Source organism: Schistocerca gregaria, chromosome 5 (assembly GCF_023897955.1).
Source record: "Schistocerca gregaria isolate iqSchGreg1 chromosome 5, iqSchGreg1.2, whole genome shotgun sequence".
Lineage (NCBI taxonomy): Eukaryota > Metazoa > Arthropoda > Insecta > Orthoptera > Acrididae > Schistocerca > Schistocerca gregaria.
Window position 1 is genome coordinate 120453358 of NC_064924.1, and position 144179 is coordinate 120597536.

General features: G+C 42.9%; 2 protein-coding genes across 2 annotated transcripts in view; both read right to left on the reverse strand.

Moving 5' to 3' along the window:
* Positions 1-1168: 1168 nt before the first annotated feature.
* LOC126272837 (cytochrome P450 6k1-like) lies at positions 1169-58388 on the reverse strand. Its single transcript, XM_049976040.1, has 8 exons — positions 58261-58388; positions 49932-50158; positions 41137-41375; positions 28648-28910; positions 24069-24268; positions 9855-10076; positions 5534-5785; positions 1169-1557 (listed from the first exon to the last, which is right to left on the reverse strand). The coding sequence occupies exons 2-8, from the start codon at positions 50149-50151 to the stop codon at positions 1391-1393; spliced, it is 1563 nt and encodes a 520-aa protein (XP_049831997.1). The 5' UTR covers positions 50152-50158; positions 58261-58388; the 3' UTR covers positions 1169-1390.
* Positions 58389-100379: 41991 nt separating this feature from the next.
* The window catches only part of LOC126273255 (cytochrome P450 6k1-like), a 50914-nt gene continuing 7114 nt past the window's right edge, over positions 100380-144179 (reverse strand). The window contains exons 2-7 of the mRNA XM_049976799.1: positions 143304-143542; positions 120940-121202; positions 117941-118077; positions 111648-111869; positions 108979-109230; positions 100380-100625 (exon numbers count right to left, since the gene is read on the reverse strand). Of these exons, the coding sequence (XP_049832756.1) occupies positions 100459-100625; positions 108979-109230; positions 111648-111869; positions 117941-118077; positions 120940-121202; positions 143304-143542 (1280 nt within the window). The 3' untranslated portion in view covers positions 100380-100458. The remainder of the gene's footprint in view (positions 100626-108978; positions 109231-111647; positions 111870-117940; positions 118078-120939; positions 121203-143303; positions 143543-144179) is intronic.

The following is a 144179-nucleotide window of genomic DNA, read 5'->3' on the forward strand; positions in this document are numbered from 1 at the left end:
CAAGATGTAATCTGATGAATGAATGTTTAATTATATGTATTGTTTTATTTTGGAAGTGGTGTAAGACCCTAACCTTTATGTTGCTAAATACAAAAGACACTAACTTGCAATACAAGAAGCTGAATCACTTTAAAGTGGAATCTATAAGCAACTGGATAAATAACCGATCTAATGATCCAGTGATGACAGGAGAACTCCTATAAGTAGGTGCTGAAATTTGCTAATTTTCAGAGCCAGTGGCTCCTTCCTCTGGTGGAGGGATTGAATGGGCAAGATGGGGAGTGAAGGAAAAGGACTGGTGAGTTTTAGGATGTGGAGAGTGTTCAGAAAAGTCACCCAGAAGCATTGTCAAGGGTGAATTACCAGATGGAATGAGAAGGAAAGAGAAGGTAGAATCTCCATTATGCATTGTACATTGGCAGACTTCAGTGTAATTTTTACATAGTTTTCCACTGCCATCCAGGCATAAGCCAGATTTTGTCTGTTTCCAAGCACTGCTGTGTCCACGAACCATGATAAAGTTTGTTTATTTGTTGTAATGTCATCCTATAGACCCTGATGGTAAAGACACCATTTGCCATTCCATAGTAAAATGTATTTTGAAAGCAGCAGCAAATTTTTTGAAATAAATTATAAGACACAACATATATATTTTTAATATTATTAATATGACAGTCATACATGAATGGTACTGAGAACATCAGAAACATTATTAATTCTTGGAACTATCAAACTACTAACTTCATGCTTTGTCACCATAGTTTTTCTTTTTAGCAAATAGCTCCATTATTCAAATAGTTTCATTTCTGTAAATATCTATCTCATAAAATTACATCAAAATGTTCTTTTACAAAAGCATATAGCTGTGTTCAACTGATGTACCATTTGTGTACCAATGCAACTGGTGATTGGTATGCTTTTAAGCAAAAAGAGGGAAAAATTCATCAGAACACCCAGAAGCACATAATTAATTAATCACATTGAGAAAATAAAAGAGAAAGCACTGCTGTTGGTAACTGTCAGATAGGACAGTCAACCAGGAGACAGTTGTTCAAAGTTGCTGTTCAATGGCAGCACCTGATAGTGGCTGCTGTGATTGCCCTTTTTTAGAATATTACAAAGAACAGTTGCAGTAATAATTTTCTTTAATTAAATAAGTAGTTATGTCTGAAATAAAGAAACTGTGTTTATTTATAATAAGTACATAAACATAATATGTGCTGTTAAAAGTACAATACTGAAGATTGGTGGGAAACACAACAGTGCACTATAGTCTTCCATACAGTAAAGCCACTGTGTAAGGACTATCTATGAATCATAGTGCGTACATATATAAACAACACTAAAATGGGTCAATTTCGACATGATATTGTTCTTCAGTGTTGTCCTCCTAGGAACGCTTTACAAACTGAAGGTGGATTCCACTTTTGGTCATGAGGATTGCTGACCTAGGATGGAAATCAAGTTTTGTTACTGTCTTCTGTGTAGGCTGCACACTGTACTTTGATAGTAAGTTCACAAGACCCACTTTGGTTTGCAGCAGGCCCATCCTCATACCTGAAACATGTATAGAAATCTGTATGAATCATGATCATGTTATGCTGAATCAACATATACTGCACCTCTTCATCAGGGAGACAATGCCTCTCTTTATCATGTCATCAAAATCTCCCTTTAATAGTGATCCACTGGCGTATGCAACCAACCTTCCACCATCAGACTTGAAGCAAAGGATAAGAAAACATGCCTGCTATGACAGTTTTACGTAGGAGAAGGAAGGTAAGTTTTCAAACTCTAGGTAGGAGTATCAGCAATATAGGAAAATATGGATTGCTACTTACTGTAAAGAAGACATATTAACTCTTGGGAGGTATGTACCATCTATGCAACCAATTAACAGTAGTTTGTTTATTGTCATATGCCTTTTGCTTCATTCATTTGGGAAGAATCATCAGTGGTCTGTAATATGTGTTTTCTTTTTTACACATTTACCTATTTTATTTATTTTTAGTTTCCATAGATCCATCACACAAAAATATATCACTAGGATGTAGAACATGTCAGATGATTTCAGTAGTAACCATTCATAAATGGTCCTAACTCATACAGCTTACAATCTCAATCACGTATAAACAGGTACAAGAAAAGTCAGGTCCAACTGCTCCAATTATAAGCCAGATGACTGCAGTAATAATAGTCATATAAACAAAATACAAGGAGTACACTCTAATTGATACATAAGGCATTTTATCAGGAATTATATACCAGTGCTTCAGATTAAGTTTGCAGAGTAATGTGTAAAATCAAACTCAACATGAAGTATCACGCACTGCCAAAAAGGACTGGTTATCCAGAAGATAAAATTTTAGTTGTTCTTTGAATTCAGTGAATTCTGCTTGTTGGGAAACACAAGGAGTATTGCATTTAATTGATGAGTTGAGAAAAAATAAAAATGCAGTACATGAAGTGGGCAAAAGGAATTACAAACGTCTAAGAAATGAGATTAATAGGAAGTGCAAAATGGCTAAGCAGGAATGGCTAGAGATATAAGAGACAAGCAATATACCCTCAGACTTCAAGAAGAATATAATAATTCCAATTCCAAAGAATTTAGAAGGATAAATCAGTATTTAGAAGGAAAATTAACCATCTGTATAAATAACTATAGCTGAGGTGGAAAACCTGTCCTAAGCAAAGAAGGAAAAGCAAAAAGGTGGAAGGAATACGTAGAATGTCTTTACAAAGGAGATGTAATGGAAGGCAATATTATGGAAATGGAAGAGGACCTAGCTGAAGATGAGGTAGGAGATATGATACTGTGAGAAGAATTTCACACAGTACTGAAAGGCCCAATTCACAACAAGGCCCGGGACTAGATGACATTCTGTTGGAACTACTGATAACCTTTGGAGGGCAATCTGGTGTGCAAGATATAAGAGACAGGCAACATACCCTCAGACTTCAATAAGAATATAATTATTCCAATTCCAAAGTAATCAGGTGCTGACAGGTGTGAATATTACAACACTATCAGTTTAATAGGCCATGATTACAAAATGATAACATTAATTCTTTATAGAAGAATGAGGACATTGGTAGGAGCTGATCTTGGGGAAGATCAGTTTGGATTCCGGAGAAATTAGGGTATATGCAAGGCAATACTGACCCTAAGAATTCTCTTAGAAGATGGTTTATGGAAAGCAAACCTACACATACATCATTTGTACACTTGGAGAAAGGTTTTGACAATGCTGACTGGAATACTCTCTTTGAAATTCTTAAGATGGTTGGGGTAAAATACAGGGAGCAAAGCTCTGTGTACAATTTCTGCAGAAACCAGATTGCAGTTAAAAGAGTTGAAAGGCATGAAAAGAAACCAGTGGTTGAGAATGGAGTCAGACAGGGCTGTAGCCTGTCCCCTGTGTTATTCAACCTGTACGGCAAATGAACAGTAAAGGAAACAAAAGAAAAATTTGGAGTAGGAATTAAAGTCCAGGAAGAAAAACTAAAAACTTTGAGGTCTCAAATGGCATTGTAATTTTGCAAGAGACAGCAAAAGACTTGGAGGAACAGTTGAATGGAATGGGCAGTGTCTTGAAAGGGGGATGTAAGATGAACATAAACAAAACCAAAACAAGATTAATGCAATGTAGTCAAATTAAACCATGTGACCAGGAAACAAGGCACTTAAAGTAGTAGAAGAATTTTGATCTTTGGGCAGTGAAATAACTGATGATGTCCGAAGTAGAGAGGACTGGTATGGTTATGGCAAGCAAAGTATTTCTGAAGAAGAGAAATTTGTTAACACACAACAACCACACACACACACACACACACACACACACACACACACCCACACACACACACACAAAATGAACACAGGAAGAGAACAGAGCCTTTTGAAATGTGTTGAGAAGAATGTTGAAGGTAAGTTGAGTAGATCATGCAACTAAGAGGAGGTACAGCATGGAATTGGGGAGAAAAGAAATTTGTAGCACAACCTGACTAGAGAAAGGGACTGATTGACAGGACACATTTGGAGACATCAAGGGATCAACACCAATTTAGTATTGGAGGGAAGCATGGGGGGTAAAAATCGTATGGGGAGAACAAGAGATGAATACATTAAGCAGATTCAGAATATTCAGGTATGAAGGACTTGCACAGAATAGAGTAGCATGGAGAGCTGCATCAAATCAGTCTTCAGGCTGAAGACCACTAGAACAACATCTGTTCACAGCAACTTCACCATTTTCATTTCCAACGGAACCAGCAGGGTTAACATGTGTTGTAGGTGTAGGCTTACATTGTTACAGTAATGACAACTGTCAGCTGTTGCTTTAGGTCTGTCAACTGCAAACTGGTAGCATTTGTAGGCATTTACAGTTTCATATAAAAATTGGCCACTTCTCTTTTTTGATGTTATTTTATTCACAAAATGTTCTTCTTTTACATGAAACTAATTTGAAGTCCTTAAAATGCTTCTAAAATTAAGGTGCTATTGTGTGAAGCACTGCATATGCAACTGAAGATTTAGAAAAGAGGCTTTTTGTCAGGCCAATGTTATTTCTCCATAATGATGAGAGGTCTGTTTTCAGAAGACTAATATTGATTGTTTTTACTTGTATTATTGAGTTCTATTGGGTTCAAACAAGTTTCAAATTGGACAAAATGATGTAAATTACTGTACTATACAAAAAATGAAAATAGATGTTTTAAACATTATCAAACTTTTTGCTTGTACTGAAAATTGTACTTCTCGGACAAGATGTCCTTTTTCACGTTCTGTTCCACATATGCATATATGTATATTAAACTTATATATGTATGTGTATTTATGGGTATTATTTTGTGTGTGTGTGTGTGTGTGTATGTAGGTATATTATACATTTATGAACATCTCTGTACAAACATATTCTCAAATGGTGGTTAAGCATTAAAATAAACTTGCAGTCATCATTGAAAAAGTTACACAGATGAATGATAATCAGTACAGCACACTACTAGCTCATAAATACAAGATGCCATGACTGAAAGAATCATGAGTAGTTTATCACATTTTTATACATGGTGGAGGTGGAATATATAAGGACACAACCATTTTGTTTGCAATGGAAAAACTTCGTGTGTTTTCCATTTGAAGCATGGACTAGAGCATCTTCCTCATATGGAAAATATTTGCAGTCATATACACTGCATCACTCCATTTATGTCTCACACCCTCCACAATTTCACAAAACATGGCTTTCTTTAGACCTTTCTGATCCTGATAACTGGTTATTTTTGCCCTGATAGTGCTACTTCATGACAGCAAGATTGTACACTGAACTTTACAGCTAGCCTTACACTCCTGCACAATTCAGTGAAAGAGAACGACTGAATAGGTAGGAAGCAACCAAAGTGCCACTGTTCTTAGACTCATCAGACTCATGGAATGTAGTGGAAAGGAAGGAAGTAGTGGCCTTCATTTCTAATGTGTGCAGGCCTCAACATCAGACTTTCACTCACAGAGTTTCTGATCTTTACTACTTACCAATGCAAATGCGTGGTCCCTCTCCAAAAGGCAGGTAGACATAGGGGTGCCGCCTAGCTTTGGCTTCTTCAGAGAACCTCTCAGGATCAAAACGATCAGGGTCAGGGAAATATTTGGGTTCATAGTGTAGGCCCAGCACAGACAGTGCTACTGGAGTTCCTTTTTCCAGAATGACATCACTGTCGGGAATCTTGTAGTCTTGGTTGCATTCTCTGTTCAGAAATGGTACTGGTGGATATTTCCTGAGAGACTCTGGAACAGAAAAGAAAAAAAAAACATATTTAAAGGAGAGCAAAATGATAATTTGGTATGATAAAATTATGATGAACTGTATCAGAGGACAAACATTGAGAGCATTCCCTTTAATAATAGGACCATTTAATTAATAAAAATTAAAATGAAGCACTTATATGAATTAAATTTTTATATACTAATAAGTTTAGATCCAAGGAAGCTGTATACCCAACTTTGATAGTTCTTTCATATGGAAAGCTAATAAAAATATGAGTACACCTCACCTCACTCTCATTCTGTGACTGCACTTTGTTTGAATCAGATTTTGGTGGAGACAAGTCTTCTTTTATAGGACAAAGACATCAAGAGTAAAAGTAGTTTCACCCTAGGGCTCCATCTTGGTCTGCTTTCTGGTACAGACTGATACATGTGTTTAGCAAGTGTTGCAAGCAGAGGAAATCAGGTGTTCCTTTGCAGATTAAGCAATGTTCATTTTAACAACCACATCATGATTTTATTTGTATTTCACTGCCGCCATAGCTGGTGTAACACCAGATGCTGCTGCCTATTCTACAGAATTTACAGCCAAGCCAGATAAATAACCTGTCTGTAGGTCACTTCTTCATGTCAAATCTCATTTTTATTATACCCACACTTGCTCTTTCCAACAACTTACCAATACTTTGATCATGTCAATTAGATTTGCAGTGTGTTTAAGTGTTCTTCATGTTAGATGTAGACTATGACCTTGTAACGTTCCCTCTTTCTGTTTACTTAGGTTTGATTTGTTTGATTGTTATTCTTTATTTCTATTATTCGGAATCTTTTTTTTTTATTAAATTGAGCCTGAAACTTACGTAATAAATACTTTGCGTGAAGTACGATTTGCAGCATAAACAAAAATTAATTTCGGAAATGTAATCCACTGAATATTAAAAGTAAAGCTTTTGAACAACGCGCGTGACTGACTAGATACATTCAGAGGGTACGTACATTCGCGTGCGAGTGGTTGCGGTCTGATGAGAAATTTTCATTGTGAAATAATTTTGTCGTAACACACTCGGAGATTGCGAACGTACATTCAGAGTAGAGGCACGTACGTTCTATCATTCCCCATGGCCTGGGTAAAAGAATGGCAATTATTTAAATCTAAGAGTATTTCTTTTGCATCGGACTAGTATTTTTATAAGAAAAAGAAGATTGCAGGTTCTGAATGTCTCGGCAAAACGAATCGGAAGTAATTTTAGCGGCCACGAAAGGAAAGTAGAGAGCACAATCACGCACCTCTATTGTTGAGCAGCGCCGTTTTGAAGATCTTCGGTTCCATCTAAAACTCGCCTTCTCTGCTTAACATAAATACTCCATAGGCATGGGAATAAGGCTTGTTGTGCGATGAAAATAATATAAAACACATCTTGCGTCTTTTAACTCTTTCATTTACCACACACACACACACACTAGTAATTAGACAGTACGACATCCCACCAGCCCATCAGAACAAAAAGTAGTCGTCCATACAAGAAAAAAAAAAAAAAAAAAAAAAAAAAAAAAAAACGAAGGGCGAAATTGTTCCTATGTCTCTCAAAGATAAAAAGTTTACCAGATATTTCTCTGGTGTGTCACTGGAACAATTTTTCAGCACATCTGCGATTAAATCACAATATTTTCAGTTCCTTTACAACCTGAAACAATGATTGTTGTGCTAAATACCTAGATAGCAATAATGGTAGATACTATTTTCAATTTATGATTAATTTCCTGGTAACAGTTCCCATGAATCATACTGTAGTACCTGTTATACATTTAGCCAGTTTGATCTCTTTCTGGATTAGTCTCATTGTTTGGGGAACAACACGACATATTATGCTAGGTTGTTGCAGCTGCTGTTCTTGCACCCCCTTATTTACTACTGTGCTGGCATGCAGCTGTAGTCATAGTCTGGAACAAAACCCTCATGCTTGTATGTAAGTGATGGATCTGACTGGCAACTGCTTGCAGTTTTAGTAAACAGCCAGTTTATTCCTTGTTGGGATCATGAAATTGAGATTCAGAAAGCATCACACCTGGTTGTGATGGGTACAGTGACTTCAGGCGAGGGAAGATCATTGCTTCCACAATGCCAGATGACCATGCACATACATAACAATATGTCATCATTCATTCAGTTGAAAGTCAACAAATGGAACTCAGATTGGCTACTTGTAATCAAGACCAGTGTTGTGTGCAGAGGTGGTTGTCTGCCAGAAAAAAAAAACCTATAGCTCAAGTGTAGGCATCTGAAGAAGAGGAAGAGGAACTACTTTAAACTGTCCTCAGGAATGTGGAGAACAGAGCTTTTATTCACTTCAGAATCCACACAAACGTATCGAATTGATTTCCAATGATTCTGCTAAGTCTCTCATTTAGTCATTGTAGCTTTAAATGGCTAATTGCAGTGAGACAATATAGTGGGGTTAGCATTTGCTGTATAACCCTTAATTGCTAGTGTCATGTTGGTGAGAGAGGCTTATCAATTGCCTCTGACAAGTCTTGGTGGTCACTGTCTATCTTTATCATAGTCTACAGTCAACCACTGAGAGTTTTGGAGGTCAATAGTAATTCATTGAGTAGAATATTCTTGGTGAATATCAGAGTCCACAGGCTGGATGAGAGCAAAATGTGGAGCTGACATATTCCACAAATGTAAGATCATTTCTTCTAAAGGCAGGATTCATTACAAAAATAACCATTGTTATTTTTGTAATTTTATAATTTCAGCACATTATGGTAGTAATGCCCAAGACTCACAATCTACATTCATCAATTCTTGCCAAAACATGTTGAATCCTGAGTTATTGCAACTGAAAAAGAAAGTGTTCCTATGAAAACAATCTTTTTCAAAAACATTTCTAACAGGAATAGGCTTTACAACAACAAAATCAATCAATTTTTGACACTGTAATGTAATTGGAAAGATAAAAAATCTACTCACCAAGTGGCAGCAGAACACAAACATAAAAGAAGGTTATAATTATGGAAGCCCCCAGAGCCAGTGGCTCCTTTTTCCAGCAGAAGGGCTCAAGGGGAAGGAAAAGGAGTGAAGGAAAAGGACTGGACGGGTCTAGCAAAAGGCATAGATTTCAGAAAATTCTCCTAGAACCATATGTAATTTACAACGGTACAAGCTCCTCATGGAATAAACTGGGAAATTTAAAAAAAAAAAAAAATAATTAAAATTTTAAATTTTCTTTCGAAAAGAACTTATATTAACCTATGTATTATTGTATACCATGTGAAAGGGTGTGAAAATTCGTAAAATGGTATTTATCCCAGGTCTGTAACTTCTACAGCAATTCTAGAAATTGATATTTCCCGTTTTTGGGACCATTTATGATAGTTTCACAGCTCTGTAATTCAGAAATGAGTTGACATATCTCAGTAAAATTTCATATTTTTCTACATTTATACCAACAGTACACCAGTGCCAAATTTCAAGAAAATGGTGGAGATTTAGCACTGAGTAATGTCAATCAGTGGACAGAGGCAAAGTTCAAATGTCTGTCAGCAAAACTTCCCAGATTTATGGATTTGTAAGCGAGTTGTGAATGTCATTTTAAGCAATATTTTGGCAGATTCTTTAGATGTTTTTCTTGGATGGGGTGCAGGGCAGATACATATGCTGCCAGTCTGAATCATAATCAATAGTTGGTTTACATTAAATAGGCTATAGATTCGAAACTTTAGACAGTTTTTCAAAATTGGCTCTATTATTCCTCTGAATCTGTTTAGTTTGAGGCCAGTATGGCACCTCAAATGAAGGCTAAAAGTGTACCCTCTCTTTCATAATTGCAGTCCGAGTTTATGTTCAGTTTCTGAGGGCTCAATTTGTGACATTTCTTCCTTCCTTCCTTCATCACTGTATAAGTGAGTGGGTGAACCCTGCTACTCATTCTGACTTGTATAATGATAGTACATGATGAAGAAGGTATGCATAATATGCTAACCACTATGGAAACCTGGGCTAGGAGGTTCTGCTCTAACATATCTGAACAGAGTGTAATACATTTACTTAAAAGTGGAATTCAAATTGAAGATTGATTTTCCTTACCAGATACCACCTTGTCGAGGTAAGTCATTTTGCTGATGGTGTCGTAGGAAATTTCACCATTGTTTTCCTTCAGCACAGTGTCAATTTCATCATGTAATTTGCTCTGTACATCTGGGTTGAGCGCCAGTTCATGTAGAGTAAAGCTTGTTGCTGTTGACGATGTCTCGAAGCCCGCAATGAAGAAGACAAATGCCTGTGCTGCCAAGTCGTCCATTGACAGTTCTATAGAAAGACAGATAAAAGTTTCTGTCACAGCAGACTAGGTCATAAAATGTGAAAGGTGATATTATTCAGTTAAGTAATGGTTTTAGTCAGTGCTTGATTTGGAAAAGCAGAGGTTCTGGTACTGTGACCTTGTGGTGGATGTTTTCACAATTTATACTTCTTAAAATGTCATTTTTATGCTTTTCTGAGCATTTTAAAAGTGCAAATACAATACCTGTACAGATAAAAAAAAGTTGTTTCATACCACATTGTAAAATGTGTGGATCTGATTCCTTTTCATCAGTACATGGTACCTGTTTATATCATCACAAATCAAGCACTGAACTTTTAGTATAGATCACTGTGTATTGGCTGTTTGTGTGTGTGTGTGTGTGTGGGGGGGGGGGGGGGGTATTCCACATCTCCTCCTAAACCACTGAATTGATTTCACACAAGCTTATACACACACCATTTATGGTCTATGAAGAAATAGTGTGGCTCTCATTGGGATGTTGATGACATAGGAGGTGGGTACAGAGGTAAAGGGGAGGGAGAGAGACCAGAAGCATGGGGGAGGGGAAAATGACCAGAGAAAGGGGGAGATGAAGATGGACAGGGAGAGGGGAAGTGGAGATGGACAAAGAGAGGGGGAGGAGGAGATGCACAGGTTAGGGGAAGAAGGGGATAGACAGAGAGAAGAGTGAAGAGCAGGAGGTGTAGAAGAGATGTGGAAGATGAGGAGGTCTACTGTTCAGGTGGGAAAGGAGAAAGTGTGTAAGGAGGCAGATGTAAGAAGGAGAGCATGTGAGGAGGAAGAAGGACAGAGTGTGAAAATGGGAGTGAGAAAGAGAAGGGAAAAAGTAGATTAGGGAAGAGATTTAAATTTTTCCTTATTAATTTGATGAAACAATAGAGACTCAGACATATTTGGACGTAGGCATAGCCATAAGTAAAAAGCTAGTGTGGTATAAAAATATTTGTATGTATGATAAACATCTCCTAAACTACTGGATCAATTTCAACAACAGTTAGTATACATTATCCTTACTTTGTGGAGAGAAACGTTGTGGGTGTAAGAGTCACCTGCTTCCCTTAGAGTGGGGTGGGATGGGGGGGTGGGGAGGGGGGGGTTGGAAAGAGTGTGATATAGAAGCATAACTCAGGAAAGACAGGAGCTATTTCAACCAAATTTTGTATGTAACTGACTCGTTATTTGTGTAACTATTTGTATGGTAGTACTATGTGGGAATTATACCTGCAATACCTCCAGGGATGAGAAGGCATGACAAAATATAAAAAAAATACTTGATTGGGGTCACTATGGTGATTTGTGGCAGTGCAGATGGTGTCATACCCCTTTGTTAGGAAGGGGATGGATGTGCATAGGCAATAACATATCAGCTATCTCTGTGAAATAATGTCTTCCAAACTTGGCACACTTATCACTTGCTGTTTGAAAACAAATTACTGTGTGTGAGGATGAGGGTGAAAAAGGTTGGCATAAAAGCATTTTTCTAGAAGCCCTGGAACAATTTCAACCAAATTTTGTGCATATGTGACTATTTGTTTAAAAATATTGAGGGAGTAAGATACTTGTATGAAAACAGGGGTGGGCATGGAAACAAGGTGGTGTGCCATATATAAATCTTGGAAATGACCTGTTGATATTTCTCTTCTGCACTTAGTTGACTGGAGTACACATGTCATTTAGTGTATGAACCAGGTTGCAAGAATGACGCCGCAGCAAGGCAATTGTTTTTTGAGGCTGTTTTACATCAAAGATCGTGCCACACAGCAGAGTACCCAAGATAGAGTATACATCTGCCCGGGAGTTGCATCGTATAAAACAGCAGAGAATAAGGTGCATAGATGGTTGTAGACATGGGTAAGAAGATAGTTTTTAAATCTGTGTGCAGCCAGTTAGAAAGAGAGAGCCATATGGCATTGTCCGCAGAGGGAGACCTGAGCCTAGTCGGGAAGACATATTTTCCTTGTTGCAGACTGGTACCTTTCCACACTGTGTGAGAGTTGTGTCTTCAGTGTGTCTGTTGAGTGTAGAGGGTGGTATTGTGGTTGTATTGTACAATGTTGAGAAAAGAGAGAGGTTGAAATTCATTGCCGACACACAGCCTATACATCTCCAATAGCATCAAGGGAACTGGCAGGTTTAGTGCCCCATTCAATAAAAAGATCAACATCAATAATGTTACATGTCCTCATTACATGAAATGTCATGGGGACTTTTGGAGTTAAATTCCAGGACGTTTGCACCAAGTCTGGTCATCTGAAACTTTACTCTTCTTGCCACTCAAATATTAGCTGCAAAAATTTTTCCCACCACTAAGATATGAGCTGTCAACCTCAGAGTACAATGCCACCTCATAGGCATGTGTCAGCAATGATGTCTACAGAAGCAGGTCTGCAATAATAAATGTTAGACTATTTTGTTTAACTGGGATTACTGCCTTTCAGTAGCCAAGTCAGGTGTTAGTCTAGGGAACTGAAAATGTTGCAGCTATTTTTGGCAAAATTCGCATCTGTTTTTAGGAAACTGCGTATTTTTTGACAAAATTCACATCTTTTTGTTTACAGATTATTATATGTACAAATGTAATGGATGTTATGTTATGTTCCTGGAGAGCTATGAAACTGATTGAAAAGAAAGAAATGGTGATTTTGGGGTTTGTAACTGGAATGTTTGTGTTTGCAAAGCCTTTAACAGTTATTTCCCGAAATGGTCTTTGCTTATTTTCTTCTTTTGGGTCTATTTAAGTTTTCATTTAATGATTATGTCTGTTGAGAAACAGCATCATTTTCATACCTCTGATTTAAAATGTTTTCGACATTATTTTACTTAGTTTGATAGTTACAAATTGTAGAGTGTTGATTTCGACCTTTTGTGGGCAGTCATGGCTGTGCAACACATACTTGTCAACACTATGGATAGAAGCAACAAGGTATGTAGCATAGAAATATCCATGAAAATAACTCTTCACATATTAGGGGAAGACTTCTGGAGTTGTCGAAATGCATAACTGTGGACATTTATTACCTTTTGTTTATTTGCTTTTTCCTTTTAGTCTGTAATCTATACACTGATCAGCCAGAACATTATGACCACCAACTTACTATCGATATAAACCCGTCCAGGCGATGACCTGCTATCAATATAAACCCATCTATGAGATAACAGTGTCATTTGGCAAGGAATGCCTGCTAGTCAGAGACACACATGGTGCATGTAGTGTCAGTGAAAATGGTGTCCATGTGTAGAACGGGTAAGGTACATGATCTACAGGGTGAAGAAAAATTGTGTCAAGAAATTTTAACCCTAGATAGCTGATGCCAGTAGGAACCAAAATTACTAATGTTGTGAGGTCGACAACACACCATATTTAAACTATGGAAGCCTAGCGCCACATGCTCCGATTGGCCATGGGATTGCCCTGTTGCCATTTGTCGGTTGGCGGGCAGTGCCATGGTTGTTGGTTCACACATGCAAACATCCCTTGCCCCGTCGCTGCCCCAACGTGATATGCACTCTAGTCAAATAGGTCTTGTTGTTTGTCTCCACCTCACGTCAGAGGCATTCACACGTAAGCTTGACTTTGGAGCACACACACATCACATGTGATTTAGTCATACAGTAAGCATAGTGGCACAGTATTTGTTTGAAGAACAATGAGATATGGTTTTTGTTTATGGACTAGGCGATGGTAATGCACATGGAGCTTTACATTTGTATAAGGAATGGTACCCAGCAGGACACCACCCACACTCACAAACATTTATAGCAATTCACCAGCGACTTGGCAAACAGGCTCATTAGTGGAATATCATGGTGATGCTGGAAAACCTCGAACATGATGGGATGCAGCATTTGAAGAGACTGTTCTCGAGCACTTCAGGGAACACCTACAACAAGTACTCAAGTAGCTGGACACAACATGGGGGTCACTCATCGGTTAGTCTGGGGGGTTTTAAAGGATGACGGCCAGCATCCATTGACTTTTCACCCTGTCCAAGACCTAATCCTGTGGCGAACTATGAACACAGACGAGGGTTTTGCCAGTGGTTCCTGTGATGTGTTGCATGAGATCCCGACTTTCCCGCCATTGTATTGTTTACCGAGGAGTGCACCTTCCATTGGGATGGCCTTTACAATATTCGAAACATTCATTACTGGGCAAGGGGAAATCCTCAAGTCATGTATGTCCACAGACACCAGGAACGATTTTTGCTCAACATTTGTGTGAAATCAATTCAGTGGTTTAGGAGGAGATGGATGACCTCCTCAACTTAGTGGGGCAAATTACCTCCACTTTTCGCAAGAAGCTCTAAGTGGCCTGCTGGAAAATGTTCCCCTGGACATATGGCTACATATGTGGTTGCTGCATGATGGGGCGCTCATACATAACAGTTGTGCTTTGTATGTATATTTAAATGAACTCTTTAGTGCCCGGGTATTCGGTAGAGGTGCTCGTAGGACATGGCCCCCACAATCACCAGACCTCACGCCACCAGAATTTTTCCTGTGGTGATCCTTCAAGTTTCTAGTTCACCCACCCGGGTGCAAACCACCTAGAAACAAAGAGGATTTAATGGATCACGTTCAACATGCCACAAATCACATCAGGGCAATACCAGAAATCTTTGAAAGAGTTTGGTAAAACACCATTTGATGTCTCCAAGCTTGTGTCACATCAGAGGGCTGCACGTCTAATCACCTGCTTTAATTAAACAAATGTCCTAGCTACGAAAAAGCCCTTTTCAGGACCAACACAATTTGTAAAAGACTTTCTGAACACAAACTAACAGCTGTTGATGGGTTTGTTCCCAGTAAGTCTTATCATGAAACTAAAATGGATGTGTGAGGACCCCAGAAGATTTACCCCCAAGCCTCCAGAGTGGAAGACTGGCACACTGAGCATGTGGACCACCTTGGCTATACTGCGATCTCGGGCAGGCAAAGCATTTGTGGTCATGTGTTGTCCAGAGCATCTGGCAACAGGGCTATAATGTGGAAAGTTGGAGAATGTGGCGCCAATTTTCCATAGTTTAAAAACTGTCCATTGTCAATCTACACAACAATAGTAATTTTGATTCCTTCTGGCATCATCTATCTGAGGTTAAAATGTTGTGACACAGTTTTTCTCCATCCTGTATATGAGTGTGACTGAGGGCAGATTGTGATGGCGTGGAGGCTCAGCATGAGCATTTTGGAAACTGCACGACTTGTCAGGTGTTTGAGGGGTGCTTTGGTGAGTGTTTCCAGCATGTGGGGAAACCAACATGAAACCATGTCCAGACATCGTGGGGTGGGACGGCCACCTCTCATTACAGATGTTGGACGTCATAAGCTGGGCAGACTGGCAAAACAAAACAGGCAGTGAACTGTGGTGGAGCTAACATCAGAATTTAATGTTGGGCAGAGTACAAGTGTGTCTGAATGCAAAGTGCACCAAACACTCATAACAATGGACCTTCCCAGGTGACGACCCATCCACATACTGATATTAACACCACGACATCGGCAACCACAACTGGAATGGGCATGTGACCAATGGCACTGGACGTTGGCACAATGGCAGAGCATTGTATGGCCTGATGAACCCTGACACTTTACTCATCGTGTGAATAGGAGAGTGCAAGTTTGTTGTCTTCCAGGGAAACAACTTGTACTGCAGGATGGAGACAAGTTGCCGGTGTCTCCATTTTTTATGCCCTGGGACTTCCACATGGCCATCCATGGATCCAGTGCAAGTACCTTGATGGCCAAGGAGTATTGTACACTGGTTGTAGACTATGTACACCCCTTCATGACGATCATGTTTCCCGATGGCAGTGGCATTTTACCATGAGATAATGCGCCACGTCACAAGGCCAGGAGTGTGATGGAGTGGTTTTGAGGAACACAGTGGCGAGTTTAAAATGGTGTGATAGCCCTTCAACTCGCCATGTCTGAACTCGGCTGAACACATCTGAGATGTGCTCATCACTCCCCGCTCCCCCCCCCCCCCCCCCACCCCTACTAGAATTTTTGGGAATTAGGTGACTTGTGTTTGCAGATGTGGTGCCAGCCTCTCCAGCAACTTACCAGAGCCTCAGTGCTTACACACCCTGACGTGTCACTGCCTTATCCATGCCAAAGGTGGACGTACTGACTATTAGGTAGGTGGTCATAATGTTCTGATTGGGTGTAAAGGAACAGACTGTATGTGAACTTGAACTGGCATGAAAAGAGTACATAATATTTTAATGTGATTAAAACAAATATGTTAATAATAACTAAATATTATGCTCTGTGAGAGGGGAATCTACATGGAACACCTGTATAAAAGGAAAATAGTAATAACAGAAAAAATCTATGTACCATCATTTGGCCTTCTGGAGCATAGATGTCTGTTCATCCACAAGGCACATTTACTGGTCTATTGCACAATGCAGCATTGATATATAACAAATTTTGTAATTTATGGTTCTGGACTACACTACTATACAATACTACACTACACACCACTACACTACACAGAGTGAACACTATAAACCAGCAGAAGACCGCAAGCATAAACAAACTAGAGTTATTTATTTATTTTATCCATCTTTCAGCATTAACATGCAATCGATGTTGTCAGAAGAGTTACAGCTATTTGTACATTATGTTTTACATACCAAAATATTACATAGTAAAAATATAGCAATGTTGTAAACTATTAGCTTACAACAGCCTCTACACCTAGATCTATACATAACAGTAAGCCATAATTTATCAGCATTAACATGCAATCAATGTTGTCAGAAGTATTATAGCTATTTGTACATTATATAACAAAAATATTACATGGAGAAAAAAATGACAGTGTTGTACCCTATTAGCTTATAGCTAGCTGCCTCTACATCCATAACTATACATAACAGTAAGCCTTAGTTTATCAATAAATTAGATCATCTTTACCACTATTCGGAAATTCTTCTATACTGTAGAAAGTATTTTTCTTCATCCACACTTTGGTTTTAGTTTTAAAAATATCCATTGAAACTAATTGAGCCTGTACGGGTAAAGTGTTGAATAATTTTATGCCTATGTATTCATAGCTAGATTGGGTTTTCTTAAGCCTGGCTATAGAGGAGCGGTGCATGGAAACAAGCCCTCTTACAGGGCAGCCAGCTTATATCCGTGTTTTGAATTTCAGCAAATGTAGATTTTGACTCGTGGTCTTTGCAGAAACTTGACACGTGGTCATAGGGATCCCCAACCCACTCTGCTGTTTTGATGGTAGTAAAAGAACACGTTGATGTAACAGGAATAATTTCTTCACTGATATCAAAATCAGAAAACAATGAGCAACATGCAACACAAAGCATTCCGGCTACCACGCTACCACGCAATTGCTTGCTCATGTTGGCAGTGTTGTAAACCAGGTTAAAAAAGGTTCAAATGCCTCTAAGCATTATGGGACTTAACATCTGAGGTCATCAATCCCCTAGACTTAGAACTACTTAAACCTTACTAACCTTAGGACATCACACACATACATGTCCAAGGCAGGATTCAAACCTGCAACCGTAGTGGCTGGTCCCGGCGGAGGTACGAGTCCTCCCTCAGGCATGGGCGTGTATGTTTGCCCTTAGGATAATTTAGGTTAAGTAGTGTGTAAGCTTAGGGACTGATGTCCTTAGCAGTCAAGTCCCATAAGATTTCACACACATTTGAACATTTTTCAACCGTAGCAACAGTGTGGTTCTGGACTGAAGCACCTAGAACCATTCGGTCACAATGGCCGGTGTAAACAAGGTAGTTCAGGCCCGACAAGTACCAGTATTTCACGTAACCGTGGGAGGCAAAAGTTGTGGAACAAGTTCTGGCAAAACAATGTCTGTTCGCTGCCATGCGATTTGGACTGTTGCAAGTTTGTCAGTTCATCATCTCTGTTTCTTATTGTATGATTTAAAGCCTTTTTTTTTGGTTTGGTGTCTTTCAAAACAAAGCTGGTGTCATATCATTATGTTCCTAATTATGACCTTGTGTGTGTGTGTGTGTGTGTGTGTGTGTGTGTGTGTGTGTGTGTGTGTGTGTTTGTTTGTGTGTCTGTGTGTGTGTTTGTGTGTGTGTTGGACTCTGATTTGCATTGTGAATGTGTTGCTCATAACCTGCTTGATTTTTGCTTGCATCCTTAAAATTGCATGGAATAAATGATTCCACTTTTGTTTTTGTCTTACAACATTTAAATGTGTTGTAAGTACTGGTACATTATCCATGTTCTACTTTATTATAGTTTGCATCCATTTGTCGAAGTTTCTCACATTTAACGAATTCCATGTTAGAGCTTTTGACAGAAATGGTACTCAACCATATTACATCTTGTCACAGAATGAGTATGTGTTTCTGCATTGAATGGTTTTGCTTCTTGCCACTGATTGTGTGTATGCTTTGTGGTATTAGTGACAGTAGCCATCGTGCCAGGTCCTACTATGCACAAAAAAATATAGTACATGGAGTGCATATCTGTACATGAGATTGTGTGGTATAGAGTGAACTTACTTCCACGGTACTGAATGCTACTGCATTTAGTAAGCTCTAGTTATACAGAATCCACTAGTAGATACAATGATGAAAGCATGAGAGTGTGTATTATTTGCTTTTAAATTTTCATTGGAGTGGGAGGCTGAGTATACTGCACTGATTGTTGCTAAAATGTATTGACTGTAGTAACTGAGTACCTGTTAATAATGTGTGAACACATTTGCATAACTACTGCTTCATTTTTAGCATTTGCAGATAGGGAATCATTTTATCCATACAATATTACAGACGTATTCAAAACTAAAGCAGAGTACGAGGAATATATTGACAGTGCCATTCAAAGAGTGCAACACGCCCAAGAGAGTAATAAGGAACACAATGCGGTGAAACCACTTTCTGTGTCATGACATTTCAGATAATTTTTAAATTTCGAAATGTGCTAAGGTGGAATTATTCCTCCTTGATAATAGCTACATAGTCGAAATTACAGTACTGAGTTTCACAAATATATTATTTAATAGTCAAGAGGTGATTAAGATTTCTTGAATGTACTGAGGTCACAAAAACCTTTCAGTTTCCAGGTGCGCACTTCCCTGCTAGACTATGAGGCCCAACCGTGAAGCATAAATGAAGAATATTGTCATCTGATCGCGTATTTCGAATTAAAAATATATTATTTTCCACGCCATATTTTCTCGTACTCCAAGTTTACTGCCATGCCACTAGGAGTGCCGCTGTCGTTTCTCTGTACCCCTACAGGCTTTGCAGCTCTCATATTTTAATGTTTTTTAACGCAACCACAATTACAAAAACCCTTGCCACTTAAAACTGCCTCGTTAAAGTGTCCGCATTATACCAAATTTTGAACTGTAGCTAGAAGACAAACATAAACATTCCTTTGTCCTAAGATGCTAGGTCTCACGACTGAGTACTGTGTTGGATTACGCAGCATGTATCTTCACTGGCCACAATCGGAGTGTCCAGAGCACTGAGGGCACTGATATATCGTTGCGTTCGTACTCACGTTGTCAGGTACATTATCTTTATAAGCTGGGGTATATTTAATGATTTTGCAGTACAAGTAATCGAAAACAAAGTGGATTTTCGGTATTTATGCGCAGAAAATAAAGCTATTTCAAACTACCTGTGATAAAATAGTCCACCTGGACATAATTCACTTTGAAGTTGAATTTATTACGTAATTTAGCATTTTCGCATCTTTATTCGCATTTCCCGCAAATTGCAAATATTTCAGGTCTCTAAGTTACTAACTCAACTAATGCTGACATAGTCGACTCGTATGCAGAAGCATTACGTTATGCCCACCCTACATGCTTCTTACGTTGAAGATTTCTATATACAAGGACAGGTATAGAATTCTTTTCCTTTTCCACTACAGATCCTAAGCGGGGCGGCATATTTGTGGCGGGAAATCCAGAAAATTATATCTGGCACCAGTAGAGCAAATATTGTACATGATAAATTACTTCGTGTATGTCGCTGAACAGTAAGAGTGAATAATGTTTCCTTATTAAATGTCGTGACGATATCCTGTAAAAGCCCTGCTGATCACGCCTAGAACTCAGTCTTTAAAACAACAACGTCACGAGACGTTAAGTCTGTCCTTCCTTTCTCTTGGGACATTTTCCTACTGGAAAATCACTACCGTATTTTTTGCGTAAGTATTTTGGTGTCCGCAGCCAGATCAAAGCAGAGGATGAATTGTAACTTACATGGCATTTATTTGACTCAATGACCTGCTTAGTTTGAGCCAAAAATGTTTGTTAAATATCTTGTACAATTAAAGTGTTCAAAAGTGTTTGAATTCCTAGGGGACCAAACTGGTGAGGCGACGGTCCCTAGACTTACACATTACGTAAATTAACTTATGCTAATAACGACCCACACGCCCATGCCCGAGGGGGTACTCGAACGTCCGGCGGGAGGAGCCGCGCAATCCGTGACATGGCGTCTCTAACCGCACGGCCACTGCGCGTGGTTGGTACAATTAATTTGTACTCAAATGTAAGGAGAAAAAGTGGGATTTAATTAAAGCTTAGTAGAAGTCCTGTTCATAAATAGTAAATTTCATCAGATTGGACTCAAATGGTTCAAATGGCTCTGAACACTATGGGACTTAACATCTGTGGTCATCAGTCCCCTAGAACTACTTAAACCTAACTAACCTAAGGACATCACACACATCCATGCCCAAGGCAGGATTCGAACCTGCGACCGTAGCAGTCGCGCGGTTCCGGACTGAGTGCCTTAACCGAGAGACCACTGCGGCAAGCGATTAGACTCTACTGCTTCTATATTACTTTTGCACTGAAAAATCTTGTATTCCAGGAAGATCAAAGTAGCCGTATGCATCGAAGCGTCATTAAGAGAGTCTGAAGGAAGATTGCATCATACAGGTACATACAGAAGAAAAGACGAATACTACTTCCGATTTGGATTAACAGTGCTTCAGTGATTATAATTGGTGTAATACCTAAATCTACAGACATATTCCTCAAGCCACCATCGGTGCATGGCAGAGAGTACCTAGTCATTCCCTCACAGACGGAGTGGGGGAAAAACGAATGTCTATATGCTGCTGTGCGAACCCCGATTTCACTCATCTTGTCTTTGCAGTCCTTAAGCGATATGCATGTTGGTGGCCACAGGATTGTTTTTCAGTCAGAGGCAAATGGCGACTCCCTAAACTTTGTCAATAGCGTTATGCGGAGAGAACTTCTTATTTTCTCCAGGCATTCCCATTTTAACTCACAGAGTAATTCCATAATACTCGCGTCTTGCTCGAGCCTACCAGTAACAAATCTAACAGCACTATTTTGATAGTGTTTCGAGGCCTTCCTTTAATCCGACCCGGTGCGAGTCTCAAACACTTGAGCAGTATTCGAGAATGGGTCCCACGAGTGTTCAGTATGTCGTCTCCTTCATGGATGAGCTACACTTTCATGAAATTCTCCGAATAAACAGAGGTCGACTACTCACCTTCTTACAACCGATCTTACGTGTTCGTTCAATTTCACGTTCGTCTGGAACGTTAAGCCTTAATATCAAATCGACACGACAGTAATATTGTATTCTAACGCTACAGGATTGTCTTTCCTACTCTTCTTTTTCTTGTGCCTTCGTCCCGCACTTACGCAGGGTCGGCATGGTTTAGGTTTGATTTGGTAAGGGGTGGCCGGATGACCTTCCTGTCGCCGCCGCGGTGGATGAGATGATGTGGAAGACCACACAACACCCAGTCCCTGAGCGGAGAAAAATCCCCGACCCAGCCGGGAATCGAACCCGGACCCCTGTGCGCGGCATTCCGTCGCGCTGACCACTCAGTTACCGGGGCAGACTTTCCCTACTGATCCTCATTAACTAACATTTTTCCACTTTCAGAGCAAGTTTCCATTCAGCACACAAAACAAAAATTCTCTCCAACCCTTCCCGTACCTTGCAGGGACTCAACGATGACACTTTCCCGTACGCTAAAGCGTCATCAGCAAACAATCGCAGATTGCTATTCATACTAGCCGTAGGATCATTTACGTGTATGGAGAACAAGAGCTGTCCTATCACAATAAGAACATTATGTCACAAAGATGGATTTTATCCGGCCATGGACGAAAATGCGATATTTCAGGCCATCATATCTCCCATTCTGTTGATCACAAAGACAATTTAAACATTACATACTTCCTCCAGCCCAGGCAAATTGAGCTAATCGGACGGTTCTGTCCCATTAGGTGTGATCTAGCGCAGCTTATAAAAGCTCCGTTTTTTCACGGGAGGTTTCTGAGAAAACCGCAGAGGTATACGTATATGGTTACGAAAAACCATTAGTTGCGGAGATGGCCGCTTCTGTAATTTCTGTTCATGGCATATCGTTGACATTCTTTCCATATGTTCTTCATATGATATTCTAGGGGAACTTCGAAACTGTTTTCCATATCATTATCCTTTAGCAAGGTCCAGAGGTTCAAAATACCTTAGTTAAGCATATAAAAAATGAACTTAATATCAGTCTGAGAAGTAAATGTAGTTTAACTGGCGCAGTAATCAGAGGGCAAGGGTTATAGGATCATTGCAAGAGTTCTGAGACCACACAATTATTTAGTTTGCAGTTCTTCACGAATAAGACCATATGGGGCACTGTCTCTGTATAATGGCCAGTTCACATCTATACAAATAAGCCCAAAGCGGTACCATAATGACAAAAATGCGCTTAAAAATGTCTTAATAAGTCTGAAAAGTCTAAAATGAGTGCAAAAAATCGTGTAAAACTGGAAAGACTGCAAATATTTCTAGTAACATTTTTGCTCTTGTAAGACACAAACCATAAGCCAAGCGTTTTCGATGAATTGCGATCAATAAGCAAAATAACCAGAAAAAGGGTAACGTAAGCGATTTTATGTTACCATTATATTACGCATACTGATATGCTGTTTATGTGTTGAAGTATATAAACTGTCAAAATTTTACTGACCTATAGAATTCATTTTATATGAATAGCACATCTTCCTGTAACAGTGAAGAAAATAGAATCCGCCAGAAAAATGTTTCAGTCTTAGCATAAAAAGACGAATATGTACATCTTTAAAAGACTCTGAATGAAAAGTGGGGAATCAGCTGCCTCAGTCCTCCAAACGTATTCACGACTTTTTGGGGTAAAAGGGAGCAGTAGAGAGAGACAGTGATAGTGGAAGGGAGAGGAGATAGAGAGAGAGAGAGAGAGGACAGTGATGGTGGGAGAGAGAATGGGAGAAAAAGGAGACAGTAAGAGAGAGACGTATATAGATGGTGGCAATGAGAGGGACCTGCTGAATATCAAGGCTTAACTACAAAGAGAGACTGGGTAAATCAGAATGTCCTGTATTCAAAGAGTGCAAATATGTTCGCATGCCAAAATTTGTGGTGAGAAAGGCTGAACTAGGATCGAGGCAACCAATTGCTCGCTTTTCTGTCACAGTCTTTAACGAAAAACATATTCGCCTTTTTTGGTGCGACAGAAGCATTTTTCCTCTGGTAACTCATACGTCGTGCTTCACATTGTGTAGATATGCATGCGCTAATCCAAAAAGAAAGTATTTTTGAATTACTGTTCAAGTTATATATTTGGTTACACACAAAGTCAAGAACAGAAATGTAGTAACACAAAGCAATTAAGCTGGTAGACAGCATTTTCTAGTGGTACTTATCCAGGCACACGTTACCAGCATGTGGTGCATTCGAAAACACAAGAGATACTGGGATCAAACTAATTCTTACTAAAGTGAGTGACAGCAATTTCTTTTACCGACCCCTTCACATACACCACAGGAACACAACTTACAAACCATAGAACATGCAATCTGAGATTATGTGATACGTAGCCGCACAAAGAACATGATATTCCTACACGATGGCTTTGTGCCATTTGGAAGAGAGGACACGGTGAGTGTAGCTAAACACCAGCAAGAACAAGAAGAGAAGGAGGGACTTACTGTCAGGAGTGCCAACACCATTCTGATGCCCGTTCTCCACTGTCTCTCCTTTGTCAGGGTCGACATATCCCTTGTTTTTGAGCTGAATGAGGAGGTCCATGAAATCTTTCCTGCTGTAGTTGTTCTTCTCTCTGTAAGCGACAGTGTCTGCGACCATCTGCTGAAAATATCTGCTGACGTCTGTCGTTCCTCCTTTGACCCTACAAAAAAGATAATAATTATTTAATATTAACGCAACGACTCCTAAAAGCGGTTCCCCCTTTCTACTGTGAAAGACGATTGCTTGTCTAACATTTCCAAAATATTGTATGTAGCGGCCAATGAAAAATAGTGCTGTTCCAGAAAAAATGAAGTTCCTATCAGGTTGTGATCCACAAGGAGTGTGCAAACAACATGCGATGCTGACTGGTTCTAAGACGAAAGGCAACTGCTCAGTGCAGTGGACTGGTGCTATGTGTTCCGAATTTGAGGAAGCGAGACCGAGCATGGCTGACGCAGCGCTCGTAACTCATTCTATGCTCGACGCACGTCTTGCATTAATGGTGGATGCCAGGCGGCTATCGGCGCGGCGCTACAGTAGCAGTGAGACGGTCCATGACAACCAATGGTGTAATTTTCTCGAAAAACTGTCAGCATCTCAAAGAATGTGGAGCGCCTACGATCGTGAGCTTCTGGCAGTATATGAAGCAATCTAGTCGAAGCGCAAGTGTTCCAAGATGTTCACGTACCATAAATCGTTGACTTTTGCTTTCAACAATGCCAGCTGTTCTCCTCACCAATTGAACTATTTAGAGTTCGTAGCCGGCCGGAGTGGCCGAGCGTTTCTAGGCGCTACAGTCTGGAAACGCGCGACCGCTACGGTCGCGGGTTCGAATCCTGCCTCGGGCATGGATGTGTGTGATGTCCTTAGGTTATTTAGGTTTAAGTAGTTCCAAGTTCTAGGGGACTGATGACCTCAGAAGTTAAGTCCCATAGTGCTGAGAGCCATTTGAACCAATCTGAAGAGTTCGTAGCTTAGATCAGTACTGCCTTCAAGTACATTCCGGGAAACGCTAATGTAGTGGCCGACTGTCTTTCATGCGTCAACACCGCGACGAGTTGAATCGACTTTTCTGCTCTGGCCCGAGCACAAAAAGAAGACTAGGAACTCCAAACGACGCTCGTCAACGTGACACCATAACAGTTGCAGCTCGTCAACATTCTGGGAGAAGACGTCAAGCTCTACTGCAACCTCTCCCGTGGACAACCTCATCTGTTTCTTTTACCAGCTTTCAGAAAATAAACTTTTGACAGCACCCAGAACTTGTGCCATCGAGGAGTATGTCCGGTTTTTCGACTCTTTCCCCAACGTTTTGTGTGGGTTGGCACGGAAAAGCACTGTCGAGGATGGACAAGGACATGTTCACAGTGCCAAAGATGTAGATGAACAGTACGTTTTTCCCTTGTAAATCTAGATGCTACGCGACTACTTCCTCCATCGAACAGTCAACGCTACGTTTTCACAATGCTCAATCGTTTTACCCGTTGGCCATGGGCAGTGGCAATTGGTACCATTACCGCCGAAACATTAGTCTTTACATTTGCGTCAGCGTGGTTAGCTGTGGACGTCAGTTTGAATAGGACCTGTTCGCGCAGCTTGCTAGATTTGCGGGTATGTTCCTTGAAGCCGGAGTTCATGTGGACTTCGTCTCTTCCAATGGTTCTGATTGGCCTACAAACAGCTTATAAGCCCGATATTGATTCTTCGGCTGTGGTGTTGGTCTACGGAGAGACATTGCGTCTTCCTAATTCGTCGACGCAGGTACACTGCAAACTCCCTCGCAAGACCAGACGGATTTCTTATGTCGACTGCAGAATCACGTCGTGCGCATCCATCCCCCAAAAGCTTCCGTCACGGGACGCCACTTTTTTACACGCATAAGGACCTAGATCACTGCTCGCATGTCATGCTCCTCACTGACGGCGTAAAACCACCCTTACAATCTCTGTACCCTGGCTCGTACCGTGTCTTACGGGGAAATGCGCACACAATGGGTACTACCGCCATAGATGTCCATAGAACACCCAGCGACGCGGACAGCTCGCTGGAAAACTCAGCTGGAAAAGTCAGAATTCATCGCATATTCTTCATCTGCTTGAAGAAATGAGTACTCACAAAAATAAATAAAAATAAAATATCACATGGCGTATGATAATGGTGGGAGATACCATCATTGGGTTAGACTGAATCATCGGACCAGTGTAGCAGCAGCCTTTAACACCAGCATTGGTTCATGCTCAGGGCTTGATATTCTCCAGTTGCACTTTGGTACCATTACCGCCGAAACATTAGTCTCTACATTTGCGTCAGCGTGGTTAGCTGTGGACGTCAGTTTGAATAGGACCTGTTCGCGCAGCTTGCTAGATTTGCGGGTATGTTCCTTGAAGCCGGAGTTCATGTGGACTTCGTCTCTCTTTGTTTTAACGTTGTTAGCAAATACCCTACTGAATAAGCATTAATGGATCCTGTGACCGATTTTGCAGGCAATACTTGAAACACCATAACACTCCTTGTCCTGCATGTCGGGCAATGCGAAATCAACGAGGCCTCAGAAAACGAATGACAAAGCTCTCTGTCGGATCTTTCCATGGAGGAGATGGACAGAAATAGCTTAACCACCGTGTGACTTTAGTCTGAAAGAAGTTGGTGGACCTAAGCGACCAAGCACATATTTTCACAGAGAATAGCGAGGAGGGAACCCATGAAGCAAAAACACAATTTCACTATAAGGATGCACGAAACGACGGCGGGAGTGAAAGATATATACTCTCTCGATATGTTTGACAAGTATGTACTATTGGCAACCTAGCACAGTTGTTGCTTTATACAAAGAATGACTTGTAGATTCTCATGTTTCTTACAGGCTGAGATATCCCATAACACGTTTGACGTCATAACTTTCGGCGTGGCCATTCCTGGCGTCTGAAAATGACAGAAATGCTCTTCAGCACCATTACTGAAACTTTGGATCATTACATGGAGACACTCCACACATAGTGAGGCCATTGCGGTGAGGTAGTGCAAGATTGTATGACTTAACTTTTCCAAAACGTCCAGCATCTCCACATTAAGTGCAGATCTACATCTACATCCATACTCCGCAAGCCACCTGGCGGTGTGTGGCGGAGGGTACTCTGAATACCTCTATCGGTTCTCCCTTCTATTCCAGTCGCGTATTGTTTGTGGAAAGAAAGACTGCGTGGGCTCTAATCTCCCTGATTTTTTCCTCATGGTCTCTTCGCAAGATATACGTAGGAGGGAGAAATATACTGCTTGACTTCTCGATGAAGGTATGTTCTCGAAACTTTGACAAAAGCCCGTACCGAGCTACTGAGTGTCTTTCCTGCAGAGTCTTCCACTGGAGTTTATCTATCATCTCTGTAACGCTTTCCCGATTACTAAATGATCTTGTAACGAAGGGCGCTGCTCTCCGTTGGATCTTCTCTATCTCTTCTATCAACCCTATCTGGTACGGATCCCACACTGGTGAGCAATATTCAAGCAGTGGGCGAACATGTGTACTGTGACCTACTTCCTTTGTTTTCGGATTGCATTTCCTTAGGATTCTTCCACTGAATCTCAGTCTGGCATCTGCTTTACCGACGATCAACTTTATATGATCATTCCATTTTAAACCACTCCTAAAGCCTACTCCCAGATAATTTATGGAATTAACTGCTTCCAGTTGCTGACCTGCTATATTGTAGCTAAATGATGAAGGGTCTTTCTTTCTATGTATTCGCAGCACATTACACTTGTCTACATTGAGATTCAATTGCCATTCCCTGCACCCTGCGTTAATTCGTTGCAGATCCTCCTGCATTTCAGTACAATTTTCCATTGTTACAACCTCTCCATATGGTACAGCATCATCCGCAAAAAGCCTCAGTGAACTTCCGATGTTATCCACAAGGTCATTTATGTATGTTGTGAATAGCAACGGTCCTACGACACCCCTGCGGCACATCTGAAATCACTCTTACTTCGGAAGCCTTCTCTCCATTGAGAATGACATGCTGCGTTATGTGCTCTAGGAACTCTTCAATCCAATCACACAATTGGTCTGATAGTCCATATGCTCTTACTTTGTTCATCGGTGAGGGCTCTCTGAAAGTTCATATGTTGGACAAAACTTTGAAATCCAGGTATGGGGAAGACAGCATGCGGAAGTTCCAGTTCAAGGATCTGAAAAGTAGAATCAGTAGCAAGACAGCGGCCGTGAGCCAAGTTGGTGCTATGCAGAATGTTTTCTGTAATATACATGCCCTATTAGGGTTCGACATTCCGTCGACGTAGAGGCTCGGATAATAGGAGGATTGGGAACGAATTCAGAGGTTTCATTCTAAAGGAAGCATTCCAACATTTGCCGAAAGCGACGTGTGGACTCCCAGAAAACCTAAATCTGGATGACTGAGCGGATACTTAAATACCGTTCTCTGCACCGTGAGTCCAGCCTCTCACTCACTGTACCATGAGGATCTCCCAGTCCCCTTACATCAAATGGATCTATTTACAGTAATGAAGTGCTGCAGGTCTTACCTTAGGTAGTTCATTAACGTTGGACTGAGGAAGCTCAGAAGGAAACCGATGGCCGAACGCACAGAAGGCTCAAAGATTTTGCGTCCCCACTGTCGGAACTCGTGGTCTGGGTTCCGCTGGCAGTTGCACTCTTGGCCGAAGGCGACGGAGGAGATGACGTCAGTGGTGAACCGCGCTATCAGCTCGCGAACCTCCACCGATTCCCCGTGGTCCACCATCTTCCCCACCACGTCCGCCATCTCGCGACCACAGTCCTGGATCGTCTGCCACAGAAATACGTAGCACGTCTCTACCAGCGTCCGTAGGAGAACAGTACGCACCAGAGAACTAGCACAGCATAGGGTTATGAATATGTCTGCAGATCTTTTCATTCAGAAAATGTATCTTCAGTGTACTGTTCACGTAGTTGAAATACACTACTGGCCGTTAAAATTGCTATACCAAGAAGAAATGCAGATGATAAAAGGGTATTCATTGGACAAATATCTAATAGTAGAACTGACATGTGATTACATTTTCACGCATTTGGGTGCGTAGATCCTGAGAAACCAGTAGCCAGGACAACCACCCCTGGCCCTAATAGCGGCCTTGATACGCCTGGGCATTGAGTCAAACAGAGGTTGGTTGGCGTGTACACGTACAGCTGCCCATACAGCTTTAACACGATACCACAGTTCATCAAGAGTAATGACTGGCGTATTGTGACGAGCCAGTTGCTCGTCCATCATTGACCAGAGGTTTTCAGTTGGTGAGAGATCTGGAGAATGTGCTGGCCAGGGCAGCAGTCAAACATTTTCTGTACCCAGAAAGGCCCGTACAGGACGTGCGACCTGCGGTCGTGAATTATCCTGATGAAATGTGGGGTTTCGCAGGGATCGAATAAAGGGTAGAGGCACGGGTCGTAACACATCTTACATGTAACGTCCACTGTTCAAAGAGCCGTCAATGCTAACAAGAGGTGACCGAGCAATGGTCTTCGAGCTGATAGTCCATGCTACTGCAAACGTCGTCAAACTGTTCGTGAAGATGGTTGTTGTCTTGCAAACGTCCCCATCTGTTGACTCAGGGATCGAGACGTGGCTGCACGATCCGTTACAGCCATACGGGTAAGATGCCTGTCATCTGGACTGCTGGTGATTCGGGACCGTTGGGATCCAGCACGGCGTTCCGTATTACCCTCCTGAACCCACCGATTCCATATTCTGCTAACAGTCATTGGATCTCGACGAACGCGAGCAGCAATGTCGCGATAGTATAAAACCGCAATCGCGATAGGCTACAATCCGACGTTTATCAAAGTCGGAAACGTGATGGTGCGCATTTCTCTTCCCCACAACACGCATCACACCAACGTTTCACCAGGCAACGCCGGTCAACTACTGTTTGTGTATGAGAAATCGGTTGGAAACTTTCCTCATGTCAGCACGTTGGAGGTGTCGCCACCGGCGCCAACCTTGTGTGAATGCTCTGAAAAGCTAATCATTTGCATATCACAGCATCTTCTTCGTGTGGGTTAAATTCGCGTCTTTAGCACGTCATCTTCGTGGCGTAACAATTTTAATGGCCAGTAGTGTATAACAGAGTAGACAGCTGCGTTCGCTTTGAGTGGAATGCTAAGTGTAATATTATGAATGAGGTTGTGAGTAGCTTGAACAGAAGCAGATGGCTGCTGGCCAACTCCTAAATATAATTTGCTAGTGTGTCGCAAAATGTTAGATAGACACGATGACTGGAAAGTTCGCTGCCAAGCTTTGGAAAATACTATAGCACAACTACTGCAGGACAGTACGTTCCTTTGTGTTAATGAGGCGACGTCTTGCCGGTTCGAAAGTTGAATAGGGTCTCTACCCCTGTTGATCCATTATGGACGTGGGACAGCCGCTGGTCAAACACTTAACAAAGAACTTCTCCAAGCCGTGCAGATTGAGAACTTGTTTTGTTTCATTTCCCCTACCAGTTTCGGCAATTCAATATGCCGTCTTCAGGTCCCATATGCGCCTTTCAAAAATTATCGATATTAGCATGCTGGGGCCATCGGTTTCCGGATTTCGTGAACTCTCAGCGGCTTCCTTCGAAGACGTGACTAAGCTGCAGTCAAGTCTCCGAAGAGAGAATTTCTCAATTTGCACGGCTGTTACTAAATACAGTTTTCCATAATTCCTTCACGAAAGAAGACGAAATAAATATTCCAGAATTCGAAACCAGAACACCTGTTAGCATGAGTGACATAAAGGTAGATATCTCAGGTGTTGCGAAACAACTCAAACCACTTAAGAAAGGCAAGTCTTCCGGTCCAGATTGTATACCAGTCAGGTTCCTTTCAGAGTATGCAGACACAATAGCGCCTTTCTTAGCAATCATACAACCGCTCACTTGACGAAAGGTCTGTTCCTAAAGACTGGGAAGTACCACAGGTCACACCAATATTCAAGAAAGGAAATAGGAATAACCAGTTGAATTACAGACCCATATCTCTGACCTCAATTTGCAGTAGGATTTTGGAGCATATAATGTAATCGAACATTATGAATCACCTTGAAGAAAATAACTTATTGATACATAACCAACACGGATCCAGAAAATATCGTTCTCGTGCAACACAGCTAGCTCTTTATTCCCATGAAGTAATGAGTGCTGTCGACAAAAGATCTCAGATCAATTCCATATTCTTAGATTTTCAGAAGGCTTTTTTTACCTTTCCTCACAAGTGACTATTAATCAAATTGCGTGCACGTGGAGTGTCGTCTCAGTTGTGTGACTGGAGTAGTGATTTCCTCTCAGAGAGGTCACAGTTCGTCGCGATAGTAAATCATCGAGTAGAACAGAAGCGATATCTGGTGTTCCGCCAGATAGTGTCCTAGGCCCTCTGCTGTTTCTGATTTACATAAATGATCTAGGTGATAATCTGAGCAGCCCCCTTAGATCGTTTGCAGATGAAATTGTAATTTACCGTCTAGTAAAATCATCAGACGATCAATTCCAATTACAAAATGATCTAGAGAGAGTTTCTGTATGGTGCGAAAAGTGGAAATTGGCACTAAACAAAGAAAAGTGCGAGGTCATCCTCATGGATACTAAAAGAAATCCTATAAATTTTGGGTGTACGATAAATAGCAGAAATTTAAAGATTGTCTATTCGAGTAGGCCGTTGTGGCCGAGCGGTTCTAGGTGCTCCAGACCGGAACCGCGCTGCTGCTACGGTCGCAGGTTCGATTCCTGCCACGGGCATGGATGTGTGTGATGTCCTTAGTTTAGTTAGGTTTAAGTAGTTCTAAGTCTAGGGAACTAATGACCGCAGGTGTTAAGTCCCATAGTGCTTAGAGCCATTTGAACCATTTGTCAATTCGACTAAATCCCTAGGAATTACAATTCCTGGCAGCTTAAATTGGAAAGACCACATTGATAATATCGTGGGGAAGGCGAAACAAAGATTGCGCTTTGTTGGCAGAACACTTAGAAGATGCGACAGACCCAGTAAAGAGACAGTCCTTCCTTTGCTGGAATATTGCTGCGCGGTGTGGGATCCTTATCAGGTAGGGTTGACGGAGGACACTGGAAAAGTGCAAAGAAGGGCAGCTTGTTTCGTCTTATCGCGCAATAAGGGTGAGAGTGTCACTGATATTATACGCGAATTGGCCGCACGGGATTAGCCGAGCGGTCTCACGCGCTGCAGTCATGGACTGTGCGGCTGGTCCCGGCGGAAGTTGGAGTCCTCCCTCGGGCATGGGTGTGTGTGTTTGTCCTTAGTATAACGTTAGTTAAGTAGTGTGTAAGTTTAGGGACTGATGACCTTAGCAGTTAAGTCCCATAAGATTTCACATACATTTGAACATTTGATACGCGCGTTGGGGTGGCAGTCACTGAAGCAAAGGCGGTTTTCTTTGCGGCGAGATCTATTTAAGAAATTTCAATCACCAACTTTCTCTTCCGAATGCGAAAATATTTTGTTGATACGCACCTACGTGGGGAGAAATGATCACCATAATAAATTAAGAGAAATCAGAGCTCGAACGGAAAGATTTAGGTGTTCCTTTTTCCCGCGCGCCATTCGAGAGTGAAATGGTAGAGAAGTAGTATGAAAATGGTTCGATGAACCCACTGTCAGGCTCTTAAATGTGAATTGCAGAGTAACCATATAGATGTAGATGTAGATGTTTGGTGAATTTATCTGAAAAAAAAAGCCGTTGCCATAGTTCGGACAGACTACACTCCTGGAAATGGAAAAAAGAACACATTGACACCGGTGTGTCAGACCCACCATACTTGCTCCGGACACTGCGAGAGGGCTGTACAAGCAATGATCACACGCACGGCACAGCGGACACACCAGGAACCGCGGTGTTGGCCGTCGAATGGCGCTAGCTGCGCAGCATTTGTTCACCGCCACCGTCAGTGTCAGCCAGTTTGCCGTGGCATACGGAGCTCCATCGCAGTCTTTAACACTAGTAGCATGCCGCGACAGCGTGGACGTGAACCGTATGTGCAGTTGACGGACTTTGAGCGAGGGCGTATAGTGGGCATGCGGGAGGCCGGGTGGACGTACCGCCGAATTGCTCAACACGTGGGGCGTGAGGTCTCCACAGTACATCGATGTTGTCGCCAGTGGTCGGCGGAAGGTGCACGTGCCCGTCGACCTGGGACCGGACTGCAGCGACGCACGGATGCACGCCAAGACCGTAGGATCCTACGCAGTGCCGTAGGGGACCGCACCGCCACTTCCCAGCAAATTAGGGACACTGTTGCTCCTGGGGTATCGGCGAGGACCATTCGCAACCGTCTCCATGAAGCTGGGCTACGGTCCCGCACACCGTTAGGCCGTCTTCCGCTCACTCCCCAACATCGTGCAGACCGCCTCCAGTGGTGTCGCGACAGGCGTGAATGGAGGGACGAATGGAGACGTGTCGTCTTCAGCGATGAGAGTCGCTTCTGACTTGGTGCCAATGATGGTCGTATGCGTGTTTGGCGCCGTGCAGGTGAGCGCCACAATCAGGACTGCATACGACCGAGGCACACAGGGCCAACACCCGGCATCATGGTGTGGGGAGCGATCTCCTACACTGGCCGTACACCTCTGGTGATCGTCGAGGGGACACTGAATAGTGCACGGTACATCCAAACCGTCATCGAACCCATCGTTCTACCATTCCTAGACCGGCAAGGGAACTTGCTGTTCCAACAGGACAATGCACGTCCGCATGTATCCCGTGCCACCCAACGTGCTCTAGAAGGTGTAAGTCGACTACCCTGGCCAGCAAGATCTCCGGATCTGTCCCCCATTGAGCATGTTTGGGACTGGATGAGGCGTCGTCTCACGCGGTCTGCACGCCCAGCACGAACGCTGGTCCGACTGAGGCGCCAGGTGGAAATGGCATGGCAAGCCGTTGCACAGGACTACATCCAGCATCTCTACGATCGTCTCCATGGGAGAACAGCAGCCTGCATTGCTGCGAAAGGTGGATATACACTGTACTAATGCCGACATTGTGCATGCTCTGTTGCCTGTGTCTATGTGCCTGTGGTTCTGTGAGTGTGATCATGTGATGTATCTGACCCCAGGAATGTGTCAATAAAGTTTCCCCTTCCTGGGACAATGAATTCACGGTGTTCTTATTTCAATTTCCAGGAGTGTATGTTATGCCATTAACAGTGGCCGAAATGCTTAGCGTTCGCAGCAGGTAACAGCGAGTCTCAACACAAGAGGCGTACCAAGTATGACTGGGGTGTAATTCCCACCGCCCACCATTTCACACTTACCAACATTTAATGCACAGATAACATCATGGAGATATAACTAAGTTTATTTTCCTCACTTAACTAACAGATATTAACATTAAAAATGCGCAGGATATTTATGTATTAGGTTAGTAACAATATAAAAGTTGTTGTTATAAGCTGGCCGGTGTGCCGAGCGGTTCTAGGCGCTTCAGTATGGAACCGCGCGACCGCTACGGTCGCAGGTTCGAATCCTGCCTCGGGCATGGATGTGTGTGATGTCCTTAGGTTAGTTAGGTTTTAGTAGGTCTAGGGGACTGATGATCTCAGATGTTATGTCCCATAGTGCTCAGAGTCATTTGAAACATTTTTGTTGGTATAATATTTTATGAAGCGTCATTCATGGTTCAAAATGGCTCTGAGCACTACGGGATTTAACATCTGTGGTCATCAGTCCCCTATAACTTAGAACCACTTAAACCTAACTAACATAAGGATATCACACACATCCATGCCCAAGGCAGGATTGGAACCTGCGACCGTAGCGGTCACGCGGTTCCAGACTGAAGCGCCTAGAACCACACGGCCACACCGGCCGGCGCGTCATTCATTTTTAATACTTAGTGTTTGATGTGTTTTTAGTCAGTGTTGGAGTGTGAACTATTACACAGCTCTTTTCAGTTAACGTAAGCGAACTGGATCACAGTTGTGAAAAATGTTGTAATAATAATGCTCGTCACTGGGATGTTGTGACCAAGCTAAGGAGAAAACTATAGCGGGGGCCCGTGGGAAGCAAACTACATCTACAACTATACGATCACTCTGCAATTCACACTTATGTGCCTGGAGAGTGTTCATCGAACCACCTACACACTAACTATTTCTCTACTTTTGCACTCTCTAACAGTGCGCGGGTTTAACGAACAACAAAATACATCGATGCAAACTCTGATTTCTCACATTTGATTACGATGATCATTTGCCCCTATGTAGGTGGACGGCAACAAACTATTTTCGCATTCAGAGGAGAAATTGGTGATTGATATTTCGTGAAAAGATCTTGCCGCAACCAAAAGCGCATTTGTTTTAATGACTGCCACCTCAACTCGCACATCACATCTTATGGCGACTTTACTAGACGGCATTATCTGCAAAAAACGCAAGAGGACGGCTCAGATTGTCTCCTACTTCCTTAACATGGACTAGGAACAGCAGAGGGCTCATAACACTTCCTTGGGGAACACTAGATATCACTTCTGTTTTACTCGAAGACCTTCCGGCAATTTCTTCGGATACTTTCTGTCAGGAAATCAGACATTCAGTCGCACAACTGAGACGATACTGCAAAGACATGAATTTGTTTAGACGCCGCTTGTGAGGAACAGTTTCAAAAGCCTTCTGAAAATCAAGAAACATGGAATCAGTTTAAGATCCCCTGTCGATAGTATTCATTACTTCGTGTCATGAAACATAAATAGCTCTTTCTAGGTCTAGCTGTGTTTGACAAGAACGATATTTTCTGAATCCGTTCTATGGGCCAATAGGCCGTTACCATAGACGTAATTTATGAAGTTCGGGCACAGTGTATGTTCCACAGTCCTACTGAAAATCCATTTTAGTGATATGGGTCTGTAATCACTGGGATTACTCCTACTGTCTTTCTTGGGTATTGGTGTGAGCTATGAAACTTTCTAGTCTTTAACTACGCATCTTCCGTCGAGCGAGCGGCTGTATAGGATGGCTAAGTATGGTGCTATTCTATCAGCATACTCTGAAAGGAACGTAATCGGTGCAGAATCTGGACCGGAAGACTTGCCTTTGTTAACTGATTTAAGTTGCTTTCCTACTCGGAAGATATCCGCTTCTCACTTATTGATGATGTTAGTTGTTCTTGAATCAAATTCCTTGAATATTTGCTTTGTCTTGTTTAGTGAACTCTTTAGTGGCACTGCTATCAGTAATACTATCAGTATTATTACTATGTGTATCGCGCAGTGAAGGTATTGATTATGGTTTGCAGCTGGTGTATCTTACTTATCACCCGATTATCTGTGGATTTTTTTAATTTTTTTTTTTGCAAGATAGGGTTTTGTTGCGAAAACTATTAAAACATATTGTACTGAAGTCAACGCAAAATTTCGAGCTTATCTAAAACTTCACTAATCCTGGAGATTTTGTATTCTTTTAAATTTTTTATGTTTTTTGTCGTTGTTTCTACTATAGTGTTCTGACCTGTTTTGTGTACGATTGTAGTACAAATCTCTCAACTGCCGTCGATACTATTTCTCTGAATTTAACCCACATCTGACATATGCTTGTGTATTGTATATTGAACCATGGACCTAGAAACGACGGAGAGGTTTCGTCCCGCCGTTGCCCTCAGTGGTTCACAACCCTACAGCAGGCCACAGCAGTCCACAAAAATCAAACCCCTGGTTATTGTCCGGTTCGGTCCCCAGTGAACCCCCGGGAACGCCTCATATCACACGAGTGTACCTTAAATGTTTGTGTGGTACAGTAATGATGTTGTACGCGTACGTGGAGACAGTGTTTGTGCAGCAATCGCCGACATAGTGTAACAGCGACGGAATAAGGTAAACTAGCCCGCCATTCGCCGAGGCAGATGGAAAACCACCTAAAAACCATCCACAGGCTGGCCGGCACACCGGATCTCGACACTAATCCACCGGTAAGCAGTGAGTCAGACCGCGCGGCTCGCCGGGCGGACGATGTATGCTTACATAGCTAGTTTGGAAGGAGTGGAGATTGTTTCTTAGGAAGGTGTCAAGCGAATTTCCATTTTCGTTTTCAAACACATATATATTGTGCTTTTTTGTTGTAGGTTTGTATATTGTGATTTTCAGTCTCGCTACAACGACCTTGTGGTCACTAGGCCCTGAGTCCCTAGTGATGCTCCCTATTTGTTCGGAATGTATTGTTGTGAAGAGGTCAGTTATCGCAACCAAATTTACAAATCGACTGGGCTCCTGAGCTAATAGCTCAAAATAATTTTCGGACAACGCATTTAGTACAACACAGGACGATGATTTATTCCTACCACCACCTTCAAACATATGTTTTCGCTAGCGCGTCGAGGGCAGACTGTAGTCACCACCAACATATTTGAAATGTGATTCAGGTTTCTTAACTGTGGATCAACACATTCACCTGAGTTAGGGGTCAGTAAAAGAAACCAATTATTACTTTATCCTGGCAGTCAAATATAACCTCCACTCATACTAATTCAAAGGAACTATCCGATTCAGTTCCTCTATAAAATAAAACACTACTAACAGCAACAAACACGTCACCATCAACTGTGTATTTAATCTATGCTTTCTGAACACAGTTTGGTCCTTTGTAAAAATAGCGCCTGGACTTATCTCCGGCTTTAGGCAGCTTTCAGAACCTTTAACAAATTGATCTTCATTGCTTTCCATTAGTGCTTGGACCTCTGATTCTTTCCTAACACAGCTACGACACTGAAAGAGTATAACACCGACGGTTCCCAGGTGTACCCTCGTCCTCTGCTTGCCCTGCGCCCTTGGAGACTGGAGACTTTTTGTAGCAAGAAATGGTGGGGGCTAGGCATTGTAGGCTGCTTGTAATGATGGCAGACTATAGTAACCACGGGGGCAGACTCCTGGGCGTTGACGACTTTGTGTGTAGCGTCGAAAGGGTGATGACCTCTGTCTCCAGGACACAAGTAGCCAAGCTTATGATCGATTTTTTGACGGCAAATGGACATGTAGGCCTAGTAGTCGATTTCTGGGACTTTCAATGAGTCCACCTTGGCTTAGTATTTGTTAGAAAATGTAAACGTAGACGGGCTTTAAAGTTTTGTAGAGAAATGTGTTAATGCACATTAGCAGTTTGAAATACTAACCGTCTCCTGTGAAGATATTTTGAATCAGCAATACATTTGGCTGCCAGTTAGAGTGTACTGAAATAATTAGTGCCACGAGTACAGTTGTATTTTTAAAGAATAAATCAGTGAAACTCAAAGATATTCGTTGTGTCACTTAGCTTGTTTGTTGTAAAAAACACCAATTACATTTCTTTAATTAAATCGTAGTTAACAAATCTTCAAAGACATTATCAACTCGTAATCGTTTAATAACTGAAATTGTTTTGCAGCTGTGTGCGACTGGTCACTACAGTCAAAATGGGATGATGTTTTACATTCGCGTGTTACTTGTACCAAAACGGGATGGTAGCTAACAAAGTGTCTTGAGAGTGTTCTGGCGTTTAAAGAACACACAACAAAAAGATGAACTCGATGTGGAAAAATAATAGCGCAAGCGAAACGAAACCTTTCAACTAAGAACCGAGATCGAAGAGAAACAAAATAGGTATATAGTTCAACTGAAGACGTAGTCGGCGAAGATCATAGTGATGTGGATGATACAGTTCCAAATAATGTAACGTCGAACTATTGACAAGAATTCTAAAAAATTATCCAGCGATCGATTCAATACAAATTGTGCGCTCAAAATATTTTCCATGCTATAATCTTTTGAGAAAGAAATAATCAAAACTTCCTGTAGCGGAAAACAGAACAAAAATCAAAACCTCATTCTCTAACATGTAAGAAAAGCATTACAAACAGAGTTCGTTAAAAAAGGGACGTATTTTCTATTTCTTCATATTTGCCATATAACTGTGTAGCTCTACCGCTATGTACCATTAAATTTATTTTACCTGTATCGAGTTCATTGCTCATAGACTGCTTCTGACAAAACGCCGTTCGGCCAGCTATCCTATACGTACGCTGTACTAGAACATATTCCGCTGTTGCACAATGTATATCTGTAATTGTAGCATACCGTAAAGAGCTGCTCTATTGTTGCAGTCGATGTAGAGTGTCAAAATATACCGCTATATGCAGCTCTACGGAATAAAAATCTTTTAAGTGAGGATCACATTATGTCGTGTGATACTAATAACGATTGCACCACATTTAATTTTGATTTCAGTAATAGTCCGATGCGTTAGTAGTACTAATATCCCCGTATAACCCAGACCAACCGTTATCTTGTAAAGAACTGCACGCAAAAGTAAGTGGCACTGTGTACTTATAATAAAATATCTTCTTTCCAAATTGGCATATAGCTGAAACTAACATTATACTAATATTTTAACGAGCTACTACACTAAGTGATCAAAAGCATCCGGACTCCCCCAAAAACATACGTTTTTCATATTGGCCGCCTTGTGTTGCCACCTAGAGCCAAGTACTCCACATCAGCGACCTCAGTAGTCATTAGACATCGTGAGAGAAGAGAACTGGGCGCTCAGCGGAACTCTTGGACTTCGATTGTGGTCAGGTGATTGGGTGTCACTTGTGTCATACAACTGAACGCGAGATTTCCGCACTCCTAAACGTCCATAGATCCACTGTTTCCGATGTGATAGTGAAGTGGAAACGTGAAGGGACACGTTGAGCACAAACGAGTACAGCCAGACCTCGTCTGTTGATTCACAGAGATCGCCGACAGCTGAAGAGGGTCGTAATGTCTAATACGCAGACATACATCCAGATCATCACACAGGAATTCCAACCTGCATCAGTATCCACAGCAAGTACTGTGACAGTTAGGCGGGAGGTGACAAAAATTGGGTTTCGTGGGGTGACGAATCACGATATACAATGTGGCGATCTGATGGCAGGATGTGGGTATGGCAAACGCCCGTTGAACGTCATCTGCCAGCGTGTGTATTGCCAACAGTATAATTCGGAGGTGGTGGTGTTACGGTGCGGTCGTGTTTTTCATGAAGGGAGTTTGCACTCCTTGTTGTTTTGCGTGGCGGAAACACAGCACAGGCTTGCATTGATGTTTTAATCACCTCCATGCTTTCCACTGTTGAAGGGCAATTCGTGGATGGCGACTGCATATTCCAACACGATTGAGCGTCTGTTCATAATGCACGGCCTGTGGCGGAATGGTTACGCGACACTAACGTCCCTGTAATGGACTGGCCAGCACAGAGCCCTAACCTGAATCCTACAGCAAACCTTTCGGAAGTTTTGGAATGCCAACCTCTCTCCAGTGCAGCACTCCGTGAAGAATAGGCTGCCATTCCTCAAGAAACCTTCCAGCACCTTATTGAACGTATGCCTGCTAGAGTGGAAGCTATCATGAATGGTAAGGGTGGGCCAACACCATACTGAATTCCAGCGTTAACGATGGAGAGCGCCACGAACTTGTAAGTCATTTTCAGCCAGGTGTCCGGATACTTTTGATGACGTATTGTATGAAGCGCATAAGTTTCCAGTGCCTATTGAAACACCAGTGTGTGCTAAAGCGAAACAGTTGTATACCAGCAAAAAAGGTAAGACGACTGAACGCTTAGGTTTTGAAAAGAGCATATCCTAAGGCAGCGATAATAGATCCAGAACCTATAGGCACTAACAGTGCTCAAACAGGCTTTTATTGTCATCGACCGCTTTGCCAGCCTTCTCTACATAAGAGTTAGTTTCGAAACTACCAAGAACAATTTTTGCAGCAAAGCTCTTTGATCTACATCAGAAAACGACTGCCGGCCTTAGTGGCCGAGCGGTTCTAGGCGCTACAGTCTGGAACCAGGCAACCGCTACGGTCGCAGTTTCGAATCCTGCCTCGGGCATGGAGGTGTGTGATGTCCTTAGGTTAGTTAGGTTTAAGTAGTTCTAAGTTCTAGGGGACTCATGACCTCAGCAGTTAAGTTCCATAGTGCTCAGAGCCATTTGAACCATTTTTTAGAAAACGACTGCTGACGAGACGCGCATTGACTCACCTTGAACATGCCCTTCAGTTTGCCGGATGTGAACGTAGGGCTTAACTTGATCCTCAGTTGGCGCCACTTCTTTCCTCCCAACGCGAAGAGATGTTTGTTCAGAGGTTCTTCGTCATCGATGAAAAGTCCCCTATCGTGGAACGTCCCGAAATCCTTGACAAGGATGTGGCGGATCAGTTCAGGGTCACGGACAAGCAGTAGTGGGCGACGGAATCCGTAAAACCCAACATACCTCTCTCCTGAAATAAAAACAGAGTAATTAGTGCTACGGCATAAGCAAACAGCAGAGATCTATCAGACGTAGTAATGCATACATGTCACCACAGTTGCCCTACTGATTCTCGGTGTTAACTATATCCACAGCTGACAATGGGATCGCACGGCAGTCGGATTTTTGTAATTTTTTGCATTTATCGTACGTCTAGTTCAGAACTCAAATATACCTCATAGAAAGCAGTTGGCTGCAACTTTCAAAAATTCTCGAGAAAATAGACTTGGTGAAAATTTCTTTACACATTTACTACGACGAAGTAAGGTATATTTCAAGGGTAGTAGTGCGAGTGGTCTGTGGTTAAAGTGCTCGCTCGCTGTGTGAGAGACCTGGGTTCCATTCCAGACTGAGCAAGTTCTAAACTGAATTGCATGTTCCTGAAGTGAAGCATACACAAGGCGGACAAGTCTGGTAATTGCCAATTCGAGGGTCCTTTGGGTCATTACCTTTTCCTTTTTTTTCCCATTTCATTCGAACACCTTTGTCATTTAAATACAATATTCATCAAATAGTAATTTTTATGAAGAATGTACGTCTTCTTATTTCTGACTTTATAATGGGTAGAAAGTAGACTAAAACTGAAGAAACTGCAAAAAGGTGGGAATTTAAAGAGATGGGACCTGGATGAACTGAAAGAACTGTACAGCGTTTCAGGGAGAGCATAAGGCAACAATTGCTAGGAATGGGGGATATAAATATAGTAGAAGAAGAATGGGTAGCTTTGAGGGATGAGGTACTGAAGGCAGCAGAGGATCAAGTAGGTAAAAAGACGAGGGCTAGTAGAAATCCTTGGGTAACAGAAGAAATACTGAATTTAATTGATGAAAGGAGAAACTATAAAAATGCAGTAAATGAAGCAGGGAAAAAGGAATACAAACGTCTCAAAAATGAGATCGACACGAACGCAAAATAATTTTATTTAAAAAAGCGGATAAAGTGCCACTAGAAGCCTTCCTAAAAGACAACTTCCATTCCTTCCGAACTGACTATGCGAACGTAGACGAGATGTGCCTCAAATTCAAAGATATAGTAGCAACAGCAATTGAGATATTCATACCTCATAAATTGGTAAGAGATGGAACGGATCCCCCGTGGTACACAAAAAAGGTCCGAACTCTGTTGCAGAGGCAACGGAAAAAGCATGCGAAGTTCAGAAGAACGTGAAATCCCGAAGATGGGCTAAAATTTACAGACGCCCGAAATTTGGCACGTACTTCGATGCGAGATGCCATTAATAGGTTCCACAACGAAACATTGTCTCGAAATTTGGTAGAAAATCCGAAGAAATTCTGGTCGTATGTAAAGTACACAAGCGGCAAGACGCAGTCAATACCTTCGCTGCGCAGTACCGATGGTACTGTTGTCGACGACTGTGCCGCTAAAGCGGAGTTATTGAACGCAGTTTTCCAAAATTCCTTCACCAGGGAAGACGAATGGAATATTCCAGAATTTGAAACACGAACATCTACTAGCATGAGTTTCTTAGAAGTAGATACCTTAGGGGTTGTGAAACAACTCAAATCGCTTGATACGGGCAAGTCTTCAGGTCCAGATTTATACCGATTAGGTTCCTTTCAGATTACGCTGATACTATAGCTCCCTACTTAGCACTCATATACAACCGCTCGCTCACCGATAGATCTGTACCTACAGATTGGAAAATTGCGCAGGTCGCAACAGTGTTCAAGAAGGGTAGTAGGAGTAATCCATTTACCTACAGACCTATATCATTGACGTCGGTTTGCAGTAGGGTTTTGGAGCATATACTGTATTCAAACATTATGAATCACCTCGAAGGGAACGATCTATTGACACGTAATCAGCATGGCTTCAGAAAACATCGCTCTTGTGCAACGCAGCTAGCTCTTTATTCGCACGAAGTAATGGCCGCTATCGACAGGGGATCTCAAGTTGATTCCGTATTTCTAGATTTCCGGAAAGCATTTGACACCGTTCCTCATAAGCGACTTCTAATCAAGCTGCGGAGCTATGGGGTATTGTCTCAGTTGTGCGACTGGATTCGTGATTTCCTGTCAGGAAGGTCGCAGTTCGTAGTAATAGACGGCAAATCATCGAGTAAAACTGAAGTGATATCAGGTGTTGCCCAGGGAAGCGTCCTGGGACCTCTACTGTTCCTGATCTATATAAATGACCTGGGTGTCAATCTGAGCAGTTCTCTTAGACTGTTCGCAGATGATGCTGTAATTTACCGTCTAGTAAGGTCATCCGAAGACCAGTATCAGTTGCAAAGCGATTTAGAAAAGGTTGCTGTATGGTGTGTCAGGTGGCAGTTGACGCTAAATAACGAAAAGTGTGAGATGATCCACATGAGTTCCAAAAGAAATCCGTTGGAATTCGATTACTCGATAAATAGTACAATTCTCAAGGCAGTCAATTCAACTAAGTACCTGGGTGTTAAAATTACGAACAACTTCAATTGGAAGGACCACATAGATAATATTGTCGGGAAGGCGAGCCAAAGGTTGCGTTTCATTGGCAGGACACTTAGAAGATGCAACAAGTCCACTAAAGAGACAGCTTACACAACATTCGTTCGTCCTCTGTTAGAATATTGCTGCGCGGTGTGGGATCCTTACCAGGTGGGATTGACGGAGGACATCGAAAGGGTGCAAAAAAGGGCAGCTCGTTTTGTATTATCGCGTTATAGGGGAGAGAGTGTGGCAGATATGATACACGAGTTGGGATGGAAGTCATTACAGCATAGACGTTTTTCGTCGCGTCGAGACCTTTTTACGAAATTTCAGTCACCAACTTTCTCTTCCGAATGCGAAAATATTTTGTTGAGCCCAACCTACATAGGTAGGAATGATCATCAAAATAAAATAAGAGAAATCAGAGCTCGAACAGAAAGGTTTAGGTGTTCATTTTTCCCGCTCGCTGTTCGGGAGTGGAATAGTAGAGAGATAGTATGATTGTGGTTCGATGAACCCTCTGCCAAGCACTTAAATGTGAATTGCAGAGTAGTCATGTAGATGTAGAAGTGCAAAATGGCTAAGCAGGGATGGCTAGAGGACAAATGTAAGGGGTAAGATAGATACTGCCTACAGGAAAATTAAAGAGATCTTTGGACAAAAGAGAACCACTTGTATGAATATCAAGAGCTCAGATGGAAACCCAGTTCTAAGCAAAGAAGGGAAAGCAGAAAGGAGGAAGGAGTATATAGAGGTTCAATACAAGGGCGATGTACTTGAGGACAATATTATGAATATGGAAGTGGATGTAGATGAAGATGAAATGGGAGATACTATACTGCGTGAAGAGTTTGACAGAGCCCTGAAAGACCTGAGTCGAAACACGGCCCCCGGAGTATACAACATTTCATTGGAACTACTGACGGCCTTGGGAGAGCCAGTCCTGACAAAACTCTACCATCTGGTGAGCAAGATGTATGAAACAGGCAAAATACCCTCAGACTTCAAGAAGAATATAATAATTCCAATCCCAAAGAAAGCAGGTGTTGACACATGTGAAAATTACCGAACTATCAGTTTAATAAGCCACAGCTGCAAAATACTAACACGAATTCTTTACAGACGAATGGAAAAACTAGTAGAAGCCGACTTCGGGGAAGATCAGTTTGGATTCCGTAGAAATACTGGAACACGTGAGGCAGTACTGACCTTACGACTTATCTTAGAAGAAAGATTAAGGAAAGGCAAACCTACGTTTTTAGCATTTGTAGACTTAGAGAAAGCTTTCGACAATGTTGACTGGAATACTCTCTTTCAAATTCTAAAGGTGGCAGGAGTAAAATACAGGGAGCGAAAGGCTATTTACAATTTGTACAGAAACCAGATGGCAATTATAAGAGTCGAGGGACATGAAAGGGAAGCAGTGGTTGGGAAGGGAGTAAGACATGGTTGTAGCCTCTCTTCGATGTTATTCAATCTGTATATTGAGCAAGCAGTAAAGGAAACAAAAGAAAAATTCGGAGTAGGTATTAAAATCCATGGAGAAGAAATAAAAACTTTGAGGTTCGCCGATGACATTGTAATTCTGTCAGAGACAGCAAAGGACTTGGAAGAGCAGTTGAACGGAATGGACAGTGTCTTGAAAGGAGGGTACAAGATGAACATCAACAAAAGCAAAACGAGAATAATGGAATGTAGTCGAATTAGGTCGGGTGATGCTGAGGGAATTAGATTAGCAAATGAGACACTTAAAGTAGTAAAGGAGTTTTGCTATTTGGGGAGCAAAATAACTGATGATGCTCGAAGTAGAGAGGATATAAAATGTTGACTTTCAATGGCAAGGAAAGCGTTTCTGAAGAAGAGATAAGTGTCAGGAAGTCATTTCTGAAAGTATATGTATGGAGTATAGCCATGTATGGAAGTGAAACATGGACGATAAATAGTTTGGACAAGATGAGAATAGAAGCTTTTGAAATGTGGTGCTACAGAAGAATGCTGAAGATTAGATGGGTATATCACGTAACTAATGAGGAAGTATTGAATAGGACTGGGGAGAAGAGAAGTTTGTGGCACAACTTGTCCAGAAGAAGGGATCGGTTGGCAGGACATGTTCTGAGGCATCAAGGGATCACCAATTTAGTATTGGAAGGGCAGCGTGGCGGGTAAAAATCGTAGAGGGAGACCAAGAGATGAATACACTAAGCAGATTCAGAAGGATGTAGGTTGCAGTAGGTACTGGGAGATGAAGCAGCTTGCACAGGATAGGGTAGCACGGAGAGCTGCATCAAACCAGTCTCAGGACTGAAGACAACAACAACAACAACAACAATGGATAGAAAAGTCCAGTATTCATTACAAACGAAAGTTCTTGATTTCCAATCCTGTGTAAAAGAATTTTGATGAAGATTGAACAACTAAAAAATAAAAAATAATTTTTTTCTCTTTTTGTATTTTATGCTCCACGTAAATACTTACAGTATATGCATCTTTGTTTAAAAATGGCTTCTAACAGGATTTTAATCAATTCTACCACAGAGCCACACCGTTTGTCGAAAAGTATTGAGTACGATCGGAAAACGTAAAAAAGGATAGCCTCGAGATCTTTTAGAGTTGCACGGAACTGTTTGGGAGACTTGTATTTGAGTTCTTAACTTGACACACCACACATGTAAAAAGCTACAAAAGTCAACTTGCCGATTGGTCCCCTTGTGAGGCAAATACAGAATCACGTGTTTCACCATGCGTCTACGAAATTTCGTTACCTACACGTAATCTGTGACGAGAATCCTAGGAAACGCCATCATTCTATGCTTGATACGGTTTAGGCGAACCTAGTAAGCTGTTGATGTTAGCTCGTCCGCTGCTCGTCATCTAATGGCGGCACAGATCACAGGGACGCTGGATAATATCTGATATTGGAAGAGCACTGAAAACCTGTATAAAAATATAAGAAAACTCAACGAGTGCTACAAGGCGGTGGAGTGTGCGACTGCTGAGAGCCAACTGCCGTTAGTGGACTGCCTCTGGGCCAGCAGCCGCATATCCATTGTAACAGCCATGTTCAGATATTTAGTTTTGTGCCAGGCAAACACGGAGCTAAATGACTGCTACCATTTCTTCTAATACGGCTCAGCGGAAAGACGGCCTCTTGGAGAAAGTTCAGGGGATTGCACCATTGTTGTTTTGCTTGGCAACATCACAGTACAGGCCTACATTGATGTTTTAAGCACCTTCTTGCTTCCCACTGTTGAAGAGCGACTCTGGAATGGCGATTGAATCTTTCAACACTATCGATTACTTGTTCATAATGCACGGCCTGTGGCAGAGTGGCTACACGACAATAACATCCCTGTAGTGGACTGGTCTACTCAGAGGCCAGGCCTGAATCTTACAGAACACCATTGGGATGTTTTTGAACGCCGACTTCGTGCTATGCCTCAACGACCAAGATCGATACCTCTCCTCAGTGCAACATTCCGTGAAGAATGGGCTGTCATTCCCCAGGAAACCTTCCAGCACCTGAATGAACGTGTGCCTGCGAGAGTGGAAGCAGTCATGAACACCATATTGATCCTAGCATTACCGATGGAGGGCGCCACGAACTTAGAAGTCATTTTGAGCCATGTGTCCGGATACTTTTGATCATATAGATTATCTCCTCCGCAAGCAGAATTGGGCGAAGGTCTAAAGTCAGAAAAGATAAGGACAGAAACACCACGGTTCAAGTTTTCACCGGGAAGAACGGAATTTACTATGTTCTATTAGACTACGCCAAGTGCAGTCGCGTTCGTCAACGATAACTTCTGCTAGCTAGTTGTTCTACGGCCAGCTATCCAGCCGATTGTTACCGATAATGAGTGCGGCCACTAAACTGCCGCTCTCGCCTATAAGACGTGCAAACTACTGATCAGGTCCTCAGGCCCGCGAAATGGGGACTTGCCAACTCTTCTTTGCCACTAACTGCCGAATTTCGAAATACACACCGTAACAGCACCTTCTAGAGACAGAGTTCGAAACAGCTCCCTAAAATTACACTCTGACGCAAAAAAAAGTCACACGGCGACGGAATTATCCCAACGGTACGCAAATCAGTAGATGTAATGTACATGTGCAGACAAAGAAATGTTTGCAGTTTCGGAAATACTGGATGACTTATTGAAGAGAAAGAACTTCCCAAATTGAGCAATCCAATAATAACGCGTTGGTCCTCCTCTGGCCCTAATACAAGCAGTTATTCAGCTTGGCATTGGTTGACAGAGTTGGTGGATGTCCTCTTCACATATATAATCTCAAATTCTCTCTAATTGGCGCGTTAGAGCGTCAAACTCTAGAGCTGGTTGGAAGGTCCTGCACATAATGCTCGAAACTCTCTCAGTTGGGGACAGATCGAGCTACTTTTCTGGCCAATGTAGAGTTTGGCAGCCACAAACACAAGTAGTAGAAACTCTCGCCGCGTGTGGGCATGCATTATCTAGCTGAAATGCAAGTCCGGGAGGGCTTGCCATGAAGGGCAACAAAACGAGGCGTCAAGTATAGACGACGTGTCGCTGCAGTCTAAGCCGGCTGCGGATGAAAACCAAAGGGGTCCTGCTATGAATAGAAATGGTACTCCAGACACGTCTTTGGCGTGGAATCTCATTGACTGCAGTACAAGTGTCTTCATTGAAAAATCCCACTTCGAACTGATCCCCACTCACGAGCAAAGATGTCTGGAGACGCTCCGGACAGCAGTGGGATACCAGTCGCCCGCCATACAGCCTGGCAACCTGGTCTGGGGTGTCATTTCATTTCATGGCAGGTGTTGGTTGTCATCTGTAGCCAGCATAGAGCACAGCGTTACGTCGACGATATTCCATGCCTCGTCTTGTTGTACTTAACGGCAAGCCATCCTGGGCTTACATTTAAGCAAGACAATACCCGCCGACACGCCGCGAGGGTCTCCACTGCTTGTATTCATGCTTATGAACCCTACCTTGAATAACAAGGTCGTCGGATCTATACCCTGTTGAGAACGTTTTGAGGGTTATGGGCAGGGCTATCCAACCACCTCGGGATACTGACGACCTAACGCGCCAGCTGGGCAGAATTTGGTATGATATCCCTAAGAAGGGCATCCAATAACTTTACAAATCAATGCCAAGTTGAATATCTACTTACATGAGGTCCAGAGGTGGACCAATGCATTATTGAGCTGCTGAATTTCTGAAGCTCTTTCTCTAGAATAAACAATCCAGTTTCCTGAAACTGTAATCATTTGGTTGCTTGTATACATACATAACATCCCTTATAGATCTTATAATTATATTTTCCCAGAGTATCGCCTTTATCTACGATAATGATGGAAGCTGAAGAAATGAACTAAAATTCATGCTACAACCCGGTCTCGAACATGAGCGTGCCTGCTTACTAGGCAGAAATTCTGACCATGACACCATTGCAGCACTAATGCCCTTCAATTTATATCAAAGTAGGGGGACAATAAGCTAGAGATATGAATTGAAATTTGGGATGGAGAGGGCATTCGACTTGGGTTGTTTGTGCGATGATGTCGACTGTAGTGCTGCGGTACTGTAATGCTCAGCATTACAGCACCGCAGAGGAAGCAAGAGGACCTGGGTTTGAGTCCAGGACATGGTACAAATTTCAATTCATTTCTTCAGTTTCCATCATTATCGTAGATTTCAGTCCCATTGAGGTAATTTTTTCTTGATGTACTGTTTTTTGTGTTAGATGGTACTGACATTTAGTCCTTTCAGCCAAAAAAGAATTATGGCTTTATCATTGGAAGTTTCCTGCTGATGCTAATTGCATTTGCCGTCAGGTGCTATGGACACCTCCCACCTTGGGAAAGTCAGTCGCTCTTGAGCCAGATCCGGAGCCCTCCCCAGAGCCCACTGAGGAAGAGGGGGGGTGGGGTCAGGAAGAAAAGTGTCCATCCCTTTCAGGCCAACGGACAAAGTGACAGGCGCGGCGAGAAAATGGTGTGTTACAAACGCACAGAACATCTTTACATCATTACAGCTTGTAGGACAGATTCGCTTAATTAATAACGAATATTTCCTAATCATTGACGACAGTTTAAAATTTCTTACTTGGCAGTTGGTTGTGTATCTTCAGCAGTGTCACACCGACAGGTTCCTGGCCCAGAAACGTTCTCCGGAAGTTTCCAAACGGGACGGTAGGTTCGGCGTACGGCACCCCCTTGCTCTTCCAGTAACTATAGGCACTGGAGAACCACAGGTAGAGGGCGAGCACGGCCGCCGATAAGACGACGACCAACTCGGCGATCCACGAGTCCAGGAGCAGCGCCATCTGCAGTCTGGAGAAAGGAAATCGGGAAACGGCGTCAGAGCCGGCGGAATGTCAGGAAAAGCTCCAATGGACGTGGAAACCTGTTACCGGTAAAAGAGATTTAATCTTAGTTTCATCCCTGTCCGTAGATTATTCTAACTATGCTTCACACCTAGTCACAGGCTCACAATAAAGCTGAATCACCCGAATCTACGGATATACTCCTGCAAGCAGGAAAATAAACAAAAATCAACTCTCCGGGTGTTCCAAGCTGAACCGCCTCCTGCGAAACCGCTTCATTCTCGAGGCTCGCATGGAAATGACTACTTATTCCAATGGTTACACTCGACTTTCCTACGAAAAATGGCGTCATCCTTCATGAACATGATTCTGCTTGTCAGCCGGTCGATGGCACTGGTCACCAAATGACTTTTATTTACCTTGCCTGCCATATTTCGACATTTTAAGGTTATTTTGTGGCTGCTGAATCCAAATATGACATGTCTTATCTAATTAGCTCTAATTTTGAGGTGTGGTATATCATTCGTTCGGTATTGTGTCTAGGTGCGGACATATGGCAGCAATGTTTTCTGTCTATATACTTGTAAGCACTGACATTTTTGTCATTTAAAGTGTATGTCATTCTCTACTACATTGTTGATTACAAAATACACACACACACACACACACACACGCACACACACGCACTCGTATTTTTTACTATGTGCAGATAAAAAATGAGTTTGTCCCACTGAGCCTACATAAGCTACCTAAATCGCTTCTGTTAGATCTCCTGGCGCCCTTCGTAAGCAAATTTCTGTTCCAACAATATCCGATATTAAATTTCGAATGTTCGAATGTGTGAGAAATCTTATGGGACTTCTGCTGAGGTCATCAGTCCCAAAGCTTACACACTACTTAACCTGAATTATCCTAAGGACAAACACACACACCCATGCCCGAGGGAGGACTCGAACCTCCGCCGGTACCAGCCGATATTAAATTTCAGCAAAAACTACTTTTTGTGTGCTCAGAGCTGTACTCTTTTTTTTCGTTGATGAAATATTAGACCTTGGTTGTTGGGAAATGGAGAACAGTCACTTTAATCACAACAAAACTTTGCCGCAAGCAGTGAGTTGGCTCTTTTTGAACATTGCTGTTTGTACTGACAGCTTCTTCCTGAGCAATATTTTTTGACGCTGTCCTGCATAACTTGAGAGCTTGTGAGTGTGGGTGCAATCACGTGTCTTGTGTGTCACTCGTTGTTCTTAACGCAAAAAGAAGTTCAAATGTGTGTGAAATCTTATGGGACTTAACTGCTAAGATCATCAGTCCCTAAGCTTACACACTACTTAACGTAAATTATCCTAAGGTTAACACATAAACCCATGCCCGAGGGAGGGCTCGAACCTCCTCCGGGACCAGCCGCGCAGTCTATGACTGCAGCGCCTGAGACCGCTCGGCTAATCCCGCGCGGCGTTCTTAACGCAGCTAAGCAAAATAGGAACACGGTAATGGCTTCTTAAGAGCCTGTTTACCTAAAAGGGTATAAACCTTCCAGTGACAGGGAAGTAGTTACAGAAGCAATGATTGGTACCGCTCACTCTTTGTTCGATGGTCACGAAGATAAATCTGCGCTTATGTCTTCTGCAAAAAGGACTTCATTTGTCTCACAAAAACGCTGATAAACGTGTCGAACATGTCTACAAAAATTTACAACCTTAATTATATCAGTTCCTGCAATCCTGTGAAATACCAACGTTAGTGGGGAACGCATTTTACAGATTTCGTTCGAGCGCATGCAAAAATGTACATATTTTAAAGGAGAATATCTTGAGAAACAATAACACGATATGTACAATACGTTTTTTTGTTTCATTGTTTTTGTAAATGATTGAAAGACAGCCCTCGCCTTAATGTACTTTGTAAAAACGAACACACTGCAACTAGGACTTAAAACTTTCTCATCCGCAAATTTCTTTTACACTGGAACTGTGTGGACATCCCACCACTTTGTTATTCACGTGCATCGTATCTCCAGCTGAGCAGCACCTTTAAAAACGACCATTTGTTCTTTTCTAAACCAGACCTCATCTGTCTTTCCGTTCGTCTATTATGTTTCAAAGTATTCGACAGTTACTTCTTTCTCTATGAACTGTATAAGATATTCTTTCCAATTCAGCAAAACAACGGCCATTACCTTTCCTGTTGCCCAAATTCATTTTTTCCTGCTTTCTAACGGCCGGCCACCGCCTTGGGTACAGTGCTTTTTTTGGGAGCTCAGGTCACATTCAGCTAAAAGTATAGTTGCTCAAAATTTGTGGTATTCCTTTTAAAACAGTCCACACGACGCTGGGACATTCCTTCTCGCATTTCCTTGTGGTTAGCATTCAAGAGAAACAGCTAATTCGGCACAATTCTTTTGCACAGGTAAATTTAGGTGCAGAATGCACCGCGAAATTTGTTCTGTTTCTTCATTTTCATGTGTTTGGTACGCCCTTGACTGCCTTCTAGCCATTAAAATGTTGCTCATTTACTCTCCGGTTTTCACCTGAATTTCTATTATTTGTACGTCCTGCATTTGGACTATCTCCAAACTATGAAGGGTCTCACTTAAATTCAGCCACCTGTTTCTTCGCTACGAAAACGGGGGAGCAGATTGCTTATAAACCTTCGTCAATCTTGGCCATTAACAGTTCAAAGATTTGTATTACTGCACTAAATTACGGTTTACCGAAACACACACGAAATGGGTAATTGAAAATACCACACAAATAAAGTTATTTCGTAGATCAATTTTTGCCTGACCTAGATAGAAGAAAGCTGCTTTTGACGTTACCTCCGTTTAAATCATATGGTGGGAACTTTCAATTTTGCTCATGTGTGTGTAAGTATTTACTCATAATTTCAAAACACACTGTGAAAACTGACCGAAGAAGCATGATATGTAAAAGTGAAACATAGTAAGCTAGTTAAAAATAGTGAAATATCTCATTCTGCAGCCGCGCGGGATAAGCAGAGAGGTCTAGGAGCTGCAGTCATGGACTGTACTGCTGGTCCCGGCGGAGGTTCGAGTCCTCCATCGGGCATGGGTGTGTGTGTGTGTGTGCGTGTGTGTGTGTCCTTAGGATAATTTGGGTTACGTAGTGTGTAAGTTTAGGGACTGATGACCATAGCAGTTAAGTCTCATAAGATTTCACAGACATTTGAGCATTTTTTCGTCATTGTGCTAAACGTCATCGGAATAAAAGTTAGAGTAGAAATGGTTGTCGTTCCGTGTCGCATTGTCCCTGACATACCAAGCATGATTAGTCACCATCAATAAGTCGAAAACTACAGACTCTGTCACACGCACATCTACAATGTAGGCGATATCAAAGTGGGCGAGGAAACGGCACACGATAAGCACGATAAAAAGAACCACGGCCTATCAGGTGAAAACTGCTGATAGTGCATGAATTGTTCTTTCTGCTGATATTATCTGGAAGGTATCACGAAATATGTATACATGATTGTATGAGTCTTCGCTGTTTTAGTCATAGTGATGCACACCTACCAGCTTTGATAAGCCGCGGTAACATTATACTGTATATAAGTGTTGATTTAGTTATGTTACGCTAAATAACTGCAGTTGCCCAAGGCTCGATTCAAAAGTCGGCTTGCGATGGCATTCCACGTGTATCCCCACAGTGTTAGTATCGGACAATATGTGGACCGCAGCAAATACAGGAATTCAGTGCTACATAGGTCTCTTCTCATTAGCACGAGTCTGCCTGTGAGAAACCTTCTCGAAAACCGTCATGTTTATCGTGGACGACGTTACTCCTGACTGGATGCAGAGTAGACACACAATTAATGGCTGGCCCACAGCTGTGGAATTACTCTTTTAGAACAAAAACAGGTGGATGATCAGAAATATAAAATCAATGAGTATGAGATGTCTGAGGGGGAAAAACTGTGAGGATACGTTACCGACATGGCTCCCGTTATGGAATCAGCCATCTTTGATGCAACTGCTAGTTTTCAATGGAAAGGGGGTCATGTGACATATGGGAAATGTGGCCAGTTACACGATTTGAGCATAACTTTAGTCTAGTCATTCTTGAAACACCCGACATGCACTGCTAGCGCACGTCCTGAGGCTCAGGCGTCAACCCCATGCTGCCCGAAATCGCAGCAGACCGTATTATTCGTTTCGGACCTCTACATCTACATCTACATGACTACTCTGCAATTCACATTTAAGTGCTTGGCAGAGGGTTCATCGAACCACAATCATACTATCTCTCTACTATTCCACTCCCGAACAGCGAGCGGGAAAAACGAACACCTAAACCTTTCTGTTCGAGCTCTGATTTCTCTTATTTTATTTTGATGATCATTCCTACCTATGTAGGTTGGGCTCAACAAAATATTTTCGCATTCGGAAGAGAAAGTTGGTGACTGAAATTTCGTAAAAAGCTCTCGCCGCGACGAAAAACGTCTATGCTGTAATGACTTCCATCCCAACTCGTGTATCATATCTGCAACACTCTCTCCCCTATAACGCGATAATACAAAACGAGCTGCCCTTCTTTGCACCCTCTCGATGTCCTCCGTCAATCCCACCTGGTAAGGATCCCACACCGCGCAGCAATATTCTAACAGAGGACGAACGAGTGTAGTGTAAGCTGTCTCTTTAGTGGACTTGTTGCATCTTCTAAGTGTCCTGCCAATGAAACGCAACCTTTGGCTCGCCTTCCCGACAATATTATCTATGTGGTCCTTCCAACTGAAGTTGTTTGTAATTTTAACACCCAAGTACTTAGTTGAATTGACAGCCTTGAGAATTGTACTATTTATCGAGTAATCGAATTCCAACGGATTTCTTTTGGAACTCATGTGGATCATCTCACACTTTTCGTTATTTAGCGTCAACTGCCACCTGACACACCATACAGCAATCTTTTCTAAATCGCTTTGCAGCTGATACTGGTCTTCGGATGACCTTACTAGACGGTAAATTACAGCATCATCTGCGAACAGTCTAAGAGAACTGCTCAGATTGTCACCCAGGTCATTTATATAGATCAGGAACAGTAGAGGTCCCAGGACGCTTCCCTGGGGAACACCTGATATCACTTCAGTTTTACTCGATGATTTGCCGTCTATTACTACGAACTGCGACCTTCCTGACAGGAAATCACGAATCCAGTCGCACAACTGAGACGATACCCCATAGCTCCGCAGCTTGATTAGAAGTCGCTTGTGAGGAACGGTGTCAAAAGCTTTCCGGAAATCTAGAAATACGGAATCAACTTGAGATCCCCTGTCGATAGCGGCCATTACTTCGTGCGAATAAAGAGCTAGCTGCGTTGCACAAGAGCGATGTTTTCTGAAGCCATGCTGATTACGTGTCAATAGATCGTTCCCTTCGAGGTGATTCATAATGTTTGAATACAGTATATGCTCCAAAACCCTACTGCAAACCGACGTCAATGATATAGGTCTGTAGTTAAATGGATTACTCCTACTACCCTTCTTGAACACTGGTGCGACCTGCGCAATTTTCCAATCTGTAGGTACAGATCTATCGGTGAGCGAGCGGTTGTATATGAGTGCTAAGTAGGGAGCTATAGTATCAGCGTAATCTGAAAGGAACCTAATCGGTATACAATCTGGACCTGAAGACTTGCCCGTATCAAGCGATTTGAGTTGCTTCGTAACCCCTAAGGTATCTACTTCTAAGAAACTCATGCTAGCAGATGTTCGTGTTTCAAATTCTGGAATATTCCATTCGTCTTCCCTGGTGAAGGAATTTCGGAAAACTGCGTTCAATAACTCCGCTTTAGCGGCGCAGTCGTCGATAACAGTACCATCGGCACTGCGCAGCGAAGGTATTGACTGCGTCTTGCCGCTTGTGTACTTTACATACGACCAGAATTTCTTCGGATTTTCTACCAAATTTCGAGACAATGTTTCGTTGTGGAACCTATTAAAGGCATCTCGCATCGAAGTACGTGCCAAATTTCGCGCGTCTGTAAATTTTAGCCCATCTTCAGGATTTCGCGTTCTTCTGAACTTCGCATGCTTTTTCCGTTGCCTCTGCAACAGCGTTCGGACCTTTTTTGTGTACCACGGGGGATCCGTTCCATCTCTTACCAATTTATGAGGTATGAATATCTCAATTGCTGTTGCTACTATATCTTTGAATTTGAGCCACATCTCGTCTACATTCGCATAGTCAGTTCGGAAGGAATGGAAATTGTCTTTTAGGAAGGCTTCTAGTGGTACTTTATCCGCTTTTTTAAATAAAATTATTTTGCGTTTGTTTCTGATGGATTTGGAAGAAATGGTATTGAGCCTAGCTACAATGACCTTGTGATCACTAATCCCTGTATCAGTCATGATGCTCTCTATCAGCTCTGGATTGTTTGTGGCCAAGAGGTCAAGTGTGTTTTCGCAACCATTTACAATTCGCGTGGGTTCGTGGACTAACTGCTCTAAATAATTTTCGGAGAATGCATTTAGGACAATCTCGGAAGACGTTTTGTGCCTACCACCGGTTTTGAACAAGTATTTTTGCCAACATACCGAGGGTAGGTTGAAGTCCCCACCAACTATAACCGTATGAGTGGGGTATTTATTTGTTACGAGACTCAAACTTTCTCTGAACTGTTCCGCAACTGTATCATCGGAGTCTGGGGGTCGGTAGAAGGAGCCAATTATTAACTTAATTCGGCTGTTAAGTATAACCTCCACCCACACCAATTCGCACAGAGTATCCACTTCGACTTCACTACAAGATAAACCACTACTGACAGACACCAACACTCCACCACCAATTCTGCCTAATCTATCTTTCCTGAACACCGTCTGAGACTTCGTAAAAATTTCTGCAGAACTTATTTCAGGCTTTAGCCAGCTTTCTGTACCTATAACGATATCAGCTTCTGTGCTTTCTTGGTAAGTATGGAGGTGTGATTACACATGTCAATCACATCGCGATTACGGGCAGCATGGGGTTCACGCCTGAGCCTCAGGACGTGCGCTAGCAGCGCATGTAGGGTGTTTCAAGCGTCAACTTCGCGTCTTAATATCTCGGGATGTAATGGGAATATTGCGATGCAATCAACGCCATTGTGTATGTGCTTAGTCATGCTATGGATTGCTGAAGAAAAAATATAGGAGGTCCATTAAAAAAACATAAGTTTGTGTTAAAAAACAGATATGATTTCGTTTTAGAATGTTTCCAAATATGTACATTCAAGGGCCTCAGCCCTACATTGATACCTTTGAAAGCCGTTTTCCAATAGCTGTTATTGTTCCAGAGATATTTTGGGTGGACAAGATAGCTGGGACACCCTGTAAAAGGTTTGTATTCGGTTCTTCAGTTGACCTATATAGGATACTACCTTCATCGTTCAGCTGAGGTAAAGGGTGCCAATGTTACGTACGTCGCTTTTCGTCTTTGCTAGGTCAACTGAAGTACGGGATATTAATTTTTCGTATGTCGGTCTTTTAGCCTTCGCTATTACTAGTATCGACTGCAAAATATCGTAGTAATATTAGTGCTAGTGAAGGCGAAAACAAGCGGCAACTGTAAAATTTGTACTGCAGTTGACGAATCTTGCTTCAAGTCTTCCATACTCATAGGAACAGATAAATCCATACCTACAAACGAAAATAAAAAAAGTAAAAATCGTTCGGAATGAAAAACGATTCTTTCAAAATATCTGAAACTGACTGAGAACGAAAATAGTTGTCGAATGAATTGGAACGAACAAATGATTTAAATTAATGCAAGCGACAAAAATCGTACGCAATGTCTAGTCCTGTATTTTAAGAACACACTCATTTATCTCAGTTTACAATGATGACACCTGGCCACAGAAGATAATCCATTTATTATTTATGGCTCGAAAATAAAGACATTAATACTGTACGCGCAAACTAAGTTGACAGTGAATGTGATGGCTGGTGGGTGCGAGCGTAAAGCCATTTCACATTTATAGTTGCTCCCATCAGACAGCGCTCCGAGTGTCAGTTTAGTTTGCGAGTATAATATCTATGAGTAAATTATAACGTCATTGGTCAAAGCCATTCTTCAGTTGACCTACAAAGGGTGCTGGTAGCCAGACGCACACCGACCTGTAACGAGCAAGCAGCGCCTGGCAGCTGTAGGGCCGGCGATGAAGGCTGCAGTGTCCGGGGTATGAACTGCGCCGCAGCTGTCGAGAGGGGACTGTGTTGCCTTCTCACGGCAGCAGCATTTAAATCTGCGAGGACGCGGCGTTCGTCGTGACGTGTCAGACGCTGTAGGCGATAAAAGCTGCGCATCACCTCAAGGCCAGACAGAGTCCGTGGGCCAGTCACCCAGAAAGCAGCACACTACGGGACACACATTGCCTTACTATACTCCGCAAGTATCTGAAATATCGGTATGAGGCTGAATTTTCTCTATCTGCGCATACGGCAATTTGTTGGCTTTTGTAGCAAATACAGTGAACAGCGCCAGCTCTTCCCCACTATAAGCTTAGTAGCACATGCGACTACGCGATGACAGGCAGCGTTCTGGTGACGTCACGGTTGTGCAGATACGTATGAACAGTTCAGCGTGTTGAGCTTGTTTTAAGTTTGAAACTGTTGTCGGAGTCTTTATAGCCTCTGATGATGTCTCCAGCGTAATGGGACGAAATGTAAGGCACACAAACATGCCTGGTTTTGTTGACTTTTTTGGTTGAAGCGGCCAGCGACAAATTCGTCTCCTCTTTTTTTTTTTTTTTTTTTTTTTTGACACAATATTCTGAACTACTCGTACTTCCTGGATTTATTCAGTCGCTGTCTCCTTCTACATTTTTCCTTTCCCTACAACTCCCTCAAGTATAGTGGAAGTTATTACCCGGTTTCTAAACTCACTTCGTGTCATCCTGTCGCTTCTTCGTGTTAACGTTCTCCAGATGGTCTTCTCCTCACCAGTACTGCGGACAACCTCATCATTTATTAACCTACCACTCTTCTTAATTTTCAAAATGTTTTTCTCCTTTTCCCGTGGCATATGATTCGTTTCCACATAGTGCTGTGCTCGAAACGTACATTCTTAGGAGTTTCATCCTTGAACTAAGGCAATATTTGGCCCTAATAGACATCATTTAACGAGTAATTCCCTCTCTGCCTGTGCTGGTCCGCTTTTTATGTTCTTGCTTCGCCCATAATTTGTTTTCTTGCTTAGAAGTTAGAAGAATTCCTTCGCTTCATCTGGTTCGTTGTCCCGAGTTTTGATGTTGCCGCTAATCTCTTAATTACTTTCGTCTTCATTCTGTTTGCTCTCGCCGACCGCGGTGGTCTCGTGGTTCTAGGCGCGCAGTCCGGAACCGTGCGACTGCTACGGTCGCAGGTTCGAATCCTGCCTCGGGCATGGATGTGTGTGATGTCCTTAGGTTAGTTAGGTTTAAGTAGTTCTAAGTTCTAGGGGACTGATGACCATAGCTGTTGAGTCCCATAGTGCTCAGAGCCATTTGAACCATTTCTGTTTGCTCTCAGTTCATTGCATGTGGTCAATACAGCCTCATTACATTCAGCTGGTCCTGCAATATATCCTGAATTTCACTGAGGACAGCAATGACATCAGCGAATGTTCTCGTTGATGTTCTTTCTCCCTGAATCTTAACCCCACTGCTCACCCTTGCTTTCATTTCTGTTTTTCTTTCATATAGTTTTAACGGTAGAGGTGAAAGTCTACGTTCCGCAGGAAACCATCTTGACGCTGTCCAAGTGACAGCTGGTGCTGTACGTTTCTGCTTCTTACCCGAAGCACAACACGGTTTTCTCTCAAACAACCGACATACAAGTGCCATTTTTTAATGAAAAACCCGCTTCGTGAACTTTCCTACTATAGAGTAATGTAGACGGATAGCTCCTAAACGAAGTTGCGGTGACAACTGAAAAATCCCAACATGTTATTTAGACGTTTGTCGTATGCTGTCTTCGTAGTGCTTCCGTTTTAATTTCCAGCAGTATAGATGAGATTTTCCCATTGTCAGAAGCTGCTTTCCTAGCAGTTTCGCTCTACTGCTTCCAATAAACATCAACCAGCCCGGAATAGGTACATCGCAGAATTTGAAGGTGGTTTCATGCAAGGGAAATAACTCTATTTTAAAAACGAAATAACAATATTTATAGCTGGTTAATATACCACCGACATTGTCGTTATTGGAGACTTTGCACAAGCTCGTAATGAACACGGTTAAAGAATCAAGTCGGCCGTATCGTTGTCAAAGGCACCAACTCAAAATTTGGCTTAGTGATTTAGAGAAACTAAGGAATACGAGAACCAGACTGGCAGAGCGGAATTTGAACCTACATCCTTCAATAAGGAAGAGAAAGAATGCCTCATAGGTTTCAAATAATGATATAGCGGTTAGAGGATGATTTAGTTTCGCCGAGACATATAAGGGGCGTTCAAAAAGTAACGAGCTGAAGACATAGTTACAGAAACCAGTACCTGTATGTTAAAAGTATTGACCCTGGCTATTGAGACACTTATCCCACTTTGACACAAGGGACTGAATGGCTGTCTCATTAAACTCCCGGGGCTGCGATGTTAAACAGTTCCGCACGTACAGCTGGACGTCGTTGTCCGGGGTGAATTATTTGTCTGTCAGAGCTTTTGGGGACCAAAAATGGCGTAATCACAGGGAGAGAGCTCCGGACTGTATGGAGGATCGCCGAGAACCTTCCATTTGAATTTCTGCAGGAGTGCCACGACTGTGTTGGCCGTATGAGGCTTTGCATTGTAGCGGAGCAGAATGATGCCACGAGTGAGATTGCCTAGTCGTTTTGATTAGATCGCTTGGCGAACGGTGGTCAAGGTTTGCGAGTAACGCTGGGCATTCACTGTTGCCCCGTGTTGCAGGAAGTGAATCAGAATGGGGTCATTTTGGTCAAAGAAGAACGTCAGCATAACCTTTCCTTTACTTGAATGGATGGCCTTGGCTCTTCTTGGTGGTGGTGCTCCTGGATGCTTCCACTGGAGACTTTGTCGTTTTGAATCTGGTTCGAAGAGATGACACCATGACTCATTTCCAGCCACCACTTGTGCTAAGAATGCATTCTCTTCGCGAGAACAGCGCAGTAAATCAGCAAGACAGTGAACCATTGGACATGCTTCCTTGTGTGGTTGAAGACTGTGAGGACACACTGGGCACACATTTCGTCCATGTGCTGTGGTTCCTTCATGATGGTGTAAACACTTCCGACGTTCAATCCAACCACTGCGGCTATAGCTTTCATTGTCACTCGGCAGTCCTGGGTAATGAGTGCATCCACCAGCAGGACGATGCCATCAGCAATGCAGTGTGGTGATACAGACCAAGCATCATCGGCTAACGATACACGTCCTTCCCTGAAGCGCTTGTGCCAGGCCTTGACCCTTGCCAGGGACATGCAGTGTTCGCCGTACACTTGTGACATTCATCGATGAATGTCCGTTCCTCCTTTTCCTTCCGCTGTCAGAGACCGAACAACGCCTCTTTGCTCTTCTGTTGATGCCTCCATGTCACTGTTTGCAATGCGACTGGCAGCACTGGACGTTTGATGAATGCTGTTGCTAGCACTGTATAGTCACGTGACGTGCACCCGTGCCCTCTAGCGACGGGCTGTGAACTTCCATGCTCTGGTCGGAACCACACCTCGTTACATGCACCGTGATATTACCCTCCTGTGACCGGTTTGCGCATTCCAGACTCGCGCCCGAAAGCAAAGGACTAGATGTGGTACAGAGTACCCTTCACCACGCATCGTACAGTGACTTGCGGAGTGTGTCTGGAGTGGCTTGCGGAGTACGTATGTAGATGTAGATAAAGATGACGGGTGTACAAACAAAGTTAGCGTGTACGGAGCTAATATGTACTCCAAGACAGATATGGAAACGCTTATAACAAATGTTTGAAATTCGCAGATCGCGGACGTCAGAGACAATGAAAGCTAAGCGTGTAGATGTCGTGGAAGAGAATTTAAGTTCCCTCTCTAAGAACCAAGAAACGAAAAATTTCATTTGGAGTGATGAAACGCAAAGAATACTGTTTAATGTGCCGCTCGTCAAAATAGTCAATAGAGACGAAAAATTTAGTACGAAGTCTCACTAAAATTTTTCAATTTTGAATTCGAAACGAAGACATAGTAATTATGTTCATTTTAGTTTAGCGGTACTGTATGTCTTACAACGTCCGTCTATACAATGAGCTGTTCGTTTTTGATGAATAGCGCAACAACAGAAAGATCAGCGACGTTTCTTCAGGTGAGTGCACGCTATGTGGTGCTGTTACTCACCTATTCACCCGTACCTCCTAGGAGTTACGACGATTCGGGGAATTGGGGGGGGGGGGGGGGACAACTGAATCTATCGAAGAACATCATTGAATTGACTGATTAATGCTCTTTAACTGACTGCGATCTTATTATCTGTGAATTACTATTTTTTTTAACTCTCTCGATTCTGCTGCGCTGCAGGTGTACCCTTATTGTCCGTGATGATGTAACCCCTTGAGAGCGGAAAGAGCCATCATCGCTCTTTCCTTACACCTAAACGCTATACAATCTATTTCAGGACGTTCCTACATCTCTAGTCCATTTTTTCGACTGTAAATTGGTCTCCGGCACACAATGATGAATCCACTTTTCATCTATAATCCCACGACTACGTCAAAAGTCCTTCACTCAAATTCTTCAGATTCAGTAGTTAAATGCCCTTCTTTTAGTGTTCTTGATCTACTGTAATCAAATGGTTCAAATGGCTCTGAGCACAATGGTACTTAACTGCCGTGGTCATCAGTGCCGTAGAACTTAGAATTACTTAAAACTAACTAACTTAAGGACATCACACACATCCATGCCCGAGGCAGGATTCGAACCTGCGACCGTAGCGGTCCAGACTGTAGCACCTAGAACCGCTCGGCCACTGCGGCCGGCTACTGTAATCAAAAACTCGTTGTTATCATTATTACACTCAGATTCTTCAGTTCATGACACACGCTAATGGAAAATTAGATGCACTGCAAGTCGGGCACGTAACTTGTGGCTTCATAGCCGTAACACCTTCTTTGTCTGTATGAGGTGTATGACGGGAAATTTGTTTCGTTTGTGAAGCAATCTCAAGGTCACTTGCTTGTATGGTTACACGGAATGTGTCCTGACAGTTACTTTGAAGAATCAAAGAACTGAACATTATGAATGATATACCACATCTTTTCTGCCATGGATGAAATCAGGAGAAACAACCAGAAACGTCGCATCATTCCTCTTGATTACACTGGAAGCCCGTCACATGAGCTGTCAAGCAATCGATAATTTGGCGGATTATCGTCAGTATTCACCTGACTAAGGACTTATTACTTTTCCCTTACGTTAGACAAAAAAGTGTGTAATATTCATCCCCTCAAAGAGTTCTTCATCCTTTCAAAACCATGTTTCTGTAGCGCCAACATTAAAGTATACGTCCTGGTTCCTGCACTAGTTCGAATACACGAAAAAAAAATTTGAGAGACGAAAGTTTTGAGAAACCATAGAACGATTTGCAGCAACGTACTGCTTATTTTTTTCAAGTGTTTCTGTAAATTCTATAAGGGCGCTTTCGTATTTCCCATTGAAATGAGAAGCATAACAGCTTGAGCAGTGCTGCGGCTTGTGCTAGTGCCGTGTGTAGGTGTCTCTCAGAATGAATCGTTTAGTTGGCTTGGTTGCGTTGTTTGTCTTCTTCTCGTGTTCACTGGCGCCACACGGTTTCGGGAGCGTTGCCTGTCCGCTAGTGGCAGCAGCTTAGCGATATGTAGTTCTGCTGCCCTACCTTTGGTGCGACCACGTGCTTTTTCTGAGTGGTGTGAGTGGAGAGTTTGGTTGTGGACGAGGAGCACCGAGGTCCGTGCAGAGCGACAACATGCTGGAACCGCTGGCGGCGTGTATGGATAGCCGGATCGAAGAGCAGTGGTCACGAAGGTGCACGAGCTCGTCGAAACCGGATCCTGCATGTTTAAATTGAGTGCATTGCAATTCGCTTAGAGAAACCTCCAGCATTGTGAAATCTCGCTATTCTCCAATGACTTGGGTTCGTCTTGCTGCTCGTAGTGTAGCCGAGGCGAAAAGCAGCGAGTGGAGTACCTGGGGAAGGCTGATCTGATTAACCTTCCTGAGCTTCAAGTTACTATTTACTGTTTTCAACTCCTTACATTGTTAAGTTCAACCAGCGGTATTTTTCTGTCTTGTGGCCGCTAACGCCCCAGTTACCTGCCCTGGGGGGTTAGTGTGCGTAACGGTTCTGTGCATTTCCTCGCCTAGCCGCCACTGTCCGGCGAGGGGTGTAAACCTGACAGCTTCTTGATTGTAGGTTGGGTGGCGTCCTTCTACCATAGTGGTAGTTATTCCTTCTTGTTCCGGGCGCTCTAAGCACAGTATTCTGTGGGCGGAGCCCAGACCGCTGGTCCCGGCTTTGGAGTAATTTTACATCTTGCATTTGTTTTGTTGGATGTCAGGTAGCCTCACCAAGATTATCATTAGTCGCTCGTTGGACTGCTGCTAGTCCGAGATACCATCTTGTGCTCTAAATGCAACTTTGGCTGCCTTTCTCTTCCCTCGCGAAAGTGGTTTTGGTGTGACCTTCTCAGAGGTCGATTCCTGGAGCACCACCTGTCAAAGGCCCTTGAGTTTTATTTTATTATTGTACTATTAAGTTACCATCATTTGTTTCACCTGTTTGCAATCTTTTGTTTTTTTAAAAAATAACTTTCGCTGTGCCATTCGCCGTTTGGCAGTATATTTGTTAAATTTTTTAATAATTGCCATTTTCGGCGTTAGAGGCCTCCGGCCGTGAAAGTGGTTAAGGCCTTAAAATTCTGATTCCGACCTCATTGGCTTGTTTTCAAAAATTATTTCTTAAAATAAATGAGTGAAATTGCAAAGCAAACCAATAGTAATTGATTCCGGCCCCATCCACAATCGGAACCCAATCCTGCCTTCCTTAATTACCAGGTTGTAGAGCTCATAAATCGTACAAAACTTTCCATGTTGCTATTCTCTATCTCAGTATCCTGCGAAACGGTGCAGAGGTCAGATAATGGACTCGCTTTCTGGAGCGCAGTGGTTCATATTCCGGCATGTGTCAGTTTCCCGGAATTTCCCTAAATTGGTTAAGGTTCCTTTTAAATTGTACGTACCATTTCCTTCTCATCCGTCCCCTTTCCGTACTTGGGCTCTGCCTCTACTGACCTTATCGTCGACGAAACGTCATACTTCAAGTATCCTGCCTTTTTTCCAAAACAGTAATATGAATTTTATTGGCGATTTCCTTGGAACTTCACGAAACTGCACAGTTATTTGGTCCAATTATAAATCATTTTATCGCTTGATAAACAGTGCATTCTACCCTGTAGCATTCGCACTGTGTTGTTGTGGTCTTCAGTCCTGAGACTGGTTTGATGCAGCTCTCCATGCTACCCTATCCTGTGCAAGTTTCTTTATCTCCCAGTACCTACTGCAACCTACATCCTTCTGAATGTGCTTCGTGCATTCATCTCTTGGCCTCCCTCTACGATTTTTACCCTCCACGCTGCCCTCCAATGCTAAATTTGTGATCCCTTGATGCCTCAGGACATGTTCTACCAACCGATCCCTTCTTCCAGTCAAGTTGTGCCACAAGCTCCTCTTCTCCCAAATTCTATTCAATACCTCCTCATCAGTTATGTGATCTACCCATCTAATCTTCAGCATTCTTCTGTAGCACCATATTTCGGAAGCTTCTATTCTCTTCTTGTCTAAACTATTTATCGTCCATGTTTCACTTCCATACGTAGCTACACTCCATACAAATACTTTCAGAAACGTATTCCTCACACTTAAATCTATACTCGATGTCAACAAACTTCTCTTCTTCAGAAACGCTTTCCTTGCCATTGCCAGTCTACATTTTGTATCCTCTCTACTGTGACCATTATCAGTTATTTTGCTCGCCAAACAGCAAAACTCCTTTACTACTTCAAGTGTCTCATTTCCTAATCTAATTCCCTTAGGATCACCCGACTCCATTCGACTACATTCCATTACCCTCAAGTGAAGTTCTTCTGCACGTGGCCTAACATGGTTCAGAGGTAGGGTAGACTGCTACAATAAGAGAAACGAAACGGAAGTTGTTTTGGCCAGAGAGGCCGCTGGCGAAATGCTTCATTCTGGGATCTCACCTACGGATTTCATACAAAGAGTCAAGAGCTAAAGCCAGGGAAGTGCGACAGAAAGAATTTTGGGACTCCTCCAGATATAGGGAAAGAGATTAGGTGGAAATATAGCATTCGCTGCAGTTGCGTGAAACGAATGACAACTGTCGGTGTTAGCGCAGCCTCGGAACCACCATCACACTTGGATCCAAGCCACTACTGCTTCAGAAGATGTCTCCATCGCATTCGCCACATAATATCCCTGCTGTGTGCGTGCCCATATTGCGATCGGTTACGTACGGATATCCGCGTGATTCCATACATACTCTATTCGGAGACCTGCACAAACTGTCGGCTCTACATTTTTAGTACCGGAGAATAATTACGAAGTTCGCATAACTGGGATTAACGTTTCAATAAACAAAGTGTCACCTTTCTATCTAAACAACGGTATAGATCAGTTTGCCACTACATCTTACATTCCAAAAGATAATGTAGGCACAAAAAATATTGTCAGTTTTTTGTTGGCTAATCGTGTGTGTGTGTGTGTGTGTGTGTGTGTGTGTGTGTGTGTGATATCTCAATATCATTACGTCACGGTGTCGGTATGTTCAGTTAACCCTAGATCTGTATACGCATCTTGAGTAAATGGGAAACCTGCATTTAATTGTGAATCACATACATTGTGGTACGATATTGATAACAATTTGCAGATTGTTCATTTAATTAAATTGTGTTATTAGTTATTGTTATCGTGATGGTGTGACAGACCTGAATCAGATGCAAAATATAGCAGTCCACTGATTTGAATATGGAATACCTTACCTGTACACGAATTTCTTCTGTTCCAACTTCTACGAAAACGCGATACCGATCACATTAGCTTGCTGGCCAAAAGCAACATCGTCTTTCGAATGTCTAGAACTGGAAAAGCAACTATTACAAGTATTAAGCCCATCAAAAGTCATTAATGGCAACAAAATTGACCTTTATTTAAAAAAAAGATTTTCCTGACTCTTTAAAGTGTCTAGCAACTAAGCAAAATAATAATAATTCGAAACGAACTTGGTTTACTACTGAACGCACTATTTCGTGTTCTCCGTGTCAAGAGCGTGGGCGTAGAAAACTAATCAAAGTCGGAAACTCGTAGTGCTTTCTACTGTTAATAGGTAAAACAAAAGCCGTCATTAGGCAGCTGTGACTCAGCACCCGCGCGACAGAAAGTCCACAGCGATAAAGTAGCAGTTCAGTGCCGGCGGGCTTGCATCTGAGTGTCAAATGAATTTCGTCAGCGATACGGCAGTCTCCTAGTCAGCGTGACACGCCATTTCTGTGCTCGGTATCGCGAGAGCTAATCCCACAACTCATTGTTTATGTACTGCGAAACGTATGGTTCTTCCCGGATAACTATCACATTACATTAATATTTGTTCCATAGATCATGAATACATTTCGTAATGATGTGGAAAGTGTCACTTTAACATAAGTTTTCTTTACACAAAATAATTAATTTTGTTACAGTTACTACTTCATATCTAAAGATTCAACTATTGACTAGAAGGAGTTGTCATTCAGAAATTCTTTTAATTTGTTTTTAAATGTTGGTTGGCGAATGACCGAAGATTTTTGTGGCAGCATAATTCGCACATTTCTGTGCGAAAGTCAGATTTAACCTAGAATAAATATCATCCTTTCTTTTAGTGTTGTAACTATGCACTTCGCTATTATTTTTTGATTGGGATGGTTTATTAATAAAAAAAATTCATTTGTGAATAGATGTATTGCGAAGCTACTGTGAATATCTCGAGTTCCTTAAGTAAATGTCTGCAAGGCAATCTTGGGTCGGCTCCAGCTATTATTTTGATTTCACGCTTCTGTGCAATGAATATCTTTCCCCTTAATGATGAATTACCCCAAAATATGATGCCATGTGAAAGCAGTGATTGGAAATGGGTATAATAGGCCAATTTATGGTTATCACCAAAATTTGCAATAATGTTAATAGCATAAGTGGCTGAAGCTAACCATTTCAGAAGATCATCGATGTGTCTCTTCTAATTAAATTTCTCATCAATGTACACACCCAGAAATTTTGAATATTCTGCCTTAGCAACTGACTTCTGTTCATGGTCTATCAATGATGTTATGCCATTTACTATACAGATTTGCATATACTGTGTTTTCATAAAATTTAGTGACAGTCCATTTGCAGAGAACCACTTAATAATTTTGTGAAAGACATAATTTACAATTTCCTCAGCTGGTTCTTGTGTGTTGGGTATGGTTACTACAATTGAATCGTCAGCAAAAACAACTAGCTTTGCATCTTCATGAATAAAGAGTGGTAAGTCATTAATACATATTAAGAACAACCCTGTGGGATACCATTCTTCATACCTCACCAGTTAGGGGACTCTGTTGATTTTTGTAGAGACTAACTATACTGTTAATTTCAAACTTCTGAATTATCCCAGTTAAATATGAGTTAAACCATTTGTGCATTGTCCCACTAATACCACAATACTTAAGCTTAACTAGAAGAATTTCATGATTCAGACAATCAAAAGCCTTTCAGATATCACAAAATATCCCAGTGGGTAATGTTTGGTTACTGAGTGCACTTAATATTTGATTAGTGAAAACATATCGTTTTCTGTTGAAGATCCTTTTTGAAAATCAAAGTGACATTTTGTTAGTAGTTCATTTTTGCAATTATGAGATGCTACTGTTGAATACATTATGTGATGCTACTCTTGAATACGATTATTTTTCAGGAATTTGGGATAAAGCTGTCAGACGTGAGATTCGGCAGTAGTTGTTAGTATCAGACCCATCCCCTTTTTTATGCAATGATTTAACAATAGTGTATTTCAGTCTATCTGGAAAGTGCCCCGTTTCAGTGGGCTACTACATATGTGGCTACAAATCCTACTTGTCTGTTGGGAACAAGCTTTTACTACTCTGTTGGAAACGCCATCAGTTCCTTGTGAGCTCTTATTTTTAAGTGAATTTATTGTTTTCCAAATTTCAGTAGGACAGGTGGGTTGAATTTCAATCGACTTAAGTAAGTATTACATACTGCATGTACTGCTGTGAGTTTTCTAATGAACAGCTGCATCATATTTTCTCTACATCACATAAAATGATTATTAAAATGTGTTGCTTGAGGTTTTCCCGACGGACATGTTGTATATATGGTTCTTGGGCGAGACGTCGGATGTCATAGTGAAAACTCCACAATATTTCGTCAGCGCAAGTGGCCGACATCTTCAGGTGTGACGAACACATTGCTAAGGCAGGTTTTTTTTTCTTTATTGTGATTTCATTCCCCTACCCCATATGGGCAGGGGAGGGCTGTCAGCGGCACAATCCGCCGCTCTTCAGCCGAGTGACATTACAACTGAAACAAGAATAAAATGATACATACTTAAGGAGATAAAAAAGGGGAACATAAAACAGAGTAAGGGGAGAAAATGTAGGTAAAATATACACTGACATGGAGATGTTCATGGGGGACAGTTAAAAAAAAGTCACCAGAAAGTTAAAAAACACAATTGGTGATTCTTAAAACACAGAGAAGACACTGAATGAGCAGGCACAGGTTAAAAGTCGGCCACAGTAGTAAAAACACCCTGGAACAACACACTTAAAACCCACTTGGAGCACACACAACGAACAATAAAACTGCCAGGTGGGACTTGCCGAGGGAAAAGGTCAGAGAGTATGGAAAGGGAGGGGAGAGCAAGGGGCAGCTGGGGAAGCAGTGGGATGAAAGGAGGGTCATCAGTGGGTTCACAAAGAGGCAGAAGACACGTGGGGCGGGAGAGGAAGAGGGAAGGCAGGGCAGGAGGGAGCGCAGAGACACTGGAAGGAGGCACAAGAGATGGAGGGGGAGTAGGGGAAGCCACTCAGGAGGAGGGAGGGGGAGGAAAGGGAGCCCAGAGGAGGAGGCAGGAACAAGGGGTTAGAGTTGGTAGGAAGGGTTGACGTCAGGGCGAAGCTCATCATCCGGGAGGAGTAAACGGTGGAAGTTGTGTTGGGAAAGGAGATGGAGGGTGTGGAGATGGAGAGAGGGTGGGACACAACGGTAAAGGCGTGACAACTGGTTGGGGGTTGAGAGGATGGGAGAAACCAGGGGGTGAAGGGGATCAAGACGGCGGGCAATATATAGTGTGCGGATGTGTTCAAGGAAAAGGTTAAGGTGGGGGAAGGGGATGAAGTCGTAGAGGATGCGGTGGGGGACGGAAGGCGGATGCGGAAGGCGAGGCGGAGCACATCGCGTTCGAGGATTTGGAGGGCTTCATAGAACCGGGGAGGGGCGGAAATCTAAGCTACGCTGGCATAACAGAGGATAACGTGGATGAAGGATTTGTAGGTGTGAAGGTTGGTGGAAGGAGCCAAGGCAGGACCAGGGCCCCTATTTATGCCAGTTTTAGACAGGAAGTGCGCATGCGTGGAGGCGCCAAATTCGATGGCCAATAGCGAGGATATCAACTGATAGCTGGAAGGACAGTAACGCCACCTACAGGATGAAGAACCAAATACTTTGGCTCACGCGCGTAGGCTGCCGCCGCTGCTCTGCGCTGCCATCGGCCGCCCCAGCGACCTCTGACGGAAGCCGCAAGCAAAACTGCGCGTCCACGTAGGCGCCGTGATTATCCTCCCGTTGTCAACAGAATATTTATGTTGCTGGCGAATCGTCGTCAGTCTTATGACCAATAGTATTCCTCTCTGCTCGAAGCGACTTCGATATGGCCAGTGCTGTATCCCAAGCTGTACTAAGCTGAAAGCCCGTGTCTCTGTTTACAAGGTTCGTCGAGCTACGTATTTCCACTGCTTCCTTAATAACACTGTCCCAGTACGAACTCGTCGATGCGAGAATTTTTGTATGTTCATAATTCATAGAATGGCCTGTACTGAGACAATGCTCGGCCACTGCGGACTTTTCTGGTTGCTTCAGACGAGTATACCGTCGGTGTTCAGTGCATCTATCTTCTACAGTGCGACAAGTTTGTCCGATGTACGACATGCCGCAGCTACATGGAATCTCGTAAACACCGGGTCTTCTTAGGCCAAGGCTGTCCTTAGATGAGCCCAAGAGAGCTCTGAGTTTTACCGGCAGACGAAAAACACAATTAACTTTATGCCTCTTCCATAATCTTCCTGTTTTTGAAGAGACACCGCCGATGTATGGCAAGATGACCATTCCCCTTTGTTCTTCGCCTTCTTCCACTTCCTCACGTTGGGTTACCCGCTGACCTGTAAGTATAAGTCCATGTGCGTTGGTTTATGGTACACTGCGTGACCCAATGTGCCATCTTCTTTTCTCCGTACCAACACGTCCAGAAATGGAAGTTCGCCGTTTTTCTCCATCTCCATCGTGAACTTGATGTTGAGATGAAGCGAGTACAGGCCACCAGCTGTCACCATCCTTCGCAACGAAGTGGCGTACTGAGGACGTTGGTCTACAGAGCAAGAGCCATACCAGACTCAGACAGCTTATCCAATGAGCTACTCCATCTGCGTAACATTTTCCAACAAAATGGATACTCCGAACAGGAGATTCGCCGTGCCTTACAACCGAAGCGGAAGGTGCACGTGCCCGTCGACCTGGGACCGGACCGCAGCGACGCACGGATGCACGCCATGACCGTAGGATCCTACGCAGTGCCGTAGGGGACCGCACCGCCACTTCCCAGCAAATTAGGGACACAGTTGCTCCTGGGGTATCGGCGAGGACCATTCGCAACCGTCTCCATGAAGCTGGGCTACGGTCCCGCACACCGTTAGGCCGTCTTCCGCTCACGCTCCAACATCGTGCAGCCCGCCTCCAGTGGTGTCGCGACAGGCGTGAATGGAGGGACGAATGGAGACGTGTCGTCTTCAGCGATGAGAGTCGCTTCTGCCTTGGTGCCAATGATGGTCGTATGAGTGTTTGGCGCCGTGCAGGTGAGCGCCACAATCAGGACTGCATACGACGGAGGCACACAGGGCCAACACCCGGCATCATGGTGTGGGGAGCCATCTCCTACACTGGCCGTACATCTCTGGTGATCGTCGAGGGGACACTGAATAGTGCACGGTACATCCAAACCGTCATCGAACCCATCGTTCTACCATTCCTAGACCGGCAAGGGAACTTGCTGTTCCAACAGGACAATGCACGTCCGCATGTATCCCGTGCCACCCGGGCCAGCAAGATCTCCGGATCTGTCCCCCATTGAGAATGTTTGGGACTGGATGAAGCGTCTTCTCACGCGGTCTGCACGTCCAGCACGAACGCTGGTCCAACTGAGGCGCCAGGTGGAAATGGCATGGCAAGCCGTTCCACAGGACTACATCCAGCATCTCTACGATCGTCTCCATGGGAGAATAGCAGCCTGCATTGCTGCGAAAGGTGGATATACACTGTACTAGTGCCGACATTGTGCATGCTCTGTTGCCTGTGTCTATGTGCCTGTGGTTCTGTCAGTGTGATCATGTGATGTATCTGACCCCAGGAATGTGTCAATAAAGTTTCCCCTTCCTGGGACAATGAATTCACGGTGTTCTTATTTCAATTTCCAGGAGTGTATTATGGAGTTTTCACTATGACATCCGACGTCGCGCCCAAGAACCATATATACGGTTATTAAAATGTTTTCTACTTACGACTTTTCATTGAGTTTGATAAAAATACAGTCTTCCTGTGCTCTCATTGCCCTGTGTCCCTTTTACCAATATTCCAAATTGGTATATTTTTGTCATCATATGTGCTAATCTCAGACATAATGCACATACTTCTGGACTTTGTAATAAATCTTCTTAATACAGTGCAGTAGTTTTTATAGTGTTTCACTGTTTCTGAATAATTACTCATCCTAGCTATCAGATAAATTTCCCTTTTCTGTTTACAAGACATTTCTATCCCTTTGGTAAGCCATAAGTTTGAGATGGTTTCTTACAATTATGTTTCACTGTTTTCCTAGGGAAACTGTTTTCAAATATGCTTTCAAAGGCACCATGAAATAGGTTAACGTTTAAGTTAGCATCAGGTTCGCTGTACACGTCACTCCAGCCTAACTATCACAAACTTTCCATAAATGTTTCAGTGGTTAAGTCCTTAAAAGAATGCACTGTTTTGGAGGACTATTTTGCATTATATGTAGAACTATGTCATATACTGTAACTAGCTGTGCAACATGATCAGACAGACCATTCTTAACACGAAATTTGTTTATTTGATTAAATTTATCTTGGTGTATAAAAATATTATCTATCAGCATCCTGCTTTCAGGTACCACCCTAGTAGGAAAATAAATAAATAATGTCCCATTCCATCTTCATGTACATCGTCTTCCATTTCCATAATATTGTCCTCAAGTACGTCACCCTTGTATAGACCCTCTATATACTCCTTCCACCTTTCTGCTTTCCCTTCTTTGCTTAGAACTAGGTTTCCATATGAGCTCTTGATATTCATACAACTGGTTCTCTTTTCTCCAAAGGTCTCTTTAATTTTCCTCTAGGCAGTATCTATCTTACCCCTAGTGAGATAAGCCTCTACATCTTTACATTTGTCCTCTAGCCATTCCTGCTTAGCCATTTTGCACTTCCTATCGATCTCATTTTTGAGACGTTCGTACTCCTTTTTGGCTGCTTCATTTACTGCATTTTTATATTTTCTCCTTTCATCAATTAAATTCAATATTTCGTCTGTTACTCAAGGATTTCTACTAGCCCTCGTCTTTTTACCTACTTGATCCTCTGCTGCCTTCACTACTTCATCTCTCAAAGCTACCCATTCTTCTTCTACTGTATTTCTTTCCCCCATTCCTGCCAATTGTTCCCTTATGCTCTCCCTGAAACTCTGTACAACCTCTGGTTTAGTCAGTTTATCCAGGTCCCATCTCCTTAAATTCCCACCTTTTTGCAGTTTCTTCAGTTTTAATCTACAGTTCATAACCAATAGATTGTGGTCAGAGTCCACATCTGACCTGGAAATGTCTTACAATTTAAAACCTGGTTCCTAAATCTCTGTCTTACCTTTATTTGGTCTATCTGAAACCTGTCAGTATCTCCAGGCTTTTTCGATGTATACAACCTTCTTTTATGATTCTTGAACCAAGCGTTAGCTATGATTAAGTTGTGCTCTGTGCAAAATTCTACCAGGCGGCTTCCTCTTTCATTTCTTAGCCCCAATCCATATTCACCTATACGTTTCCTTGTCTCCCTCTTCCTACTACCGAATTCCAGTCACCCCTGACTATTAAATTTTCGTCTCCCTTCAGTATCTGAATAATTTCTACATCTACATCCATACTCCGCAAGCCACCTGATGGTGTGTTTGTTTCATCATACATTTCTTCAATTTCTTCATCATCTGCTGAGGTAGTTGGCTTATAAAGTTGTACTACTGTAGTAGGCGTGGGCTTCGTGTCTATCTTGGCCACAATAATGCTTTCACTATGCTGGTTGTAGTAGCTTACCCGCATTCCTATTTTGTTATTCATTATTAAACCTACTCCTGCATTACCCGTGTATGATTTTGTATTTATAACCTTGTCTTCGCCCGACCAAAAGTCTTGTTCCTCCTGCCACCGAACTTCACTAATTCCCACTATATCTAACTTTAACCTATCCATTTCCCTTTTTAAATTTTCTAACCTACCTGCCCGATTAAGGGATCTGACATTCCTTGCTCCGATCCGTAGAACGCCAGTTTTCTTTCTCCTAATAACGACATCCTCTTGAGTAGTCCCCGCCCGGAGATCCGAATGGGGGACTATTTTACCTCCGGAATATTTTACCCAAGAGGACGCCATCATCATTTAACCATACAGTAAAGCTTCATATCCTCAGGAAAAATTATGGTTGTAGTTTCTCCTTGCTTTCAGCCGTTCACAGTACCAGAACAGCAAGGCCTTTTTGGTTAGTGTTACAAGGCCAGATCAGTCAATCATCCAGACTGTTGCCCCTGCAACTACTGAAAAGGCTGCTGTCCCTCTTGAGGAACCACACGTTTGTCTGGCCTCTCAACAGATACCCCTCCGTTGTGGTTGCAACTACGGTACGGCTATCTTTATCACTGAGGCACGCAAGCCTCCCCATGAATGGCAGGGTCCATGGTTCTTGGGGAAGGTCCTTAGGTTAATTAGGTTTAATTAGTTCTAAGTTCTAGGTGACTGATGACCTCAGGAGTTAAGTCGCATAGTGCTCAGAGCCATTTGAATCATTTGAACCTTAAAGATTTTGCTATCATCCCAGCCAATTTACCCCTCCCTTTGCTGTTAAAATACAGGCCATGTCTTGTGAAGTTTCACCTATCAGTACCATGTCGTTGTATATACAATGTGGTAGACTATGTATAGTATTTCGGGCTATTCTTCCCTGGTGGTACATAATGTGAGTCTTTTCTTCATGCAGTGATTTAAGCTGCATAGTTAAACTGCAGGAATCTCCGTCTAAGTTCCTTGTGATGGCAGCTGTTCTTGATTAGAATTCTGGAATATTTACTTAATCTTCTTTGCTGAAAGAAGCGCTGTAGTGAGATACTTGTTGACTATCATTTGATGCGCAGCTGACCTTAAGAGTTCGTGGATCAGAAGATTCCAGGTTCGAATCCTGGCAGGGTCGCCATATGAAACGTCCCCTTTGAACAATTATACACGACTGTGCTTAAACTGACACACAATATTTTTAGCGCAATGCAATCTGACTTTTAAAAATCCCTACAAAAGAATGGCCCTGACTAACAATAACCTATACGTTTCACAAATCACTTACCTCACAAAAATCTTTGTTACTCAAGCTACTGCAATACAGCGAGCGCCACTACTGCCAGCTAAATAAAAGATTCAAACTACTGAAGGCACTAACTACTGATAGGCATAGTTAGCAAATGAAAGATTTTAATACAGAACAAACAATGTATTTACCTTAATAGTCATAAATATATATATCAGTTCATGACACCAATTCTTACAAATTTCAAAACTCCGCCATCTCTCTCCCCACATCCACCACTGCTGGCGGCTCACCTCCAACTGCGCAACGCTACGGGCTGTTAGCATCCAGCTGCCGCTGCCCAACACTACATTGGCGAGTATTACAACAATGCCAACCAGCCACAGACTGCACACAGCACAGCCATTGATTTTCATACAGAGCGCTACGTGGCGGCGGCGTTACCAATTAAAAAAAACCTAAACATCCTACTTACAATATCTGATAAACTGCTGATTAATATAACATGTAGTCTGTCGTCGATGTCCACATAGGATTCGTCCCATGCTTTTGCTCTGGTGTTCCCCTTTGAAACAGAGGTCGGTAGTGCACGCCTGTGAGGTAATGCCGGAATTGGTGATAACCGGTTCGAAATCTGGTGTTGGAAGAATTTTTACATCTGGTATTTGGCCTGCAAACCTGGAAAAGGTATTTGCACGAAGTTACTGATTGCTACACTTTGCGCTAATGTCGTGCACTGGACTTCAAATCTCTTCTCAAGATTTCATCAAATAAGGATGTGTGACACTTTTATGATGATTCTATGATTCTACCATCGGATGTGGATGTTAAGCACTGTTTAGTGCTGTTCGACTAAGCTGTGTGCTGGCATAGAGCTTCACGTATCTCTTCTTTAGTCATACAACTCAAACACGAATCCACCCCACACACGGACCAACTGTTGTCACATATCCTCAGCAGATAAACGTAAGACACGACCCCCACACAATGGGATGGAAGGCACAGTTATGCGAGGTTAGATGGCAGTAACTGCCCGACGGGTCCTCCAGACAACTGTGCATCACTACTCTGTACTCTTCTTCTTGCGAAAGATTTCCAATTTAGTATTTCTAGTTTCTTCTTTTCTTCTGTCTCTTAAAATATTGACTGCTAATCGGATGTTTCCTATGACGACTACTATCGAGAGAAAACGTGACACGTGATATTTAATGTGAGAAATCTATAGTGCGGCGTCAAATCACTCTGTTACTAGACTCACACGAAGGTCAGTTGCTGATTATGATACTGTAGCACGAATAATGCTGGATATTTGCAGCAGTAGATGAAGCAGCCTGCTCTGTGTCCTCAGCTCGACGTCATAACGTCTCATATACAGTCTTACTGATTTACTGCTAAGACTGACTACCAGTTTCTTATTTTGCTATACTTCTCCTACAACGCCATTCTCTATACTGACTTCTATCTTTAAATGTCCAATTTGTTGTGTGGTTAATGCAGTGGTTCCCATTACCTCCTGCATCCTCATGTCTATAGCTGTACTTTCCCGTCCTGAGGACAACAATGTGCTTTAGATCTCTGCCCACTTTACTGGTCTGTTTTGACCAGCTGTTGCAGCATGAATGTGTCTCTGAATGAACTCTTTCGACTATGAGTGCAAGACGCCTGAGACATTGACTGCCTATGACTGCACTTTACTGTTTGTATTCGAAGCTTCTACATCTCCCCTCAACTTCTTCCTTCTGATTCTCTCCTTCCCACCTCTGTGCACTTCGTTTATTACAGTCATTAGTAAAAATCCCACATTCTCCTTCCAAATTTAGTTGTGTACCAAGTGTCTTTATAAACAATGTCTTTTACGGGTTCCCCCAAGAAAAACTCCAGTGGTGTGAACTCTGGAGAACGAGCCAGCCACGACACATCTCGTCCACGTCCAATCCAGCGATTTGGGAACTGTCTCTGCAACGCATTTCTAGCCATCAGCGAAAAATTTGCTGGATACGCATCGGGTTGATACCACCTGCTAGGTGTATACACCACAATCAGTGTTCTCTCAATTAAATAAAAGCGCGAAATTTGCAGAAGCAGTCAACCAGAAAATTTACATGGGAGGGAGTCCAGTGCAAACACAAGTCCATACTGAATCTTCTCAAATTTACATGTGATTACGAAAACAGTCCAACACATACTAAGTATTAGTTCGCTATTCGGCTGTATATGGTAAGGTGACCTACATTCCTGTATCACAACCGCTCTTTCCATTCGAATGGCTCCTGCTGTTAGTGGGAAATGTGAATCATTCCCGCCACAGGCCATGGCCGCCGCACGCCACACACCCCTAGACAGAATCGTCTTCGGAAAAACTGGCTACGTAGATATTTAATAACTGTACTTACAATTAAATATTACTATCACATTCTCAAGTGGACAACATTCGACAATGCGTGAAGTATCGTTAATACACCCTGCTGACGGCGGCTGTGGCTCTGGAAATAGAGATATCTGTATCATTCTTATGATCTGACATAATTTTCACTTTGCTATCGCAGTATTCCACGTTAAATCCATACCTTCCCTATGACTGAACATAGTCATTTCCTTTGCACATGTCGGGAAACACAAACATACTTTATAAGCCTGATACTCATGGCAAACCTATCACGCTGGAGCGTATATTAACAGACCGAAAGTGCGGTCACAAGTCGCCGAGTGTGTAAGCTCGCAATAAAATCACCGAATTTAGAAAGTGATTCGGCGAAGGAATGCAGTATGAAGACGGTATTTATAGCTCCCACATGCTGCTTCTAGATATTCCTCCAGTATTTGTAATGCATTCTGTCTTGGTGCCTCGTCAGAGGTTCTGCAATATATCCACTGGATTATACGCGATGGTTGATTGAGAATGATCACAAACGGCAGATGGTGTGTGGATTGAGGTCGTTAAGTGTATACAGGCTTTTCAGATGGCTAGTGCTACACTTTACGGTAGAAATGCTGTCTGCGATATGGAATCAAGTCTTTCCATTCCACTACATACCTGCGTTAGATCCTATGGAGAATTCTTTTAATGATTTCCGCCACTAGTGAATCATACTTTGGCACTCCCATATCTCGAAAGGCGTAATCCTTTTCGGACCTATCTGCTACTGTAAAATTTTAGATAGTCCCTATGCCTCTTGCAACTGCTGCCATTTGTGTAGCTTTGCGCATGAGATCTTTCCAGTTTAAGTCAGAACTGAGCAGAAGTCGGAAAGAGCTATACCTGCCACCTCCTGCAACCTGTGTAGAAACAGAATGACCTGACTTAGTGCGGCAGGTCCGTGTTTTGACCATTTGGTGGAAATGGGAACATGTTGTCATAGCTCCGCCAACAGTGTGCAATGTGTAATGTCAGCGCCAAACGAAGCCTGCTCCTGCAACACGAGGTAGTACAAAAAAAAGACAGTACAGGAACCGGGAGGAGGACGAGGATTTTGCTACTGCATTGTGGTGGGTCCCCAAATTACATACAGGTACCGTAGTCCGTTGCAGATACACGTCCCTCAGGGCCCATTCTTGTCTATCACCCCAACATGCTATCATAGTTATTATGTACCACGCAACAAAGAAAAATTACGACCTATAAAAATTTCACTAACGCCATCCGATAGGGAACTTGATAAGATTTTTACTACGCCTCGCCCCTCCCAAACAGCGAAAACAAATACTGTCTGCATGCAGGTATCAAGCACATGTGACGACCCTATTGAATAGACTGGTATTGATCCAATGTACAGATCAGTGTAAAGTTGCATCGCCTTTACTGTAGGAGAGTGACCATATCCGACAAACTATAAGTCGCAAGAGACACCCACTGTCACCATCTGTTGTTGTTTGAAACCCTTTGTAGGCTGCCATACGTTTTTTTTTTCCGCCACAACTTTGAGATCTGTGTCAGGTTCTAAACTGACATTAACACGTTCCGATCCATTGCTTCTCACAGAAAACTAAACGTCGCATAGTGTGAATCATGTAGCTGCTGCTGCTAACGTAACACACCACACAGACACTGGATGATTTTAAATAAAAGACAGTTACGACATAAGGAAACTGGAAGAGTTGGGCAGGGCTGTGGAGCGTTTCCAAACTGCTGTCCAAAGGTGATGACACCCTCTATATTTAAACTCATCTGTCACAGTGGCGGAACAGCTGACGGCTCTGCATTCTATTTTTTCTGACTCCTCATATTGCCGTCATGTACGCGATCACTGTTTCAGTGCTAGCCATCCCCAGATGGTGTTGCCCGACCAAAACTCTTACTCCATCTCAAACAAGCGATGTCAGTCAATCATTATGTGGTAACCAACAGTACCAATGGACAGATGGGATGGAAAAGACACTGTCGATGTACTGTAATAACAAGTATCACAGTTGATAGTGGGAACAATTTTAGCAATTTTAAGTAATTTCAACAGTGATCAATGATGCAACAGCATGTTTCCCAATTTCAGTGTCATCACTGAACCACCCGTCCTCTACTTTGTGAGTGTCATTGTGAATGTAGATAGATGACTGTGCAGTGCGTCCATTCATTGTTAATTCTCGAACACATACAACATGAATGTATACAAGACAGAGCTCTACATATTACTGGCACCTCGAGCATAGTGCGTAATTTATGATCTATCTCTATACGCAAGGGAGTCACAGGGCATTCTCTCAGTCATAGGATAAAATTAGAGACTGAAAGACCCTCTCACGCTATCTTTGACCAACCCGGCCTGTAGCACCGTTATCGATTTAATCTGCAGCTGACCAGAAGTAGGCCGCTACATTCCACGTCTTGTGAATGAATGAAGCTTACCGAGTTCTCACCTATCCCAGTGCACAATATTTCTCCTGATGTGCCCATGTGGAGGAGGTTAGAGCCCCTTATCGGTGTATAGTAGTAGATTTGAAAGAGTTATGAGCAGACAGTTAAGAAGAGCAAGAAATGGGTGGTTTTCATGCATGATGGAGCTCCAGAAAGATGGATTTTGAAGCATTTTACGTAAATCAACTACGTTACCAATTTTAAAGCATTGTTCTGGTGTCCAGGAGGGTACTGGTAAGAGGGAACATAAAAACACGCTCTCCTAAGGCTACACGGTTCCGCACTGAAAACAGGCTATAATCTTACATTGCTTCAATTTCTGATGTATCAGTCTTGTGGAATGCAGCGCTGTTAATATTCCATTGTAAGAAATATATTTCCATCGCGTGACATACATCCTTCTTGCATGTTTCTCTACAATAAACTATTGTAACAGACTGTAAATTGAAAAAAACTACTTCCTTAAAATGTCGATTCTGTGTGATAAGTGCACACTGTAGCTTTCCAGAGACGTACAGCGTCTACTGTTAACACCCGATCGTGGTTCACAAATTATACTATGCCCACATCAGTCCTATATAAAATGATCATTAGTAACGCAAAATAGCTCTTATAAGGAAACATATAACGCACAGCAGCATCGTTCGACATGTGAAATTACACACCATGCCGCCACTAACTCTGTAAACAGCAGGACTGTCAAGCAGACTTATACATGGGGATTGCAGTGTCTGACAAACACCCATCGCTAAGTTAGAATCAACTTAGTTATAAAACTGAAGTCTCGATTTCATATCCAAGATGTGACAATGGAATGGAGTACATTGGATAAATCTTTGTTCATTTAGATTAATGTGCTGGTACAGTAACATTTCATCACACTTGAGATGGAAGTCCTCTGATGACCGAGAGGTTTGCTGTTAACAATCGCAGTAGACAGTGCTCTAAGTCTCATACAGAACACGTGGTTGTATACAAGTCAAACGCAGGCCATGTCACGTGACTGATTCATCCTGACAGAACAGTGGAAAAAAGGTTCAAATAACGTGCAACATCATCTCCTTCCCTCTCTAGAATGCATCATCACTTAACTATTAAATTGTACCTCATTACAGCTCCATCTGAATCGATCACTATGTCCACTCTCTGTTATCCTTCAATGCATATGCATGTAAGTTTACAAGCAGATGGTTCTCTGTTTTCCTGAAACACGTTAAATTCAGTAGTCAGTCTGTATCACTGTTATCACAGTAGACAAACAGCAGAATGCTGCCTCGACGGAAAAAAAAGTGACTGGTTCCCTGGTTCGCTTTGCTTCCATGTTGACGTTTTCTTAGATTCCTCTTGCTGTCGCATACTTGTTCACATGCACAATTGTTCTGGGTCAGCAAGAAGACATGCAAGTACTTCCTAAATTTCCCCACATTTTGGTGCATATTCCCTCAATTTATACTTATTTTTACTTATTTTTCGCAATTCTATCGATTTTCTGTAAGTTCTACCCATGTGATCCCGACATAACCTCTCGTTCTGTGTTCTAAACTTGTAGTACAGCTGTCAACATCTAGCGCAAATGCACTATTTTTCTGATTGGGAGGCATAGTACAGCATTGTAGTCGACTGCATACAGTCGCATCCACCCACATATTCCACATTTGCAGTGCATTTTCTCTGTTTTCTGTGTGCCTGTGGGTGTGCAGACACCTCGCAGTACCAGGTTCTCCCACTGGTGGACCAAGCTTCGAACATAGAACATGTCTTCAGACATAACACATGGTTGGTCCACATGCAAGCGATATCCCCGATGTTACGTGTGCCGGGTCCGCCTCTGAACATCATTCTGGATATATACTGCGCAGCAGATCCACATTCGAATGCTAACTCGGATGTGGTAAATTGTGGCTCTGCATCCTCTGCATGCTCTGTACATTGTGTGTCTAGAGATGGGTGTAGAAAGCAAATAAGGAAGCAGGCTGGGACCGGAAACAGTAACATTTTTGTATCCAGAGGAAATGAGCCCGCCTTTGTACAACATTTCAGGCAGAGGGCGCTCTGGACACACGTCGGTAGTGGATGGCTTGTGACCGTCAGCTGCAGTGGATGATCGCCTGACCTTGTGGGAAATATCTAGTGCTGTGAGGAGCATATACAATGCTTGGGATTATGCTGTCGGTCTTCGCGGTATATGTACGAGTGTCTGGCGCTCGATAACTATATGCATGACGCAAAAGGGGTGTTTTTGTATTTCACAGGATACGCATTGTATGTTTACTACATGGATATGATACGTGGAGATCGGTTTCACACTGGAATATTCAAGCTTCCACCTTCAGTGGCAGAACAACCTAATTGAGCAAGACTCATTCCGTATTTGACGATCTGTAGGCCACGTTTTCAGGGTTTAACTGTCAGTACAATATGGTGATCTGTACAAAATAGTTTTGCAGCTGGAAGTCACGTCTGTAGAAGGTAAAAGGCGGAGAGTACTTCTACCCCAACAGCATCAGTAATTTGGTGAATAAATTCAGTAAGAGCCGATCAGAAAGCTCTATTCATTTGCAATACGTCCTTGGTGCTAAGAGCTTCTACATAGCAGTAAGAACATTTGCGTTTCAGAGATGATTGTTGAAAGCAGGAGTTAAAGATTTCGAGGATGGACGGGGTGCCACGTTAGGACCATCAGGAGCATTCATTCAGCGTTATTCTGAACTATTTTCGTAAACAGGTCCTGTTAGACAAGGATTTCCGTGCAGACAAGGTGAGACGTCATGAAAGCTCCTACAAAAGCGACTGTTAACTATTTCTGCAGCATATTACGTTTTCCGAGAGGTAGACTTTGCTCTTATTTACATAGACATGTGACAGCAGTGAGACAATGGCATCCTTTTAGCTGCACCTGCACTGGTGAGCCGATATGGAAACATCTATCCCTGGACCCGCAGCTCTGAAAGTTACATGTCAGCCACAATAAACATGTGCACAGCTAGATACATCTCGCATGTCTCATTAGGATAGCTAGGAATAATGCACCCTGTGCTGTTCTGGGTAGCATTGCAACATATTTCTATAGCGTGTTCGGAGAGGGCAACTTGGATATTATTTGCATAGACATGTGACGTCAGTATAACAGTGAGAACCTCTTATCTGCGCCTGCGATTTTGTGTCACTCCGCAATTAGGTCTTCGCTGGTCCGCAGGTAGAAAGGTATCGTGCCAGCAACGGAAACCATGCGCGTGGCCCAGAGGCGTCTCAGATATGGGACTGGCGTGAGCGCACCATCTGAAATGCATGCCTTGTGACCTTTGTATCGAAGAGGTCACTGATATGTTGCGGTTGACGATAGTTCGAAAGCGTTTTTTACATGGAATGAGTGTTTGTGCACTGCACAATTTGCAGCTGTTTAACCGTTGTGAGCATGTTTGTATAGCGTTGCTCATACATTATTTTTTGACAATTTATGAGTTATTTTCGTGTCTATTGCATTATTTTGAGAGCAGGTGCGCAGGTTGTGCAATGCATAATTTCTACAGTTGACAATTAGCAAGCGTGTTTTCAGAGCGTTTACATGCATTATTTTGACAATTTACGAGTTGTTTTCGCTTCTGTACACCAGTGTACTGCATTATTTCGATAATTTACGAGCAGTTTTCAGGTCTGTATGTTGTGAACTGCATTATTTCGACAGTGAGCGTGTTTGCAGATTCTTTTACATGCGTTATTTTGACAATTTACGAGTTGTTTTCATGTCTGTACACCAGTGTACTGAACTATTTCTGTAATTTACGAGTAGTTTGCAGGCCTGTAGGTTATGTAGTGTGACCCCAAGCACATCAGAGTGAGTGTTTTGTATCAGAATAAATGAACCACGTGAAGTTCATCACTAAATAAATTGTTGCAAAATAAATAAAGTACAGTCCTTCCTACCCAGCAGCCCAGAACAGGCAGCGTCCTTTTCCTGCCATTTTTCTCCAGACCGCCTTGGAACGACAGCGCCATCTGTTGGCAATACTGTGCACTTGGTCAGTTGGACTCTGGAGCTTATAGTGAGCACACTGGATGGAGCTACTGCCTATGACAACTCAAATTGTTTAAATAAACAGTGCCTGAAAAATAAAGAAACATCTCGATCCTATCCAGCAGCCCAGAACAGGCTGAGCCCTTGCCCCACCACCTCCTAGGAAGAGGTGGCGGTCGGATGGCTTAGGTTAGTGGAGGTAGTGCAAGTGGCTTTTCTTCCCGCTATTTTCTTGGGGTAGTGGACGTAGCCCCAAGTGCCATTTTTCCGCTAAAATTTTAACTTCCTGCCATTTTCTGGGGGAAGGTAGGGGTTGGGTTAGTGGAAGTAGCCCCATTGACCTATTTTCCCGCCAAAATTTGAACTTTCCTCCATGACGTCATTGCGACATCGTCATATGTATCGCGACCATCTTGGATCTGCCATCTAGAATAAATTTTGCAGCAATGCAATGTGAGGGGGTAAGAACTTTGTCCCACTTACTCTCCTCCCCTCAAATATACTCATGTACCCTGATGATATGGCATTATTTGTCAGTCATTTTAAACCTTCCATTCTCCCAAAGAAATCTTTAACATCACCTTAACTATATTTTGTCGTATAGCAATATATTGCACCTAGTAATCACTGCCAAGAATACCAAGACATTAATAGTAGGAAAATCACCTGCTGATTTCGCCTTCCTAATTTCCACCACACCATATACAGCGTGATAACTGTTGAACTGTATGAAATAAAATGGTCATAACGTTTGAACGGTTTGCATTAGGACATTCGAACTGGATTGTAGGCCAACGGGCATGATGGGAATCAGTATGCATCTGAGCATGATTTACGGACGAAGCCCACTTTCATTTGGATAGGTTCTTCAATAAGCAGAACTGAAGCATTTGGGGGACTGAGAATCCGTATATGGCGATCGAGAAGTTTCTTCACCCTCAACAGGTAACTATGTGGTGTGTATTGTCCAGTGACGGAATGATCGTGTGACACTCCTTGATAGCACGGCACGTGAAGGCTCTCGAAGGTGATTACAACATCATTATCCGAAGTGAGCCTGACTTCAACAAATTGTGGTTCATGCAAGACGGAGGTCGACCCGATCGAAGCAGAAAAGTGTTTGATGTCTTGGAGGAACACTTTGAGGTCCGTATTCTGGCTCTGAGGTACCCAGTGGCCACTGGCATGGGCCTCGATTGGTAACCGTATTCTTTGGATCTGAACACATGCGGCGACTTTTTGTGGATCTATATTAAAAACAATGTGTACATCAATAATCACAAAGCCATTGTTGAGCTGGAAACAGCCTTTCAGGAGGTCATTTACGGCATCGATGTTCTGACAGTTCAGCGGGTCATACACAATTTCGCTATTCGTCTGCGCCACATCAACGACGATGATGGCAGGCAGATCGAAAATGTCATAACCGAAATCCGAATATTCTGTAGTGACGTTTACATGTTGAATGAAGTGTGTGCACGCCGTATTTTGTAACTAACTTTCGTTTTTCTCCTACAGTTCAATAATTGTCACCATGTCGTGCAAGTAACTGGATCACAAATACAATTGGTAATAATTATCTACTGCACGTTATCCTGGAAACTGAAAGTTGAACAAAAACAACTAACTGCAACTACTAATAGGCCATACATTGGGATCACATCGTTTCACTACATCTCGCACCTACAAGTGCCTTACCTGACTCCTTCGTATCACTGTCAATGCTGCTTGTACCTTACATATTTTAAAACTCACCAACAGTTCTTGTATATGATGCTCAACAATCTCATTCTAAAACCGCCTGCAGTCGTCTCTGTAAATATTTTACCAGTAAATTAAGTTCCTAAGGTTCAGACGTTTCATAGATGTACCTTTGTAAATACACCCCTGGAAATTGAAATAAGAACACCATGAATTCATTGTCCCAGGAAGGGGAAACTTTATTGACACATTGCTGGGGTCAGATACATCACATGATCACACTGACAGAACCACAGGCACATAGACACAGGCAACAGAGCATGCACAATGTCGGCACTAGTACAGTGTATATCCACCTTTCGCAGCAATGCAGGCTGCTATTCTCCCATGGAGACGACCGTAGGGATGCTGGATGTAGTCCTGTGGAACGGCTTGCCATGCCATTTCCACCTGGCGCCTCAGTTGGACCAGCGTTCGTGCTGGACGTGCAGACCGCGTGAGACGACGATTCATCCAGTCCCAAACATGCTCAATGGGGGACAGATCCGGAGATCTTGCTGGCCAGGGTAGTTGACTTACACCTTCTAGAGCACGTTGGGTGGCACGGGATACATGCGGACGTGCATTGTCCTGTTGGAACAGCAAGTTCCCTTGCCGGTCTAGGAATGGTAGAACGATGGGTTCGATGACGGTTTGGATGTACCGTGAACTATTCAGTGTCCCCTCGACGATCACCAGAGGTGTACGGCCAGTGTAGGAGATGGCTCCCCACACCATGATGCCGGGTGTTGGCCCTGTGTGCCTCGGTCGTATGCAGTCCTGATTGTGGCGCTCACCTGCACGGCGCCAAACACTCATACGACCATCATTGGCACCAAGGCAGAAGCGACTCTCATCGCTGAAGACGACACTTCTCCATTCGTCCCTCCATTCACGCCTGTCGCGACACCACTGGAGGCGGGCTGCACGATGTTGGAGCGTGAGCGGAAGACGGCCTAACGGTGTGCGGGACCGTAGCCCAGCTTCATGGAGACGGTTGCGAATGGTCCTGGCCGATACCCCAGGAGCAACAGTGTCCCTAATTTGCTGGGAAGTGGCGGTGCGGTCCGCTACGGCACTGTGTAGGATCCTACGGTCTTGGCGTGCATCCGTGCGTCGCTGCGGTCCGGTCCCAGGTCGACGGGCACGTGCACCTTCCGCTGACCACTGGCGACAACATCGATGTACTGTGGAGCCCTCACGCACCACGTGTTGAGCAATTCGGCGGTACGTCCACCCGGCCTCCCGCATGCCCACTATACGCCCTCGCTCAAAGTCCGTCAACTGCACATACGGTTCACGTCCACGCTGTCGCGGCATGCTACCAGTGTTAAAGACTGCGATGGAGCTCTGTATGTCACGGCAAACTGGCTGACACTGACGGCGGCGGTGCACAAATGCTGCGCAGCTAGCGCCATTCGACGGCCAACACCGCGGTTCCTGGTGTGTCCGCTGTGCCGTGCGTGTGACCATTGCTTATACAGCCCTCTCGCAGTGTCCGGAGCAAGTATGGTGGGTCTGACACACCGGTGTCAATGTGTTCTTTTTTCCATTTCCAGGAGTGTATAAACGTTGCTGCATTCCTTTTCACCTCCTACGTATAGCGGCCAAACTCTTATAAAGAACTCTTGTTTCCTTCCACCCACAAAATCGGCACAGTATTCCTGCCACCTCCATTACCACGTTAGTACTGAACACGGTCGTTGTCACGTGTCCTTCCTGATCATGCCATTGCCTTTCTGTCATAGAGTTACAATATATGAGTAGTCCACTTGTGACCATACTTTTTTATGTAGCACTGGTAGCTGTTTTTCTCAAACCTATACACAATGTCTCAAGAATGTAGGACTACTTTCTAATCATGGAGGCTTTTCTGTACCGTTTGTGCTCCAGAGCATTTATTCTCCCTCTTACTGTTAGCTGAATCATTACACGGGAATAGAAAGTAACAATAATAATACAACTACATATTTTTATTTTGAATTTTAAACGTTTTTCCAATAATCCAAATCTTCTATTTGTGAAGATGAGGTTAGATTTGTTTGTTTCTTCATCATAGCATATGTGATATTAACAAATTATAGCTGCATGGGATATGAAATCTGTTTGTTGGATAGGGTAATTTCTTATTGTGCCTCGTGTAAATCTCTGCAAATAACTGCTGATTAAAAACAGAGTTACTGCAATGTATGAGGGTCACTCCAAAAGAAATGAACACAATTTTTTTTTAAAAAATACATCTTTTATTTTACATGTTTGAAAGTTTTACAGTGTGTAGCTACATCCTTTAGGAACAATATTTTCATTTCTCCACATACTTTCCATTATTTCATATTTGTTCTTGACTAGTCTTTCAGTTCAGTCGGCACCACTGTTCTTTTTACATTCATTCTTTGCAATTTGAGCTGATCAGGTTCCATATTCGAGTCAAACTTGTATATAAGTTGATAACTTTTTGAAGCACTCATTAGAATTGTTTTCACTCTGGCTTATGTTCGTGGACACTTTTATTTCTTTCATTTGTATACACCCTTGTATGGCATAGAAAGTGACGCATGTGTTGCATGTTCGTAATAAGTGAGACATTTAATCGGAGGAAACAGTATGCTGGTATATTTTGAGATTGTGAACTATCCATAATTTTCTTCCATTTTGGCTGCTGGATCTTAGTAATCTGTTGACAGGAGTATCGAAACATACTTTACCTTTTGCTATTATTTTAATTTTTTATATTTCTCAATAAAAATGACATTGCTTTAATTTGTTTCTTTTACTCTCTGCAAGATAACAAGTAAGATTCTTAAAATGCACAATATTGTCAGGTGATGTTAAGCTGCTGAGAGAGTTTGCAGCTTGGTACACTATGTGATCAAAAGTATCCGGACACCCCCAAATAAATAAGTTTTTCATATTAGGTGCATTGTACTGCCACATACTGCCAGGTACTCCGTATCAGCGACCACAGTAGTCATTAGACACCGTGAGAGAGCAGAATGGGACGCTCCACGGAACTCACGGACTTCTAACGTGGTCAGGTGATTTGGTGTCACTTGTGTCATACGTCTGTATGCGAGATTTCCACAGTCCTAAACGTCCCTAGGTCCACTGTTTCCGATGTGATAGTGAAGTGGACACGTACAGTACAAAAGCGTACAGGCCGACCTCGTCTGTTGACTGACAGAGACCGCCGACAGTTGAAGAGGGTAGTAATGTATAATAGACTGACATCTATCCAGAATATCACACAGGAATTCCAAACTGCATCGGTATCCACTGCAAGTACTATGACAGTTAGGCGGGAGGTGAGGAAACTTGGATTTCATGGTCGAACGGCTGCTCATAAGCCACACATTACGCCGGTAAATACCAAACGACCTCTCGCTTGGTGTAATGAGCTTAAACATTGGACGATTGAACAGTGGAAAAACGTCGTGTGGAGTGACGAATCACGGTACACAGTACGGCCATCCGATGGCAGGGTATGGGTATGGCGAATGCCCGGTGTACATCATCTACTAGCGTATGTAGTGCCAGCAGTAAAATTCTGAGGCAGTGACGTTATGGTGTGGTCGTGTTTTTCATGAAGGGGACTTGCACCCCTTGTTGTTTTGCGTGTCACTATCACAGCACGGGCTTACATTGATGTTTAAACCCCTTCTTGCTTCCCAGTGTTGAAGAGCAATTCTGGGATGGCGACTCGATCTTTCAACACGATAAAGCAACTGTTCGTAATGCGCGGCCTGTGGCGGAGTGTTTTTTTTTATTCTGGTCATCGGTCTTCTGACTGGTTTAATACGGTCCGCCAAGAATTCCTCTCCTGTGCTAAAATCTTCATCTCAGAGAAGCACTCGCAACCTACATCCTCTTTTATTTGCTGGATGTGCGCCAATCTCCATCTTCCATTACTATTTTTGCCCTCTACAGCTCCCTTTAGTACCACGTATTAACAGATGTCCTATCATCCTGTCCCTTCTCCTTATCAGTGTTTTCTAAATATACTTTTCCTCTCCGATTCTGCATAGAACCTCCTCATTCTTTACCTTATCAGTCCATCTAATTTACAACATTCGTCTGCAGCACCACATCTCAAATGCTTCCATTCTCTTCTATTCCGGTTTTCCCACAGTCCATGTTTCACTATCATACTGTGCTGTACTGTCCGCCCACGGTAGCTGAGTGGTCAGCGCGACAGACTGTCAGTCCTAAGGACCCGGGTTCGATTCCGGGCTGGGTCGGAGATTTCCTCCGCTCAGGGACTGGTGTTGTCCTAATCATCATTTCATCCCCATCGACGCGCAAGTCATCGCAGTGGAGTCAAATCGAAACACTTGCACCCGGTGAACGGTCTACCCCACGGGAGGCCCTAGACACACGACATTATTATTAGTATTGGTGCTGTACTCCAGATGTACATGATCAAAAATTTCTTCCTCAAATTGAGGCCGATATTTGATATTAGTAGACGACTCTTGACCAGGAATGTCTTTTTTGACATAGCTTTTGATGTCCTCCTTGCTCCGTCCGTCACTGGTTATTTTACTGCCTAGGTAGCAAAATTCTTTAACTTCATCTACTTCGTGACCATCAATCCTGATGTTCAGTTCCTTGTTGTTCTCGTTTTTACTACTTCTTGTTACCTTCTTCTTTCTTCGATTTACTCTCCGTCCATACTGAGTACTCATTAGACGGTTCATTCAGTTCAGCAGATCATGTAATTCTTCTTCACTTTCACTCAGGACAGCAATGCATCAGCGAATAGTATCATTGATATTCTTTCACCTTGACTTGGAATTCCATTCCTGAAACTTTCTTATATTTATATCATTGCTTCCTCGACACACAGATGGAACAGTAGGGGCGAAAGGCTACATCCTTGTCTTACACCCTTTTTAATACGAGTACTTCGTTCTTGGTCGTCCACTCTTATTATTCCCTCTTGGCTGTTGTAGGTATTGTATATGACCCGTCTCTCCCTATAGCTTACTCCTATTTTTCTCAGAATTTCGAACATCTTGCACCATTTTTCATTGTCTAACGCTTTATCCTATGAACGTGTCTTGTTTTTTCTTTAGTCTTGCTTCCATTATTAACAGCAACGTCAGAATTGCCTCTCTCGTGCCTCTGCTTTTGCTAAAGCGAAACTGATCGTCATCTAGCGCATCCTCAATTTTCTTTTTAATTCTTTTGTATATTATTGTTGTAAACAGCTTGGATGCATGAAGTGTTAAACTGATTTTGTGATAATTCTCACACTTGTCAGTTCTTGCGGTCTTCGGAATTGTGTGGATGATGCTTTTCCGAAAGTCTAATGATATGTCTCCAGAGTCATACATTCTACACACCAACGTGAACAGTCGTTTTGTTGCCACTTCCCCCAATGATTTTAGCGATTACAATGGAATTTTATGTATCCCTTCTGCCTTTTTTGATCTTAAGTCATCCAAAGCTCTTTTAAATTCTGATTCTAATCCTGGATCCCCTATTTCTTCTAAATCGACTCCTATTTTTATCACATCAGACAAATCTTCCCCCTCAAACAGGCTTTCAATCTATTCTTTCCCCCTATCCGCTATCTCCTCTGCAGTTAGCAGTGGAATTCCCGTTGTACTCTTAATGTTACCACCCCTACTTTTAATGTCACCGAGGGTTGTTTGGACTTTGCTGTATGCTGAGTCTGTCCTTCCGACAATCATTTCTTTTTCGATGTCTTCACATTTTTCCTGCAGCCATTTCGTCTTAGCTTCCCTGTACTTCCTACTTATTTCATTCCTTATCGACTTGTATTTCTGTATTCCTGAGCTCCCCGACATATTTTTGTTCTTCCTCCTTTCACCAGTCAACTGAAGTATTTCTTCTGTTACCCATGGTTTCTTCGCAGCTACCTTCTTTGTACCAATGTTTTCCTTCCCAACTTCTGTGATGGCCCTTTTTAGAGATGTCCATTTATCTTCAACTCTACTGCCTACTGAGCTATTTCTTATTGCTGTATTTATAGCCTTAGAGAATTTCAAGCGTATCTTGTCATTCTTTAGTAATTTCATATCCCACTTCTTTGCGTATTGATTCTTCCAGACTAATGTCTTAAACTTCGGCCTACTCTTAATCACTCCTATATTGTGATCTCAGTCTGTATCTGCTCCTGGGTACGCCTTACAATCCAGAATCTGATTTCGGAATCTGTGTCTGACCATGATGTAACCTAACTGAAATCTTCGCGTATCACCTGGCCTTTTCAAGCCTACCTCCTCCTCTCGTGATTCTTGAACAGGGTATTCTCTGTTACTAGCTGAAACTTGTTACAGAACTTAATTAGTCTTTCTCCTCTCTCATTCCTTCACCCAAACCTATATTCTCCTGAAATTTTTCTTCTACTTATTTCTGTACAACTACATTCCAGTCCCCCATTTAGCCGTGGTAAAAATTGCTGTTTTGAAGAGCGCGCCGCAGGGCGTAGCGTGAAGCGGTCGCCCTTAGTTTCTGGCGGTGGCGCCGCTGTGGCAATCGCAGCTTTGGTGTCTCCCTCTGGTGGGAAAGGAGAAAGGTTGCCTGTTCACATGCATTGAAGGGGCGCTATGAGCTCGCCAGTAAGTGAGTCTGGGTCAGTCTCTCGTCCCCGGCTTGCTAGTCTGTCTCTCATTTGGTAGGCAGTTAGTGTCTGTCTGTCGTTCGGAGTGAATGAATGTCTGTCGTTCGTATCAACCTTTAAAGCCGGCAGAATGAGAGTCTTTCCACTCCACCAGTAAGAGAACTCAGCGAGTGGTCGCCCTGTCGGGGCTTAGTTCCTGCATCTGAGTCTGTGCGTTAGGTCGCCAGTCTGCTCGAGTTTGCTCAGGCAACGGTCACTGGCGGTTGGATCGATCGGTTGGTCGGTCGTGCACTGAGACACAAGATGACCTGTCCGTCTTGAGCGTCGGCGAATGTGAGGTCGCCACGTGAGTCCAGTGGGCCGCGCCGTATAGCGAGGGGTAGTGGCTCCGCGGCCGACACGAGAGCAACAGGAGTCAACCCACGACATCGGTCTGGTCGGCGCGAGCTGCGACGCCGTGAGACGGGAGATCGGCGCGCCTTCCTGCGTCCGTTGAAGCGGGTGGCAGCGGACCGTTCGGGAGAGCGATTTGGGGGTACTGGGCCAGGTCTTCTCGAGAAATCGCAGTTTATTAGAAGTGACTGGTGATATGTTGTTTGATTTGCTCTTGTTAAATTCTACTTGTTTTCAAGTGAGGTCACCATCCGTTTTGCTTTGGGGTCGTCCCACCATTTTTCTCCGTTTGCCCACTTGGGGGGTGGTTGTTATAAATTGGGAAGTCTGTTTTTCCCTTGTGGAGTAGGGGCGGTTAGAGCAACCTGCGGTTCGGGTTGTTCGGTAATCTCCCTATCAATCTACCGTACGTTAGTAGCTGCCTCTGTTATGCTCGTCGGATTTGGTGTGTTAAATTTATTGCTTGGAGTGTAACGGCCTAATACCTGAAATATGTTTTGATCTTTGGAAACTTTGATATTATTGCCTATGATCTTGAGAGGCGGTATCTGTGTACTGTAGAGCATCTTAACTATTGTTTGGCCAACCTTGTAGAATTTTATATAATATTGTATTTCATGGGATTTTATTTAAATGATCATTTTAGTATATAAATTTGCCACCCTTTCACCATAAGACTTTTCTTAGAAGTTAAAATTAAGTTACACCTTCGATCACAAGTTTAATATTTTAGTTGTTAGTGTTTTGTACCATTTCCATCCCTAATACAGGGGGTGCATAGTTTGTGTGCTTGTGTAAATTGTTAAAACTCTTAGTTTAAAGTTATCTGGTGTCCTGCAGATTTGCATCAGTGTAGTCTTTCAGAGGCTGTTGTGAATGGTCGTAACTACGGCCATGTCAAAAGGGAGTAGGAAGGTTCTCTGCCCGAAAGCTCATACAGTCAAAACTTGTTTCTTTCTTTCTCAGAATAAATTGTAACTTTGATATTTAGAGAGTGCTTTCTTATTATAATTTTAAATGTATTTCTTTTAAAAAATGCTTTAGGCTCTATTAAAGTGAATAAATTTCCCATTTGTTAAAAGGAATTTGGTTATGATTTCATCAGTTACTCCATGGCAACTACTTCCATGCTTACATAGTGTGATTAAATGTGTTAATGTTCTTGATGTATCGCTAGTAAATAAAATAAATTCTTAAGAAAATTCTTTGAAAATAAATCACGGTTCACCCATGACTATTATATTTTCATGCCCTTTTACATTATTGCCCTTTCAGTATCCTCATACACCTTCTCTATCTCTTCATCTTCAGCTTCCAACGCCGGCATGTATAGCTCAACGATCGTCGTCGGCGTTGGTCTGCTGTCGATTCTGATAATAACAACACTGTCACTGAACTGTTCCAAGTAACACACTCCCTGCCGTACCTTTCCATTCATAACGAGTCCTACTCCTGTTATACCATTTTCTGCTGCTGTTGATATTACCCTACACTTATCTGACCAGAAATCATTGTCTTCTTTCCACTTCACTTCACTGACCCCTTTTATATCTAGATTAATCCTTTGATTTCCCTTTTCCGATTTTCTAGTTTCTTTACTACGTTCAAGTTTCTGACATTTCGCGCCCCAATTCACAGAGCGTTATCCTTCCGCTGATTATTCAATCTTTTTCTCATGTTAACCTCCCCCATGGCAGTCCCCCCCGGAGATCCGAATGGGGAACTATTCCGGGATCTTTTGCCAATGGAGAGATCATCATGACACTTCTTCAACTATAGGCCACATGTCCTGTGGATACACGTTACGTGTCTTTAATGCAGTGGTTTCGATTGCCTTCTGCATCCTCATGCCGTTTATCATTGCTGATTCTTCCGCCTTTAGGGCAGTTTCCCACCCCTAGGACAAGAGAGTACCCTGAACCTCTATCAGCTCCTCCACCCTCTTTGACAAGGCCGTTGGCGGAATAATGAGGGTGACTTCTTACGCCGGAGGTCTTCGGTCGCCAATGCTGATTATTAATCAAAATTTAAGCAACGGCTGGATTCGAACTCGGGACCGAACACGTTTTGATTATGAATCAAAGACGCTACCCGTGGACGAATGGTTACACGACGATAATATTCCTGTAATTGACTGGGGCGCACTGAGTCCTGACCTGAATCCTGTAGAACACCTTTGAGATGTTTTGGAACGCCGATTTCGTGCCAGGCATCACCGACCGACATCAATACCTCTTCTCAGTGCAGCACTACTTGAAAAATAGGCTGCCATTCCCGAAGAAACCTTCCAGAACCTGATTGAACGGACGTCTGCGAGAGTGGAAGCTGTCATCAAGGCTAAGGGTGAACCAGCACCATACTGAATTCCAGCATAACCGATGGAGGACGCCACGAACTTGTAAGTCATTTACAGGCAGGTATTCGGATACGTTTGATCACATAGTGTATGTCTTGAACTGATGAGTGACTTTCCTGTAGGGGTTGTGAGTTTTAGGGCGAAACCGGTGAGATCTGTGGATCTACTGATCTGTTTATCACCTACTGAAATAAAAGATTTGATAAACAACCTTCGTATTCTCTCTTGAGATTTTGCTGATTTATCTTATTTATCTTTCTTCATATAATAAACATAATGTTCTAAGGCGAAACTATTAACTTATTCTAATCCTCGTCGCACATGATCATAACTGATTTCCATCTCATCTGTTCTGCATTTAATGTCAACCTTGTTGTCTTGCTAGAGTTATTTTAATTCTTGTACTACTGTACTTTCCTCAAACTAGAAGCTTAGCAATCGCTATTCTGCTTTCTACAGCTCTTTACAGATTTCCCCTTGCTTCTATATTTGCCCTATGCCAACCAGGCTACGAGTATTCATTTAATTCAACTATTTTTATGTATCTCGCTTTCTTTCAGCGGGGACTTTAGCCTTACCATCTGTCCCCACGTACCCTCATTGTCAAGTAGGAGGTCTGCTACAGTTTCTGATCCGCTGAAATTAATGTTAGCTACAAGCTCAGAAAGCTCTAGACCAAATCAGCAGAAAATTTTATTTCATTATCTTACGTACTGTTGCAGTGTTGGAGACGCTATAAAATCATTTCAAAAAATTAATTTGATGTTTAGGTTTCAAAGAAAGATCAGAAGTATTGCAAGGCCCATTATGTCATAGTCAGAAAACAGTCTTCAGTTAATTCTGATCTCTTAGCGTAACAAGACAGAATGAGTGTTTAATCGTCTGTAATTTATTTTAAAGGTAATGTAAGATCCTACCCTTCATCCTGCTTGTGCAGGTTCACGCAAGAAGCACTAGCTTGAAGTACACAAAGTTAATTCATATCAAGGTAGAACCTGTGCCATGCATGGTACACAGTCCAATTTTTTCATCGCTTCTACTGTCATCCTGGCATTTGGTCGACTTCGTGCATTTCCGAGGCAAACTGTGACATTTTGTCAATACTGTTTATTTATTCTAATTTCATCCCTTAGGGCATTGCTGGTAATTGTGCCGTTTGCCACTCTCCAGTAAAATGAATTGTATAAGTAGTAATAGATTTTTTAAAACAAATCATCATCATCATCATCATTTAAGAGTGATTATGCCTTTCAGTGTTAAGTCTGGAGCATAGCCCCCTTATAAAATTCCTCCATGATCCCCTATTCAGTGCTAACATTGGTGCCTCTTCTGATGTTAAACCTATTATTTCAAAAGCATTCTTAACCAAATCCAGGTACCTTCTCCTTGGTCTGCCCCGACTCCTCCTACCCTCTACTGCTGAACCCATGAGTCCCTTGGGTAACCTTGTTTCTCCCATGCGTGTAACATGACCCCTCCATCTAAGCCTGTTCGCCCTGACTGCTACATCTATAGAGTTCATTCCCAGTTTTTCTTTGATTTCCTCATTGTGGACACCCTCCTGCCATTGTTCCCATCTACTAGTACCTGCAATCATCCTAGCTACTTTCATATCTATAACCTCAACCTTGTTGATAAGGTAACCTGAATCCACCCAGCTTTCGCTCCCATACAACAAAATTGGTCGAATGATTGAAAACAAGAAAGATTTAAAAAAAATAATAAGACATAAAATTGCAGTATATTTTAACACTGGGGAAGCAGACTATACACGCCATATGGAATTCATATGCTTTCCATTGTGTGCCAGCGTAGTCCACTGTAACTAGCTATGATGTCACAAATGTTGTACAATAGCTTAAAAGTAAAGTAAATGATCTGAAAAGTTAATAGCATAACAGGAGTGATGCTAAAATAATAATGTGTTAAGTTCCCAGTTCAGTAACTTTAATAGTTTTCGAAATTTGGACGTTTTACATAAAAATCATTGGTGCAACAGGAAGGAGCTGGAAACTTCAAAATTTTGTATTCGGATTGCTTTTTCATTGTAATTTAATGGAAACAGCATGCTGGATGTGACAAAGTAAAAACGTCGTTGAAATTCATGATTTCCTGTTTTTGTGTCCTAAGAGTAAGGAAGCAAGATAGATTAAGTAAGTTATTAGATAAAGCTACGATGTTTAGATTTAGGTAGAATGGAGATACGCTATAATAGCAAAGATGTGAGAAGTTTCCAAAAAGTAGCTATAAAACTATAGCTGTAGCGTCTCTCGAAAGGGCAAGTTCAGAGCGCATCTCCTGCGTGCAGTGCAACTAAAATAATTCTCTCGCCAAAAGTAATTAGCTTAGCCACATCAGAATTTTATTACAGATACTGACCGTTGTGCTGATAGCACAATTAAATTGGGAGCTTCATTGGCCTTCAGCGAATGAAGCAATTAAGTATTTAGTAACTTGAAGTGGTGCTTTACGGGCAGAGCGGCTAGGCAGGAAGGCAAATGTTGTCGGCTGCGCCTTCGGCGGTACGCAGCGCGGCTATATAAATAAGGGCGCTGCGAGCTAGAGCCAGGCTTCTCTCCCCCGAGTCCTTTTGCATTTCCCTCCTCTGCCTCCTCTCATTCCCTTTCGCGTCTGCCCTTCTCCCCTTTTATTAGTCCTCTCCCTCCTTGGTTTCCCCCCCTTTTCGTTTTTTTCCTTCCTCACTCCTTGTTCTTCCCCCTCCTCCAGGTCCCCCCCCCCCTCCCATCTGCCTTTGGCTCGGGAGTATCATCTTTGTGCCGCCACTTTCGTGCAGTGTTCTACAGTGAGTGTATTACAATTACAGTGAGTGTTGCGTGTTGTATTTTTTGGGAAGTGTTGCGAACAGCCATCGTACTGTCGCTGGGTGTGCTTTCTATCTCTTGCGAACAGAAACCAGACTGTCACCGTGTTTTTTACTTGTGTGTGTACTATGTTACTTGAGTGATTCCTGTGTCTTTTATTAACATTGCCAACCCTTTTTGCTTTCTGTTTTTAACTTTCCGCATTTTTCCGCCATTTTATACTTGACGTCACCGTTTTATCGCCTGTTTTCTTGTTTCTTTTCTTCTTCCGTTTTTTAAAATAAAAGTCTGTAGGCTGTAGAGCACCGTACTAAGCTGCTGCCAGCCCGCCCCTTTTCGGGGGAATTGAAAATCAGTAAAGAAAAAAAAAAAGCTAGAGCCAGGCTCCAGTTCTCTTCTAGATTCGTACCAGTGTGCACTCAGTGTTGGAAGCCTCGTCGCGTTGCAACGAACAGCCTTGGATGCCATATTACGTACCTTGGTATGCACGTAACAATGAGTTCACATTGGGGTAAAGTGTTCATTGCGGAAGAACTCCAGTGGTTTATTCTCATTTTGCGTGTGTTGTATTTTCACGTGTCGCTGCAGGACAGACCTTCTATAATTACTAGCATGGCGTTTGATGAGAATTAACATAAATTTTTGGAGAGCATTCACTTTGAACATTTACATCAATAACGATTATTGAACAGTTTCGTTATCTAGTGATAATACGATTTGCACAATAGACTCTGAACAGCTCTGATAGTACAACAGCTGATAGTAGCAGTGCTTGGTAAAACATTTATCTGGAATTTTACGCTTTATCATTTTCAGAATATAGTGAAAATTGTTATAGTAAACTGCAGACATCCAAAATCCTCAGAGTAATGCACTTCAGTGATCAATAACTTTATTTCTCCATCAGAGTGGACACAGTGAAATTTAATTATAGGCATCACGTTTTTGCTAATCACTTTCTGGTTGCCAACATTGTAGTTAGAGAGAATGGCAACATATAACACAAAAAAAAGAAAAATTTCCACCTGCCGCCCGAAAGCTGGTAAAACAACAGTTCAGCACACATGGTACTGAGAACATCAGAAATATTACTGCTTCTTGGAAGTATGAAAATACGAACTTCAAATCCTAGACATTTTAGAGAACATTTAAGTTATTCAAATTATTTCATTTGTCTGAATGTATATTTCATAAAATCACCCCAAAATGCTCTTTTAGGAAAGCAAAGATCTCTGTCTTCCTGATGTACGATTTCTATACCGTAGAGGCATCTCAACATCGCTATTGTCATCTATGGGATAGGTACTCAACTGGGAGCTAGTTGCATAAAATAACCATTAGAAGGCCACTGTGATTTCCCTTTTAGAGAATATTACGAAGAGCAGTTGCAGTAGCAATCATCATCTTACAGTTTAAGTGAAATATGTAGTAGCGTGTTTATTTAGTAAAAATAAGTGCATAATACATGTTAAAAGTACAATATTGAATGTCAGTTGTCTGCATCTCATACGCAATAGTAATTCAATGAGTAAAGCCGTTGTGTAAAGATTATCTACGACCTACAATGCTTAACTACGTAGACAACACAGAACACAGTAATTACAATTTCAGGCACCAATACTGATCACTTTGCTTGTGAAGATCATTCTTCTTGGTTGTCCCCCTAGAAACGCTTTACAAACCGAAGATGGATTCCACTTTTAGCCATGAGGATTGGAGACCGTGGATGGTAATCCAGGTTTGCTACTGTCTTCTGCGTGGTTTGCACGCTATACTTAGAGAGGATGTTCGTGAGGCCCACTTTGGTTTGTAACAGGCCCATTCGCATACCTGAAACATGTATACAGATCAAATTATAGAGCTGGGTGGAGTGATTCTAAATCAGCATAAACTGTGCCTCCTCATTAGAAAGAAACTGATTTTCTGTATCGTCCTGCCATCAAAAGTATCCGGACACCCCCCAAAACATACGATTTTCATATTAGGTGCAGTGTGCTGCCACCTACTGCCAGGTACTACTCCGTATCAGCGATCTCAGTAGTCATTACAGCCCTAACAAGAGTACAGGAAGACTTTAGTGTCATAAAACAGAATGACAAGTGTACTAACGAACAATCAGAAATTGAAAATATTTTCAATAATCATTTTTTAAATTTTGAGGAGAATACAGGACCTAGATCTTCACTGGAAGAGGCAAGGCTACTAATAGAAGAGGCCATACCTGTGTAGTTTGAAACAACTGTAATTCCACCAACCTCTCTCTCTGAAATCAGTAAAATAATAAACTCACTGAAAAGTAAAAGCTCTTACGGAATTGATGGCATTTCCAGCAAGGTACTTAAAGCTTGTTCCCCACAGATAAGTAGGATTCTCAGCCACGTATGTAATAGCTCTTTGGAGCACGGTGTTTTCCCCGATAGACTCAAATATGCCATTGTAAAACCATTGCATAAAAAGGGGGATACGTCGGATGTCAACAACTACCACCCAATCTCTCTTCTGACAGCTCTATCTATCTATTCATGAGTAGCCTCCCGTACTTGTAAAAATAAAGTACTAACAAAATGTCAGTTTGGTTTTCAGAAGGATTTTCAACAGAAAATGCTATATACGCTTTCACTGATCAAATATTAAATGATCTGAATAACCGGACATCACCCATTGGTATTTTTTGTGAACTCTCAAAGGCCTTGGATTGTGTAAATTATGGAATTCTTTTAGAAAAGCTAAATCATAATGGTTTGAGGGGGGCAGTGCAGAAATGGTTTAATTCATACTTAACTGGAAGAATGCAGAAAGTTGAAATAAGTGGTTCATGTACTGTTAAAAGAACAGCTGAGTCCTCAAACTGGGGGGCTATCAAGTACGGGGTCCCACAGGGTTCGGTCTTAGGTCCTTTACTGTTCTTGATGTACATTAATGACTTACCATTCTACATTGATGAAGACGCAAAGTTAGTTCTTCTTGCTGATGATACAAGTATAGTAATAACATCCAAAAACCAAGAACTAAGTGATGTAATTGTAAATGATGTTTTACACAAAATTATTAAGTGGTTCTCAGCAAACAGACTCTCTTTAAATTTTGATAAAACACAGTATATACAGTTCCGTACAGTAAATGGCACACCTCCAGTAATAAATATAGACTTTGAACAGAAGTCTGTAGCTAAGGTAGAATTTTCAAAATTTTTAGGTGTGTCCATTGAAGAGAGGTTAAACTGGAAGCAACACATTAATGGTCTGCTAAAGCGTCTGTGTTCAGCTATGTATGCTATTAGGGTTATTGCAAATTTGGTGATACGAATCTCAGTAAATTAGCTTACTATGCCTGCTTTCATTCACTACTTTCGTATGGCATCATATTCTAGGGTAATTCATCGTTGAGTAGAAAAGTATTCATTGCTCAAAAACGTGTAATCAGAATAATTGCTTGAGCCCACCCACAGTCATCCTGCAGACATCTATTTAAGGATCTAGGGATTCTCACAGTAACCTCACAATATATATATTTACCTATGAAATTTGTTGTTAATAATCCGATCCAATCCAGTTCAAAAGTAATAGCAGTGTGCATAGCTATAACACCAGGAGAAAGGATGATCTTCACTATGCAGGTTTAAATCTGACTTTGGCACAGAAAGGGGTAAATTATGCTGCCACAAAAGTCTTTGGTCACCTACCAAACAGCATCAAAAGCCTGACCGATAGCCAACCAACATTTAAAAATAAATTAAAAGAATTTCTAGATGACAACTCCTTCTACTCATGGCTGAAATTTTAGATATAAATTAAGGGAAAAATACAACTTAAACATTAGTGTCAAGCAATATTTTGTGTAATGTAATGTCTTGTACAGACATCTTTGATTAACCTGACACGTTCCACATCATTACGAAGTGTCGTATTCATGATCTATGGAACAAGTATTAATCTAATCTAATTTAATCTTTAAACATCTTGAAAGAAAAGAATAGGTTGCTCCACTGAACTCACGGACTTCGAACGTGGTCAGGTGATTGGGTATCACTTGTGTCATACGCCTGTACGCCAAGTTTCCACACTCGTAAACATTCATAGGTCCCCTGTTACCGATGTGATAGTGAAGTGGAAACGTGAAGGGACACGTACAGCAGAGAAGGGTACAGGCCGACCTCGTCTGTTGACTGAGAGAGACCGCCGACAGTTGAAGAGGGTCGTGATGTGTAGTAGGCATATATCTATCCAGACCATCACACAGGAATTCCAAACTGCATCGGTATCCACTGCAAGTACTATGACAGTTAGGCGGGTGGTGAGAAAACTTCGATTTCTTGGTCGAGCGGCTTCTCATAAGCCACACATGACGCCGGTAAATACCAAACGACGCAGCACTTGGCGTAGGGAGCGTAAACATTGGGCAATTGAACAGTGGAAATGCGTTGTGTGGAGTGACGAATCATGGTACACAGTATGGCCATCCGATGTCAGGGTGGGAGTATGGCGAATGCCCACTGGCAGTCATCTACCAGCGTGTGTAGTGTCAACATTAAAATTCGGAGAATATAGTGTGGTCGTAATTTTCATGAACGGGGCTTGTACCCCCTGTCGTTTTGTGGGGCACTATCACAGCACAGGCTTACACTGATGTTTTAAAAATTCAAATGGTTCAAATGGCTCTATGCACCATGGGACTTAAATATCTGAGGTCATCAGTCCCCTAGACTTGGAACTACTTAAACGCAACTCACACATCCATGCCCGAGGCAGGATTCGAATCTGCGACCGCAGCAGCGCGGTTCCGGACTGAAGCGCCTAGAACCGCTCGGCCACAGAGGCCGGTTGCGTCCAACTAAAAAGTGAGATGATTGGTTGGGGGAGCGGCGGTCATTGCACTGGCTGTAAACTTTGAGCCTAGCTATGTCACCTGACACTTTCATAAATGTATTGTCCAACTGACATTATGATCTGTCTCATGTGCACTGTAGTCTGAAGGAACTCTGGACTATAAACATGTTATCTCTGTATTACATCTTCTCCCAATATTACCTTATTTCTGTCAAGGGCATCTAAATGTCGCTATATTAACATGAAGTTGCTCATGATATATATTAATGACTGTGCAGAAAATATTGACAATAACCTCAGCCTTTTCGTATATGATGCAGTTAGCCATTATGAAGTACTCTCTGTAAAACTTGCACAGATATTCAGTCAGATGTGGACAAGATTTTCAACTGCTGCAATGACTGGTTGGCAGCTTATTATTAATATAATTAAATGGATTTCAGAAAAGTTGAGTAGTCGCATACAAACAGGTTCTAGTTTTTATTTTATTTGGTGCATATATTCCAAATGATATGTTTCTGGGTCTGCCCATCATCAGATTTACTGGTATAAACAATGTAACAAATAATTAGTTAAAACATTTTTTAAAACAAAAAATGTTAACAAGAAAGCGCAAAATCGAACCAAGTGTTAGGACCAATACATACCAAAATGGTTCAAATGGCTCTGAGCACTATGGGACTTAACTTCTGAGGTCATCAGTTCCCTAGAACTTAGAACTACTGAAACCTACCTAACCTAAGGACATTGGTGCCCCACTGCAGACTCCTAACTAAGGTATGAGAATATGGGATTGGTTCCCAAACATGTGAGTGGCTCGAAGACTTCTGAAGTAATAGAACCCAGTACGTTGTCCTCGATGGTGAGTGGTCATCGGAGGTGAGGGTAGCATCTGGAGTGCCCCAGGAAAGTGTGGTAGGTCCGTTGTTGTTTTCTATCTACATAAACTATCATTTGGGTAGGGTGGATAGCAACGTGCGGCTGTTTGCTGATGATCCTGTGGTGTACGGGAAGGTATCGTCGTTGAGTGACTGTAGGAGGATACAAGATGACTTGGATAGGATTTATGATTGGTGTAAAGAATGACAGCTAACTCTAAATATAGATAAATGAAAATTAATGCAAAGGAATAGGAAAAAGGATCCCATAATATTTGAATACTCCATTAGTAGTGCAGCGCTTGACACAGTCACGTCGATTAAATATTTGGGCGTAACATTGCAGAGCGATATGAAGTAGGACAAACATGTAATGGCACTTGTGGGGAAGGCGGATAGTCGTCTTCTGTTCATTGGTAGAATTTCGGGAAGATGTGGTTCATCTGTAAAGGAGACCGCTTATAAAACACTAATACGACCTATTCTTGAGTATTGCTCGAGCGTTTGGGATTCATATTGGTTTGAGGGAGGACAGAAGCAATTCAGAGGCGGGCTGCTAGGTTTGTTACTGGTAGGTTTGATCATCAGGCGAGTGTTATGGAAATGCTTCAGGAAGTCGGGCGGGAGTTTCTGGAGGAAAGGAGGCGTTCTTTTCGTGAATAGCTACTGAGAAAATGTAGAGAACCAGCATTTGAGGCTGACTGCAATACAATTTTACTGCCGCCAACTTATATTTCGCGGAAAGGCCACAAAGATAAGATAAGAGAGATTAGGGCTCGTACAGAGGCATATAGGCAGTCATTTTTCCCTCGTTCTGTTTGGGAGTGGAACAGGGAGAGAAGACGCTAGTTGTAGTACGAGGTACCCTCCACCACGCACCGTATGGTGGATTGCACAGTATGTATGTAGATGTAGATGTAGATCACACACTTCCATGGCTGAGGCAGGATTGGAACCTGCGACCGTAGCTGCCGCGCGGTTCCAGACTGAAGCGCCTAAAACCGCTCGGTCACTCCGCCCGGCCCCAATACATACCACTTCATACCAAAAATAACTTCGACAGTTTGTTCCTTACTCATGCATTCTGGAACCAAAAGGTGTGACATATAATTTAAACCTAGAAAATGGGAACGTTGGTCGTGAGAAGGACTATGGAATACTGCTACTTGAGTGCACTCGCAGTTGCTATGGAAACTACTCGGTTCAAGAGCGCACCACTTCACGGCATTGCGGCTGTGCAAATGCCGATATGTTTATGAAAAGTCAAAACAGTAACCAATAACAAGTAAAAGTATATGTTATGTGCCTGCGCATAGACATATTAAGACACACATTGCAGTAGTACAAAGTGCATTACAAAATTGTAGAAAAAATGTTTTGTCTTGGAAAGGCATGACTTGTCGAAGATTACAAAAGGATTTGCCTAAATTACAAAATAACATTACAAAATTGTGCAAAAAAGTATTTTGTTTTGGATAGACATGACTTGTCAAAAATTACAAAAGGAAATGTTTAGATTTGTAATGACACTTCTGCACTGTTCGTCAAACGTAAAATCTGAAGACATTTGTCCCACCCTATAATTTATTGTTACAGTTAATACACATGCCAATATGTTTACTGCCCGTTAAAATAGTAAAATAAAAACAACAAAAACACATGTAGTTTGTGAGCACATAACCAAATAGTAAAGGGAAGGCGGTTGCCTGCCCGTACTTAACCTCATTGAAAGAAGCTTCACTGTAATACCTGGGCACGAGATTGTACCTTTCAACAATTAAAAAATTATATATCTAAAAGTGTGATGTATCAAAATTACATAAAATTTGTCTTGATTCACTAATCAGAACAGTACATAGAGAAGGGACTGTACATTTCAAGAGTTAATTTTTTTATCCTTTTTAAATTTTTTTTATATTTTTACGTGGTATTTGCTAATCACTGTAGGGCGCAAAGAAAAATAGTAAAGGGAGAGATGGCTGACTATATACTCTATTTCAGAAAAGTTGTTAAGATTGTGATAATAGTTTTTACGTGCCTCTCACAACATATCGTCAAAATGTCTGAAAACCATTTCCTACCACTACTGATTAGCTCTTTGATTAACAGTTCTGGAGCCACTTGACTGAATGCACGTGTTTCAAACTCCTCCAAGATTTCCAAATTGTTCCCCTTCCTCTTTGTGTGTGGGATTGTCATGCTACTTTCTAATTCTGACACAGAATGGCTTTTATCTTGCACATGGGAACCTAATGCGCTACTATTGCTAGCATACCCATGTTCTTTAAACCAGGATTTTAACTCTCGCTCTGTTTGTCCCACGTAAAAACATTCACATGATCCGCACTGTATTTTATGTACTCCGGTTTTTACAAAACCTATTTTGCACAGATTCCAGACCGTGCCTCAACAGGTCCCCAAATTGTTAACCGTTTGGAATCCTACATGAACGTTAAGCTCATTGAACAAGTTTGCAATCTTTCGTGAAAGTAGTCCTAAAAACGTTAACGCTATGTGTTTCACTTCTTCTCTACGTTCCATTTTGCCTGCTGCAATCCTAGCAAAACTTTTTTCACCTAGTCTCCTAACATTAGCTTCATGTTGCTCATTTGATAGACCGATCTGTACAATGGTCCCGAATTCCTTATTTATACCAAGACACAACTAGTGCCTGTTCGTTTGCGACTACCCAGCTTTTCTAAAATCCAGTTAATTATCCCACTTATTAAGTTTCAAGAACCAACTTAAAGTGATCAGTCTGGGGATACACTATAATGCCTTGCAAACTGCTCCTGTAATATTCGTGTAGAATTAGAGTAAATTACAACACTTAAAGATGGAACAGGAGAATGCTCTGGAAACTTGCACAGAGTACTGTCTGCCTTGCACTTCACACAGGTTCGCAGAGTATGGATGAAGATGTAAGGTAATAGTAGCTCAGAAAACGGTGTACGAGGTGCATTCAAGTTCTAAGGCCTCCGATTTTTTTTCTCCGGACTGGAAAGAGATAGAAACATGCGCATTGTTTTAAAATGAGGCCGCGTTCATTGTCAATACATCCCAGAGATGGCAGATGGAATTTTACCGCCAGCGGCGAGAATGAGAACTGTTTTAAATACTGAAAATGGCGACGTTTTCCTTACTTGAACAGCGCGCAATCATTCGTTTTCTGAATTTGCGTGGTTTGAAACCAATTGAAATTCATCGACAGTTGAAGGAGACATGTGTTGATGGAGTTATGGATGTGTTGAAAGTGCGTTCGTGGGTGCGACAGTATAATGAAGGCAGAACATCGTGTGACAACAAACCGAAACAACCTCGGGCTCGCACAGTCCGGTCTGACGACATGATCGGGAAAGTAGAGAGATTTGTTTTGGGGGATCGCCGAATGGCTGTTGTACAGATCGCCTCCAGAGTTGGCATTTCTGTGGGTTCTGTGCACACAATTCTGCATGACGACCTGACAATGCGAAAAGTGTCATCCAGGCGGGTGCCACGAATGCTGACGGACGACCACATGGCTGCCCGTGTGGCATGTTGCCAAGCAATGTTGACGCGCAACGACAGCATGAATGGGATATTCTTTTCGTCGGTTGTGACAATGGATGAGACGTGGATACCATTTTTTCAATCCAGAAACAAAGCGCCAGTCAGCTCAATGGAAGCACACAGATTCACCGCCACCAAAAAAATTTCGGGTAACCGCCAGTGCTGAAAAAATGATGGTGTCCATGTTCTGGGACAGCGAGGGCGTAATCCTTACCCATTGCGTTCCAAAGGGCAGTACGGTAACAGGTGCATCCTACGAAAATGTTTTGAAGACTAAATTCCTTCCTGCACTGCAACAAAAACGTCCAGGAAGGGCTGCGCGTGTGCGGTTTCACCAAGACAACGCACCCGCACATCGAGCTAACATTACGCAACAGTTTCTTCGTGATAACTGCTTTGAAGTGATTCCCCATGCTCCCTCCTCACCTGACCTGGCTCCTAGTGACTTTTGGCTTTTTTCCAACAATGAAAGACACTCTCCGTGGCCGCACATTCACTAGCCGTGCTGCTATTGCCTCAGCGATTTTCCAGTGTTCAAAACAGACTCCTAAAGAAGCCTTCGCCGCTGCCATGGAATCATGGCGTCAGCATTGTGAAAAATGTGTTCGTCTGCAGAGCGATTACGTCGAGAAGAAACGCCAGATTCATCGATTTCGGGTGAGTAATTAATTAGAAAAAAAAAAAACGGAGGCCTTAGAACTTGAATGCACCTCGTACAAAGCAACAAAAGTCTTATTGAGACAGTCGACAAGTGTGCATCCAGGCAGTGAATCGCATCTCTTCTGTGACCATGGAGTGAGCGGCATTACAAAACACAACAGTGCACGATCGGCAATACGAAAGTCGGTAAAAGGTGGTCACACTGGTAGCCTGTGCTACCATGAGGTGACAATGTAACTTAACACAGGCATCAGCCGACAATGTACTCACCTATACAAATGCGTGGTCCCTCTCCAAAAGGCAGGTAGACGTAGGGGTGGCGCTTAGCTTTGGCCTCTTCGGAGAACCTCTCAGGGTTGAAACGGTCGGGGTCAGGGAAATGCGTGGGGTCGTGGTGGAGGCCCAGCACAGACAGCACGATTGCAGTACCCTTCTCCAGAATGACGTCGCTGTCTGGAATCTTGTAGTCTTGGTTGCACTCTCTGTTGAGTACTGCTGCTGGTGGGTGTTTCCTGAGAGACTCTGGAACAGAAACAAACAAAAAAAAAAAAAATATTGAAATGCAGAAATGCGCTGATCTGATGCGAGAAATGATCACGAACCGTATCAGAGCGGTAGGTACTCGAATCGACTACTTGCGAATCGAGTATCACGGGCTATGCGGAGTTGAGCATCTGACGGAGAAATATCCGAGAGCTCAAGCTTTTAAAATCAGTGTCGCGTTGGCGAGAGAGACTTTGAAACGTCCCCTTAGAAAAGTTATACATGACTGTACTTAAACTGACACACAATATTTTTTAGCGCAACGCAATCTGACTTTCAATAATCCCCACAAAAGAATGGCCCTAACATTAACCTATGCCTTTCACAAGTCACTTACCTCAAAAAAATCTTCGTTACTCGAACTACTGCAATACAGCGAGCGCCACTACTGCCAGCTAAATAAAAGATTCTAACTAGTGAAGGCACCAACTACTGATAGGCATAGTTAGCAAATGAAAGATTTTGATAGAGAAGAAACAATGTATTTACCTTAATAGTGTTCAAAGTCATAATATATATAGCAGTTCATGATATCCATTTTTACAAATGTACTGTTTGTGATGGACACACGTCCAGATCATCCGCTCTCAAAAATCCGCCATCTCACTTCCCCACGGCTCACCTCCAACTGCGCAACGCTAGGCGCTGTTAACAGCCAACTGCCCAACACTACAATAGCCAACAACAGTGCAAACCAGCCACAGACTGCACACAGCACAGCCAGTGATCTTCATACAGAGCGCTACCAATAAAAAACCTACAGAGCCTACTTACAACTTGTGGATTGCTTTCGATTGTTGCTGACACTCATTGGTTATCACTATCGTTAAGCACGTGGTGTGTTCAATAAGTAATGCAGCACGCTTTTTTTCTGAAGTCAGGTCGGTTTTGTTCAGGATTCAAACTATTCCCCACTGCTTTCGCTACGAAACCGTATTTTTCAACCAATCTCCGTTCAATGCGCCGGCTTTACGCCACCTTACTGGGAGGACCGGGGGGGGGGGGGGGGGGGCTGTATACCCGCATGGTAGCACCCTGCTGGTCGACGTTGCATCAATAACTTCCCCATCATCCACCTACTGCTTCACTGTGTGCATCCTTCATTAGGAGTCAGAAGGTGCGAGATCCAGCAGGAAGCAGTGCCATTCATTTTCATAGTATGTATTTACAGCGCGACAATCAGAGTACAACAGTACAGAGACTGTGACTGTACACGATTTTTTAAATAAAAATTACGTAGCTAACATATGACTGATGACTGTTCGTACATCAGACTGTCTTAAAGTTTCACCTACAGTGGCAGTAATAAGATAAATAATACATAAGTTGGACCAACTTCCAGGAGCGGAACATAAGTGTACGAGAGGTACGGCTGCTGACCAATCATGTGTATTTTTCTTACATCAGGTTTATTCTTATGATAAAAATGTCGTGTGACTAGGGCCTCCCGTCGGGTAGACCGTTCGCCGGGTGCAAGTCTTTTGCTTTGACGCTACTTCGGCGACTTGCGCGTCGATGGTGATGAAATGATAATTAGAACAACGCAACACCCGTCCCTGACCGGAGAAAATCTCCGACCCAGCCGGGAATCGAACCCGGGCCCTTAGGATTGACATTCAGTCGCGCTGACAAACTCAGCTACCGGGGGGGGGGGCTATTATTATGATGTACTAAGTGTAGTAATGTTTTAGGTACGCCCGTCAAAATATAACTGAGAACACGACTACATACAACGATTTTCAACGTTCTTCCGCTTTCCTGAAAAATGTAAATTTTTGACAAGGTCGGTTTGTAGTCGGTACTGTAATTGTTATGGTTACGGGATTTTAGCACTGAGCGTTGCGAATCTGTAGATAGAGGCAGAGTACAAATATCGGTCCGGAAGACTCTCACACTTCCGAATTGTTTCGCAAATCACTGTAATTTTACGCAAAATTTCCGCAGCTCCTTTAGCTGAGTTCTTACATGGGTCGAACACAGTCTGAATCGTAACCACCAGTTTCCTTAGATTAACTAAGGCGTAAATTAGAAAATCTCGGAAGTTTATTGGAATAATTTTCTACTGTTTCTCTTAATCCGTTTCATTTGGGGCTGGGATGCTTCCTCAAACAAGAACAAAGGTGAAATCCTTCCTCAAGAATTTCAATCGGAGTTAAAGTTCAATCTCCAAGGTCTTACATGTTCGCAGAATTCTAATTAGTGATACTTCTTCCTTCCTTCTTCCGGCATCGTATAAGTGTGTGGGTGAACCCATTGACTCCTCTAACGTGAATGATGACAGTCCATGATGTGGAAGGCACGCACAGTAAGCCCACTGCTGTGGAAACCTGGCACAAGCGGTTCTGCTCTTAATGTGCTTAAAAGTGGAATTGAAACTCAAGGTAGATTTTCCTTACCAGATACAACCTTGTCGAGGTAAGTCATTTTGCGGATGGCGTCGTAGGAAATTTTACCACCGTTTTCCTTCAGCACGGCGTCAATTTCATCGTGCAGCTTGCTCTGAATGTCAGGGTTGAGCGCCAATTCGTGAAGCGTGAAGCTCGTCGCTGTTGAAGAAGTCTCGAAGCCTGCACCGAAGAAGACGAACGCCTGCGCTGCCAAGTCATCCATCGACAATTCTATAAAAAGATAAAAGAAAGTTAAAACTCACAAAAGACTAAAACGTGAACTGTGAAAGGGAGTATCACTGAATTATGTAAAACTTTTAGTGTCGAAGGCAAACGGCTTTGCCGGACTGGCAACATCGGTTGCCGTCGGATGACCGAAGTGAAGCACTGTTGGGCTGGGCTAGCACTTGGATGGGTGACCGTCCGGTCTGCCGGGCGTTGTTGGTAAGTCGGGTGCACTGAGCCCTTGTGAGACAAACTGAGGAGTTATTTGAGTGATAAGTAGCGGCTCCTGTCTCGTAAGCTGATATACGGCAGGGAGAGCGGTGTGCTGACGACGTGCCCCTCCATAACCGCATCCCGTGACGCCTGTGGGCTCAGGATGACATGGCGGCCGGTCGGTACCACTTTCCCTTCATGGCCTGTGTGGGAGGAGTTTAGTTTAGGAGTTTTTTTAGTTTCGAAGACTGTGTACCAAAACAACCAGGAATGTCTTTCGATTCTGAAATTGTACTCTTCACCATATTTAGTTAACCAAATCAGACATTCTAGCGCTGCCAGCGAGGAAGTAAATGTATCCGTTGTTTCATTATTTCGCACTAGTCCCTTGAAACTTGCACAATTTCTTTCAAATAGGTGTTCAGCCATAAGAGTGGGATAGTCATTTGGCATTGTTGGCAGCGAGACACTAAGTAGTAGCTTCAGCTGTCTGATTGTAAAGGCTTTTCTTTCTCTCTATCTACATACGAGGGTCGTTCAATAAGTAATGCCCTACACTTTCTTAAAAAGCCATTGCTATGCATACATAAACTTCCTCGTTGCTGATGTCTGTACGCCGGTGAAGTTCTAAACCGTTCTGGCAGGTGGGAGAGCTGTATTACAGCGTCAAAATGACGTCTACGTACTTCTCACGTGACAAGCAGCGTGCTGTTACTGAGTTCTTGTGTGCAGAAAAAGAAACCGTGGTGAACATCCAAAGACGTTTGTGTGCTGTGTATGGCGATGCTGCAGTCGATTGGAGTATAGCTGGGCGATGGGTAAAGAGAGTTGCAGACTCAGCAATGCAGAAACAGAGATCCATCATCAGCTGCGCTCGGGACGTCCTGCCACAGCCACTGCTCCAGACATGCTGAAACGTACGTTTGCCATTATTCGAATCGACAGGCGAGTCACAACTCAACAATTGTCTATACACTTTGAAGATCATGAGAATGCCAGTGGTGCAGTGAAAACACGGCTATGCCTACCGGATAAGATCTTTTACCAGCAGGGAATACATGCTCTTCCACAACGATGGCGTACTGCCATAGAACGTGATGGAGATTACGTAGAAAAATAGGACACGGACAACACATGTTGATGTATATTGTCACCAAATAAGTATGTTTTGAGAAAAAGAAATGTGGGGAGTTACTTTTTGAACGATCGTACACCGGTGTGTCAGACCCACCATACTTGCTCCGGACACTGCGAGAGGGCTGTACAAGCAATGGTCACACGCACGGCACAGCGGACACACCAGGAACCGCGCTGTTGGCCGTCGAATGGCGCTAGCTGCGCAGCATTTGTGCACCGCCGCCGGCAGTGTCAGCCAGTTTGCCATGGCATACGGAGCTCCATCGCAGTCGTTAACAGTGGTAGCATGGCGCGACAGCGTGCACGTGAACCGTATGTGCAGTTGACGGACTTTGAGCGAGGGCGTATAGTGGGCATGCGGGAGGCCATGTGGACGTACCGCCGAATTGCTCAACACGTGGGGCGTGAGGTCTCCACAGTACGTCGATGTTGTCGCCAGTGGTCGGCGGAAGGTGCACGTGCCCGTCGACCTGGGACCGGACAGCAGCGACGCACGGATGCACGCCAAGACCGTAGGATCCTACGCAGTGCCGTAGCGGACCGCACCGCCACTTCCCAGCAAATTAGGGACACTGTTACTCCTGGGGTATCTGCGAGGACCATTCGCAACCGTCTCCATGAAGCTGGGCTACGGTCCCGCACACCGTTAGGCCGTCTTCCGCTCACGCCCCAACATCGTGCAGCCCGCCTCCAGTGGTGTCGCGACAGGCGTGAATGGAGGGACGAATGGAGACGTGTCGTCTTCAGCGATGAGAGTCGCTTCTGCCTTGGTGCCAATGATGGTCGTATGCGTGTTTGGCGCCGTGCAGGTGAGCGCCACAATCAGGACTGCATACGACCGAGGCACACAGGGCCAACACCCGGCATCATGGTGTGGGGAGCGATCTCCTACACTGGTGATCGTCGAGGGGACACTGAATAGTGCACGGTACATCCAAACCGTCATCGAACCCATCGTTCTACCATTCGTAGACCGGCAAGGGAACTTGCTGTTCCAACAGGACAATGCACGTCCGCATGTATCCCGTGCCACCCAACGTGCTCTAGAAGGTGTAAGTCAACTACCCTGGTCAGCAAGATCTCCGGATCTGTCCCCCATTGAGCGTGTTTGGGACTGGATGTAGCGTCGTCTCACGCGGTCTGCACGTCCAGCACGAACGCTGGTCCAACTGAGGCGCCAGATGGAAATGGCATGGCAAGCCGTTCCACAGGACTACATCCAGCATGTCTACGATCGTCTCCATGGGAGAATAGCAGCCTGCATTGTTGCGAAAGGTGGATATACACTGTACTAGTGCCGACATTGTGCATGCTCTGTTGCCTGTGCCTATGTGCCTGTGGTTCTGTCAGTGTGATCATGTGATGTATCTGACCCCAGGAATGTGTCAATAAAGTTTCCCCTTCCTGGGACAATGAATTCACGGTGTTCTTATTTCAATTTCCAGGAGTATATATCTGAAGATGGTACCTATTCTTTCGGATATGACCGAAAGGACAGACACCATCTTTATACATATAATTCTACTGTAAGTGTGTATGTCACTGAACTCCTTCTAAACGGGTGGACCGTTTTGCATGAATTTTTTTGTATGCATTTGGGTGGTGTCCTGGATGGTTTAGATTCACAAATTAGCCCGGCAGATGGCACTGCAGTCGATACCTAGGCTATTTATCTATACTGCAACTAAGCGGCTGGATCGACTTGAATGAATTTTTGTGTATGCTTTCAAGTGGCGGCCTGGAAAATTTACATTTTTAACTCAGCACGGTATGTGGCGCTGCATTTTTGTGTGCAATATTGAGCGTATTATTTTCAGATATAAGTTGCGTGCATAGGATTTTGTTTATTTTTCGACATTTTAATTTGTATTAAGTGTGTTCTGTTATTTTGACATTTTAATTCTTTTGTACAGTGTCTTTTGATATTTCAGGTGTCTTATTTCCATGAATATTAAGTGTATTATATTCACATATAAGTTACGTACATAAAATAATGCCACGTCTTCGTGAACAAGGAGGAAATATTGGTCGACGGACTCGGAATTCACAATTAGTCCAGAACGGTTGGTTAAATAGATCGGCAGAAGCTCAACTGAGGGACAATGAAAATTTAAGAAACCAGGCTGCAATCAGACGTGCTAATAAAAGTCAAGAGCAACGCAACGAACGCCTTCGAGCTAATGCATTGAGACAAAGACTGGCACGTCAACGAGTCACCGACACATTCAGAACAGTGAACAACAGCGTTTACAAGTGTACAGAATCACAACCAGTTGGTCCAGTTGTTCAATACCGTTTCAAACAGACTGCAAAACGACAACTATACGATCGTCATCAAAGCATAGAAAGTAGCATCTGGGCAGCACGCGGACCGATATAAAGCACCGACCGTTAATGAAGTTGCAGTTGTTATGGTTGGCGACGCATTTGAACGTCGAGATATACGAATAAAAGCAGAGATAACACAGTGCATACGACTGAAGACAGTCATCGCTCTTACGATGCTTTGCAATATCCATTGATATTTTGGAAAGGAGAAGATAGATATAATTAAAATATCAAACAAGGAAATCCAGCAACAGGTACAATCTACACATGTCACTACCTAATATTTTATATTTATGCAAGGTCAAACAATGTCGATTTGTGGGCTGGATCTTGAAAATCCGGTCTTTTCACATGGCCAAGTATATGTGGCGTGTTCTTGCGTTGGAAAACCGTCAAGTTTATTCATTTATACTCCTCAGCAATTGAATAAAAATATTATTCATCAGCTCGCATTAAGATAAAATTAAACAAGCATTATTGATTGTAACGTATTGTTTTTAGAAAAATTGATGGTTTTTCAAAGTAAAGAATAATGAAATTATTATATTATTTATCTTTCATTTGATACTTTATTTAATATCCTAATCGCTTGAAATATCATGCAGGATGACGTCTGTCGGGTCCGCTAGTATCCATATAAGTATATAGTTCTGGCAATACCTGCCATGACCTTCTTCTTCTGTGCGGATGCTCACATATTCCTTGAACTTTTGCGGTACTTGGTAAGAATGTCATCCACGAGTAATGAGAGTGTTCGGATGGGACACTACGAATGTAGTGTACACGGCGAGAATCTGAGTCTCGCGGGAGGCGTGCGCGAGATAGTTCCTGCAGTCGCACTATCCTCTGTGCCGTAGGTGGCTCAGATGGATAGAGCGTCTGCCATGTAAGCAGAAGATCCTGGGTTCGCGTCCTGGTTGGGATACACATTTTCATCTGTCACCATTGATATATATCAACGCCTGTCGGCAGCTGAAGGTATTAATACTAATTTAGACACAAATATATTGGGGAGATTGCAAGGTGCGCAGAGCCATGAGAGAATTAACGACCCATTAACAACAGTTGAGCTGATATTCTGGAATGTCTGCTTATTGCTATAGGAGGATTCCTATATGTGTTAAACCGAACGCCAACGGCCTTGCCTCCGTGGTAACACCGGTTCCCGTCAGGTCACCGAAGTTAAGCGTTGTCGGGCTGGGCCAGCACTTGGATGGGTGACCATTCGGTCTGCCAAGCGCTATTGGCAAGCGGGGTGCACTCAGCCTTTGTGAGGCAAACTGAGGAGCTACTTAATTGAGAAATAGTGGCTCTAGTCTCGTAAACTGACATACGGTCGGGAGAGCGGTGTGCTGACCACATACTCTTCCATATCTGCATCCAGTGACGCCTGTGCTCTAAGGATGACACGGTGGTCGGTCGGTACCGTTGGGCCTTCCAAGGCCTGATCGGACGGAGTTCAATTTTAGTTAAACTGAATGCTAAACTGGTTCCATATAGGGAGGGGTCAGCAGAAGGAAGAACTAACCCACAAGAAAGTATGTTGCTTTTCTGCATGTTATATGTCTTGTTACATTCAAAGTCAAGATCATAAATACAGTGAGACAAACACTTTATCTAGTAGGTAGTAATTTATAGTGGTACTCTTTACTAGCATGTCCTGCATTCGAAACCACAACATATAACGCAACGACCCTAATCCTTACTAAATTGAGGGTTTGGGGTTATCTCTTTATTTCACTGAAGTTCTCATACAAACTACACAATCACGACTCACAAACTATAGAAAACGCAATCAGCAGTTATATGATTCGTAGAAACACAGAGAATATGATAAAGTTACTGTCATGTAACGAAGTCTTTGTACTGTTGGGTAGAGACCACGTGTCCGGATAGCCATGCACATTATGGCGTTGATACCAGGATAGGAGGTGCGGCGGCCCCAGGTGGTTTTGCCTGGCGGATTAATGACGAGGGTTGGTGTGCTGGGGAGCCTGGGTGATTTTTTTTCTGTTTCCCAAATTCGTCTAGGTGAATAACGGGCTGGTACCCAATTCCTGCCTCAGTTGTACGGTTCGCAAACATTCAGAAAACGCTGCTCACTTTTATGTAAACATCACTACAAACAGACAGTTGAGGAGAAAATATTTCGTCTTGGAGGGCTAATGGTATGATGACAGGAAGGATATGTGGTAACCGCTCTAAATCCGTAAATGTATGTGCCGACCCTGCGCCGATCGGGACAAAGGCTCAAAAGAAAGAAGGACCTCAGAAAGAGAGGGCACTGTGGATGTGCAAGTAAACACTAAAGAGAAAAAGAAGAAGAGGAACTTACTGTCGGTGGTGCCTGATCCTTTCTGCTGTCCATTTTCCACTGTCTCTCCCTTGTCAGGGTCGACGTATCCCTTGTTTTTTTAGCTGAATGAGAAGGTCCATGAAGTCTTTCCTTCTAAAGTTGTTCTTCTCTCTGTAAGCGACAGTGTCTGCAACCATCTGCTGGAAATATTTGCTGACATCCGATCTTCCTCCCTTGATTCTAGAAAAGATATGTAACAGTTACTTATTATTAAAGCAAAAAAAAATTCATATGGCTCGGAGCACTATGGGACTTAACTTCTCAGGTCATCAGTCCACTAGAACTTAGAACTACTTAAACCTAACTAACCTAAGGACACCACACACATCCATGCCCCAGGCACGATTCGAACCTGCGACCGTAGTGGTCACGCGGTTCCAGACTGTAACTCCTAGAGCCGCTCGGCCACTCAGGCCGGGTTAAAGCAAAGATTCTATCAACAATTCTCCCTTTTCCACTGTGGAAGGAGATTACTTATCTAAGATATCCCACATTTTATACACAGTGGCCAATGTAACAGACAAGTTGCTTGGTTTGTGAAAATTAACAAGAAGCGAGAAAAGACTGTGAACTATTCCAAGTACAGTGGCAGGAAGCAGGAAGAATGATGTGTACTGGCACATGACTGCTAGCAAGTCCATGTTCATTTGTTCCATAGTGTGGGGTCAAGGAAAGTCTAATCGCCAGATGGACCCAATCCAAGCAGATTTCTGTTGATAGTGTTCAGGTAATAAGCAAACGTAGGCTGTTTGAGAATTCATGGACGGTTATGGTGAAGTCATGTGCCAGTTTTGTTTCCTTTAGCGATCTCTTAATACATTACTGACCATCAATAGTGCATCACCAGGAAGAATGGCAAACGTACTCAGAGGATGTATATGACTTTATCGTGTGCATTCTGTTGTGAAGGACGCTAAAGGAAAAGTAGGCTTTAAAAACCCACGGACGACGAGACCAGTAGAGACGTAAAACTACTGCATCCGTTGAGCATTCTGCCCCAGATGAAAGTGACTTCATACATAAAAATTCTGTAAGGAGGAAATTGAAAATTGACCATTCAGCCTCTATAGCCGTCCATAACTGCGAAGGTGTTGCCAGTGAGGGATTTTCTGCACGAACTGACCTCTCGATTATGTCCCATAAACTTTCGATACGTAGCCATAACATTCGCTCGAACTGTCCAGAACGTTCTTCAAACCAATCGCCAACAGTTGTGTCCTAGTTACATGGCACATTATCATCCATCAAAATTTCTTCGTTGTTTGTTAACATGAAGTCCGTGGATGGCTGAAAATGGCCTCCAAGTTGCCGAACATAACCACTGCCAGTCAGTGATTGGATCAGTTGGAGCAGAGGACTCAGTCCATTCAATGTAAACATAGTCCATATCATTACGAAGCCACCGCCAGCTTGCACAGTGCATTATTGACAGCTTGGGACCATGGCTTTGTGGGGTGTGTACCACACTTGAACCCTATCATTAGATTTTAACAACTAACATCGGGACTCATCTGACTGGGTCACGGTTTGCCAGTCGTCTAAGGTCCAACTGATATGGTCACAGACCCAGGAGAGGATCTGCAGGCTCTGTCCTGCTGTTAGCAAAGACACTCGCGTCGGTTGTCTGCCGCCACTTTTCGCTGGACTGTCCTAACGGATACGTTAGTCGTACGTCCTACGTTGATTTCTAAGGTTATTTCATGCCGCCCTGTTTTTTTTTTCTGTTAGCACTACGACTCTACGCAAACGCCTCTGTTCTCGGTCATTAATTTAATGGCGTCAGCCATACCTTGTCCGTGGTGAGACAAAATCATCAGAGCAGAAAAGCAATAGCTGTAACACCAGGTTACCTTGAGGACAATGTTCTGATCATTCCCCAGTTACGCCCCAAGATTGCGGCTGTTTGTTTCAACACAGTTTTAGCAGAACCACTGCCGAAGAACAATTAGTGACCGGAAAGAATGAAATGAAAAGGGTAAATCGGCTCTGAGCACGGTAATTGCAACAACATAGCACTCCGTCGCGCTGCACATCGGGCGATGCGAATTTGACGAAGCCCCAGATGATGGGTAAGAAAGTACGACACCTTCCAGTCAGAGATGCCCATGGAGGTAATCGCCAGAGATAGCTTAATCTCTGCATAACTCTCGTTTCAAAGTCGTTTGCGCACCAAAGTGACCGACCACATGTAGTTGAACAAAGATCTGAAGTGAGGAACCCCACCGAACATCAATACGGTCATATTCCAAGAGCGCACGAAATGGTAAAACGCGTGAAAGTTGCTTGTTTCACTCTCTTGATATATTCAATGACTACATGATGTTAACCACTAAGTATTGAACAGGTGAGTTAATTGCTTTGTACAAACAAAGATTTGTAGGCTCTCATGTTCCACAGGCTGAGTTATCCCACAACACTTTTTGACTTCATAACTGTCGGCTTGGCTGTTTTTAGAATCTCAAACTGGCAGACTTGCTCTTGGCATCATTCTTGAATGTTTGGATCATTGTCATGAAAACACCCGGTAGGCAGCGATACACAGTGAAGTAGTGCAAAGCAATAAGAATTTACTTTTTCGAGCAAGTCCAGTATCTCCACGATGTGTATAGAAGCATTAATAGTCGATGAAGACGTCGTGGAATGGACGTAATTTTAAAAGATTACTTCTGAGAGCCTGAGAAGGGAGTTTGGCAGCAACACAATAGCGATGCGCCATTTTTGTGATATACAGGGTGTTGTGCATCACATCCAAGCTCTGAAACAGGACGATTAGGATTTAATGTTCTATTCACAAACAAGACAGTACAGACGAAACGAAAGCTTGAATTGGGAAGCGATTTCAGACGTGTCATTCTAAAGGAAACTTTCTGACGTTTGCCCTAAGGGATATAGGGAAACTACAGAAAAGCTAAATCTGCGTAACTGGGTGAGGATTTGAACAGGTACCCTCTGGAGCATGGTACCAGACTCTTATCCACTGCGCCTTGAGGCTCCTCATATCAAAGAGATTTCTCTGGTGGAACGGAGCGTTGCAGGTCTCACCTTAGATACTCCATTAATGTTGGGCTGACGAAGTTCAGAACGAAAGCGATGGCTGCTTGCCAAGAAGGCTCAAAAATCTTGCGTCCCCACTGCCGGAACTCGTGTTCTGGGTTCCGCTGGCAGTTGCACTCCTGACCGAAGGCGACGGAGGAGATGACGTCAGTGGTGAACCGCGCTATCAGCTCGCGAACCTCCACCGACTCCCCGCGGTCCACCATCTCCCCAATCACGTCCACCATCTCTTGCCCGCAGTCCTGGATCGTCTGTCACAGACACAGATACACTTCGTCAGTGTCCATAATAGAGAAGAGTGTTTCAGCAAACTTGCATGTTTTTGTGACTGGATTAAAGATTTTTTATAAGAAATAACTTAATTCTTTATTCTTAACGGTACGAAATCAACAGTATTGGAGGTTACTTCTGGAGTACCCCTGAAGAATGTTATAGGACCAGTACTGTTAACAATGGACAGACCGATCTTGTTAAGTGGGGACAAACTGCAGGACACAATCCCTGCAAGTATAAGGGACAAAAAAAGTAATGTGGGTATAAGGCCAGAAATGCGTTCTGAGGGAGATTCAAATGGTTCAAATGGCTCTGAGCACTATTGGGACTTAACATCTATGGTCCTCAGTCCCCTAGAACTTAGAACTACTTAAACCTAACTAACCTAAGGACATCACACACATCCATGCCCGAGGCAGGATTCGAACCTGCGACCGTAGCAGTCGCGCTGCTCTGGACTGAGCGCCTAGAACCGCTAGACCACCGCGGCCGGCTCTGAGGGAGGTATATTCACATGAACTGGAGAAGGGATCTCTGACAGTGACCGCGGTATCAGCACCAGGTAAATGGCCCATCAGCTTAGGGTAAGCCAGACGACCATGTCGGACATTCCCCATGATAACTGTACCACTTGCGACACGTGCAGGTGATACCACCAACAGCCTGGCCTCTGAAGCACGGTTTTGTCGTTGGTTCGCTGCACAGGCCACCCATGGTTCTGGAACTTCAATCATCCATCTCTTCCCAACTGAGAAAGTTTGGAGCATTATAGTCAAGGCTCTCCAACGATCTCGGCGTTTTGACAGTCTAACCCGCCAATTGGACAAAATTTGGCCTGATGCCCATCAGGAGGACACCCAACAACCCTGTAAACCAGTGCCAAGCTGAACAGCTCCTTGCATAAGGGCCAGAGGCGCACCAATGCGTTATTGACTTGCTCAGTGTGCCCTGTCTCTAGAATAAATCTTCCAATTTTTCCTGAAATTATTTGTTTGTCCCTACATGGTCCGCCCCGATGGCCGAGTGGTCAGCCCAGTGGCCTGTCACGGCAAGGGGCCCGGGTTCGATTTCCGGTTGGGTCGGAGATTTTCTCCGCTCAGGGACTGGGTGTTGTGTTGTCATCATTATCATTTCATCATCAGTGGAAGGCAATGGGAAACCACCACTGGAATTACTTCCCTAGACGCTCATGCAGTGGACCTCTCTGACGAGGCTTCCCCCTTGACAAGACCTGCCGTAAGGCAGAACAAAAGTTTGTCTCTACATGTGCATCACATCTACTAATTTCCATCCCATTTGGATAATCCTTCATGGTGCGTCTTTTTTTGCCTCAAAGAGCACATATACATATATCCATGTGTATATTTATGTAGATACGCATAGATACATACATGTAAATGCATTTATATGTGCATGTATATATGCACCTCCCAAAATAAAAAAAGACGTGCTTGCAACGTAAGAGTTTAACTGGAAAGGAAATACAGAAAGAGTTAAATAGGTAGCTTGCTGTCTGCAGGTGTATAGCAGGAGACAGTTAGAGGCTTAAACTGTAACTTCCGGCTGCCTGTGGCGCAGTTGTTATTCATTTGTTTGTTTTGAAGAGACAGCAACAGTTTGTTTCAGCCCAGTCAGGTTCCTACACTCGCCTGCTACATCAAGTTACGTATTTAGCTCTTTCTGTGTTTTCTTAGTAGTGCTGGGATGGAAAGGACGCCCGCATTCTGTGTGTGGCAGCAGGAGGAGCTGTCCTTAGTGTGTAAACAGCTGAAGCAGCTTTGGGGTACGGTCAGGCATCTTCAGGCTGCTTCCTGAGATGCAGCAGTGGCGGAGCATCTGGCATATGACATAGGACACTTCAAGTGTCTCTTGTTTAGCTCACAGGCTCTGCTATTGAGGCATCTCCAAGTCGACCCAAAGGGGTGATATGCCATCAATGCAGGCTGAATGGCAGGTTGTAATGCACTCACGTTGCTCCAGGCGGAGGGTCAGTATGGAGGGTGGCCATTTGGTCTCGCCCATTCACCCTGTGACTGGCTCCTTCAGCAGGGTCTGACCAGGCACACGGGGTGAAGCGTTTGCCAGTTATTGGGAGCTCCAATGTTAGGTGCGTTATGAAGCCTTTTAAGTAAATAACATTCAAGGCCGAAAAGAAAGCCAGAGTGCACTCGGTGTGTCTATCATGAGGCATCATATGAGTTGCACGCGAGGTCCTGCCTGCGGCTATCAAGCGTACAGGACGCTTATGTCAGTACCAGTGAGGTCTGCTGCTTGGGTTCTAAGGACGTCCTCAGTTCATATGGGCAGCTGGCAGTGGTGGTGAAGGCTGCTAGCCTCACGCATGGTGTGCAAGCACCGTTGCTCTCAGAGTTGGTCGGGGTCTTTTGGTTTGGAACTGAGTGGAGGGTCCCAAAAAAAGTCTTCGTTGACTCTGTAATGGTCTTGGCTGTAGATTTTCTGGACCTGCGTTATTGGGTGGAGAGTTGTAGGCTTCTGTTGATAGACCAGGGATGTGCTACGTAGAGGAAGCAGCTGCTCGGATAGTAGAGTACTTATGGAGTGCACATGTCGGTTTTTTAGGCTCGGCCGTGATTTGAGGAACTCTGATGAACACTCGCCAGTGGACATCCAGATAACGAAATCTGACCAGGTTCAGGGTAAAGACACGCAACTGCCAAAACTTTATCAGTAAATTGTCGAAGTATTCGTGGAAAGTTAGCGAATTTACTGATTCCCACAGTGTCGGACACTAATTTTAATCAGGAATAAGAGTTGGCTGAAACCCAAGATAGAAAGCTCTGAAATTTTTACGAGTCATGGAAGATGCATCGGAAAGAGAGATTAGATGGCATGGTAGGATGAGTGTTCATTGCAGTGTACGAAAATATTGTGTCTAATGAGGTCGATTTTGAGTGTGACAGTGAAGTTATTTGGATGTGTGTAACAGATCTAGGTGAAACCAAGTTAGATGTTGAATGTTCTTACCGGCCATCAGATTACGCCGTAACAGTTTTAGAGTCATTCAAAGACTGTCTATGCTCAGTATCGCGGAAATACCCAGATCATCCAGTATTAGTCGGAGATGACTTTAAACCACCGAGTATAGATTGGGACGTCTACAGATACATTACAGAGGGTGCGGACAGGCATTCTTGCGAAATACTTTCGAACATTTTTTCCAAAAACTGTCTAGAATAGCTAGTTCAACATTTTAGACATTGTACCTGCAAAAGGCCTGACCTTATCGACGGTGTCACTATAGAGACAGGGATTAATGATCGGAATGTCATGGTTACTAAAGTTAATAAATCAGTCAAGACGATTAGGAGAGTATTTTTGGTAGAAGGAGCTGATAGGCAGTTGCCAGCATCCGTCTTAGACAATGAATGGAGACCATTTATAACTAATATCACGAAAGTAGAGGAGGAATTATTGACAAAGTTTAAACGGTTTTGCAAATCGCGCTCTGGAGAAATATGGCCGAGCTATTGGATTAAGGACGATAAAGTCCCACCGCGGTTTAACAACAACTTTTGGAAAATGCTTAGGAAGAAAAGATTGTTGCACTCTCGGTTCAAAAGAGAATGAGCTAATTACAATGGGCAATAGTTAACAGAGATGTGCGTATGTAAAAAGAGCTAAGCGCGAAGCATACGACAACGACCACCGTCATACATCAGCAAAGGATTTAGCCGAGAACCCAAGAAAACTCTGGTCCTAAGTAAAACACCTAAGCTGATCGATGGCTTCTACCCAGTCAGCCATTGGTCAATCTGGTGTAACAGTAGAAGGTAACAAAAAGAAATAAATCGTTCATAAGAAGGATCGTACAAACATACCATCGTTTCCAGAATGAGATTTTCACTCTGCAGCGGAGTGTGCGCTGATATGTAACTTCTTGGCAGATTAAAACTGTGTGCCCGAACGAGACTCGAACTCGGGACCTTTGCCTTTCGCGGGCAAGTTCTCTACCGTCTTTTTCTTTTTTTGCGTCTTGTTCGTTATTGATCATTGTGTTTTGTCGTTGCGGACGTCGCAAGACATCCTGTTCATGTTCGGTGGTTGATCCTTCCACTCAGTTATTTTATTACAGAGGCCACCTGGCTCTCTGACCGAACACGCTGAGCTACCGTGCCGGCTGTTTTCATTGTTGATCGTTGTGTTCGATCGTTGCGGACGTCGCAAGACATCCTGTTCAAGTTCGGTGGTTGATCCCTCCACTCAGTTTTTCTTTATTACAGAGGCCAACCGGCTGTCTGGCCGAAGACGCTGACCTACCGTGCCGGCTATTCACGGCCGGTACTCACAGCTTTGCTTCTACCAGTATCTCGTCTCCTACCTTCCAAACTTTACAGAAGCTCTCCTGCGAACCTTGCAGAACTAGCACTCCTGAAAGAAAGGATACTGTGGAGACATGGCTTAGCCACAGCCTGGGGGATGTTTCCAGAATGAGATTTCCACTCTGCAGCGGAGTGTGCGCTGATATGAAACTTCCTGGCAGATTAAAACTATGTGCCCGAGTTCGAGACTCGGTCGGGCAAACAGTTTTAATCTGCCAGGAAGTTTCATACCATCGTTTGATAGTCGAACAGACTCTCGTGTGGAGGACACAGAAATAGGCTAGTCTAGCGGAGAGAAACAACTGAAAGAGTTGAAAACAAATACACCGCCCGGTGCGGATTGAATCCCAATTAGATTTTACAGAAATTACTCTGCAGCTTTGGCCCTTTACTTAGCACGCACGTATGGCGAATCTCTCGTCGAGCGGAAAGCCCGAAACGAGTGGAAAAAATATTTAACATGAATGCAGATGCTAGCGAATCCTACAGGTTTCATTGCTGTATTTGACCACTAACAGCACATCTGCAATGTCTCCAACATGTTGCACGTGTCAGTCGCGGTCGGAACAATGTTCTGTGTAGTTGAGGGTGCATTATGTTGGAGCTAAGAGAATTCTAATCTGTGGTGCTTGCACGGTCGCTGCCTCCATAACGCAGGCGGCTGAAGTGTTTGGTATTTCAAGAGGCATCATATTGAAGATTTATATCGCATACAGGAAAAGAAAATACATCTTCGTACAGATCACACCGTGGATAAAGTGTGTTTAAGTGAACATGACGGAAGGCCGTGAGAAGGATTTTCACGAAAAATAAGACGACAACATCTCCAAAAGTCACTACAAAATTGAATCGCGCACTTGCAAAACCTGTTAGCATAAAAAAAGTGCGGAAGGAGCTCCAAAAGCATGGAATTTATGTGCGAGCTGGAGTTCAAAAATCACTCTTCAGTGAAGCAAATGTGTGTGCTTGTATATGTGTGTGTGTGTTTGAAGTTCAAGGGCACTCAGCGGCGAGTTTATCAGCTTCCTTAAAATATTAAAAGAAACGAATGTGAGGAAAATGTCTAAAACTGTAAACCCACAAAACGACACTCAGTCACTCACTCCCACCTTATTCGTGTTGATCCCCACAATCACTCTATCTTACATGCCGAAATATGGTGGAGAAAAGGTAAAAGTTGATATACCTCGGATGAAAACACAGATAAAACGAAATGGTTCAAATGACTCTAAGCACTGTTGGACTTAACATCTGAGGTCACCAGTCCCCTAGACTTAGAACTACTTAACACTAATTAAGGACAGCACACACATCCATGCCTGAGGCTTGGTTCGAACCTGCGCCGTAGCAGCAGCACGGTTCCAGACTGAAGCGCCTAGATAAAACGACAGAGGAGCTAAAATAACAGTATAGAGAACTGCGACTTGCTGACCACATACGAAAAACAATGGTGAGCCAGTTGTAAAATACCTTAAAGGTGCTAAAACGGAAAGTAAAACAAAAAATACGAGAGAAGAGATAAAATAAAAGTTTAGAGAAATGTTACTACCTGAGCACACGACAACCTGGGTGAGCCATTCACCATTTTAACGCTTTAAAAAAAGCTCCCTAAAAGTTTAGGAAACACAAAATATCTGACCAAATTCGTTTGACTGTCACTTAAAAGAGACGGCAGGTCTGTTGGCATATCTGCCCCTCTCTTCTGGTCTGAAAATAAAACAGTCTAGTAAAAAGTGTATGCCACAAGCACCGTACATTGAAGGGTCCTCTCGCGACATCAAGAAGCCACGCTTAGGGAGCTGTGTCCCATAGGAAGATGAGTGAGGAAAACCTCATCCCACCTGTGTGGCTGGAAGGAGGTATGCCGTGACCACGTTGTGGGCTCTACGGGATGCAGCTTCTTGTCTGTCACTCCCAGTCATTGTTCCTCTTCCACACATCTGTACCTCAACAGCGAGGTAATAGCGCTGTACTGAGCAGTGCACCCGTGGTCTAGAGACCTACACAGCCATACTTTCTATTGACGGGCATAAGTGGATGACATCCTGCTCCTGTCACGTTCACCTACAGAAATACAAAATGCCTTTGAATGGATCCAACAGTATGTCAGAACCTCAGGAAACATCCTCACCGTAGCAAAATCAGCGGTTATGAACATTGGTAGTGGTCTCCAAGACAAAGGGGCCCCGTCGCTCCTCACAATGGACAAATTGCATTAGTTGGGTATCACATTCACTGGAAATACCTATCGTATGGCAGCGTAGGCCTACCGCCGTTTGCTTCAGATGAGCCCACATCCAACAGAATCGCCGCTGCAGCCTGAATAAAGTCTGACTAGTGGCCTACAGCAACATCAGTGTTGAGCCCAAGCTACAACACGTTACCGAAATCTTCTCTTTGCCAATGGTCCTAGAGCGACAATTTCAGGTGGCCATTGGGTACTTAATATCAGCAGAAACCATCTTTAAGGTCCGTTACGACACTTTCACCCTCCCTACTTCAGCAAAAGGACTCGGTCCCGTCGATGCTAAGGCCAGGAGATACGCTTTGTAATTAACTACTACGATAAGGTGTTACACAGCCCTTCCACGTCACCCATACACAGCCACATACACGATGCTCTTCCGAACACGAGCGCACCATGGGTGAAACAGTTTTACAAATTGTTTTCGCAATGCATCCCCTCCCCTCCCTGCAATATGTTGGAGAGCGTCCGCCCAGTTATTCATTGGACAAGAGTGTTGAAGAAGATCCATGTACCTTTCCTTCCAGCGGATGCATGAGCCCTATGGTACCGCGTCGTGAACGGCAAAAACCTGACGAACCAGCGACTTCACTGTACTGGACTGACTAAACGACCGTTATGTTTTCGCTCTCAGAGTGAGGATACTGGTGAGCATCGTCTCGTGTGTTCGTCAATGCACGATATATGGCAACTCGTGCAGTGGATACTGGTGATGATGTGTACTCCAAGTTCGACTTTTGGTACCATGTTGTAGTCGCTCACACCGCTCATGAGCGAACGCCATTTTACCGACGTCAGTTTGCTAATTGCTTGCACAACGTAATTTACGATCCTCCCCGTCCTCCCACCTGCCACACAGTTGGAGTTATCCAACATTCAGCGTGCCTGAAAACTCATGACAACCTTTTCAAGAACGGTAACAGCCCAGACCCGGGTGGGAGCCGCAGATACTCTCCAAGAAGTGTGCGCTACAGCTCCCAAGTTATCTTCCTTTATCTTGGATAAGGATGGAAGCCGAAGCAATGAATTACAATTTGTGGTACAGCCACGACTTGAACCCAGGTCTGCTGCTTGCTAGGCAGACCTTCGAGCCATTACTCCACTGTAGCGTTGCGACTACCACAGCTAGACGGACTACCTCAGTCCAATGCCTTCCCTAACACAAACTTCGTGCAAACCTTCAATCCACTACATTGTTCTCACATCATCACCACTGCTGAGGTTCAGGACACTATCTTGCTCTTGCGGTGGGAAATTGCCCCTAAAGGTGGAAGAATGAGCAAAGATCAACAACATGCAGGGGGCAATGGAAACCGTTGCATTAAAGGCACATAATGTGTATCCACACATGTGGCATGTAACTGAAAAACTGTCATGATGATCTCTCCATTGGCAAAAGATTTCAGACTACCCCCCCATATAGATCTCCGGGAGGGGACTGCCAAGAGGGAGAAAGAGTAAAGTCAACGTTAATGTTAGAAGTTTGAACGTGGTAGGAAAGCTAGAAAATCGGAAAAGGATAATGCTAAGGCTCAGTGTAGATATAGTGAGTGTCAGGGAAATGAAATCGAAAGAAGACAAGGATTTCTGGTGAGATGAATATCTGGTAGTATCAACAGTATCAGAAAATGGGATTCGTGTGAATAGGGAGGTAGGGCAGAGATGCGTTACTGTGAGCAGTTCAATGATAGGGTTGTTCTGATCAGAATCGACAGCAAACCAAAACAGACGATAGCTGAGGTATGTATGGCAATGTTACAATCTGAAGATGAGGAGATAGCGAAAGTATGTAAGGATGCTGAAAATAGGTGATGCAGTACATAAAGGGAAATGAAAATCCAGTAGACATGTGCTATTCGAATGCAGCTGCAGTGGAACGGGTAGAAGGAAGGGTTACTGGAGAATATGGGCTTGGTACTAGAAATAAGAGAGGAGAAAGACTAATTGAGTTCTGCAATAAATTTCACCTAGTAATAACGAATACTCCGTTCACAAGAACAGGAGATACACGTGAAAAAGGCGAGGATACAGGAAGATTTCAGCTACATAACATCATGGCCAGGCAGAGATTCTGAAATCAGATACTGGATTGTAAGGCGCGCCTTGAACAGATGTAGACTCAAGTCACAATTTAGTAGTTATGGAGTACGCTGAAGTTTAAGAGATTATTCAGCAAGAATCGTAAAAAAGTGGGATATGAAAGTACTAAGGAATATAGAGATATGATTGAAGTTTTCAGAGGCTATAGATATTGCTATAAGGAACATCTCAGGAGGCCGTTTAAACGAAGAGGAATTGACATCTCTTAAAATGGCAGTCACAGGAGTTGGAAAGAAAAACATAGGTACAAAGAAGGTAACTGCGAAGAAACTACGTGTAACAGAAGAAATACTTCAGTTGATCGATGAAAGAAGGAAGGACAAAGGTGTTCAGGGAAATTTTGGAATACAGAAATACAAGTCACCTAGAAATGAAATAAGTAGGAAGTGCAGAGAACCTAAGGGGAAACGGCCGCATGAGAAACGTGAAGAAATCTAAAAATAAATTATTGTCAGAAGGACTGACTCAGTATATAGAAAAGTGCAAAGAATCTTCGATGAAATTAAAAGCAACAGTGATAACATTATCATTGCAATGTGAATTCCACTGGTAAATGTAGAGGAGAGAACTGATTGTTGGAATGAGTAAATTGACGGCTTCTATTGGGAGAGGGGGGGGGGGGGGGGGAGAATTGCCTGGTGTGATAGAAGATGTGCAAGTTCCAGTATTAGAATCAGCATTTAACGGAGTTTTGGAAGACTTATGATCGAATAAGCCAAAAGGGGTCGATAATTTCCCCATCAGAAATTCTAAAATCATTGGCAGAAGTGGCAACAAAACGCCTATTCATGTTGGTGTGTAGAATGTATGAGTCTAGCCATTGACTTTTGCAAAAATATCATTCACACACTCTGGAAGAGTGTAAGAACCAGAAACTGCGAGAATTATCGCACAATCAGCTTAACAGCTCATGCATCCAAGCTGCTGGCAAGAATAATATACAGAAGAATAGAAAGGAAAACTTATTGTGTGTTACATGACGGTCGGTTTGGCTTTAGGAATGCTAAAGGCACCTGGGAAGCCTTTCTGACGTTGTGGTTGATAATGGAAGCAAGACTAAAGAAACATCAAGACACGTTCAATGGATCTGTCCACCACGAGAAAGCGTTCGACAATGTAAAATGGAGCAAGATGTTCCCAGTTCTGAGAAAAATAGGGGTACGATATAGGGTAAGATGGATAATATACAATATGTACAAGAGCCAAGAGATAACAATAAGAGTAGAATATCAAGGACGAAGTATACAGATTAAAAAGTGTGTAAGACAAGGATGTAGTCTTTCACCCTAGCTGTTCAGTCTGTACACCAAAGCAGCAGTGAAGAAAATATAAGGAAGTTTCGAGAGTGGAATTAAAATTAAAGGTGAAACGATATCAGTGATAAGATTCGCTGATGACATTGTTATCCTAACTGAAAGTGAAGAAAAATTACATGATCTGCTGAATGGAGTGACAGTCTAATGAATACATAATATGAATTTAGAATAAATTGAAGGAAGACGAAAGTAATGAGAAGTAGCAGAAATGGGAACAGTGAGAAACAGAACATCAGGAATCGTGATCACAAAGTAGGCGAAGTTAAGGAATTCTGTTACCTAGGCAGCAGAATAACCCACTACGGATGGAGCAAGAGGACATAAAAACCCAAATGGCAAAAATGGCATTCCTCGCCAAGAAAAGTCTGCTTGCAACAAGCTAGACCTTAAAATAAGGAAGAAATTTCTGTGAATGTATGTTTGGAGCAGAGCATTGTATAGTAGTGAAACGTGGACTGGGGGGAAACCGAAAAGAAAAGAATGGAAGCGTTTGAGATGTGGTGCTACAGGGGAATGCTGAAAATTAGGTGGACTGATAAGGTAAGGAAAGAGGAGGTTCTCCAGAGAATCGGCGAGGAAAGGAATACATTGAAAACTTTGGCAAGAAGAAGGGACAGGATGGTAGGACATCCGTTAAGACATCACAGAATAACTTCGATGGTACTGAAGGGACCTGTAGACGGTAAAAACTGAAGGGGGAAACCGAGATTTGCATACATCCACCAAGTAATTGAGGACATACACTACAAGTGCTACTCATAAATGGTAAGCTTGGCACAGGAGTGGAATTTGTGTCGGGCCACATCAAACCTGTCTGAATTTGCTCCATCCGTCCTTTCACTTCGTCGCAATATCCTTGTGCCCTGGAAACCAGCAGAAAGCCACCTCTTCCGCCAGCCTTTGTAGTTCGAGGAGGGGGTCTTGAATATTGTCGACTGTCTTATCTGCTTGATACAAACATTGTAGAGGGTGAAGTGCACAGAGGGAGTCGGGGCAGACAAGGAATTTAGCACTCGAGACACGTCTCATCTGCTCCAGCACCTGCAAGATCACCTATAATTCCACGCTGAAAGCAATGAAGGCTGCAGGTAGGCTGATCTTGAAGACACGCTCAGAGAAAGCTATAGACCAAACAATGGAGTTCCCTGTTTAGACCCATCCATAACTACAGCCACAGAATTGTGGTTTTGAGTTAAAATGTTATAAAAGAACGTATTAAATAATAAGAAGTAGTACACACACCAAAGTCGGCAATACAAATCGATACCACAGAAATTTGCGATATCTCGCTGAAATCTGCAAAGACGCATGAGAGAGTCTATCGAAGACACGCCCGCTCTCTCGGCACAGCAGCGCCCTTGCACAGAGGTCAATATAGAGCCGAGCATGAAAGCGTTCTGCCCAGTTCGTGACCCTACCTGCAGCAGTCAACGTTATCGAGCAGGACTGAAGAGTTATTCAAGTCTCTGATGGAAATGTACTTTTGTAAAGGTTGATCATTGTACTTCAAGAGAACAGTTTATTAATCACTGTACCAAGTGACGCTTTAATAGTGAATGACAGTTGTAAGTTGTCATGAACTCCTGTGGCAAAGGACACTCTCAAGTCGGGAAAAATCTTTTTATCGTCCATGCAATAAAGTGAACTAATATTTCATATGTTGCAGTTACAATGAGCCATCTTCCACAGTAATCAAAGAACCCAGAGTTATGCCGCGTGATTGCAGCTTCCTCGGATTCTAACAGAGCGCACTGATGCATGGGGAGTAACGAGGAATTTATATGGCCGATGCACCATGAGAAGCTGCTGCCAGATTCCAAGTAGCAGCTTATCAGCATCAGCATAGAGACTGGCTATGAGGCTGGTTGTGTAAGTGCCTGCACACAGACTCATCCCCTCATGGTGTATAGCATTAACGATCTTCAGGTAAGAAGGCCACTATGGCCGTCACATAGGGCACATAGTGTCGGTCTTCCCAAGACCTGTGGCTAAGACACTTCAAGATATTCAGTGCCTTCTGGTCCTCGCCTTCAGGACAGTTTGGAGTACAAAATGCGGCCCAGAAACATCAGAGAGTCCTTAAAAGGGTGAATTATTTCCCACAAATGCATTTCACGTAAAATTAAAAAAAAGACGACGAGAACGAATAAAATGAACACATACACTTCTCTGTAGAAAATATAAACCAAGTCTCTGCAGCCCATATATCCAATCTCTTCACCATGAGTGGCAACTGACGACTAGTAGAGGAGCGGAAATCGGAAACTCGTCCACAAATAAGCAGCACTGGGAGGGAACTCTTACTCTGGACGTTACACTGTTAACAGCTGTTGGAAAGAGGGTGACACTTAAAACAGTGCGTTGGGAAAACCATTTTCCTGCACAAAACTGACAGGATCTCACCAACGCTGTACCTAAAAAGTTGTCTTGAGAGGAAGGACTGATTAAAGAGGGAAATTGGCCACAAAAGCACCATTAGGATAGCTACTGGAAATATTGCGCCTCTAGGTAGTGTCACAGACTTCACTGACATCAAAAAGTACCACTGGACAATGCTGTGTACATAGGAAAGCCTGCTAGATTCCACCCCTAGCTGGATCAGATTGTCGACCGTTGATTGAGATCTCCTGAATCCACAATGAGAATTGCTAAGAGTTACGTCTCTAAAAGACGGTTAATCATGTGCTCTAGCGTCTTTCCTACAGAGCTCATTAAGGCGATGCTCTGGTAACTGCTGGTACACGTTTGTTTCTTTCTTGGTTTAAGGAGAGATAAAAGTTCCTCTCGCAACGAGTTGGTAAATTTGCATGACAGACATGTGGAATGAAAGTATTAAGAGGATTTCCTTTGACAACATCTGTAAGTGTTACAGCACGCTATGTTAGATTTGGTGGTGACCAGGTGCTGTATCATAAGCGACAGTCAGTTCTGAATCTACCTTCCACATGGAAAATGCACAGTTGTAGGACTCTGAATTGGTGGACCAGAAGTCTAATTCGATCCTTTCAATGGTGGCACAATAACGATGGGACACTGTATTATAGCTGGTAGTGGCAGTAATCAGTGCAAAATGCTCTGCCACCGTCTGCACAATGCCTCCAGCTTTTCTTTGGAGACACCTCTGTTCCTACAACTGGAAATACTCCTGATGGTTTCCCATACTATTTCAGAGCATGTGAGCTGTTTAGAAAGTAGATGAAAACCTCTCATACCCTTGTCTTGCTCTCGCTGATGATGCCTCGAGCCTTGGCCTCTGCTAATCGAAATGCTGCGAGGTTTTCTGCTGTTGAGCGGCACTTAAATAGCACAGAGTCACACGTGTGACCTGGATCACTGAAGGGCACTCATAATTTCATCAAGGAACAGGTTGCCTCCTAAGATGACAAAGGACTTCGGAATGGAGAAGTCACCAACACGAGAAATCAAGTAGGTGATTTTATCCTCCAATTCCTGTATTTAGTCACGGCGTTCAAACATAGCTAGCTGGTTGAACAATGTCCACTTGACTCTGCTGCTCATGCATCATGGCTACATCCCTCCAGTGCCAGCTCCATCCGGAAGATGAATCCAGAGTGGGAAGTGGTCACTTCAATGAAGATCATCAGCAACTTCCCACTGAACAGAGTCCACGAGGACTGGAGAATAGCAAGAGGGGTTGATGGCTGAGGATGACCCAGTAGCAGCATGGAAATGAGTGGGAGTGCCTGTGTGGAAGATGCACAGTTCGTGAGACGTCTTGAGCCTCTCCAAAACCCAAACCTGAGAACAAGCAGAAGTCAAGGCCTACAGCAAATTATGGGCATTGAAGTCTCCCACTAGGAAAAATGGTCGGAGGAGTTTTTGTATTAGATCTGTGAAAGCCTCAGTGTGTGTTGCATCTTGTAGAGATAAATACAGCAAACAAACAGTGATCTTCTGACACACCAAAATTTCAACTGTAGCTGCCTGCAGGCTAGCAGCCAAAAGAGGGAAAGGAGTGGTGCATGTTATTGACAAACATAGACCCCTGTCTAATTTCCCAGTAAACTCATCGTTGCCATGGAGGATATAGCCCTGTCATACAGGGTATGATGCTTTAAAATGCGTTTCCTGTCAACAACCACATGGGAAATTCCTGTGACAGGAGTTTCAATGGAAGTGAGTTGACAAACACAGTACTAGTGCTGACACTAACAACTTCCCCTTGCATGGTAGCGTTGGTTTTCTGAAAAGGTTTCTTAAGAGCTGAAGCAAAAGAGGTAGCGGACATGGGGAGCAGCAGGCCTTTGGCATCTTTTGGCCTCACCATATGCGATGCGCTTTATAGTTTTAAACTTTTGTACCTTCTTTTTCTCAAGATATATGCTGTAGTCCCTACTCCAGACAGGGTAATCCCAAAAGCAATTAACCATTTTAAAGGAGAAGAAACTCCTACTTCGTGGGTGGTTCTACCAAGTAGCTTCTCCCATATGGTCCAGTGTAGTGTGCCCAAAGCGCTGGCATTTGAAACAGGGCACTGTCTTGGATAGATAAGGCCGCACATTTACATGAAGAAAACATGCCTTGACACACATTGCTAACTTCATACTACTGAAAGTGAGGCTGAAAGAGTGGATTTGATGAGATCACTATCTATCTTTTGTATGATATTCTGAATGTCACCAATACCTTCTTGGGCCTACTCAGCTTTTAATGTTTCTTTAGCAATGCTCATCAGATCCCTCCATGACACAACAGTGTGCTGTAGTTCAGAGTGGTGTATAGCTCGGTTTCAGTGGCATATTATCCATGGCTTTTTGAGTTCTGCATATTTTTCAGTTGTTGGAAACTAGAGGTTTCGACCAACAGTGTCCCATTATGGATCCACTTGACAAATTCTATGCTGGTTTGAGTGAGAAGTTTCTCAAAGCTTCCTTATCTTCGTTTAAGTATGAAAAACACATTCTGGGCCAAAGCATATGTTCTGCTACAAAAGACTGGCATACCCTGAAGAAATCTAAAATGTTGGGGTTCACCTCATAAGACCGCTGTAGAGACTGTGTGTTGATAACTACAAGCGGCCCATCCGTTCTGCTGGGGTGGTGGAGGAGAAAATTTCAAGGGTTCCACCTCAGTCACATGAGCAACTGGAATAGTAAGAGTCCCCTCACATAAAGTCCCACTGGCCTGAATAAGCCTTATACAACTGAGGTGTGACTTACTCAGTGGTTGCCCACTGACAACCATTCCACCCGAACAGCGTTGCATGTCATCAGCAGAGCGCAGCACACCTTGAGAGTGAGGGTTTTATAGAGGTTTTTACAACTCTCTTGCTGAGGGCGGTCAAACCAAAATCCCAATTCCCAGTGGCACACAATGTACCATCATGGAGCCATAAGAAATTGTAATTTGTGGTGAGGACTATGGGCCCAAACTGCTGGGGTCATCAGTCTCTAGGCTTACACACTAATTAAAGTAAATGAACCTAAGTTATATTAAGGACAATACACACATCCATGCCTGAGGGAGGACTCGAAACTCCTCCTGGTCAAGTTTATGTTCCATATGTGGAACTTGGCAGGTGTTCAGCCATGATTTGAGTAGCCATATCATCCTACCCTATGGGCCCCATGGTTCCTCTGCAAGGTCGCATTACAGGCAAAGAATCCCCTTGCTTATGAGATCCATCTCAAGGTACAATGCTTGTTCCCCAATGATGATGTTGTGCGAGATGATACTGCCCCATTACCACAGCTTGTATTGTCCAGAACTGGTTTTGTGAGCAGGGGGGTGAATTTCACATCTCCCCTGACCACCACAGTCGCCACATCTCAATAGTATTGAGGCTTTGTTGTCTGCTTTCGAGGGAAGAGAGCGTGATCATCATTACCTGAGCTTGCCAGGGTTTTGTAGGAATAATGGTATAATACTATGTTGTAGAAATAAGGCGAATGAAAGCTGTTTCGAATGCCAATGATTTTCCTACACCTGTAATGTGCTGTGTTGACTCAACCAATGAGCGAAGTCTCTGAGCATGTGGAGACAGCGAGATCGAAAGTGACACCACAGTATCCACTGGTTAGTTTGAAGCGAGTGCACACCTGTGGCTACACAGAATCCCCATGGTACCGTGGCAATAAAAGCAGCAGAACTAGGTCAGCCTCATTGTAAGGATGGCGATTATTGGCGACTGCCTTGTTGGACCTGTGATCCTGCATCAACGCTTCACAGCTGAGGTGTACAGAATTCTGCACTTCCTGTGTATGATCCTGCAGGAGGATGTTCTTTTGGTGGTGCGAAGGGCAATGTTGCCACTACGTGATGGCGCTCCACCCCACTGTCCTCTTTAGTGGCGGAGTTCAAACAGATGTATAGACAAGAAATTCCCACTTAGCTGGTATGCTCTTAGGTGTGCTTTCAATGACTGAAACCTACAGAGTCAAAGATCGTTTAAGATTTCCATTATACACATGTAATCGTTTTTACTTCCTAATTTTACTTCCTTTTAGCAGAATCACCCTGAATTTAGTCTTGGGCATGACGTTTAATGTTCCATGAGGCTATTTGCAAACGATGCTGTGGCCTGCAGGAAGATGGTAATGCCGTAAGACTGTAACGAAATGCAGGAAGATCTGCAGAGGATCAAAGATTGGTGCAGAGACTGGAGATTGATACTGAATGTAAATAAATGTAGTGTATTGTGCAGAACTAAGCGAAGAGACCCATTGTGGTTCGACCTATAATGGAATGACCATAGAAAAGTGATTGTAGGATAAACCGACACCAGGCCTGTGATTTACTATGACTATCTTAATGAAATGTAATTCAACCACGAAAGTAGGGGTTTCAAAACTATTGTTTGACCATTTCTTAGGTTTTGTTGATAGGTCTGGGCTGTTACCAAGTAGGATCATCAGAAGAGAAAGAGAGATGATCCAAAGAAGAGCGGTACATTTCTCCAGGGGCTCGTTCAGGTGGGGTACGTGCATAACAGATATGTGAGTAATAGGATAATGTAAGTTCTGGCGCACTCTGTTATTGCAAGGTACATAAATTCAGGGACAAACTTGACTGGTTTATGACCATCTCACCTCCCCTTAATCTATTGTTCTTTTAACAGATTTATGGCCACCTGTGGATAATCCATCCGTCTGAGAAGCCGCTCCCCTCCTCCTCCACCTTTCCCACCACTCTGGGGAATCCCCTAACATTACAAGCACACCTTTGATATTAAATTAATGACTAATCATAAATTAATTAACCCTCCCCCTATGGGAAATCCCCCATCCCTCACCCCCTCACCCTCTTTGAAACAAGCACACTTTCAGGCCTCAGTTAGTCGAATAGTCTCATTCTGCTCTATTAAGCTAACTGACTAATTAATTAAATCAATAACCTTTTGTGTGAGACAGTTTCCCTTTGTAGGTACCGCTCCCTTCTGGAAATGCTGCTTGATTGGCTATTTGGTGGGAAATCAATTGCAATACATGGAATATTGTCTAAACAATTTCTGTTAGACAAGGCGATGTGTGGAATATTATTTATTAATATAATTTATTGGATACATAGTGAGGTACAGAATATAGTTTATTTATTTAAAGAATTTTGTGGGAAATCATTTACATTGTATAGAATATTGTTTAAACAGCTTCTGGTAGACAAGGCAATAGATTATATATTGTTTATTTGAACAATATATAGGATACAAGGCAATGTATGAAATATAATTTATTTATTTAAAGAATTTGTCAAGAAATTGACTACACTATGGAATTCTATTTAAACAAACTGTGAGTGACAAGGTAGTGTGGAATATTTCAAAATATATTGCGCTTTTTTAATCTAACTGTGCAAGGAATAGTGACATGAAAGACTCACCACACATAATTACATTGTTACAGATCGCACTAAGCAAATCTGGTGAAAAAAACTCCTGATCATGTCACTGACTTTCAACGCACCATGCATGCCACTCGTCATGGACTACTGAAGCTGCTGGACCATACTAATCTTCTGCATATGAAGCATCAGGTAGTGGCATTCCTTTGAAATTTGATACCAACTTCATTTCCTCCCCCTCTCCCTCTCCATTTCAAGTGGTTATGTCCTGTTTGTGTAAACCAATGTATGCAAACACACAAAGACCAAGATGTCCTCCACAACCTTTCTCCCATCCCCCGCCCCTGCCCCCTTCACCACCTATGGAGACCTGGCGCTGGTAATCGGTGTATACTCATATCACTCATCCAATTACACACAATCTCTCTAGATGCTTGCATGTTAAGCAGTTTAGCACTACTTTTGGTATGTAGTACATGTGAGCCTGATACACTTGAGAGAATTGTGGGGATATAACAGACTATTAAGAAGAAGAAGAAACATTTGAATTGTGCATGATGGGACTCCAGATGGAAGGAGTTTGAAACATTTGTGTAGATAACTTGTGCCAACAAATCAGTAGAATTTTTGTAGTGTTTGGATTCAATATCAAGAAGCTACTGGGAAGAGGGAAATGATCACAGAACATAAACACAAATGCATAGGAGCATTGTTTAACATGTAAAATTACATGTCCTGCTACTCTAATTCCATGAACAGAATACAATCTCTTCAATACCAACAACATCTGTAAAGCAAATGTGTACACAGAGATTGCAGTAGCTCACAAACCCCTGTCACTAACTTAGAATCACTGCAGTCATGAAACTGAAGACTCGATTTATATCCATGACGTGGCAGAGAAATGGAGTACTTCATGTACATCTTCGTTCATCAAGAGGAGGATGTTGAAATAAGGTTTCCATCAATGGACATGATTCATAACACATGTGTTGGAAGTCCTCAGCTGACTGTGGTATGGAGAGGTTTGCTGTGAACGACGGCAGGTAGATAGCTCTTTAAGTCACATATAGAACATGGTATTGTATTTGAGCCAAATGCAAGTTATATCTCACAACTAATGCATCTCGAGAGAACAATGGAAAAAAGTAGAGAAATGCGTAATAAATGACCTGCAGAAATATCTCCCTCTCTCCAGAATTCATCGTCAGCCTATCATTAAATCTACCTCATTACAATCCCTCTGAACGGATCACGCCATCTACTTTCTATCATCCTTTAATGCAGATCCATCTCAGTTTAGAGGTAGATCATTCTCTTCTCCTTGAAAACATCAAAGACAGTAGTCAACTTGTACATATCCCTGTTACCTCAAAAGACATAGAGCATAATTTTGTTAATAAAAACAAGCCATACAGAAACTGTTGGTGAGGTTTTTGCTAGCTGACACAGAATAGCTGTGATTGGTGGAGAGTACAGAGAAACACATTATAAATATCATTTTTTAGAATTTAATACACCTAAACAGTCCCTGCACGGGGTCAAACATTAATCCATTCAGTAGATGTATATCACAGTCCTCCACCAGGTAATACAAGGCTCTTTAGCTAAGGTCACGTTATGCGGGTTGCCAATAACTTTGGGATCACACCTGGCCTTGTGATCCGACATACATAAATTTATTACTCAACATCTCATGGTCATCCACGTTAAACAATCTATTCCAGCCATCATATCGCTGTCTACGAAAAATAACTGTTTCTCTGGTTCCCAGTGCTTCCATGTAAACTTTTTCTCTTATTCCTCCTGTTGCCACATTCCTGTTCCTAAGTACAACAATTTTCCAGCATCAAGCAGACATGTAAGTACTCCCTCAAATGGTTCAAATGGCTCTGAGCACTATGGGACTTAACATCTATGGTCATCAGTCCCCTAGAACTTAGAACTACTTAAACCTAACTAACCTAAGGACATCACCCAACACCCAGCCATCACGAGGCAGAGAAAATCCTTGGCCCCGCCGGGAATCAAACCTTGGTACCCGGGCGAGAACGCTACCGCATGACCACGAGATGCGGGAAAGTACTCCCTCACTCTCCCTGAATTTCCCCACAGCTGGCCAATGTGGCCGAGAGGTTCTAGGTGCTTCAGTCTGGAACTGCGCACACCGCTAGGGTCGCAGATTCGAATCCTGCCTCGGGCATGGATGTGTGTGATGTCCTTAGGTTAGTTAGGTTTAAGTAGTTCTAAGTTCTAGTGGACTGATGTTAAGTCCCATAGTGCTCATAGCCATTTGAACCATTTCCCCGCATTCTGGCGTATTTTCCCTCAATTCATACGTGTTTTCCGACAATTTTCGTAATTTTACCGATTTTGTGTCGCTTCTGCTCATGTGTTCATGACATCACTTTTCGCCACGTATTCTAAAACTGCTTGTAAATGTAGTACAGTTGTCAACACCTAGTGCAACTAAGGTATTCGATATCAAAAGTATGCTTGTAGTGTCGAGTGATTTGCGAGAGGGTTGGGGAGGTGGAGGGAGAGGGGAAGTGGTGGAGGGGGTTTCTCAGAATGATGGATGATAACCAGTGGTCATAAATCAATTAACAGAACAATAGGTTAAGGGGAGGGTGAGGGGTCATAAATCAATCGAGTTTGCTCCTGAATGTATGTAACCTGCACTAGTAAACTGCACCAGATTATATACTTTGTATCACAGAGAGCATCACTGTCCATATTAAGAGGGACCAGTACAGTACACTGCAAGAAGAGACGGCCGTCATACCTACTCCCACATACGTCTCATGAAATGACCATAGGGAGAGAAATCGGAGCTCATAAGAAATTTTACAGTGATTCGCACTATTTCAGAATGCAAAAGAGAAAGGGAAACATGACAGGGATACAAATGGTACTCTCCACCACACAATGCAAACCGGCTTGAGGAGTATGGATATAGATGTGACAATAGAGCTAAAATCCTAAATCGGATACTCATTCTCCAACATGCTATAAAAACATTATGTACATTACTTTTCTTGTGCTGAACCTAAAGCTAGTACAAGCATATAACCCAGTTCAAATGTTGTAAAGAGTTGCATGCAAAGGAAGTGACTCTCCATATTCTGCACTAAATTGTCTGCACACTAAATTGCCCTTCAGCCTAAAGTAACAGTATATAAATAATATTTTGGCAGGCTATCACGTCGTTACTATGACGAGTAGAAGGCGTAGTGTTTTGAGCCGGTATCCTGGACTGCAGTTCAGTCCACATCTCATATCCGTTTCGATTGACTGTTATGACTTGTTGAGTCTCGTACATGCATAGAATGGGAAAATTACACACTATATGGCAACCTAACTGTGAGGGGACAGAGGGTGAATTTCTGTCGTAATCCTACATAGACTTCCAACGTGTACTGAAACGTTACTGTATACTTATATCCGATGAATGGTGGCTGATCAGCTCCATGTCATCTAATAGAATCACAGAAAATGAAATCTTGGGTCAAACACCGATACTGTGAAATATGGATATGTGAGGGGGAGATCCAAGATAACTAAACGGTAATGTTATGAAATAACGATGTCTTAATCCTTTCAGACCCATTGGCTACCATTGTGTGCATTGATGTTTAATGTGTCTTAGCTGAAAAAGAAGTACTTTTCCCCAATGGAAGCCTGAGGGACACATTTGTAAATATTCAGCCTTCTCATTATGGTCTAGCGCTGCCAGCTGTTGCGCATTAGTATGAAAATATCAGCATGTCAATGTAGCAATATGCACCAGCTCATCACCACTGGAATACATAGATGTGGTTGGTTCGCTGTATTTCACTGCATAGTTGAATATTGTTGCTATTTTGCATGGTAACTACTGAATGATCAGTTTATTTACTACAACAGAGAATCTTTCATAATTAGTTATTTTAGTCCATCAAATGAAGTCAAGTCTACAAAGAATGTTTTGAAAAGGGGTAAATATTTTTATAAAAAGTTTCCTCCTAGAACCATTAAAAAGTCGCCTAAGAGCATTACTACGTAAAGAGAAATCTTCCTTCTTTCAGAAAAAATTCAGATCTGAAAGGGTTAACACATCGATAATCGATTCGGAACCTATAGGCTCCAGCAATGTTCTAACAAGTCTGCATTGTCATCATGCGCTTTGCCAACATTCCCCATATAAGGGAAAATTCTCTAGCTTTCAAGAAACAGTTTTGGCATCAAGGATTCTTGATATATAACAGAAAAGGGCCATCCACGAGTCGCACAACAACTCACCTTAAACATGCCCTTCAGTTTGCCGGATGTGAACGTAGGGCTCAATTTGATTCTCAGCTGGCGCCACTTCTTTCCTGCTAGGAAAAAGAGATGTTTGTTGAGAGGTTCTTCGTCGTCGATGAACAATCCCCTGTCGTGGAACGTCCCGAAATCCTTGATAAGGACGTGGCGAATGAGTTCAGGGTCACGGATAAGCAGCAGTGGTCGATGAAATCCGTAAAACCCGACATACCTCTCTCCTGGAACGAAAACAGAGTACAGTTACGAATTAAATTAACGACAGATATCACCTCCAGGTAGTAACACATACATCCTACCACTATTGTCGTGTTAATCCTAAGTCTTAAGTAGATCCACATCTAAGACGACATGACGCGTGCGTGATATATCTAAATGCAGACGTGCTCTGTGACGAGAATCCCAGTAAACTTGGCCAGACTATGTTTGACTTGGGTTCGGGGACTCTGGAATACCGTCAGTGGTGGATTATCAGCTCTGCTCCATCTGGTAGGTGGGCAGGTAACGGGAATCTTGGCTTCATCTTCATCTTCCTCTACATGGATAATCTGCAAGTCATGTTTAAGTGCCAGGCAGAGGGTTCATCGAACCACCTACACAATTCTCTATTATTCCAATCTCGTGCAGCGCGCGAAAAGAATGAACACCTATGTTTTCCGTACGAGCTCTGATTTCCCTTATTTTATCGTGGTGATCGTTCCTCCCTATGTAGGTCGGCGTCAAAAAAATATTTTCGCATACGGAGGAGAAAGTTGGTCATTTGAATTTTGTGAGAAGTTTCCGTCGCAACAAAAACAGCCTTTCTTTTAATGACGTCCAGCCCAAATCCTGTATCATTTATTTGACACTCTCTCCCAT

Excerpts from the sequence above, each read along its gene's own strand:
- LOC126272837 (XM_049976040.1), bottom strand. The coding sequence starts at position 50,151 with ATGGCGCTGCTCCTGGACTCGTGGATCGCCGAGTTGGTCGTCGTCTTA. Across the intron at positions 28,911-41,136 it reads AACTGAAGGGCATGTTCAAG|ACGATCCAGGACTGTGGTCG; the intron begins GTGAGTCAATGC and ends TTTCTGTGGCAG. Across the intron at positions 1,558-5,533 it reads GGGACCACGCATTTGCATTG|GTATGAGGATGGGCCTGCTG; the intron begins GTAAGTAGTAAA and ends TACATGTTTCAG.